At 45.5% G+C, this 144,179-nt stretch overlaps 1 protein-coding gene across 1 annotated transcript; it reads left to right on the plus strand.

Annotated features, from left to right (window-relative positions):
* Positions 1-3,057: 3,057 nt before the first annotated feature.
* On the plus strand, positions 3,058-70,316 carry LARP1B (La ribonucleoprotein 1B). The gene is made up of 11 exons (XM_073572073.1): positions 3,058-3,582; positions 9,716-9,768; positions 9,961-10,020; positions 10,196-10,337; positions 19,447-19,532; positions 51,759-51,865; positions 63,974-64,116; positions 65,328-65,472; positions 68,771-68,880; positions 69,124-69,251; positions 69,450-70,316. The coding sequence occupies exons 1-11, from the start codon at positions 3,318-3,320 to the stop codon at positions 69,504-69,506; spliced, it is 1,296 nt and encodes a 431-aa protein (XP_073428174.1). The 5' UTR covers positions 3,058-3,317; the 3' UTR covers positions 69,507-70,316.
* Positions 70,317-144,179: the final 73,863 nt, after the last annotated feature.

Genomic DNA, 144,179 nt, shown 5'->3' on the forward strand with positions numbered 1-144,179 from the left:
GTATATAGTCTACACATGATGATTTAATTGTTGAACAGAGAGTGGATAGAAGCTGTTCATATGGCGGTTGGTGCTGCATTTGGGGACTCTGAAGCGACGTCCTGAAGGGAGTAGTTGGAATGAGGAGTGTCCCGGGTGAGAGGGATCGGATGAAATTTTCAATGCGTGGGATCGAATACTCTTATCATAAAGATCCTGGATTTTAGGCAGGGGGGAACCTATAATTCTTTCTGCTGTTCTGAAAGTCCTTTGTAAGCGGAGTTTGTCATGCGCAGTGGCTCCCCCATACCAGACTATCAGAGAAAACGACAGCAACCTTTTGGTGTTTCCAGTATTTTTCTTGCAAAATCACTTAATTTTGCATTTTTTTTACCTGCAAGACCGTGCAGCTGATTGTTATGGGTTCATGGTGTTTCATGTAAGACAGCCATTTACCTGCAAGATAAAGATTGTTCAGGGGAATGGTGGAAAGTTGTCTTAGGTCTCATTCACACATCCATGTTTCACAAACGTGTGCTATCCATGTTTTTCATGGTTCCAACACCTACACACTACAATCTATGGTGCTGTTCAAATGTCTGCTTTTCATATACCGCGTTTCTGTGCAAATCTCAGGGACATGTCTGGTTTTCTCTGGTATCATGGATGACCAGGGCCAATACAAGTCTATATGTCCATGAAAAACATGACCAGCACACAGATGTCATCTGTGTGTGATCTGTGTGCTGTCCGTATTTAAAGGGGTTGCTCCAGCCTATGTGACTGCAGACTTGTGGCTCCTCACTGTGGGAATTCTCTGATGCCGGGAGCGGGGGCGCATGACCGCAAGTATGATATTTGCATACATACGGTCACACGCCGACTAGAGGTGCACAACCTCGCTCAATGCAAGTGTACAGAGTAAGGACAGACAGTCGTAATGTGGCTGGAAGGCCGGTTTCACATTTGCGCTTTATAGCGCAGCGACGGCCTGCGCACGGCCGCCGCTAAGCCCCGCCCCCTGCCGGCTCCCTGCCCGCCCCTTCCGGTCATCGCCGCCTACTAGCGCACATGGGCGCTTGCGATCTGCGCACCCTATCTTTAGCATAGGGTGCGCAGATCGTGCGCTGGCCGTGCGCTAGCAGGATTTTGCCGTGCGCTGAGCACTTTTGAAGGTGCGCCGTGCGCGCCGAAATGCAACATGCTGCGTTCGGCGCACACGGGCGCACCTTCAAAAGTGCGCAGCGCACAGCAAAATCCTGCTAGCGCACAGCCAGCGCACGATCTGCACACCCTATGCTAAAGATAGGGTGCGCAGATCGCAAGCGCCCATGTGCGCTAGTAGGCGGCGATGACCGGATGGGGCGGACAGGGAGCCGGCAGGGGGCGGGGCTTAGCGGCGGCCATGCGCAGGCCGTCGCAACGCTATAAAGCGCAAATGTGAAACCGGCCGAAGTTTGCAAATCACATACTCGCAGTTACATGATCACCCGCTCTCGGCGTTTCATGCCCTGTGAGGATTCCCAAGTTTGTAGTCACATAGAATGACAGCGGACTTGTACCCCAAGGCCTGACAACCCCTTTAACATTGCAAAGGATAGGAGAAGCTTTGTAGTTTATTTATCCATGATGAAAAACACTAATAAACTGATGGTAAAAACAGACACAAGGATCATACACCGATGACATGATACAGTTTATTCATGTTCGTGTGTAATGTGTGAATGAGGCTTTATTCTCACAGGCAGGAACACAATGAAAAGGAACTCCTGTAACTACGGGTATATCGGACCTAAGGGTTCATACTCTCTTGTGAGAAAGAGAAACTCGGACGAGTCTCTGCCGCCGACACTCAGATCGGAGCGCTCAGCTGCATAGAAATACATGCAGCTAAACTCTCCCATCCGAGTGCCTGCGGCAGTGTCGGGTATTGACGTGCGAGACTCGTCCGAGTCTCTCGCATGTGAGTATGAGCCCAAACTCTGATGACACTGCCAGAAATCAGTGATGGCACTCGGTCTATTTCCTCTTACGTCAATAACACTGATGTTTGAATGAGGCGATAGAATGAATCCTACCGGAATGTCTGCATGACCCCAGAGACTATGGCCGGCAGTGTGCTTCGCGGCTACGATTACACAGCAAATTGGGTTGACTAAAATCATGGCGTACAATGAAAAAAAGACGACACATTTTCTTTTTGACTCGCTCTTGTCTATTTTACAGTTGAAATTTAGTTGTAAAAAAAAAACCACCCGATTGGCAGCTCACATTGTGATCTAGGCTGGGAAAGTCACATATCTGATGAGCCCTACAATAAAAAGACAACTAAGCAGGTTTTAGGTGAATGTCGCTTCGTGGCTGTTTTATGTCACGGGATCATTAGATGAGATGGTGAAACACTACACTATATTGGACGTTATGCCACAAAAGTTGCCATATCAGGCCACGTTCACACGGTCAGTTTTTAGTCAGTATTTTACATCAGTATTTGAATGAGAATAACACGATTTTTATTTTTTTAAATTATTTTTAACATTATATCTTTTTACTACTGATGCTGCATAGGCGGCCTAAGTAGTAAAAAGCTGCTCACGCTTGGCAAACACTATGTTCGACGAGTGTGACCAACCTGTCAATCAGTTCTCCAAGCGATGCTACAGATCGCTTGGAAACCGCTAGCATTCTGAAAGCTAATTACGCTTGCAAATCGCTAGTTTTTCCGTGGGAAATAGGCGGGAATTAAAATGCGGTTTTCTCGCCTATTTCCCGCGAAATGGAATTACGGAACTCCCGCGGAAATTTCCGCGGCAATTCTGCAACGTGTGCACATAGCCTTACTGAGTACAACGCATCTAACCAATAAACGCACCGTCTACACATGATCAAAGCCGTTTTGCACTTTGACCCCATTATGCTCGGTCATGGCTCCCACAGGTCACCGTTGTGGTGAGGCTGACACAGCACCGAATGCACACACCACTGACAGCTGAGCGCTGACATACAGGGCTCACTGCGCAGGCGCACTTAGTGATGCCCTGCGCGTGCCGTGACACCTGAGCTTATTTAGACGCCCGGGTGGTCGGTTTGCGCGTGCACACGAGTTCTGCTTTCTGCTGGAGATAGCGGGTTGCTGGTGCTTGGGGAGGCTGTGTGCACGGTGTAGGGGGGCTGCAGCTTTCCTGTGTACGGTCCTGTCAGCTGTGCCCTGCCGGTGCTGGGACAGCGCAGAAACTCCTCTGACCTGTGCTCTCTGTCCCTGGCGCCTCCACCCCTCATCTCTGCTTGTGTCTAGCACAGGCAGTGCTGTAGCCTAGTATCCACCCCATACCCTGAGGATGGCATCCCAAGAGTCCTGCTGTGCCCACCATGAGGATGGAGCCTGTGGCTGCCCACACCCTGTATCACCAGCCTTGACACCACTGGAGCAGGGCTATAACAGGCGTGCCCTCCAGAAATCCTCCCCGCAGCCCCCTGGGCATCACAGAAGGGGCCAGACCAAGCCCAGCCAGCCCCCGGTGCCCAGCACAAACCCCTGGACCAAGAAAGCAAACCCTGCCTCTGCGAACAGCGCCCTTGTGTTCGGTGGGCACGATCAGGCGGGTAAGACGTGTTTGTAAATAGCGATAAATCTGGCAGAACATAACCCCCCCAATGTAGGTCTGAATTATCAGACTATGATAAAATGTGTTCAAAACTCCTAAGTATTCATTGGTCAAAACAGTCAATCATTTATGATCAAAATCTCCTGTTTTGGGCAACATTCACCTGCTGTATGGGGGCAGTAGTAACACTATCTGGTACATAGAGCTAGGCCTATACTGGGCGGTGGTGGAGCCTTATGGTATAGATGGCAGCGCTCACACAATGGCGACAGACCGGGATCAGGACTTTATGATCTGTAACCTGACGGACCATAACTGTCCGTTTCGTACACCCTGACACCTAGTATGGGCCGCTCCCTTTTCTTGCTGCGACTTGACTGCACGAGTGTCACTCACTTTAGTCTCGGTGTTGCTGAAGTAATTGAGGGAACGATTGGTTACTGGGATGAGGCTGTCAGGCCTGAAAGAAGATCGGTTACCGGAGAAGTCAGTGTTTGGCTTTTATTCTAGCTGCAACCCAGCGTATATAGTGTTTATTTTTTTTCCCTTTAAGGCTATGTTCACATGTTTTTTTCCCACAGGCAAAACCTGCTCTCGGCTGTAAAGGAGCGGCTTACAAAAAGCCGTTTTTGCTATTGCGTTTTTGTTGTCTCTTGTGCGTGTTAATAAAGGTTAGTGGCCCCAAAAAAGCCTGATTTAGAGTGAGTGCACACAATGCGGAATCATCTGCGGATTTTTCCGGTCAGATTTGCAGGTAAAGTGACCTGCAGTTTTCCTCTGCAGTTTAACACCTGGACAATGGAACAAACTGCTGCGGAATCCACAGAAAGAATTGACATGCTGTGGATTTAAAACCGCAGCAAATCTGCGGGGAAAAATCTGCAGCATCTGCACTGTGGTTTTAAATCCCATTGATTTGCATTGTACTGTACAATGCCTGCAGATCCACAGGACCTAATCCGCTGCGGATCAGAAACAGAATCCGCAACGTGTGCACATACCCTTAAATTCTTTTGTTTTTGCACCAAAAACCGGTACTTGCATGTTTTTGCACTTACCCATTGTTTCCTATGGTTGAAGGGGGGGGAAAAAACCCTGCAAATACGCTCAAAGGGGTGACATGGCAGCAGTTTCCCAAATCAGTCAGGAACATAAAACCAACGTGTGCGCTTGCGACTTCTGAAAATTCATATACTTTGCTGGTACTGTAAAAACGCAGATTAAAATTTGCATAAAAAGCATTGTGTGAACATGGTCTTAATGGGATATGAGTGAATATGATCGGACCCCTGTTTATTCAGCAAGCTATAGCACTTGCCAAATAAGCTACAGCAGGAACCTGGATACAAGGAGCGTGCCGGCTGATCACATATTCAGCGCCGCAGCTGCATGTGTCGCGGCTGTGTCACACCACATGCATGGAGATGCCAGCACTAAGGCTCTCCATGCATGTGGTGTGACACAGCCGCTACACATGCAGCTGCGGCGCTGAATATGTGATCAGCCGGCGCGCTCCTTGTATCCAGGTTCCTGCTGTAGCTTATTCGGTAAGTGCTATAGCTTACGGAGTAAGCAGGGACATGATCATATTCGCTCATCTCTTGTCTTAATCTGCCATACAGTTCCAGATCCTTTTTATTTAGCTCATACACGTTAGTACGATCTCCTATTTCTACATGTGATTCAACGTTACTTGTCTTGCCATGCTCCCTGCAGGGCCTGTAAAGGATCCCTCCCAAGGTTTTATAAGCTGTATAATTGTGTATTGAATCGAGTGAGTGCAATAATGTGCTCTCTGATCGCCGTCCTCCCGTGTTCAGTGCTGCTCAATTTCTCATCAGACCCTTGTGGCTTCTATTCTGGCTCGCTGGATCACACTGAAGTCACAATGTTAAGACTCGCTCACACAGTCAATTTTTCTCATACATGAAAGAAAAGCGCTGAGTTTCATCAGTGATTTTCAGTGTTTGCTAGGAGTTGTGTGTGTGTGTGTGTGTGTGTTTTCCACCTTCTTGTAACAGGCCAGTGAATGTATTTTGTTATATTTTATTTACTTATTTTTTAATTAAATACTTGCATTCTAGATAATCCTACACTCTGATTACAATCACACTTATGCACAATTTTCTGCAGGAAATCGGGCTTGTGAATGTTCTCGTTCACTATTAGGCTATGTACCCATGTTTGCAGAAAATTCCTGACTGAAAACTGGACTTCTTCCCAGAAAACGAGCGTTTTTTCTGCATGTTTTCCGTGTGTTTTTAGGTGTTTCTTTTTTTTTTTTTTTTTTTTTTTTTTTTTTTTTCCGGAGCGTCCCCAGTCTCATAGAAAATGGTTAGAAATGTGGATTTTTCCGTGAAATTAATGAGCATGCTGTGTTTTTACCGCAATGCGGTTTTCGTGTAAAAAAAAAAAAAAAAAAAAAACGCATCAATAGGCACAAAGTGCAGAATTCATTAAAATCAATGGGATGCTTCTTTTAAGCATTTTTGCCAGTAAAAACGCTTAAAGAACGTGAAAAAAAACGCTTACGTGGGCACACAGCTTTATAGGTACAAGTGCTATCTGTGAAAGTCACCAACACTCTTGTACAAAAAAAAGTGTGCCTTGGGCCACGTTCACACTATCAATATTTGGTTAGTATTTGTAAGCCAAAACCAAGAGTCGAACAATCAGAGGAAAAGTATATAGTAGAAACGTGTCACCACTTCTGTATTCTTCACCCGCTCCTGACTTTTGGCCTGAAAATACTGATGTAAAATAATGTAAGGCTACGTTTACATTCATGTGTGCAACTTTTCTGACACTGTAAAATTGACTTACGATTTGTACGTAAACCCCAGTGTGATCTGATGTGACCTAGAAGATGGAACCTGGGGAAGACTGCAATCAGTAAGTATATTAACAGACCTACCCAAGTGTAGCTAGCAAATTATTGGTAGTTCAACTGAAATTTGAAGATCAAAACTAAATTGATGTGCTCAACTAACTTATTTTGCCACAGCAGTAATATTTTTTTTCCCCTCCTCTGCAGTAATGTGCCTACAAAGTTGCTTGTTTTGTGGAACATAACCGAGTTATTCTACCATCAGGAGGCTCGTACACAGCCTGTGCGCAACCTAAAACTTATCAGTATGGAGTGAGGACGCTTGGCCATGGCAGATTATGGAGAATTCAGACCACTGTGGTGACATCAGTGTGGTCAATATGCCTCTGCAGTGACCAGTAACTGACAGAAGAGATCTGCAACATATTGGTGTGCTGTGCATTTATACCAAGTCCTACTTGGCTACAATGTGTGTTTTCCCACAATGTGGCAATACTAGTTTAGGTCTCATTCACATGCCTGTGTTTAAACCCGTACTTCATCAATGTTGTGCATCAGTGTGTCTGCTTTTACCCTCAGTGTATTTCACGGATGGGTAATGAAATGGCTAACCAAGCTTCTTCTGTACTTGCAGTGTTAAACATGGACGGGACATGGATGGCAAACTGATGCCATGCATGTGCTAGGTGTTTTTCACAGACTTGTAATTGCCCTTTTCATCCGTGCTGCCGGGAAAAAATGGACAGGTCTCTGTGTGGTTTGCATGTATAGGCAGTCTGTTAAAAACTGTCACAGCACCATGGATTATAATAGATGTGTGTTGTGTCCATGGGGTCTTGGGTGTGTGGCTAGGGTTATATGTGTCATGTGTCTCCTGATGGTGGAGATTAGAGCCTATTGAGTGAACTTTGAAAGTGAGTTATTCATATTTTTCATGTGGTAAGAGTAACTTTGTAATGTTATAATGCCAGTAAAATGTCAGAGCTTATGTAATGACTGTGAAAGACAGGCTTCGTCCAGTGTTCCGATTATACTTACTGTAGTTGTCGGTGAGTCACACACTGTCCATTTCTAATGCCATGTTGCTGTACTGTTATTATAAAGTACAGCATGTTGGCTCAGTGGTTAGCACTGTTACTTTGAATCAGCGGGGTTTCTGGGTTCAAATCTGACAAGAGACCAACATCTGCCATGAAATTGTTCTTCACACGTTTGTGTGGGTTTCGTTCAGGCAGTCCAAAGACATACTGATAAAGAAATTAGATACTGAGCCCTAATGGGGAGTGATGTCTGTAAAGCGCTCTGGAATTAATGGCACATTAACCCCTTAATGTCCATTGGCGGACACAGTCCGTCATGGCTGGGTGTAAATTCCCGCACTGTGATGGGCTGTATTCGTCATGCATTTAAACTACCACTGCGTGTAAACGCGCAGTGGTAGTTCAGTCACTGACAGATGAGAGGAACTGGAAGATGTGCAGGGACCCATGCCGTTGGTCCCTGCACCCAGAACGCTGTGATAAGTCAGTCTGGCTGACCAATCACAGCATGACCATGCAGGAGATGCTGAAATATCAGCACCTCTTGCCCAGTCAGTGCAGGAGCTCAGCGCTGCCAGTGGCTGAGCTTCTGCACCAACAGCCAGGAGCAGCGTCCGTGCCGCCCCTGGCTATTAACCCCCTAATTGCGATTGCAGTGTTCTGGAGGGAGGCAGAGGGACGGGAGCTCCCTCTGCCTTCAGATTGGTGTCATTGTGGGGCCTGATCATTGCCATGATGACCCAGGGTTGCCATGCTACGGAAAGCATCTGAGACCATGCTCAGCGCATGGTGTCAGAAGCTTTTTAATATAGGTATAATGCACTGCAATGCTGGAGCATTGCAATGTATTATACATGCAATCAAAGTAAAAAAAAAAAAGTGAGTCCCATAAAGGGAGTAGGTAAAAAAAAACCTTTTTTGAAAAAAAAAAAAAAATGTAAAAACTGTTCAAAAATAGTAATAAAAAAATCTACTAATGCATGTTTTTTATGTAAAAAAATTAAATAAAGTACACAAGTTTGGTATCGCCGTATCCATAAAAATCTGGTCTATAAAATTGTCACTAGTTAACCCCTTAAGTGAAAGACGTAAACAAAAAAGTAGCAAATTGTGGTTTATCGTACCGATTGAAAAAAGTGGAATAAAAAGCAATCAAGAAGACTGTAAATAAAAATAGTATGACTGAAAACGCCATCTTGTCCTGCAAAAAACAAGCCACCATACAGCTCCATCAGCGGACAAATAGTTATCGCTCTCAGAATAAAGCAATGCTAAGAGAATTATTTTTTTCTTTAAAAGTTTTTTTTATTGTGTAAGAATGCCAAAACATAAGCTATAAATTGGGTATTGCTGTAATCGTAGTGACTCAAAGAATAAAGCTGCCTTACCAATTTTACCACACGTGGAACGGAGGAAAAAATCCTGAATTGCTGTTTTGTCCATTCTTCCTCCACAAAAATCGGAATAAAAAATGATCAAAAAATGTCATGTGATTTACCCCCACATATGCAAGACAAATTGCACAACTTTTGGGGTTCAATTTTTCCTGTTACCCTTGGGAAAATAAAAAATTGGAGACACAAAGATCATCTTTGTGGAAAAAATGTTTTTTTTTTTTTTTTTTTGTTTTTTTCTTTTATGTCTCTACATTAACTTCTGTGAAGCACTCGGGGGTTCAAAGTGCTCACCACACAACTAAATTAGCTCCTTGGGGGGGGTCTAGTTTCCAAAATGGGGTCACTTGTGGGGGGTTTCCACAGTTCCACAGTTTAGGCACATCAGGGGCTTTCCAAAGGCAACATGGCATCCGCTCTCGATTCCATCCAATTTTACGTTCAAAACCTCAAATGGTGCGCCTTCCGAGCCCTATCATGCACTTTTTGCCAAATGTACAATTTTGGCCAAACAAGAAATTGTGAAGAAATTTTACTACTATCATAAAGTAAAATATGTCACAAAACCATCTCAATCAGTGGGATACGTTGAAGCGTTCCAGAGTTATAACCTAAAGTGACAGTGGTCAGATTTCAAAATTAATGCCTGGTCTTTAATCTACAAAGTGGCTCGGTCCTTAAGGGGTTAATGTAAATGTGTACACTTTACCATGGTGAGTGATAAAGCATATATAAACTTTGCATAAAGCTATAGACAGAACATAAATCATATTTGTATTTAATAGTGGTGCTTGATCCAGGTCAACGATTTTTGTATGGTGGATATATACACCGTAAGTGGTTTTTTTTTTTTTTTTTACTTGTTTTCAGGTTTGCAGTGTTCATCAAGACTTGTCCAGGCTGGAACATCTGCTTCTCAGAAGGTAACTTTTTAAAAAAAAAAAAATTTGTATTAGTTGAAAAAAAAAAATGTTGAATACAATGATAACATGCATGGACTTTAAAAATGTTGAGGAATGAACCGTTCTAAAAAAATATATATTTATATTTCTTTTGCCACTTTTTCTTAAAATCATCAGTATGTATGTAACTTTTCTTGTTTTTCCTTCATGAAGGCTAGTGATTTAAGTGATCTTGCAAACTGGCCAACTCTAAGTGAGACTGCCAGTCCTGTGGTAAGTGAATTATGAGGCTTTTTTTAAGTTTTCTAACAGCTTTGATATGCTTTTGGAGACTGGGGTGCACAAAGACCACTGTAAGCAAACTCCTTTAAAAGAATTTTGCTTTGAAGACCATTATGTTCCTGACCAGACTTGTCTTTGCTTTTACTAATTAAATTTTATGTTTTAGTGGCAACACTTCTCCTTCAACCCACAAAACGTATCGCCTAATCAGGCAAAAGGTAATCACATAGAGGGGACTGATGGCGATGAAAGCAAAGAGAACTATGAGTTGGACGTTCAGTCTCCTTCTCCTGTAACAAAGAAAAAAGGTATTCAGCAGAATTCAAATATATTCTCAATTATTTTACCCCCTTTAAGTATAATTTATGGAATTCTTGGTAGGATTAAAGGGAGCTTGTCACTAGATTTTTACTATGAGTTAAGGCAAGTACCTGTAATCCTTTGTATACAGCATTCTAATATGCCATATGTATGCCTGCAAGACAAGATCAAGACCTTTCATCATACTCCCTAAGGGGAGGTCCAGTCATTGGGCATTGCTGGTCTTGATCTGGCTCCTCTCCCTCTTTTTGTCATAGCCATCATCCTGCACTGCTTCGTGTGGATGACTCGTCCTATGTCGTCCACAGTGTCCAGCATAGTGTTCCTGTGCAGGCGTATGCTCTACCCTTGACACAGCAGAGAGTAAAAGTACTGCAGTGCGCATGCACAGGAAAAGGGCAAGAGCGCTTAAACATGCGCACTTCACTACTTTTCTTTGCCCTTAACATGGCAGAGAGTAGTACGCCTGCAGAGGAACACAATGCTGGACACTGTGGACTGTCGCTCCGGCCTCCCCCCTCCTATGGCTGCTACTGTTTTCCCTGGGATACTGGACCTCTCCTCTATTCCTGCGCCTCTGGGTAAAGCAAAGCTGCTTAAGCCGGAGGGCTCCCTGACCACCCTCCTCTCACTATGCTCCAGCATGTGGAGACCGGAAGTGAAGTCGGTCGCAGGTAAGTCAACGTTATTTCCGTTGTGTTCTACAGTGGAAAGCACCATTGAATTTTAGCTCGCATCTTCTGGAAATGGAGTGAAACTAAGGAGCTCCTGCAGGGGTTGGATCATCCAGTAGGATGCTGCACTGGAGTACCGTCACCTAGATAAAAGAAGCCCATAGTGAAGACTCCACAAGATGGGACCTTTCTATGATGGAGGGTAGTCATCCCTCCTGCTCTGCTTCTGCAGAACCCACTTCTAGCCCAAGCTCAATAAGAATGATAGTATGATAAAAAGGCAATAAATGAGTGCCATGTGCTTTTTTGTGAGATATTTACCGCTTTGGGACTTATCATGTCCCCATAGATCTTAGCCACTTGCATATGTGCACTGCTGTGTGAGAATTTTTTCATTTAATGGCTGTGATATGTTACTAACACTGCTGGGGGGGCGGGGCCTGGTGTTGCCTGGGAAACGGTCTAGCGCCGGCCGCTCCGACGTGAGATCAGCTTACTGCCTTTTCCCCTTCAGTGTTCTGGCTGTTGCCCCAGTGACGAATCGGTGCTCACCGCCCCCTGGGTGATGTCAGAACACTCTGCAGCAGCCTTTAACAAGTGCTCCCATTTGCCAGCAGTGCACATGTGATACAGGCTCTCTGATTGGCTGGTATCCATCACATGACCGTTTCTGGCCAGATATTTAACCCCTTCACGACCTATGACGCCACATAGGCGTCATGAAAACTGGTACCAATCTGACCAGTGACTCCTATGTGGCGTCATGACTTTAAAGCCCCCCTACAGGTCGGGTGACCTAGGTCACTGAAAGGTCACCCGACCTGCAGATACAGGGGGCTTTGTACTTCACCACGGGGGGGCGTTGTTTCGCCCCCACGTGGCTACAATCGCTCTGATGGGCTGTGAAAAGTGAAACAGCCAATCAGAGCGATAGTAATATTTCATCAATGAAAATTGATGAAATATTACAATCCAGCCATGTCCGACGCTGCTGTAGCATCGGACATGGCTGGTGACAACGATCCACCCCCCCACCACTGACAGCGGCGATGTGCTGCCGCTGTCATCTGCCCCCCCCCCCCCCCCCCCCGCCTTGCCGCCGCTCCCCCCGTCTTCCGATCACCCCCCCGGCACTCACCAAGTGACACTGTGGCTCCCGGTGTCCCGCGGTCCCGGACCATGGGCACCACCATATTGGAAAATGGCGGGTGTAATGTATAATAATTAGATCTGTCTCTTTAAGCAAGCCAGACTTATGGGACTTGGAGGGTGGAGACAAGAGGGATGAGAAGGGAAGTTTCAGTTTCACTTCTGGGAGCATGGGAATGCAACTGTTATGCTGTGTGCTGGAGGACGAAGAATAAAACATATCTAAAGTTTAATACCTTGAATTCTTCATAACGTGTGGATATTACAACTGGCGACGAGGATGGGATATAATCACCTACTGCTGTGAGTACGGACTCTATTTTACCGCTTCACACGCCAGCACCACTGAGAGACTATCATGGCTGACTACTTGCACACATTCCCACAGTTTGATATGACTGTCATTAATCTCTCCCATAACTGGAGAAAATGGCTAAACAGATTTGAGAATTTCCTAGAAGCCATGGACATAAAGGAGGAAAAAAGAAAAAGAGCTTTGCTCCTGCATTGTGCAGGCACAGGAGTCTGACATATACAGTACATTACCTGCAGCAGAAACGGACACATACAGCAACTGCACTAAAGCTCTCACTGGCTACTTCAACCCCAAACAGAACATCAGATATGAAAGATATAAATTCAGGATTGCCAAGCAGCTTCCAGAAGAGTCCATAGACACTTATGTCACATGGCTGAAAGAGTTAGCACATGGATGTGCCTTTACAGATGTAGATGATGAAATCCTAACTCAAATAATTGTCACCTGCTCGTCTAATAACCTAAGGCGTAAGGCTCTGCAGCAGGATATCTCTCTACATGATTTGCTCAAAATGGCCCGTGCTATAGAAATAGCAGATCATCAGGCTACCGTAATGGAGAATGGGGATAAATTACATGTGCATAATCTCAAACAGAAAAATTTACCAGACAAACAAGCCCAGAAACAGAAGAAATGTTATAGATGTGGACAGGATTTCCCTCACACCCAGAACAAATGTCCAGCTATGGGACAAACCTGTAGTAAATGTGGAAAAGGGAATCATTTTGCAGCTGTTTGCAAATCAGCGCACTACAAGCCTCCGCTGCCTATGACAAAATCTGCAGATGTAAAAGTGATAAATCAGGACACAGAAGAAATGTCTGCGACTGAGAACTATGTGTTCACTACCTCTGTCACTGGTTCAGTACAGTCTCCCTGTTACACTCTCAATCTGCAACACTGACATTACCTTTACAATAGATACAGGAGCTTCAGTGGATATCATAGATGGCACTACATATGAACAATTGAAAACAAGGCCAGTCTTACAACAAGTGCAGACTAAAATCTTTCCTTATGGATCTAAAACACCTCTAGCTATAATGGGACAATTTGATGCTGAAATTAGATATAAAGAAAACAGGCAGAAAACCACTTTCCACACATTACAAGGATCGGGAGGCTGTTTTCTCAGCTATCACACTGCCTTGGAGCTAGGGCTCATCCAGATTATTCATACCATAACTGACCCTGCGGATATGGATGTACAAACTATGGTGAACAGCTTTCCCTCCCTATTTAGTGGTTTGGGAAAACTAAAGGACTCTCAAGTACACCTTCATGTGGATGACAATGTTCGTCCAGTAGCCCAGCCTCACAGGCGTATTCCATTTCACCTGAGACAGAAGGTAGAAAAGGAACTCCAATTGCTCATGGATGAGGACGTTATTGAAACTGTTACTGGTCCCACTCCGTGGGTCTCTCCACTTGTGGTAGTTCCAAAACCAAAGACTCCTGATCAAGTGAGACTGTGTGTTGACATGCGCCTGCCCAACACCGCTATCCAGAGGGAAAGACATATCTCACCTACGATTGATGACATTATTCATTTATTAAATGGAGCCACCGTCTTTTCAAAACGTGACCTTAATAAGGGATATCATCAATTAGAACTGAGTCCAGAGTCCCGATATTTGACCACATTTTCCACCCATGTGGGCCTCAGAAGATACAAAAGATTGACTTTTGGAGTCTGCTCAGCAGCAGAAATTTTTCAGGATGCAATAAGGAGTGTCATTCAACACATCCCAAATGCCTTTAATTACAGTGATGACATATTGGTTTTTGGTAAAACTCAAGCTGAGCATAATCGTGCTCTATATGCTATCTTCGAATGCCTGCTTTCTGCTGGACTCACTTTAAACAAAGAGAAGTGCGAGCTTGACAAGGGTTCATTAGAATTCTATGGTCACATCTTCTCGGCAAAAGGAGTACAACCAGACCCCAAGAAAGTGGAAGCTATCAGAACAGCCTCAATTCCACAGGATGCCAGTGAAGTGCGTTCTTTCCTTGGAATGGCAAGTTACTGTGCTAGATATATTCCGAATTTTTCAACAATCAGCAATCCACTACGGGAACTTACAAAACAAAGTTGTATTTTTCAATGGTCTCAAGGCTGTCAGGCCTCTTTTGAAACAATTAAAAATGAACTCTGCTCGACAACCACTATGGCTTATTTTGATCCAGCTCTTCGAACTGAACTGATTGTGGACGCCAGTCCCGTGGGACTGGGTGCTATTCTAGCACAGTACAAGGATAACAATCAAAATCCTCACATCATTTCTTATGCAAGTAAGAGCTTAACAAACACTGAAAGAAAATATTCTCAACCTGAAAAAGAAAGCTTGGCAGTTGTCTGGGGATTGTGAACACTTTCACTTATTTCTCTATGGAGCTCCCTTCACCATTGTCACAGATCATCAAGCACTTCTTACAATTTTTGGAAATCCCAGAGCTAAAATGCCTGCACGAATTGAACGATGGGGCCTACGTCTACAGGACTACAACTATAAAATTGTTCACAAACCTGGAAAATACAGCAATCCGGCTGATTATCTTTCAAGACATCCTACTAATGATATACCTGTGCATTCCTCCATTGAAGAATACCTACGTTTTGTTACAGATCATGCCGTGCCAAAAGCACTTTCTCTTGATCAATTTATAAATGAAACAACAAAAGACAAGACACTGTGCCCTAATACAAATCATCCAAAATCGAAGGTGGCATGAAATTCAAAAAGAAAAATTTCCTGATTCTGAGATCGATCTGAAAGAGTTAAAACTATTCTCAAACGTACGTGAGGAATTCAGTCACTGAAGAACACCTCATTCTTCGAGGTACCAAACTAGTTGTACCTAAGACTTTGTGTAACTTAGTCATACAGATAGCACATGAAGGTCATTTAGGAATTGTTGGCACAAAGAAGTTACTCAGAGAAAAAGTGTGGTTCCCAAATATGGATCACTTGGTGGAAGAAAAGATTAGACGCTGTTCTACTTGTCAAGTAATCACTCCATCATCAAACTTAGAGCCATTACAAATGTCTCCGTTACCCACTGCTGTCTGGGAGGAAGTGGCAGTCGATATATATGGACCATTGCCAAATGGCCAATACATTCTCGTAACAATTGATGAATATTCTCGATACCCTGTCATTTCATTTATCTCTTCAACATCTGCTAATAATGTCATACCAGAGCTGGACGACATTTTCTCGGCATATGGTATTCCAAGAGTGGTCAAAACAGACAATGGACATGTGTTTACACAATTTTCTGAATACTTGGGATTCAATCACAGGAAAATCACACCTTGCTGGCCGCAAGCCAATGGAATTGTGGAACGTTTTATGCGCACTCTGGGGAAACGTATCAAGGCAGCGAGTCTGGAGCACATCCCACTGAAACAGTCATTATACAAATTCATGCGTAATTACCGCAATACGCCACACTCCACTACTAATGCTGCTACAGCTCATTTAATGTTCAGCAGAACCCTGCGTATACGTCTCCCTGATGTGACCAGCCATCCCCGACCGAGTGACTCCTCAGTGGGATCCACAGATTTCTCCAACAAACAAGCCATGAAACGTTATGCAGACAGAAGGCGAAGGACAGTCAAGTGCCATCGAAAGAGGGAATGTCGTGGTGGTACGTCAAAGACCAACCAACAAGACCTCACCTGTATATGGTCCTGCAAAATATTATGTTACCAAAAGGAAAGGCAGCATGATCACAGCTGAACGAGATGGACACTCCATAACGCGAAATTCTTCATATTTTAAAGTCATACCGCAGAATGATGACAATGAACTCTCTTTGGAAGATTTGGTATCCGATGGTGGAGAGGACCAACAAGAGGTAGCTGGTCCATCAACAATGAACCCTTTCAATGAGCCCAGACGTTATCCTACACGAGAGAGAAGAGCTCCATCGAGGCTTATTGAAGTGTAACTACAGTTTTGTTTTGTTTTATTTGTTTCTCTGGTTTTAGAATTGAACAAATAAGACAAAACGGACATATGATTTCTTTGGACGTTTTCATGTTGCATTTATCAGTAATATAGATTATTTATAAAAAAAAAAAAAGGATGATGTAATGTATAATAATTAGATCTGTCTCTTTAAGCAAGCCAGACTTATGGGACTTGGAGGGTGGAGACAAGAGGCATGAGAAGGGAAGTTTCAGTTTCACTTCTGGGAGCATGGGAATGCAACTGTTATGCTGTGTGCTGGAGGACGAAGAATAAAACATATCTAAAGTTTAATACCTTGAATTCTTCATAACGTGTGGATATTACAACGGGCGCATGTGCTGTGCGCCCGCCGGCTGCAATTTCCTTTCATTCATTTTGATCACTGTGATAAACTCAGTGATCAAAATAGAATGAAAAGTAAATACACCCCCCGTTTATCACCCCCATAGGCAGGAACATCTAATAAAATAAAGAAATTATTTTTCCATTAGGGTTGGAAAGAGGGTTAGGGGTGGAATTAGGGTTAGGCTTGTGGTTAGGGGTGTGTTGGGGCTAGGGTTGAAGTTAGAATTGAGGGGTTTCCACTGTTTAGGCACATCAGCGGGTCTCCAAACGCAACATGGTGCAACCATTGATTCCAGCCAATTTTGCTTTCAAAAAGTCAAACTGTGCTCCCTCCCTTCCAAGCCCCAACGTGTGCCCAAACAGTGGTTTACCCCAACATATGGAGTATCGGCGTACTCAGAAAAAATTGCACAGCAACTTTGGGGGGTCTAACTTCTACTGTTACCCTTGGGAAAATAAATTGGGGGCTAAAAAATTTTTGTTGAGAATTTTTTTTCACGTCTGTTATAAACTTCTGTGAAGCACTTGGGTGTTTGAAGTGCTCACCAGGCATCTAGAGAAGTTCCTTGGGGGGGTCTAGTTTCCAAAATGGGGTCACTTGTGGGGGGGTTTCTATTTAGGCACATCAGGGGCTCTGCAAACGTAACAACGACCGCAGACCATTCCATCAAAGTCTGCATTTCAAAACGCCACTACTTCCATTCCGAGCCCTTACGTGTGCCCAAACAATGGTTTCCCCCCATATGGAAACCATTGTTTGGGCACACTGTACTCAGTACCCAGTGTACTCAGGACAAACTGGACAACAACTTTTGGGGTCCAATTTATCCTGGTACCCTTGTGGGGAAAAAAAAATTGCTGGCTAAAAATCTTTCAAAAAGTCAAATGGCACTCGTTCCCTTCTGAGCCCTGCCGTGTGCCGAAACAGTGGTTTATGACCACATATGAGGTATCAGTGTACTCAGAAGAAATTGCCCAACAAATTTTAGAATCCATTTTATCCTGTTGCCCATGTGAAAATGAAAAAATTGATGCTAAAAGAAAATTTTTGTTGGAAAAATTAATGTCCATTTTTTTTTCCACGTTGCTTTAGTTCCTGTGAATCACCTGAAGGGTTAATAACCTTCTTGAATGTAGTTTTGAGTAGCTTGAGGGGTGCAGTTTTTAGAATGGTGTCACTTTTGGGTATTTTCTGCCATATAAAGTGTGTGTGTGTGTGTGTGTGTGTGTGTGTGTGTGTGTGTGTGTGTCTTAGCTGAAGAGCCCGGGCATAGTAACTAACTGTGGTTAGTTATAACAAATTATAATTATCCTCCATCCCATAGTCCCGTGCCCATATACCCATCATACACATAAATGCCCTAAGCAGCTTCCGGTTGTAACAACTTCCATCCAGTTGTAACCGGTGACGTCACCGCACACCTCTTTCCATGTTAACCCTCAACACACCACTCCTCCTCAACACACACTCCTCTCACCTTTCACCATCTCCACTCACGTCCACTCACTTTCACTCCACATACGACCCTTTCTCTCACTCCGTCTCTCATACTCACGCAGTCATCGCCGCTGATCCACGATCACCGACATCTTCTGCCGGCGCCATCCTGGATCCAGACGTCCTCCACGCCGGCGACATGTTCTTGCAGCGACGCCATTTTGGATCGGCGAAATCCCACGATACTCAAGATGGCGTCGCCGCAAGAACATGTCGCCAGCGAGGACGACGTCGGGATCTAAAATGGCGTCGGCGAAAACTCGCGAGATTTCGCCGACGCCATTTTGGATCCCGATGTCGTCCACGCCGGCGACATGTTCTTCCGGCGACGCCATCTTGAGTATCGCGGGATTTCACGATACTCAAGATGGCGTCGCCGCAAGAACATGTCGCCGGCGTGGACGTCTGGATCCAGGATGGCGCCGGCGGAAGATGTCGGGGATCGTGGAGCATCGGCGATGACGGCGTGAGTATGAGATGGAGTGAAAGAAGGGGTCGTATGTGGAGTGAAAGAGTGAGTGGAGATGGTGAAAGGTGAGAGGAGTGTGTGTGTGTTGAGGGTTAACATGGCAAGAGGTGTGATGCTATCGCATCCTCCCGATGCGATAGCATCGGGCCATAATCTAGTCATACATATCCACGGACCCATAGTCCCGTGCCCATATACCCGTCATGCATGTCCTCCATCAGTCCAGTGCCCATATACTCATCACACATCCTCCATCCCATAGTCAACCATTATGACATGAGTGGCGAGGCTTGCAACCTATGATGAATCGGCATCGCCATGGCAACCATTATGACATCATAATGAGTGGCGGGGCTTGCAACCTATGATGAATCAGCGTCGCCATGGCAACCATTATTACATCATAATGAAGGGCGGGGCTTGATGCACACACTTTCCCCATTATGTAGATAGGGGCAAAATTGTTTGGTGAATTGCAACGCGTGGGGTTAAAATTTCGCCTCACAACATAGCCTATGACGCTCTCGGGGTCCAGACGTGTGACTGTACCAAATTTTGTGTCTGTAGCTGCTATGGTGTAGTTGCCAATCTTGGTCACACTCACACACTCTTAGATAGATAAATATATATAATCTCTCCCTGTTATGTGTTTAATTCCTAAGGCTTGTCTAAAAGTTTGCCAGCATTAAAATCTGAGCCATGGATTGAGGTGAAGAGAAGACCAGGAATGTCTCCAGTAAAACCAAAGGTATGCTGCAAAGCAAATCATGTTTGGGTGACATTATCATTGGAATAACACCTGGAAATGCATATAGTGTGCACTAAATATATTAAAACTAAATGCATGGAACCAGTGAACTCTGAATGCCATCTAGAGGAATTTACTCTCTCCATTACTCAATTGGCTGATCTGTTCTTGTGCACATGTTCCATATTGGTAAAGTACAATCCAGTAAAAGCTCACGGTAAGGCTAGTTTCACACTAGTGTTCGGCAGAGCTGTGGAGGGCTGCGTAGTTCCTCCGTTAAGCCCCGCCTACTGCCGCACCTCTTCCTTCAGCTTCACCTACGTCGGCATGCATCCTGCGTGTACCTTACCTTTAACATTGGGTATGCAGGCCATGCCGAATGTATGCATTTTGATGCGGTGCCGAACTGCGCCAAACGCAACATGTTGCGGTCGGCGCAGCGGTAAAACGACGCATCCGCATACGATCGCATGGCCTGCGTACCCAATGTTAAATATGGGGTACACGGGACTCATGCCGATGGAGGAGGAGGTCCGCCACTGGGCGGGGCTTAACAGAGGAACTACCCAGCTCTGCCGAATGCTAGTGTGAAACTACCCTAAATTTTTTTTTAACCTGTTTAATGAGGGATTGCAACCTCTAAATCTGAGTTTCCTTGGTTAATGGAATAGGCTGAAATTTAGGTTGTCAAAGCAAACTTGCCTATTTGCAGATTCCTAAAATGACCTTGTATAATAAATACTAAGGCTTGAGTTTATTAATGGTTCATTTAAGGATAGAATGTAGCTGTACGCTTGTCATTCTTGAATCACAATTTGTACAGTGATAACCCATCATACAGCTATGTCATCAATATCTGATTCTTGGAGTGCTGTGTAACACCCTCGCTAATCAGCTGTTACCAGCCCCAGCAGTGGCCATAGGTAAGGGTATGTGCACACTTTGCGGTTTCTGCTGCGTTTCCGCAGCGATTTTGGCTCTGCAGAAACGCAGCAGATTCTGCTGCGTTGTACAGTACCTTTATTTCCTATGGAAATTTAAAAAAGCTGTGCACATGCTGCGTTTTTTCCCGCGGTTTTCAAAATGCAGCATGTCAATTGTTTGGTGCAGAAACGCTGCAGTTTTACACCTCATCCATTATGAGGTGTAAAACTGCAGGACAAAGTCCTGCGGATTTACCTGTGGTTTTCTCTACAAAATCTGCAGAGACAAAAAACTATGTGTGCACATACCCTAAACCATCGACATAGCCGTTGGTGTGGCTCCATAAACTTTAGTGACTGCTTCCAGGAACTGCACATTGTCTCAGATAAAATACTTTAATTGTGCCTGCATACTTTTTACACTAGCATCACTTTTCTTAACCCCTTAACCGCTAACACTCCTTTTTAACGGCAGCAGTTAAAGGTACGTATTCCTCAGCCCTGCTTTAATAGTTCTGAGAAATAAAAGTATAGCGCCCCACAGCGTCAGGGAAATCTCAGGTCTCAGATCCCGGAGAACCCGATTCGGGTTGGTTATACTGTCCCCAGTCTTGTGATCGCCATTTTTCATGGAATAGCGGCTACCACAAAAAATCCAATTTCCAGGTCACCACCTGACAGCACATTGGAGGATGTCCTTCTCATCTGTAGTGGGACAGGAAACCACGAGAGTTTAAAAGGATCCTCCCCTTCCCATCCCTCAGTGTGTTTCCTGTCCCACTGCGGATGGGAACGACGAGAGAGGATCCGGGCCGTTCCATGCAGATGGTCAGGATCGGGGGGGGCTCAGCCTCACCCTTCCTACCTGATAAGATCTGCGGCTGAAACCCGATGTAGGGTCCCTCAGCTTCTCCGGTGTAGCGCTGCTCCCGGACGCGGGGTCGCTTCCCCCTGACGGGGGCTCTCGACCCTGGACGCCACCACCGCAGACCGCCACTGGGGTTCCAGGGCCCGCAAGCAGTCCATCTACAGCAGACTACCGCCGGGTGACTCCGTTGTGTCCGGAGGGCGGGAGCGTGCTGTAGCAGGCGCGCGTCAGCCTCCTGCCCCACCGGAGGACAGGCCAGAGGCCGGGGGCGCGTCACTTCCGGTGCACGCGTCACTGCCGACCAGACGCAGTACTTCCGGCCACGCCGCTGTCGGGACACCTCAGGCAGTGACCGCCCGGTACTGAGCACACCGCGGCGGCATCGTCTCATCAGGAGAAGGGCAGGCGTCCGGAGATTGGAGCGGCAGCGACAATAGAGGCGGTATGCAGCTCTGCTCCACAGGGCAGGTGGCAGGGGGAGCCTGTCACCACTCACATGTATGTGTCTCCTCAGCAGTAAGCGACTTCCATCACCATCAGCATGGAGGACCAGGCAAAGACGGAAGCAGGAGCAGAGTGCCAGGGTCACGTGAGTAAACTCTGAAGAGGTCACTGGAGGGCCCCGTAAGAATAAACCCCATAGAACCCGTATTTTCCTCTTCGCCACGACAGCACCCACTGAGAGAGGGGACAGGAAACCTACAGAGATAAATGGGGCGGTCCCCCTCGCTCCCTCAGTTTGGTTTCCTGTTCCTGGAAAGGAACCTGCAGAAGAGGATACCTGGTCTGGTAGCTGCCTGCGTGCAGAATATGAGCAGCAGGGGCCCCAGGACTGGAGGCAGCGTCGGGCGGAGAGGTGTATTTTCCCCCCCCCCCCGAGCTGGTAATGCAGGTGAGGCCGGAGGTGAGTGGTGCCAAGGCTCACTGGGGAGGACATGGCTATACCCCCCCCCCCCCCCCCTGAGGAGGGCGTATTACAAATACCAATGGGATACCGGGGTTGATGGCTGCGCCCCCCCCCGAAGAAGCAGAAGAGCTCGAGCGTTTGTGCTGGGCAGCGCTACCGGGGGTCATACCTGCGGCAGGGGTTAATGGAGAAGGTCCCCGTGTGTTGGTGGCGGGGTGCAGATACGCGGTGGGCACCGCCAGACGGCCGCCGCATCAGTACTCCGCTGTGAGCGAGCGTTCCCCAGGTGAGGCAACCCGGAAGTGGTAAGAGGACTTCCGGGGTCAGGACAGGAGGCAGAGATCGCGGGAGAACGCCCGCGCATGCGCAGAAGCAAAAAAAAAAAAAAATGGTGGACGAAAAAAAAAAAGAGGAGCAGCTATAGCAGAGGCTATAAAAAGAAGCCACAGACACAGCGCTAGTGCGCAGTCATGTCATCCATAGATGACCCAGCTTCGCTCCCGTTAGGTCAGCCAGTGGAATCCCCGCATGGCAGTAGACAAAGCAGTGCTACAAGGAGAAGAAGTGGCAGTTCCAGGAAGGAACCTAGTGGACCTTCCAGGCAAGATGAGCCCTTGGAGAAAAAGCGTAAAGAAAAGAAGTCGTCCCATGCCTCGCCTCAGCCGGGGTCGCGGACCTTGCAGCCGGTAGTTTGCTGACGAAACTCACGGGTGAGTGTTTTTTGGTCAGAATAAATAATTGATGGCCTTCTTTTTCTGGTCCATACCCCCTTTAGGCCAAAAGGACGGAGAAGGCGAAAAATAGTGTGCCTTATGTTCTCAGCCCCTCCCAGATGGCCACCCTAAGAGATTATGCCAATCGTGTACTGAGGAGGCCTTACAGGAGGAATCCTCACGAAAGGAGGATATCCGGGCGATGATTAGAGAGGAGCTACGGGCCTTAGGCGGTTCCAGTAGTTTGGGGGGTCACTCCTCCGTGAGAGAGATATATTCGTCAAGAGGAGGAGCCTCGCCGGCGTCAAAATCGCCGTCAGAAACCGGGGAACTAGATTCCGATAGATCCCAGGAATACCCTTCCTCAGAGGACGAGGACCAAACGTGTTTCCCCACACAGTGTCAGTAATTTAGTGAAATCTGTCCGAAATACCATGGGGTTACCAGAGAGTAAGGACCCCAAGACTCCACAAGACATAATGTTTGCAGGCATTTCCCGTAGAAAAGTCCGGGCATTCCCAGTTGTCCCAGCTGTAAAAGAGCTAGTTAAAAGGGAGTGGGAAAAACAAGGTCAGAGAACCTTCCTCCCATTAACGTCAAAACGTAAGTACCCATTTGACGATGAGGAATTAACAGCCTGGTCGAGAGCCCCCAAGGTGGATGCGGCAGTGGCCTCTACCTCTCGTAGATCCTCCCTGCCGGTAGAGGGTTCAGGAACTTTGGCTGACTCTTTGGATCGTAAAACCGATACATTCCTTAAACGATCTTGGGAAGCATGTACGGCAGCTTTTAAGCCCGCAATAGCAGCCACGTGCACGGCAAGGTCAATGTTGGTGTGGCTGAATGACCTAGAGGACAATATTAAGAATGGAGTAGCTAGGAATAGACTCCTTTCCTCTATGCCCCTCATTAAGGGAGCAGCGGCCTTCCTCTCCGACTCCTCCGCGGACTCTCTCCGGTTGTCGGCTAGAGCAGTAGGGCTAACCAATGCAGGCCGGCGGGCCTTATGGTTGAAAGGGTGGAAAGGAGACACGCAAACAAAAACTAGACTGTGTGCTATACACTGCCAGGGTAAGTACCTGTTTGGCACGGAACTGGATGAGATCTTAACAAAAGCGGGGGAGAGAAAGAGGTTTTCCTAACCCGTATGTTCCGTTTAACAGGAGGGCCTACAGGAAGCTGCCGTTTGGCAAAAAGAAGGACTTTAGACCCCAGGACCGCTGGGGAAATAAGGACCCCAAACAAAGGGGCAACCTATTCAGGAAACGTCCCTTCAGGGGAGACAGGTCCCGATAAAACCACTACACCGGTAGGTGGCAGACTATTAAAATTCAGCCACCAATGGGAGAAGGTGACATCAAACCCATGGGCCATGAATATTGTGTCATCAGGCCTAAAATTAGAATTTGTTCGGTATCCACCGAACTCCTTCCTATTGACTTCCATGAAGTCCCAGACACAGCAGGAAGCACTGGAGATAGAGATTGCAGTACTGCTAACTAAACAGGTCCTGGTAGAGGTCCCAGGGGACGAAATGGGAATGGGCTTTTATTCTCTATTTTTAGTCCCAAAACCAGATGGCTGTTATAGGACTATAATAAACTTAAAGAAGCTTAATACCTTCTTGAAGCTGAGGCCGTTTAAAATGGAGTCGATTAAGTCTGCAATAAAACTTTTGTTCCCCAGGTGTTATATGGCAGTCTTGGACCTAAAGGACGCCTATTACCATCTCCCCATATATCGAGGGCACCAGAGGTTCCTGCGGGTAGCAGTCTGGTTCAAAGGTCGGATTCAGCATTTCCAGTTTAGGGCAATGCCATTCGGGCTATCCATGGCTCCTCGGGTATTTGCCAAATTGATGCTGGAAGTGATGTCGTATGTAAGGCTGAATGACACCCTAGTTGTCCCTTACTTAGATGACCTACTCATAGTGGGAAATTCTGTTTCACAGTGCGAAGCGAGAATAGCTAAGATTCTCATCCCTACAAACACTAGGCTGGCTAATTAACTGGGAGAAGTCCAGACTAGAACCAGTAACCTGTCAGAGGTTTCTAGGCCTGCAAGTTGACTCTGTAACTGAGGAGTGCTTTCTGCCAAACGCCAAAGCGATGGCCATAATTGATAAGATACAGAATACTACAGGAAGACCCGTAATATCATTGAGACAGGGTATGTCCTTGCTGGGGTCCCTGATATCGTGCATTCCAGCGGTGCAATGGGCTCAGTTCCACTCCAGAGAACTACAGTGGGCTATTCTGCAGGAAACAGACTGCAGGGGCGGTTGGAAGGGAAGATGTCCCTATCGCCCGAGGTGGTTAAAATCCCTAAAATGGTGGTTAAATCCTTCCAATTTATCGAAGGGAGTGCAATGGTGGGTGACTCCCTCCAAAATACTCACTACGGATGCCAGCCCCTTAGGTTGGGGGGCCCACCTAGAGGAGCACATGGTACAAGGCTGGTGGCGTAATGATGAAATAGAAACCTCCTCTAATGTAAAGGAGCTAACAGATTTTCTATGCGATATCTCATTTTCTTCCGCAGTTAAGGGGCACCCACGTGGGAATCCAAACAGACAATACCACCGCAGTGGCCTATATAAACCGGCAAGGAGGCACGCGGTCAGGACCATTGATGTCTATCGCGGGAAAGATCCTAGAAATAGCCAAGGTACATCTTCTCTCCTTGTCAGCGCTCCACATAAGAGGAGTAGACAACTCCCGAGCAGACTATCTCAGTCGCCAGACCCTATATCAGGGCAAGTGGGTCCTCAGCAGGCACGTCTTCGAAATGATAGCGTCAGAATGGGGCAGACCGGAGATAGACCTATTCGCGACCAGAGCCAACAGGCGCGTAAGAAGGTTTGCTTCACTCTTCAGGTCAGACAACCCAGACATTCTAGATGCCCTCCAAGCACCCTGGACATTCCAGCTAGCCTATGCCTTCCCTCCAATGGTTCTACTACCAACAGTAGTCAGGAAGATAAGACAGGAGAGGGCGAGGGTCATCTTGATAGCCCCGTTTTGGCCAAAAAGACCGTGGTTTTCATGGCTGAGAGCCATGTCACTAACCGACCCATGGATCCTGCCGCTGCACCAGAATCTTCTCTCGCAGGGACCCTGCTACCATCCACAGGCCAAAGCCCTGCACCTAGCGGCCTGGAATTTGAAAGGGAGCTACTGAGGCAGAAGGGTTTCTCAAAGAACCTAATCAATACCCTGCTACAAAGTAGGAAGGAGTCCACAACAAAAATATATGCTAAGGTGTGAAAGAAGTTCCTGGCCTTTCACCCAGCAAAACTAGCCGGTGAAGTACCCATTACGGCCATTCTAGAATTTCTACAAAGAGGCTGAGAATTGAGGCTCTCAGTAAGCACTCTAAAGGTCCACGTATCAGCCCTAGGAGCCCTATTTAACTATAACGTGGCAACAAATAGATGGGTGACCCGTTTTATCTCAGCTTGTCAATGGTCAGAACTGGTGCATATGCCTCAGCTACCAGCATGGAACCTTACTCTAGTTTTGGATGCTTTCACTCAGGCACCATTTGAGCCCATAAGCTCAGCATCAGTAAAGTGCCTCTCATTGAAAACTGCTATGCTAGTAGCCTTAGTATCGGCTAGGAGAGTGAGTGATCTTCACGCTCTATCAGTAGACCCTCCGTTCCTGTCAATAACACGAGACAGTCTGATTTTAAAGACAGACCCGGCCTACCTTCCCAAACGGGCAACTAAATTTCATAGATCTCAGGAGATATGCCTACCTTCCTTCTATGAGAACCCGTCAACACAGGACGAGGTGAAATATCACACTTTAGATGTGAAAAGAGCTGTGCTAGCCTACCTAGATAGGACCAGTCCCTGGAGGCAGAGTAGGTCTCTTTTTGTCTCCTTCCAGGGCAACAGGAAGGGGTCTGCAGTTACAACGGGCATGATATCCAGGTGGATTAGAGATGCGATCACAATGGCATATTTGGCAAAAGAAGAAGACCCTCCACTGGGGATTAAGGCGCACTCTACTAGAGCCATATCATCCTCCTGGGCCGAGAGGGCGAACGTCCCAATTGAACAAATATGTAAGGCTGCAACCTGGTCTTCTCCGTCTACCTTTTATAGTCACTATAGACTAGATTTGTCCTCTACCGAGGATCTAACTTTTGGTAGATCTGTCCTTAACACGGTGTGCCCTCCCAAGTGATTATCTCTGGAAATCTCTCAGTGGGTGCTGTCGTGGCGAAGAGGAAAAACCGGATTACTTACCGGTAATACTCTTTTTGTAGAGTCCACGACAGCACCCGCTCACTTCCCTCCCGTAAAGATTTTTTCACACATGGGTCTCCTTGGTGGTGGAGATTATGATTTAAGTTAGATATGTGATTAAACTTAGTAAGCTTAAAACTACATAGGGGTAAAATAGATGAATCGCCCAAACAATTTGACTTAAACATGTATGGCGGTTCCTCCGTTGTTCTCGGTAACACAAACTGAGGGAGCGAGGGGGACCGCCCCATTTATCTCTCTGTAGGTTTCCTGTTCCGGGGGCGGATCCCCTTTCTCAGTGGGTGCTGTCGTGGACTCTACAAAAGAGTATTACCGGTAAGTAATCCGGTTTTTATATGTTCTAGGGGGGAACCTCTACCTCTGAGAAAAAGGAGCCTAAACGGAAGGATAAGAAGTGTCCGGTCTGCTCTAAAAAGCTAAAGGACACGTGGCAGAAGACCCTTTGTGATGCATGTACAAAGCGTATAATGGGGGAAGAGCAGGCTACGTTTATGTCTAATATGAGAGCAATAATTAGGGATGAAGTGCAGGCCTCGATATCCGGCCTAGCCACCTCCCAGGCCCCGCAGGTGAACCCCCAGCCATCCAGGAAAAGACAGAGGGAGTCTGATGCGTCATCGGAAGGCATTCTGTCCGACTCTGACGCAGAGGAAGAGGAGACTAGAAAACACCCAGAAAGGGGGAGAAAATACTTGTTTTCGTCTGGGAATACGGACGAACTATTGGGAGCGGTGCGGCAGACTATGCAGATTGAGGAACCCCCTCCTTCCCTCTCAATACAGGACGAAATGTTTGGGGGATTACGCTCCCAGACTTCGATGGTCTTCCCAGTAAACACCCACATACAGGCAATGATACTGGAGGAGTGGGAGGAGGCAGAGAAGAGATTAACTATTCCCAGGGACATTAGGTCGCATCTACCATTCGACCCTGAGGAGGTTAAAGTCTGGGAAGAGATCCCTAAAGTTGATATTCCAGTAGCTAAAGTATCAAAGAAAACGGCAATTCCGTTTGAGGATTCCTCAAGCTTAAAGGAACCCCTAGATCGGAAGGCAGACGGGCTCTTAAAAAGGGCCTGGGAAAGCTCTGCAACGGTCATAAAGACAAATATAGCCGCGACATCGGTAGCACGCTCCATGCATCTGTGGATAGATGACCTAGAGGAGCATCTGTCAGACAGAACCCCGAGGGAAACAATCCTAAAATCACTCCCCTTGCTTAAGTTGGCTACGGGATTCTTGGCCGACGCCTCAGCAGAATCAGTTAGGTTCTCGGCCAGAAGCCAGTCCCTGTCCAACACAGCCAGAAGAGCTATCTGGTTGAAGAATTGGACAGGCGACATGCAGTCAAAAAATAAACTCTGCTCAATTCCTTTCTCGGGGGGGGGGGGGAACAGGGTCTTCGGGCCCGTGCTCGACGACATTTTAGAGAAGGCGTCGGATGGAAAAAAAGGGCTTCCCTGAGGAGAAACGTAAAAGATACCAGCCCTTTCGTAGGCCCCGTTACAACCAGAGAGCGGACTACGGGGAAAGGTAAAACGGGTAGATGGAGCTACCCCAAAGGAGGCGAGGGTAGAAATAGGAATAGAGAACATCTTTTCCGGCCCAGGGTCCAGCTCACGGAGGAAATGACGCCACCAGAGTAGGGGGGCGATTACTCAAGTTCCCGGGAGAGTGGCAAAAGGTCACCTCCAGCCCCTGGGTATTACAAGCCATCTCAAAGGGGTACAAAATAGAATTCAGCTCCCTACCCCCGAACAGGTTTCTGGTGACCAGTTCACGCCTCAGTGCAGCTTCCCCAATGTGGTTGGACATCCAAGATCTCCTAGACATGGAAGCAATTACTCCGGTCCCTGCCCAGGAGGAAGGCAGAGGACACTACTCGAGTCTCTTTGCAATAAAAAAAACCCTCTGGGGAAACCCGAACAATAATAAACCTAAAACCTCTGAACAAATGGGTGTCTTACAGGCGCTTCAAAATGGAATCGATAAGATCCACGATTCCTCTTCTGGTAAGGGATGTGGTAATATGCACTTTGGATCTAAAAAACGCATATTATCATGTCCCTATCCACCCGGATCACCAGAGATACCTCAGGTTTGCGGTCGAAAAAGATGGCACAATATACCACTATCAGTTTCGTTGCCTGCCCTTCGGCCTAGCATCGGCCCCGAGGGTCTTTACAAAAGTAATAATAGAGGTGGTGGCCTACCTAAGGGCCCGAAATATCACGGTGGTCCCATACTTAGACGACTTCCTATTTATAGCCGATTCAGCAGCCCAGCTCAGGATCGACTGTCAATCCTCAATCTCCACGCTGCAGAGTTTAGGATGGATAATAAATTGGGCAAAATCAGATCTCATACCCAAACCCAGAGTAAAATTCCTGGGGGTCATGTTAGACTCAGAAAAAAGGATGTCGTATCTACCAGCCGAGAAACAGACTTCAATGCCGAAGAAAATTCGTCAGTTCTCGAGAAATCAGGTATCGGTCAGAGATGCAATGAGGATCCTGGGGCTGATGACTTCTTGCATTTCCTGTGTCAGATGGAGTCAGTTCCACTCCTGCAACCTCCAACACGCAATTCTAACTTCCTGGGACAGAAGGCAGACTTCTCTGGACAGCAAGATACGGTTAACCCTCCGAGCCAGAGGATCACTTCTATGGTGGACCATTCCGAGAAACCTAAAAAGGGTGTCTCATGGGTTCAGTCCCCGGAGGTTGTAGTGACGACGGACGCAAGTCTATTTGGCTGGGGCGGACACGTCGCAGGAAAGTATTACCAGGGGCAATGGAGTCCAGAGGACAGCAGAAGATCCTCCAACGTCAGAGAACTACATGCGGTCTGGAAGGTGCTGCTCGTCGCCAGGCCCCACGTGAGCAACACGTCAAAGTCCTGTCAGACAACACCACAACAGTAGCCTTTCTCCGCCATCAAGGCGGACCAAGACATCCCACACTTCAGGCCTTAGCAGATCAGATTTTCAGATGAGCAGAGAGGGAAGTCCTCTCAATCTCGGCCGTACATCTGGAGGGCTCTCGGAACCAGATCGCAGACTTCCTCAGCAGGAGAAGGGTAAAGGCAACGGACTGGGAGCTCAACGACGATGTGTTCAGCAGCCTGTGCGATCGTTGGGGACAACCAGCGGTAGACCTGTTCGCGGACAAAGAGAACGCAAAGCTCACGACCTTCTACTCCCTGAACCCCCTGGGAAATCCGGCAGGAATAGATGCCCTATCAGTCTTGGAGCAGGGGTCTGTTGTATGCCTTCCCGCCCCTAGCCCTCATTCCACGGGTCCTCAGAAAAATCTGCGAGGACAGAGCCAGCGTTATATTGATAGTTCCTACTGGCCAAGAAGAAGCTGGTTTCCCCTACTCAGGAAGCTAGTGGGCGAGGAACCCTTTTTTCTACCAAGAAGGAAAGACCTCCTCCATCAGGGTCTGGTTCTGCATCAAAAACCGGAAGCTTTCCAGTTGTCAGCCTGGATCCTGAGCGGCAGGTCCTAAGGGCAAGAGGTCTATCGGACGAAGTCATTTCTACTCTACAAGCAAGTAGAAAACCCGTGACCGCGGCAATATATAATAAAATCTGGAAAAAAATTCTGCAGCTTTTGTGGGGAGGAGACAGTCGGAACTGACCAGCCTGACATCCCGAAAATACTCTACTTCTTACAGGAAGGGTTCAGGAAAGGCCTTAGACCCAGTACTCTGAGAGTACAAATATCAGCTTTGAGTGTAGTCTATGACACAGCCCTATCATCACACCCATGGGTAGCCCAGTTCTCGAGAGCGGTGCAAAGGCTTAAACCCCTAATTAGGAACAGCATACCATCTTGGGACCTTAACCTAGTCCTCAATACGCTTTGCAAACGGCCATATCAGATAGGGACAGAGATAAATATTCGTAATCTCTCTTAAAACAGCCTTCTTAGTGGCAGTCACCTCAGCCAAGAGGTTAGAACTGCAGGCCTTATCAACCCAGGATCCCTACTTACAGGTGTTCAGTGACCGGTTAGTGTTAAGACACGACCCGGCCTTCCTACCCAAAGTCGTCTCAAACGCCAACATGAATCAGGAAGTAGTACTTCCTTTTTTTCCAGTCTCCCAAAAATAGCAGGGAAAAAAGCTACCATAGCTTGGACGTAAAGGAAACTGTGCTCAGGTACCTGGATGCAACCAGACCCTGGAGACAGGATAGTAATCTTTTTGTCCAGTTTAGAGGTCCTAATAAAGGAAAAAAGCATCAAAATCGACAATAGCAAGGTGGATTAGGTCCACTATTAGCATAGCCTACAAATCACAGGGTCAAAGTCCCCCGGGGAACCTTAGAGCCCACTCAACCAGGGCCATGGCCGCTTCATGGGCAGAAAGGGGGGGCGCCTCGGCGGAGCAGATTTGCAGGGCTTAGTCTAGTCTTAGTACTTTCTCCAAACACTATAAACTAGACACAGCATCCACACAGCTGGCATTTGGGAGAAAGGTACTCCATGCAGTAGTCCCGCCCTAGGACCAATATTCTTTGGTACTACTCCAATGTGCTGTCAGGTGGTGACCTGGAAAACGGTAATTAGACCTACCGGTAACTGTGTTTCCAGGAATCCATCCTGACAGCACTGTTAGATCCCTCCCGATAATACTTTTCATACAACTGTGATGTAACATGTGTATGGAGAATGTTGGTTTAAATAAAATCTGTTTGCATCCATCCAGAGGTGTTACTTTGTGAAATCACTGAGGGATGGGAAGGGGAAGATCCTTTTAAACTCTCGTGGTTTCCTGTCCCACTACGGATGAAAAGGACGTCCTCCAATGTGCTGTCAGGATGGATTCCTGGAAACACAATTACCGGTAGGTCTAATTACCGTTTTCCCATTCATTTCTCTCTCCTCTATGATCTAAAATGCCCCTGCCCCCCCCCAGCTGTTACCTGGCAACAATAGATTTTTCCTATTGGTTTATTTTGATCACAGTGACAGACCCTATCGCAGTGATCAAAATAAAAAAATGGTAAATTAGACCCCCCCCCCTTTGTCACCCTCTTGGCTAGGTAAGAGTAATAAAATAAAAAAAATTTCATTCTTTGCAGTTAGGGTTGGGGTAAAAATTGATGGGTTTCCACTGCTTGGGTACATCAGGGGGTCTCCAAAAGTGACATGGCGCTCGCCATTGATTCCAGACAACTTTGTGTTCAAAAAGTCAATCTGTGCTACCTCCCTTCTGAGCCCTGCCATGCACCCAAACAGTGGCTTTCCTCCACAAACGGGGCATCTGCATACTCTGTAGAAATTGCACAAAAAATTGTGGTCCATTTTCTCCCATTACCCTGTGAAAGTAAAGTTTGGGTCAAAAGAAAATGTTAATTTTTTTTTTTCCCTTTAAACATTGCTTTAGTTCTCATGAACCTGAAGGGTTAATGTTCTGCCTTCATACACATTGACACGGTGTGCAATCTAGCATACAGCATAAACCACATTCTATCTTCCAAAATAAGTAGACTGTTTTCTGTAGTCTAACTTGTTTGTTGAAGAGTATAGAACATGCAGTAAAACTATAAAGAATACAAACTATATGGGTAAGTATTGGGCAGATGATCACACAGCTAACACAATTACCGGAAGTATTCAGTGTGGTGCAAATTTTACATAGAAACACACAGGTGTCTAATTACATCTACTGAGCACTGACTGCTATACAGCTAATATTTCTGTACAACACTTCATTGCAAGAAAAGATGTTACTCTTACCAGATATGCTTTACCCAGATAGCAACTCTAGTAGGGAGTTACAGGAGGACAGATAAACGTGTCCTTATGAAATACACAGAACAAAATGGCATCTTCATTCCAGAATACATTGCTTCAATCCCATAGTGCAACACTTCTGTTAAAGACACAGGCTGTAAATGCTATTTAAGACACATCTATAAATTCAGCCACCACTAGATGGTGCAAACTAAACCAGCACATAATGCAAACATATTCACCCTATTCAGAGGGCAGAACAGTTAATAAACTTCTTGAATGTGGTTTTGAGCTCCTTGAGGGATTCAGTTTTTACAATGGTGTCACTTTTGGATATTTTCTGTCATATTGACCCCCTGAAACTTGCTTCAAATATGAGGTGGTCCCAAAAAAAAAAAAAAAATTGTTTGAAAAATGAGATCACTGCTCAACTTTTAACCCTTCTAACTTCCTAACAAAAAATAATGGTTTCCAAAATTGTGCTGATGTAATGTTTCCATTTGGAAAATGTTGTTTCTCCTTCACCTCATTGGGGAACACAGGACCATGCGTGTATGTGGCTGCCACTAGGAGGCTGACATTAAGTGAATACAAAGTTGGCTCCTCTGGATTATACACCTACCACTGGCTCCAGCCCGAACCAGTTCATGATTGGTGTCCGTAGGAGGCACAGGGGTCTTGTCTTCAGACCATGATTTTTTTTTTTTTCATTTTTATTTAATTTTTTTTATGCCTTTTTTTACTTTTTACTATTTTCTACAAGGAATATAGGGGCAACAGATTCTTTCAAGGGACCGATCTCAAAAACCAACAGGTGAGAACGTGGAGTGTCACCACCACGTACCCCCTCCTGTACCGTGCAAGCCAGGCCTGAGCTCTTTTTAGGTGCGACTGTTCCCTTCAGGGTGCCAATCACCCCACACCAGCAACAGACGGGAACATGTCTCCATGTACGCCCTTCTGTAGCCAGGCTACAGCCAGACAGAAGCCCTGATCCCATCCTAGGGGAGATAACCCCTGGAATGTACAGAGGCACCGTTCGTGTCCGTGCAGCCCCCACTGCATCACCACTGATTGAACTGCGGTGATGGAAGGATGCGGATGGTCCCTCTCCACCTCCCTGATAAAGGGATGGTGGATTGGGCGTCCCTACACTGTCCATACCACAGCTGTGACCTGGAGTGGTAGCTCTGTTTTTTTTTTTTTTTCCCACCATCAGCGGCGCTTCTACTCCGGAGGTGAGTATCTGGGTCCGGGGGAGGCTCCTGCAGCGTGTTAGTGGCTTTCCCGGCCGGCACCGGCAATTTAGTCCCCGGCTTCGGCCTGTGCTAGGCTGCAAACCTGTAGCTCCGCCCACAAGTGAGCGTCTCTCCGGTGGCCCTACTCACATGCTTGGCGCTTCTCGCTCATTGTGAGGTTACCTTCTCTATCTCGGCAACCATCTTTAGTGAGGAAGGAGAGGCCAGATGATGGCACAACACTATGCAAGGCAACCTGTCTGGCACCCGATTTCTGACTGCAAGCCTACCATAATCCAGCGGTTCCCTGACATAAGGCTGTGACCCAGGAGTACCGCCCACAGGGCCTTGGGTAAGTGCTGTACTGCCATATACCCACTGGCTCTTTTTTTGGCAGAGCTGGGCTGCCATACACATAGTGCAGTTGTCCTGCAGAGCTGCACTGTCTTACAGGTGCTGTTATACCACTAGTCTTTCCTGCAGTATATATTTGGACATTAGCCATTTCTGTCCCATATTGGGCAAGAGTACAGCATGTCTTTTCCTAAAACATCCAAGAGGGCTAACACAGTGGTCTTCCCCTCATGTACCACCTGTCAGGTTTGATTGCTGCGTGGACCGAATACTCCACTTTGTGAAGCCTGCAACCCCGAACACGCTCAAGAACCCTCTGCCACGACCAATCCCAGTGTACCTATTCTCCATCATTGGGCTTTGTCACTCACAGTCCATGGCTTCTTTAGCCAAAGCAATCGAGTCCCTTCAGGATTCCTCCAGGGGTAGTGGCATCAGTCTGCCTGTCTTACAGGGTTCCCCTACATCGGAGACACAGGCATCTAGAAAACTGACATAACACATCTCTTGGGCCTTCTAGCGCCTCAGCATCCGTGAGCTCCGTTTCTAGCTCCCCCCTCGCCAGAGGTTGGTCGCGAACAGAATTCGTAGTACGTGTCTGACTGGCCCCTTGAGCTGGACTCGCCGGGTTCTCAGGTGATGATGGATAGTCTCATAGAGACCGTCAACCAGACTCTAAAGGTTAATGAGGAATCTGCCTCTACCCTGGATCAAACAGTGTCCTTCAATCATCCCAAGTTCCAGGACACAGAGGTGGCATAGGTCAGAAGCCCCTTTTGGCAAGATACCCTTTCCCATCTGATTTGCGTAAGCATTGGGCAAAATCCCCTCTAGTGGGTCCACCCATATCTCTTTGCCTCCAAAACCCTCCTATCCTTGCCAGATGGATCCTCCATTAAAGATCCCATGGACCGCCTGATACAGTCTTGCCCATTCGGTCTTTAAGGCTTCAGGCTTGACACTCTCCCTCCTTTGCCGCAACATGGGTAGCTAAAGCCATGGTAGCCTGGGCAGATTCTCTGATTAGGGCCATACAGAGTAGTGATCTTCCCCCAGAGGCAGCAGAGCTGGCCAATCAGCTAACAGCGCTGCGCTTGCGGTATCAGATGGGTGCTGTGGCTCAGGGAATGGTGAGCAGACTCTGCATCCAAGAAGTCCCTAACTGCTCTGCCTTACCAGAGTGGCTGCTTGTTCAGAGAGGCTGGACCAGCTTTTCTCTTACACCACAGGTGAGAAGAGTAAGTTCCTCCCCCCAGCAGAAAGGCAACCTTTTTGCCACCAGCTGCAGACACGTTTCCGGTCCTTTTGCAGCAATCCTGTTTGGTCCTCAGGCCTCATGCAAAACCAACCAGTCATGGAGAAGCTGTGCCAAGCAATCCAGATCTAAGGGATTCAGGTCCCAGAGTTTATTGACCAAATGACGCATGGTCTGGTCGACACAGCTTTGCCATGTCTGGCTCTCTCATTCACAATGAATGGATCAGGGACCTGCTGTCCTCCAGATACAAAATAGAATTTGCTTCTCCCCCCCCCCCCCCCCCCCACGGTTCTTTCCCCAATCGTCCTCCCAAAGCTGAGGTGCAGGCTCGGTCCTTTTACCAAAACATCGAGTCACTCCGCCAAGGTGGCATTTGTCATGATCCAGGCTGGATCTGACAGTTTAAATGCACAAAGTAAACTTTTTTTTTTCCTTTGGCTGTGTGCCAAGGTGTGGCTTTGCCCCTGGTGGCCATTGGGGTCATTGCACTGTGGTGATTTCAGTTCTGGTTTCCCCCCGGTGGCCATTAGGGTCATTGCACTTTGGTTACCTTAGTTTGTGCACGTAATTATTAAACAGGTGTGATTGCTCTATAAAAGTGTCAGGTGTGGTAATCACTGTTGGTGATGGGTCTTCAGTTACAAGCAAGCCTGGGTGAAGGAGAGTCCTGGGCAGCCCAGTCAGTCCTGGAGTAGCAGCTATGGTGTCTGCAAGGAGGGCTGGCATAGCGTGGTGGAGTTGCAGCTCTGGTGTCTGCAAGGAGGGCTGGCGTTGCTTGGTGGAGTGGCAGCTATGGTGTAGAGCTGCACTCAGGATGCTGGACTCGGTTGTGGAAAGCTGAACTCAAGGATGCTGGACTTTTTGGCAGAAAAGCTGGACTCCTTTTCTGGACGGTTTGCTCCAAGGTTGCACTATAGTGCAGGATCCGGTTGGAGGAAAAGATGCATGCAGGTGGTGGGCTCTGTTGCTGGAAGTGTAAGCAACTGAGCAAAGCTAAGTCGTGTTTCCCCTGTATTATCTTTTCCTTATGTGTCTTTTAGTGTAGTGGTGGGATTAGTTTCCGTACCGACCATTTCCCTAGTGAGTGTTTAGGTCAGGGCGAGTCAGGGTTTTTAGGTTCCTGATCATCACCCGGTGCGGAACCGGCCTAGGGAACTTTAGGAGTGTAGAGACACTGACTCGGGTGAGTGCAGGAGGTCTCCACGTCCCCGTTCCCTATCGCAGGGCCACCATTGTTGTTGCTACCCATGTTTTCCCTTATTGTTTAAATTTGCCTTACTGGAGGCGGGGTTTCCAGATTTTCGTGTATTACCTAAATTCGCCTGTCGGAGGTGGCGTATCCAGCTGCGCGTTTTATTATTTAAATTCGCCCCACTGGTGGTGGTGTATCCAGGGTCACGCATGTCATCTAAATCCACCCTGCTGGAGGCGCTGTGTCCAGCCACGCATGACCGTGACAGCAGTATTACTCCGGTTCCAGAAAACGAGAGATTCAAGGGGGTTCCGAAGAAGGATGGAACAGTGAGGCCCATCCTGGACCTAAAGCTCCTGAACAAATATGTCGAGGTCTGCCACTTCAGGATGGAGTCCCTTCGTTCCATCATCTCTTCGATGGAGAAGGGGAGTTCTTAGCTTCCATCAATATCCGGGATGCTTACCTTCATATCCCGATATTTATTTATGAATTGTTTTTTTTTTTTTTTTCCCCCTCACCAGAGGTTCCAGTGCTTTGCTGTCCGCGAGGAACCTTTCCAGTTCACAGCTTGCCCTTCGGCCTTGCCTCACCCCCAGGATGTTCACAAAGGGCATGGCAGCCGTCTTGTCCATTCTGCACCCTTGGGGCCTGGTCGTTTTGCCGTAACTAGACTACCTCCTGATCAAGGGGCTGTCCTTCCAGGCCTGCGCGGAGTGCGTCCACATTACGTTGGATACATTTTCTCGCCTGGGCTGGCTAATAAACTTGAACAAGTCTTCCCCATCCCAGCTCAGCAAATTTTCCTTCTTGGGGATGACCCTGAACAACTCCTGAGGGTTGGTGATTCTCCCCCCGAAACAAGATCTTGGCCCTTCAACAGGGAGCACAAGCACTTTGTCGCCCGTCTCCTCATTCCATCTGTTTTGGCATGGGGATCTTTGAAAAAATGGTGGCAGCAATGAAAGCTGTAACCTTTGCCCAGCTACACCTCCATTCTCTACAGTATGCGCTATTGGAAGCCTAGGACGGAGCCCTTTCTCCCTTGACCGACCATGCCATGTTTGTCCCCACGGTTCAAGCAAGTGCTCAGGTGGATGTTACAGTTTTCCCTCCTTCAGGGGAAATATTTTCTCTGTCCACTGACTGGTGGTCACTACTAACACCAGCTGCTTTGACTGGGGAGCTGTCTTCTGTCACCACACTGCTCAGGAGCATTGGTCACCTCAGAAATCATGCCTCCCTGCAGTGGTTCCATCATCTCCTGGTGGGTTACCCCATCCGAATTCAATTCAATCGGACTTTGCCACGGCCATGGCTTATATCAATCAGCTGTTCACATCCCAGGTGTGGAGAACTGGGCTGCAGACTCCCACAGCCATAAAGGTCTTGGGAGAGTGGTCTCTCCATACGAAGTTCTTCCAGCAGATCTGCCATTGCTGGGGGACCCCTGACGTGGATCTGATGGTTTCATGGTTAATTGCCAAGGTGCCAGTGTCTGTAGCTCTGTCCCAGGATCCAGAAGCCATTGGGGTGGACGCACTGGTTCTTCCGTGGAGTCAGTCTTGTCTTCCGTATGTGTTTCGTTGCCGTTGCTTCCGAGGGTCATCATGAAGCTGAAAACAGAAGGGGTCTCAGTGATCCTGTCTCTCTGGACTGGCCATGCCGGGCGTGGTATGTAGTCAGTGCAACTTGTCGCTGACGTCCCGTGGCGACTACCTGATAGACCAGACTTGCTCTCCCAGGGCCCGATTTGCCACCAGAAGTTGGGGACGCTGTGTTTAACAGCTTGACCATTGAATTCTGGGTCGGAACCCAAGCTGGTTTCACCCTAGCTGGTTTCTCCCAAGAAGTGATTACCACAATGATTAATGCTCGGAAGCCTGTATCTGTACACGTCTATCACCGCACCTGGAAAGCCTTTTCTCTTTCCCCCATGACGACACCACGGAGAGAGAGAGGGATCTGCCCTCAGGGACAGGAAACCTACAGATGAAAAAGGCGGTACCTCTCTCCCACATCAGTTGGTTTCCTGTCCCTGACGGGGAACCTACAGCACGTACCTGACAGTCGACGTGGGATGCCGGGGAACCGAGCCAGTCCGGTGAAAGGCAGTGGGGCTCCCTGCCTCGGCTGGGTTGAGGCCTCGCGTAGGCTCCCCCCTGTAGCACCACCACCGAGGTCGGCGGGCCTTGAGGGTGAGTGGGGGAGAGGCAGCGAAGATCTGTGTACGAAGCCTGCTGATCCCAGAAGAAAAAAAAAGGAAAGGGGGTTGCGGTCTCCTTGATAAGAGTGACGGCGGTCACTCAAGGGGAGCCCCCCTGCCAAGCGCCTGACCCTGAGCGGCCTGCGGAGGATGGCGGCGGCCACCGGGACCACAAAAGGTACAGGGGTCGGGGCAGGCCGGAGGGGGTGGCGGCGGCCACCGGGAGCCACAAGGTACAAGGCCACAGGGCTTGCAGCGATGGGGGTGGCGGCGGCCACCGGGAGCCGCAAGGTACATGGCCGCAGGGTGCAGCGGCGGTCACCACGGGCAGCTGCATGCCGGTACCAGAGACGCGCGCAGCAGCTTGTCTAATGAGCCGCAATGCACTGCTGGGAGATCCCGCAGTGCGCATGCGCGGGCGTCGCTTCTGGCGAGGGCTTGGACAGCGGGGAGGAGGTGCCAAATTTAAAAAAATATATTATATTATATTATATAATATATATTAAAGCCCCACTAAAAGAAGAGGCAGTCACTATGAGTGGAAAGCCTCAAAGAGACGCGGCAGCAATCCCCGAAGCAAGGGCGGCAGCCACGAGAACAACGCCAGTGCGACTCCTCGCAGCAGTGGTCATACAGGATCGCGGCGCAGCCAAAGCTCCACCATGGCGGCACAGCCAGAAATGGATTCAGCGGTGGAAATAATCCCTGTGCCCGAGACGGTACCCCTCGTTTCACAAGGGGGTGAGTGATCTCCGTGAATGCCACTTGCTAATGTGCGATTATTAATTTTTTCTTCTCAGGGGCGCAAATGCACAACAAAATCCAAGCACATGGTATGTGCTATATGCACGGAGGAGCTGCCCCCTACATGGCAGAAAAAGCTCTGCGCAGCATGCATAGAGCAGACTATACAGGAGGAATCTCCGAGGTTTGCTTCAGACCTCAAAACATTGATAAGGACCCAGGTAGAGGACGCCCTGAAGGGCGTTAGAACCTCTAAGAAAAAAACGTAGATCCAGGCATAGATCTCCAGAGTCCAGTGTTAGTGAATCCGGGAGTGAATCATCTAACTCGACTTACTCATCATCCTCCCAGTCTTCATCATCATCCTCAGAAGGGGGACGCAGCTGCTTCCCTATTGAGGAGATGGACGCACTGGTAAAAGCCGTAAGAACAACTATGGGGCTGGTAGATGAACGCCCTAAAAAAAGGCGGAAGAGTTAATGTTCAGTGGACTGGAACAAAAAAAGAGTTCCCGGTGAATGAAAAAATCCACTCTAATCAAACGAGAATGGGGAAAAAAACAGACAAAGCCCTCCTAACACCCAAGAGGAAATATCCTTTTGATGATCCGGCCTGCTCCCTATGGAGTAAAGCACCTAAACTGGATGTGGCGGTTGCAAAGGCTTCTAGAAAATTTGCACTGCCTTTTTGAAGATATTGGTACCCTGAAGGACCCAATGGATAGAAAGGCAGAAAACTTTCTAAAAAAACGCTTGGGAAGCTGCAGGAGGGGGACTAAAGCCAGCCATAGCAGCCACATGCACTGCACGGGCCTTAATGGTTTGGTTAGACCACCTAGATTCCCAAATAAAAGAAAGTCCCAAGGGAAAAAATACAAAGGTCAGTTTCCGTAATGAAGGGAGCAGCAGCTTTTCTGGCAGATGCGTCAGTAGACTCTACTAGGTTGGCGGCCAGAGCAGCCTCCTTCTCAAATGCCGCAAGACGCGCCTTATGGCTAAAATGCTGGCCGGGGGATCTGCAGACTAAAACCAAATTGTGTGCAATCCCATGTGAGGGAGAGTTCTTATTTGGCCCAACGTTAGATGACATCTTGGAAAAGGCGGGGGACAAGAAAAAATCCATTCCCGGTTTCCCTAATCAGGCATACAAACGGCCTTTTCGGAACAGGAGATTTATGCGGCGAAGACCCCCAAAAGGGAACAGAGAAGATTGGGAAGATAAAAGGAATAAGAACAAAGGCTTTATGTTCAACAAGCCCTCCGATAACAAAGCCACAATGAAGGTGCTCCCCGGGTCGGGGGAAGATTGTCCTACTTCTTCCAGGCCTGGGGAAAAAATATCCGTGAGCACGTGGAAGAGGGAGTTACCAATGAGACAAGTAACTAACATAGAACAGGAGAAATTAAATTTTTCTTCTTGCAAACACATTTTCTGCAGCACTTGGAGCTCTGCTGTATTGTAACAATATTACAGCCCTGCCTGCCTGTGAGATAGGAGCTGAAGCTGAGAGAAACCTGCAGATGTGTCAGTTCTAACCACACACAGCTCTGCAGTGAGATCAGGAGAGAGGCCATCACACATCAGGATTCTGAACATAATAAAAGGACTGAGACTAAAATTCAATACCCTCCCCAACCATTTCTTCGTGATAACACCTCAAAGGACATCACACGAGCAGCTGGCTCTGCAACAAGAGGTCGCGAACCTAAGGGAAAAGTGGGTGCTACAAGATGTCCCCTACCAGGACAGGGGCAAAGGCTTCTATTCCCCTCTTTCTCTGCAGAAAGCCAGACGGAACATACAGGGCCATAATAAATTTAAAGAGACTGAACAAGTTCCTGGAAATTCAGCGTTTCAAGATGGAAACAATAAGATCTTGTGTAAAATTGCTTCCCCCATCATGCTTCATGGCTGTATTAGACGTGAGACGCATACTACCATGTACCTATTCACAGGGACCACAGGAAATACCTCAGGGTGGCGGTGACAATCCAGGGGGAGATAAAACATCAGTTCAGAGCTCTCCCCTTCGGGCTAGCTATTGCCCCAAGAGTATTTACCAAGATAATGTCGGAAGTGATGGCCCACGTAAGAGAGCGAAACGTCCTGATAGTCCCATACCTGGACGATCTCTTGGTGATAGGCATCACCTTTCACCACTGCAAACAGCTGGACATGGTCATGGGATCTCTAGTGAATCTAGGATGGATGCTAAATTTGCCCAAATCCAGACTCGTACCAAGTCAGGTGCAGGAATACTTGGGAATAATACTGGACTCAACCGAACAAAAATGTTATCTTCCACAGGCAAAGATTCAAAAGATGACACAGATGGTGTCACAAGTGATAGCTTCCCCAGTAACTACCCTGAGAAAGGCGATGTCTCTATTGTGGTCAATGACAGCCTGCATCCCAGCTGTACAGTGGGCACAAAGCCACACGCGAGTCTTACAGTGGGAAATATTAGATGCAGATGTTTCCCTACACGGGAATTTAGACAGGCGGTTAAACATCTCACCAAACACAATACACTCCTTGGCGTGGTGGACAGATCCAGCCAATCTAACCAAGGGGGTCCCTTGGGCGTTACCAACGGCAAAAATCTTAACCACAGATGCAAGCCCCTGGGGGTGGGGTGCACATCTAGACAGCCAGGTAGCGCAAGGGCCCTGGGCTCAAAAGAGTCAGTTTCCTCAAACATGAAGGAGCTGCTAGCAGTGAAACTAGCTCTCGTTCATTTTCTAGACTCACTTCGCTCCCAACACACAAGGGTCTTCTCAGACAACCGTGTAGTGGTAGCATATCTAAACCACCAGGGGGGCACCAGGTCTCGAGCACTGATGGAAGTAACAAGGTCCATCTTTCACCTAGCGGAACACAATTTGGAATCCCTGACAGCCCTCCACATAAAAGGGTCAGAAAACCGAACAGCAGACTTCTTGAGCAGAACACGCCTAAAGCAGGGGGAGTGGGAACTAAGCCAGTCAGTCTTCAACCAGATTGTGAACCTCTGGGGCCGACCAGAGAGACTTATTTGCAAACAGTCAGAACCGGAAACTGGAAGCCTTCTGCTTAATAGATCCCCGGGGTGGCACAGTAGCTCTAGATGCCTTCACGATTCCCTGGGATTATCATCTGGCTTACGCTTTTCCTACAATATATCTCATCCCATTAGTACTGAGGAAAATACGGGGGGACAAAGCGATGGTGGTAGTAGTAATAGCACCCTTCTGGCCCCGGAGAATATGGTTCCCCTGGCTGAGGAGAATGTCAGTAACAGACCCCTGGGTTCTGCCAGAATCTCCAGACCTGCTATCCCAGGGACCAGTGTATCACCCACACATAAAAAACCTATACATGACAGCTTGGCTTTTGAGAGGGAACTCCTAAGCAATAGGGGCTTCTCGTCAAACTTGGTAACCACGTTACTGCAAAGTAGAAAACCAGTAACCACTAGGGCATATGGGAAAGTATGGAAAAAATTCATATATCAGATTCTGACCCAACGGGGGAGATCCCAATAGGGAAAATTCTGGAATTCCTACAGAAGGGGTTGGAAAAAGGATTAGCTACAAGCACCTTGAAAGTACAAGGTGGGTTAGGAGGTTGATGAGGGCCGCAAGTAGATCTAGGCCGATCCCCCTACGTACCCCCCCCCCCCTTGGGATCTAAACTTAGTATTGAACGCACTTACCAGATCTCCCTTCGAACCCCTGGCAGAGGCTCCCTTAAAAATATTATCCCTTAAGACCTGCCTCCTTGTAGCCTTAACTTCCGCCCGCCGCATTAGTGATATACAAGCTTTATCTGCCTACTCGCCCTTCACGCAGGTGCTGGATGATAGGGTAGTTCTTAGAACCGACCCTGCATATCTCCCCAAGGTATCCACAGTTTCATAGGACCCAGGAAATCTCCCTACCCTCCTTCTGTCCCAATCCCAAAAGCAAAATAGAGGAGATATGGCACACTTTAGACGTAAAAAGATGCCTGGTCCAGTATTTAACAACCACAAGGGAGCTTAGGAAGGATAGGGCTCTGTTTGTCTGTTTTCAGGGTCCTCGAAAGGGTCAAAAAGCATCAAAGGCCACACTGGCGAGATGGATAAGAGAGGCCATCACCGTATCCTACTCCTCCTGTGGGGCGGCCATCCCGGAGGACGAAAGGGCCCATTCAACCAGGGCACTGGCATCATCTTGGGCGGAGAAAGCCGGCGCCTCAATATTACAGATATGTAGAGCTGCCACTTGGTCTTCCCCCTCTACATTTTTCAAACATTACCGTCTAGACTTCACCTCTTCAGATCTCACCTTTGGGAAAAGGGTTCTGGAAGCGGTGGTCCCTCCCTAGATGTACAATCTTTGTAATTCTCTCCGTGGTGCCGTCATGGGGGAAAGAGAAAATCGTAGTTACTTACCGATAAGTGTATTTCTCTGATCCCATGACTGCACCCGTACATCCCCCTCCCTTTCACGCACACAGGTGTGCACATAAGAGTGAGTTAGTTAGCTTTAGTACTTAGCCACATGGTGCCTCTATTAAGCTTAAGTTGAGTAATTTGATTTTGGATTTTTTATAACCATTTGAGTTGCAGCTGAAAGTTCTGTGTAATGCTCTGTAAACCAACTGATGTGGGAGAGAGGTACCGCCTTTTTCATCTGTAGGTTTCCTGTCCCTGAGGGCGGATCCCTCTCTCCGTGGTGCCGTCATGGGATCAGAGAAATACAGTTATCGGTAAGTAACTACGATTTTCCTGTCTCCCATGACTGCACACATGAGAGGGGGGATCTGCCCAGTCAGGACAGGAACCCTACTGAAGATAAAAGGGCGGTACCTCTCCCTCGCTTCAGTTTGGTTTCCTGTCCTGACAGGGACCCGTGTACTGAAGACGTACCTGCCCCTCTCTCGTGCCGGCGTGGAAGAACAGGCAGGGTCCTGGGCGCCGTGCGTCGGGGGATGGAAGGGCCGTCCACGGGTCCCCCGGGGGCTCAGCGTCCGAGCAGGCGCAGGAGCAGCACGGCCTGGGGTCCTGGGGCTCTGCCGTGGCTGCCGCGCCGCCCTCTCCCCCTCTGACGCATCCAGGAGCGGCCACTTCCGGGTCGCGCTCCCCTGACGTCACACGCAGGGCACGCTGGGAGGGGGCGTGCCTGCGTGACGTCGGGAGGCGGCGCCGGCGATCCAAGATGGCGGCGCCCATAGCAAATAACGCCAGCCGGCGATAGGTGATCCCGGCGGCATGGCGGGGGGGGGGGGGGGAGGAGGGTCTGTGAGTTAACCGGAGGAGGCGGAGAGTGCAGTGGATCCCCCTTACAAAAGGGGGATGACCACAGAAGACGCACTCATGACCAAGGCTTCATGATGGAAGTGGGGCAAGACGAGCAGCGTCAGCAGCAGCGACAGCAGCGTCAGCAGCAAGACCTCTCGCCAGATGCCAGGCCGAGCCGCCAACATGCCAGGAGCAGTTGCTCGAGTGGTGGGAGCGGCAGTCATAAACGCAATCGGCATGACTCTGAGACGTCCACGAGAAACGTCATGAGTGCATCTGAGGAGCCTCCGAGATCGGTACCCCTGATTGACAGCGGTCGTGAGTGATCTACGTGAATGTCACCCTTATGGTAACTGGGTTCCATTTTCTCTGATCACTAGGGGTCGAGGAAGGCCAGCAGCAAAACCAAAAATAGAGAATGCGTGCCCTATGTAAACACCCGCTGGCAGATCAGTGGCAGAAAGACCTCTGCGCTGACTGTATAAATAAAACTATACAGGAAGAGACCCCTGATTTGGTGACTAGCCTTATACAGTTAATTCAACAGGAGGTGAAAGGCTCCTTAAAGGCAGCCCTTAAAAAGAAAGATAAAAGAAATCGTAGAAGAAGCTCCGATTCAGAGGCCTCGCCAAGGCAGAAGGGGTGGGATAGATCCTTGTCCCCCTCCACCTCCTCTTCCTCTACTCAGTCCTCAGAATCCTCCTCGGACAGCGATATAGGCGGCCGTCCATGTTTCTCAACAGAGGATGTGGAAAAACTGGTCAGAGCGATTAGGGCTACAATGGGCCTTAAAGAGGAAAAAGCTCCCACATCATTAGAGGATGTAATGTTTGGAGGACTGGAGGAAAAACGAAAACGTACCTTCCCTGTAAATGATAAAATAAAAGCACTAATTGACAGGGAATGGAAAAAAACGGAGCGGTCAGGGGGCTTACCTTCGGCATCAAAGAGAGGAGGTACCCTTTTGAGCAGAAGGATTCAGAAGCCTGGGAAAAAGTCCCAAAAATTGATGGGGCTGTAACCAGATCCTCAAAGTATCCCTACCATTAGAGGACTCTGGCGTGTTGAAAGACTCGCTTGATAAAAAAGCACATCTGGGAAGCTTCAGCAGGTGGATTGAAACCAGCGATAGCTGGTACCTGTTCCGCTCGTGCCCTCATGGTCTGGCTGCAGCAAATAGAGGACCAGATCAAGGATAGAGTTCCTAGGGATGAAATTCTGGCTAATTTGACACTGGTGCATGGAGCAGCGGCTTTCCTAGCAGATTCCTCTGCAGACTCCGCAAGATTGACAGCTAGGGCAGCAAGCCTGTCAAATGCGGCAAGACGAGCCCTGTGGCTTAAAGGTTGTCCCGGAGATTTACCATCTAAGCATAGGTTATGTTCCATTCCATGCTATGGCCAATTCCTCTTCGGGAAAAAACTAGAAGAGATCTTGGAACATGCGGGGGATAGGAAGAAAAGCTTTCCTCGATTTCCGGGAGAACCTAAAAAGCAGCCTTTTCGGAGGAGATTTAACAGGGGTCGTCCTCTGGGAGATAGAAAAAGCTGGGACTTTAAAGAAAGCAGAGGATCGGGCTATATGTTTAAAGGGCCCTCCACTTCTGCCAAAAAATCTCCCCAATGACATTGGGCCGGAGGTAGGGGGAAGGCTTTCTCTCTTCCTTTCCGCCTGGGCAAATATCTCCCCCAGTACATGGGTCCTAAATATAATCAAGGACGGCTTAAAAATAAAATTCATCCGTCCGCCCAGGCATACCTTCATAATGACACCCAGAAGGAAATCCCAAGAGCAACAGCTGGCCCTGGAGATGGAAGTCTTGGGACTAGTGAAAAAACAAGTCCTACAGGAAGTCCCAGTGCAAGAAGGAAGGGGGTTCTACTCCCCCCTCTTCTTAATGCAAAAACCAGACTGCTCTTGGAGAACCATTGTCAACCTGAGGAGCCTCAATCAGTGGGTAGACAATTGCTCCTTCAAAATGGAGTCAATCAACACTGCCACAAAGATCCTGTTCCAGCATTGCCTCATGGCAGTGATAGACTTAAAAGATGCCTACTATCACATCCCAATTCATCGGGAGTATCGAAAATATTTGAGTAGCGCTCTGTCCAGGGGCAGGTGAAACACTACCAGTATGCAGCCCTTCCATTTGGCCTGTCTACAGCCCCCAGAGTGTTCACCAAAGTGATGGCCGAAGTAATGTCTTTTCTGCGTTCCAGGGACATAGTGATCGTCCCATACCTAGACGACTTTCTGGTAATAGGGAGGTCGGAGTCCCACTGCACACATCAAGTGAAGGAAGTGATAGCAATTCTAGTAGGACTAGGATGGATAGTAAACATCCCCAAGTCAAGGATAACCCCAGTAAAAGAGCAATCCTTCCTAGGGTTGATATTGGACTCCGAGCAACAATGCTGCCTCCTACCAGAGAGCAAAGTGACCAAGATAAGAGGCGTAGCTCGCACAGCAATACGAAGGCCAAATATGACACTGAGGAACGCAATGTCCCTTTTAGGCTCGTTGACATCATGCATACCCGCAGTAGCATGGGCGCAGTACCACTTAAGGCAACTACAGTGGGAAGTTCTGTCAGCACAAACAATTAAAAGGGCATTTAGAAGGCAATCTATGTCTCTCAGTGGCTGTAAGATTCCCTGCGCTGGTGGACTGTAGAAAACAATCTAACAGCCGGTGTCCCATGGCAAAAACCAGTCGGACATCATTACAACAGACGCGAGTGCCACAGGATGGGGAGCACACCTGAGATCCCACTCAATACAGGGGACCTGGTCCTCGCTAGAAAGGGATCACGGTTCAAATGTAAAATCTATGGGCAGTGGAAAAAGCCGTGAAACATTTCCTTCCCTTACTTCGGGGCCGCCACACCCGGGTCATGACGGACAATGAAGCAGTAGTAGCCTACATCAATCACCAGGGGGGAACGAGATCTCGGGGCCTCATGCAAATATCAGATCTACTCTTCCAGCTAGCAGAACATCTGTTATCCATCACAGCACTGCACATAAAGGGGGCAGAAAATATACAGGCAGACTTCCTGAGTCGCAGGCACCTAAGACAAGGGGAATGGTCCCTAAACCCCCAAGTCTTCCAACAAATAGTTCAGGCCTGGGGCAAACCAGAAATAGACCTGTTCGCTACTGCACACAACCAAAAAGTCAGGAAGTTCTGCTCACTAAACCCAAGGGAAAACCCCTTCGCAGTAGATGCCCTACAAATACCCTGGAAGTTCATCCTGGCCTATGCATTTCCCCCGATAACAATGATCCCAGTAGTGGTCAGGAAAATCAGGGAGGATCGAGCGAGAATAATCCTTATAGCTCTGTTTTGGCCGAGAAGGCCTTGGTTCTCCCTTCTGAGGCTTATGTCAGTGACAGATCCATGGATACTACCGGAGATGCCAGACCTGCTCTCCCAGGGACCAGTGGTCCACTCTCAGGTGAAGGGCTTCCATCTAGCAGCCTGGAATTTGAGAGGGCGCTACTGAGTCGCCAGGGATTCTCACCAGGGTTAGTCTCCACCCTGTTGAAAAGTAGGAAACCTATAACATCCCAAATCTACAGTAGAACGTGGAAAAAGTTCCTAGACTTCCTGGGGGAACCCTTGGGGGATGTAGCACCAGTGGGACCTATCCTAGAGTTCGTACAGTCGGGGCTACAACTGGGGTTAGCCACTAACACACTCAAAGTTCAAGTCTCAGCTTTGGGGGCCCTATATAACTGCAACTTGGCAGCCAATAGGTGGGTGTCCCGATTCATAAAGTCCTGTGGCAGGTCAAGGCCGGTCATTATCCAAAAGATACCACCCTGGGACCTCAACCTAGTCTTAGAGGCCTTAACCAAAGACCCCTTTGAACCACTACTAGAACTGTCACCAAAGCTACTTACACTTAAAACTGTCTTACTGGTAGCCTTAACATCAGCCCAAAGAGTCAGCGACCTTCAAGCTCTGTCTATATGTCCTCCATATACACAGATCTTGGAGGACCGAGTGGTTCTAAGACCAGACCCGGCCTATCTCCCCAAGGTAGTCCAAAAGTTTCATAGGACTCGGGAGATCTCCTTGCCATCTTTCTGTAACAATCCTAGAAACCCTGGGGAGCAAAAGTTCCATACATTAGATGTAAGTGGTTAAAACTAAAAGAGCGCAATAGGGTCTTACCCAAGTAAAATGGATATAAATCAAGCTATTATACTCACCAATAACAGGAGAGTTTCAGGCACAAAGGAATAGAGGTCAAGCTGCTGCACATCCAAATGGCCACTCAGTGACCATAAATCATCAGATTTACACAGAAAGAATTTTTGGATTTAAACGTGTGCTGCTAGACAAACGACTCCTTGCAGATTTTATACTTATATACTTTTAATTCCCAATGCGTTTAGAAGTTAACACTTCTTCCTCAGGGGATGATATGTACCTATCATCCCCTGAGGAAGAAGTGTTAACTTCGAAACGCATTGGGAATTAAAAGTATATAAGTATACAATCTGCAAGGAGTCGTTTGTCTAGCAGCACACGTTTAAATCCAAAAATTCTTTCTGTGTAAATCTGATGATTTATGGTCACTGAGTGGCCATTTGGATGTGCAGCAGCTTGACCTCTATTCCTTTGTGCCTGAAACTCTCCTGTTATTGGTGAGTATAATAGCTTGATTTATATCCCTTTTACTTGGGTAAGACCCTATTGTGCTCTTTTAGTTTTAACCACTTACATCTAATGTATGGAACTTTTGCTCCCCAGGGTTTCTAGGATTGTTACAGAAAGATGGCAAGGAGATCTCCCGAGTCCTATGAAACTTTTGGACTACCTTGGGGAGATAGGCCGGGTCTGGTCTTAGAACCACTCGGTCCTCCATCTCCCCAAGGTAGTCCAAAAGTTTCATAGGACTCGGGAGATCTCCTTGCCATCTTTCTGTAACAATCCTAGAAACCCTGGGGAGCAAAAGTTCCATACATTAGATGTAAGTGGTTAAAACTAAAAGAGCGCAATAGGGTCTTACCCAAGTAAAATGGATATAAATCAAGCTATTATACTCACCAATAACAGGAGAGTTTCAGGCACAAAGGAATAGAGGTCAAGCTGCTGCACATCCAAATGGCCACTCAGTGACCATAAATCATCAGATTTACACAGAAAGAATTTTTGGATTTAAACGTGTGCTGCTAGACAAACGACTCCTTGCAGATTGTATACTTATATACTTTTAATTCCCAATGCGTTTAGAAGTTAACACTTCTTCCTCAGGGGATGATATGTACCTATCATCCCCTGAGGAAGAAGTGTTAACTTCGAAACGCGTTGGGAATTAAAAGTATATAAGTATACAATCTGCAAGGAGTCGTTTGTCTAGCAGCGCACGTTTAAATCCAAAAATTCTTTGTGTAAATCTATACATTAGATGTAAGAAGAGCCATATTACAATATGTCAGTAACTAGTCAGTGGAGGAAAGATCAGTCCCTTTTTGTAGCCTTTCAGGGTAGTAGAAAAGGGCACGGGGTAGCTAAGATTACCATTGCCAGAGGCCATTATGTTATCCTACTCCGCAAGTGGCGCTCCGGTTCCAGAAGGCATCAAAACTCACTCCACCAGAGCCGTGGCTACCTCCTGGGCAGAGAAGGCTGAGGTATCAATTGAACAAATTTATAAAGCCGCTACTTGGTCCTCGCCTTCTGCCTTTTTTTAAGCACTACTGACTTGATCTGTCTTCCTCTACTGACCTAACCTTTGGTAGAAGGGTGCTGCAAGCGGTGGTCCCTCCCTAAGGTGTCTTATTCTACAAAAGTCTCTCATGTGTGCCGTCATGGGAGACGGGAAAACACCAGGGTTACTTACCGGTAGCCGGTTTTTCCGGAGCCCATGACGGCACCTGTATATCCCCCCCCCCCCCCCCTTTTCACTCCTTTGGTGTGCACTATAGTTTGGGTGTTTTTTTTAGTTAGATATAATGTGGTGATAGTTTTACCATGTGTACTAACCCGGGGGGCCTCTCATGCTCTGTAAACCAACTGAAGTGAGGGAGAGGTACCGCCCTTTTATCTTCAGTAGGGTTCCTGTCCTGACTGGGCGGATCCCCTGGCATTGGAAAAAAGACTGCCCAGGGAAGGGTAAGTAGGATGTTTTTTTTTTTTTTTCTCATGGTGGCCATGCCTACCAGGATGGTGAGGAGGGGGCCGTGCCTACCAGGCTTACACTCGAGTAAATAAGTTATCCCAGTTTTTTGTGGTAAAATTGGATGCCTTGGCTTATATTCGAGTCTGCTGATACTAGAGTATTTACAATACTTTTATGTCTTCACCACCTCTACTTTGACAACTCTGGCTTTACAGGGGTCACAGGAATGTGGAGGTAAATGGATGGAAAGATTCTGAATTGCTCAGCCACATCAAAAGTTCACCAAGGATTTGGTTTGAACAGTGATTTTGGTGACACTCAAGATAGGCAAATTACATGACCGACCCTTTTTTTTTTTTCTTTTTTTTTTTTTTTTTTTTTTTTTTTTTTTTTTTTCTTTTATTGTAGACTCCAAGAAAATGGACGAACCGTTACAGTTCAAATCCACCTCTTGAATCTCATGTTGGTCGGGTAATGGATTCTAGGGAACACATACAAACAACCTCATCTCTCAGGTAAATTGTGACTTGACTCGTGCATTTTAGGCTGGTTTCACACTTGCGTTTTTTTTGCACTGTTTTTTAGCGCAAAAACGCATGCGTTTTTTTCCCCCTATCTCTTACAAGGGTGCGCATACACATGTGTTTGTACGCGTTTGTATGCGCATGCATTTTTTTGTAGTGTGTGCTCGGGCGCACAAAATGCATCCTGTTGCATTTTTTGTGCGTCCGACTTGCCCCCAAAAAACGCATGCAATGTGTTTTTTTTTTTTTTTTTTTTTTTTTTTTTTTTACAGCAAAACACCCATTAGTCTATGGGTGCGCATTGTAATGCGCAAAACGCATGCGTTTTAAAAAAACGCACCAAAACCCACACAAACGCATGATGCATTTTTTCATGCGTTTGTGTGCGCAAAAAACGCACCACAAAATAATGCAAGTGTGAAAGTAGCCTTATATGTATTTTTCTTTAGTATTTTAGATTTTTCAACAGAATGTCAATTTGAAATGGTCATACTTAGAGCCACCTTTTCAGAACATTTAGTCAGGTGGTAGCCACTGCTGGAGAAATATAGTTCCATGGTGTCCATTCAGATGAATTGGCTATTCTTGTAATACGTGGATCTCTCATTGTACTTGAGTGGCTCTGTCCTGAGCAAGACTATGCCCATCCATCATGTCTGTTTACGCTTATGTGACATACAGAAAAAGCCATTCAAAAATGTGTACATTGGTAAACTCCCATTTTATCAATTTGTCTGACAAGTTTTGTCATGGGACACTTTTGATTTCTACATTGATATGGGGATTAATTTCCAGCAAAACATCAGCGTGACCCACATCACATTCGAAGTCACTTTTAGGGGTCCATATGATAGAAAATACCCAAAAGTGACACCATTCTAAAAACTGCACCACTCAAGGTGCTCAAAACCACATTCAAGAAGTTTATTAACCCTTCAGGTGCTTCACAGGAATTTTTTGAATGTTTAAAAGAAAATGAACACTTACCTTTCACAAAAAAATTACTTCAGGTCCAATTTTTATTTTACTAAGGGTAACAGAAGAAATTGGACCACAAAGGTTATTGTGCAATTTGTCCTGAGTACGCCGATACCTGTTGTGGGGGGGGGGTACCATTGTTTCGGCGCATGGCAGAGCTCGGAAGGGAAGGAGTGCCGTTTGACTTCTTCAATGCAAAATTGGCTGGAATTGAGATCAGACGCCATGTCCCTGATGTGCCTCAACAGTGGAAACCCCCCAATTCTAACTCCAACCCTAACCTTAATCTCAACCCTAGCCCTAATGGTAAAATTGAAATATTTTTATTTTACTATGTTCTGCTAACTAAGGTGGTGATTAATGGAGGGTTTGATTTACTCTTTATATTGGGTTTTTATGTTTGGCAGTTGTCACATGCTAAAAGATGCTTTTTATTGTTAAAAATAGTCTTTGCATCACCACATTTTGAGAGCTAAAAAGCGGTTTTATTCTTTGGGTCAGAACGATTTATATAAATTTTTTTTATGTTTTGGCGCTTTTATACAATAAAAACCATTTTATTTAAAATACTGTATATACTCTAGTATAATTCGAGATTTTCAGCCCATTTTGTAAGACTGAAAGTGCCCCTCTTGGCTTAAACTCGAGTCATATACGCCAGGGGGTTGGCAGGGGGAGCGGAGGTGTCAGATCATACTTACCCCCTCCTGACATGTCTCTGCTGCCCCTCTGCTTTTCCCATGGTCTCCAGCGCCTGTGTTCAGTGGTCACATGGTAACACTAAAGTCATTAATAGGCACATATTCATGACTTTAATGAGCAGTACCACGTGACCGCTGAAGGAAGGGAGACTGTGGGAGAAGCAGGGGCTGCAGAGACCACGCCAGGAGGGGTAAGTATATGTGATATTCACCTGTCCCCGTTTCACCACTGCGCGCCGATCTGTCCTCTGTCTGTGGTGTTCAAGTCAGAGGGCACGATGACTTAGTCAGTGCGGTAGAATGAGGACAGGTGAATGTATTAGTTGCCGGGGCCCTGAGCCAGCAGGTGACACCAGCACCTGTCCCCCATAGCACGCCGGTGTCCCCGCCTGCTCAGGACACTGGCATCTGGCCCCCAGCGATGAAAGTTGTGTTTTTTTTTGTTTTTTTTTTTTTTTTTTATTCGCAGCAGCATCGTATGGGGCATATTTTATGGAGCAGCATATGGGGCCATAACCCCTATGGGGCCTGTTATTCTATGGAGCAGCCTATGGGGCCGCCTGTTATTCTATGGAGCAGCCTATGGGGCCGCCTGTTATTCTATGGAGCAGCCTATGGGGCCGCCTGTTATTCTATGGAGCAGCCTATGGGGCCGCCTGTTATTCTATGGAGCAGCCTATGGGGCCGCCTGTTATTCTATGGAGCAGCCTATGGGGCCGCCTGTTATTCTATGGAGCAGCCTATGGGGCCGCCTGTTATTCTATGGAGCAGCCTATGGGGCCGCCTGTTATTCTATGGAGCAGCCTATGGGGCCGCCTGTTATTCTATGGAGCAGCCTATGGGGCCGCCTGTTATTCTATGGAGCAGCCTATGGGGCCGCCTGTTATTCTATGGAGCAGCCTATGGGGCCGCCTGTTATTCTATGGAGCAGCCTATGGGGCCGCCTGTTATTCTATGGAGCAGCCTATGGGGCCGCCTGTTATTCTATGGAGCAGCCTATGGGGCCGCCTGTTATTCTATGGAGCAGCCTATGGGGCCGCCTGTTATTCTATGGAGCCGCCTGTTGTTCTATGGAGCAGCCTATGGGGCCGCCTGTTGTTCTATGGAGCAGCCTATGGGGCCGCCTGTTGTTCTATGGAGCAGCCTATGGGGCCGCCTGTTGTTCTATGGAGCAGCCTATGGGGCCGCCTGTTATTCTATGGAGCAGCCTATGGGGCCGCCTGTTATTCTATGGAGCAGCCTATGGGGCCGCCTGTTATTCTATGGAGCCGCCTATGGGGCCGCCTGTTATTCTATGGAGCCGCCTGTTGTTCTATGGAGCAGCCTATGGGGCCGCCTGTTGTTCTATGGAGCAGCCTATGGGGCCGCCTGTTATTCTATGGGGCCGCCTGTTCTATGGGGCCGCCTGTTCTATGGGGCCGCCTGTTCTATGGGGCCGCCTGTTCTATGGGGCCGCCTGTTCTATGGGGCCGCCTGTTCTATGGGGCCGCCTGTTCTATGGGGCCGCCTGTTCTATGGGGCCGCCTGTTCTATGGGGCCGCCTGTTCTATGGGGCCGCCTGTTCTATGGGGCCGCCTGTTCTATGGGGCCGCCTGTTCTATGGGGCCGCCTGTTCTATGGGGCCGCCTGTTCACCTTTGTGCAACATTATATGGAGCGTATTTTGTATGGAGCATTATATTATATGGGGCTCCTGATTCAATATGGCATTTCAAAAACATTTAACCTTCTGATGTCTCAATTAATTTTATTTTTATTGGTATCATTTTTTTTTTTTTTTTTTTGAAATTTACCAGTAGCTGCTGCATTTTCCAGCCAAGGCTTATACTCAAGTCAATAAGTTTTTCACTTTTTTGTGGCAAAATTAGGGTGGTCGGCTTATACTCGAGTATATACGGTAATTATATTTGCAACGCTTTATTCTGTGAACTATAACTTTTTTTTTTTTTCTGAGGACGCTGTATGGCGGCTTGTTTTTTGTGGGACAAGATGACATTTTCAGTGGTACCATGTTTATTTATATCCGTCTTTTTGATCGGCATGATAAATCCATTGGTTTTTTTTTTTGGCTTTGTTACAGACACGGCGATACTAAATGTGTACTTTGTATTTTTTATTAACAGAAAACAAATTTATTAGGGAATATTTTTTTATTTAGGAATTTAAAAAAAAATATATAGACACTTTTTTGTTTTCTCACTTTATTACTTTGTCCCAGTTTGGGACATCACTGTATAGAGTCAGATCGTTCATCTGACACTTTGCAGTGCACTGTGTCAGATCAGCAATCTGAGAGGCACTGCCAGGAGGCTTTCTCAGCGCCTGCACTCAGCAGGCACTTAGAAAGCCACCTCCCTTCAGGACCCCGAAGGCCCACGCAGCCAGATTGGATCTGGGGACCTGCAGGATGGAGGCCCTCAGAACAACGTGAGCACATGACGTTCTGAGGGCCTGCGTGATTCTTCCCTATGCCCCCAGTACACTGCGATCATGTTTGATCGCAGTATGCCAGGGGTTAATATGCTGGGGGGCGGTACGTGACCACTCCTGGCACACAGTACCGGGTGTCAGCTGTGATAATCAACTGACACCCGGCCGTGATCAGCTGCGCTCCCCCCGTGAGCGCAGCTGATCGCTATGATGTACTATCCCGTCCATGGGCATACGGGCCCAGGACACCTGGAGGGGATAAAATGTCAGGGGTTAATACATCAGAACAGTTTTGAGTATTTGAGAAGGGTTTGGAGAGTTGCTGTTCCTAAAAGTGTCAACACATCCAAACTTACACTGAGTTTTTGTAAAAGAAACTGCCAAATCCTCCTCTTAATCTCAAAACTAAGTTTGAGGTTTTTTTAAGGATTTTTCAGTTTATCATGAAGCATATTTATAGATTGCTACATGAACTAGAACCATTGTCTGTACATGAATGCAGTGCCAGAGCAACTGTGATTTACAGGAATAAATCTCCAAGCTGAATACAGTGATCAATTTCAGTTTCGGGTCAGCTCAATCTACAGTGATTTGCATAAAGTATTCTCCCACCTCCTTTGGCTTTTTACCTGTTTTGTTACAATACAATCTGTTTAAATAAATATTTCTGTAATTCAGTTTGTGTGATGCATTAGCACTAAATAGTCTAAGTTGGTGGAGTCAAGTGAAAAAAAATGTAGGCATACATTTATGGGATCAAATGGCTAAAATTGGGCATATGCTATGAAGCCCCTAAGATTTTCTGGTGCAAGCAATTGTCTTCATAAGTCACATGCTTATTGAAAGGAAATCCACCTGTGTATAATGTGAGTGTCACAAGGTCTGTTGGTATATAAACTAGGGATGGGCGAATCTACTCGTTACTCTGCGAGTAGTAGGGGACTCGCAGGAGTCGGTACTCTGCAAGTTTCCAAGCGATTACTCGCATAGTAACGAGTCCAATGCAAATCAATGGCAATCCTAGTTTTTTCAGAGTTTAAGGCTAAGTGTACACGTACCGGAACTCTTGCGGAAATTACCGCGAGAATTCCGGAATTCCATTCCGCGGGAAAGTCGCATTATAAAATACCCGCAATTTTCCCGCGGAAAAACTAGCGTTTTGCAAGCGTAATTAGCTTGCAAAGTGCTAGCGTTTTCCAAGCGATCTGTAGCATCGCTTGGAGAACTGATTGACAGGTTGGTCACACTCGTCAAACAGTGTTTGACAAGTGTGACCAACTTTTTACTACTGAGGCTGCCTATGCAGCATCAGTAGTTAAAGATAAAATGTAAAAAAAAATAAAAAATGGTGGACGCTATCGCGGGCATTTTCGCAAAGGACTACTGGGAACGGATGCGTGGAGAGGCGGGAAGGCTGCGTGGGACGTCGGAGGGTGAGAATAACAATATTTTTTATTTTTAAATTCTATTTTTTACAGGGATATGGTACCCAAAGCCCGGAGGACAGTCTCCTCCTCTCCTCCGGACCGTGGGTACCATCCGCAATTGTTCTGCTTACTTTCCGCATGGTGTGCACAGCCACATGCGGGAAGTAAGCGGAACAATGCATTCCTAAAGAGTAAAAAAAAAATGGCAGCACAGGAATCGCTGCAATACTCGCATCCCAAATTCATGAACATTGGACTCGCTAGACTTGCAACGAATAGCGAGTTTCCGAGTCGGACTCGTTAGAGTCTAGCGATTCCGAGTATTTCAGGATTCGCCCATCCCTAATATAAACACTATTTCTGAAAGGCCACAAAGGCTGCAACACCATTAACAAAGAGGTACCATTAACAAAGAGGTACCACTAACCAAACACAATGAAGATCAGGAACACCTCCAAACAAGTCAGGATTGGGTTATTTTTTATTTTTTTTTAAAAAAAAAGATTCCAATATCTGATCCTCCAGAGGACAATCAAGTCCATTATCCAATGGAAAGAACATACTACAACAAACCTGCCAAGAGAAGACTGCCCACCAAAACTCTCAGCCTGGATAAGGAGGGCAATAATCAGAGGCAGCACAGAGACCAAAGGTAACCATGAAGGCGCTGCAGAGTTCCCTAGCAGGCTGGAGTATCTGTCCATATGCCCACAAGAAGCCGTACTCTCTATAGAGGTAGCCTTTATGGAAGAATGGGCAGAAAAACCTTTACACACAAACTGTAAGGCTCATTTTTATTTTGCCAAAAGAAGTGTAGTAGACTCCCTAAATCTATGGAGGAAGGTGTAGTTGTCAGACAAGACCAAAATTGAACTTTCCAGGATGTCCCTCCTGACTGTACTATCAGGTTGTCATCCTTCATATCTGAGAGGGACAGGAACACACAAGAGGTTAAAAGGTCCCTACCTCCACCAACCACCTGTTTTTCCTGTCCTGATATCTGACCGATATACAAGAGGATCCTTTTTACCTTTCCTGTGGATTAGGAGTTCTTGATTCCAGGCCCAGGAGGATTAGGGTTCCTTGTAGGTCATCCCTGGGTTGAGCGATTCATCAAAGCCACAAGTATGGTAGGGTGAGGCCCAATGTTAAAACTTCCATCCTGATACGGAATTTAAATGGTCTTAATGAACCATTAGAGAATTCAGGCCTACAATTTCTCTCCTTTAAAAACTGCCTTAATGGTCACCATAACTACATCAAGATGGATTGAGGAAATAGTCATTATCCATCAAAGATCCATACCTAAGAATCCTAGATGACTGCATAATCTTGAGGCTAAATCCAGCCTTCCTACCAAAAGTGGTAACAACCTTCCACATGAGCCAAGAATCTTGGCCCCCTTCTGCCAAAACCTATAAAAAAAAAAAAATGGTAAATAGATTGCATTTCATTCTTTAGATATCAGAAGGATGGTCCTCCAATCCTGGAAACCACTAAGGACTGGCAAATAGATCCCAGTCTTATCTTACAATTTGCTGAGAAAGAGATGTCAAAAGCAACATTGGCAGGATGGGTTAGGTGAGTGATCAGCCTAACCGATTCAGCAGAAGGAAGATCTCAGGACAGCATCAGTCCATTGTGCTAGAACAGTAGTCACATCGTGGGCAGATTGACCAGGGACCTCGGTGGGCCAAATCTGCAGAGCTGCAACGTGAACAAATCTTAACCTTTTGTAGACATTATAAACTGGACGTCTTCAGAAGGCCATCTTTTGGCCTGATAAAAAGGGTCCTCCAAACAGTAGTCGCACCCTGAATGTATCCTCTGGTATTCTCCTGATGGTGTTGTCATATAAAGTAGGCTTTAGTCCTACCGGTAATCTGTTTTCCAGGAGTCCATCACTGCACCCATTACATTTCATCCCTTTAAAATTCCTATCTATGTGAAGGTAACTTTTGTAGAAGGAAACTGAATAAAATGGTTGCATCCATCCTGGTGTGGTACTTGGAAAATCATTATAAAAGAAAAAAGGAATGGGCCACACAGGGGATCACCTGAGGCAGGATTTCAGCATTGAAAAGTTAACAATCTTTGTTGAGACACTTAAGACAAGTACATAAATAGTTAAAATCATTAAATGACATCTTACAAATGTAATCGATGTTACAACCTTGCACATTTTGTACACATGGCTATCTCATGCTTCACTCCAACTTAAGGTACTGTCACACTTAGCGACGTACCAGCGATCCCAACCAGCGATATGATGCGGTCAGGATTGCTGGTGCATCGCTAAGTGGTCGCTAGTGAGCTGCCACACAGGCAGATCTCACCAGCGACATCACTGGGGTCGGGGGTCACTACTTTCCTGATGTCCTCCTGCCCGGCTCCACTCTCGTCTCTCCACAGGAAGCTGACGACGAGAAACAGTCCAGGACGTTCTCGCGCGATCAGCGATAACCAGCGGGGGAGCCGGTCGTAGGTAAGTATCAGACACAGCGATATCGCTAGCAATATCGCTATAACGTCACAAGTTATAGCGATATTGCTAGCAATATCGCTTAGTGTGACAGTACCTTTACAGATGGTCACTTGGCTCAGACTTCTTAGGGACATGTGCTGTACCTTCTATAGACGGCTATTGTAACATTTACCATTGAATCTTACAGGCCTAAAGAAATAGGGTATTGAAAAGGCAGATACATTTTTGGTGGGTTTACAGGTGGAATCTTGCCTTGCCCTATATATGTAACTCCTATGGATAATTTAGTGATATGCTGCAATATGTTTTGAGTAATTTATTTTTTCAATTGCTTATTCCTGTAGGCCCACTAAGGGTGGATATAGTGTGGCATACAGGGGCAATTGGACTTATGTTTCTGTGATTCTATATAGGGACTCTATATCCAAGCACTTTAGTGTGTAAATATGTGGTGCCCCTGAGGGTTCAGTTGCCAGAGAGGTACTGCACCTCCTCCTGAGGTGTGGTATGCCACCTTCCAGGTAAGGTAAGTTGGAGGCTCCTAACCACACTCCAACACTCGCATCCCACACAACACAGTAGTTCAGCAAAGCCACATTGCGGCTCCCTGCTTGGAGTGTAGCAGAGCACCTTTGGTGGTTCCCTGCTTGGAACACGAGACGTGCTGGGAGGCGGGTGGAGTTAGAATACATAAAAGAGCGGGAAGGTTTAGAATGTCAGTCAGTCAGTGAGGAGAGAAGATCCCCGGGAGAGGGATGGAGGAAGGAGGTGCTGCAGCAGCAGATCTCAGTGACCTGGGTCTGCTGGCACGGGAAAGGAAAGGAGAAAGACATTGAACAGAAATTTGATCTTCCATAAGAAGGAAAGAAGAGTATGTAACGTAGGAGTAAAAGGGAATAGAGGACGTGGGTTAGAGGAAGAACCCTGCCTAGAAGTTCTAAGCGCAAGGCTAGGGCCCGGTCCCCGAGGTTGTATGGACACTAATGGTTCTGCAGCAGACACCGGTGGAGTAGTGGGCTGTAAATGCACTACTCCCATCTAAGACTTCGGGGCACAACAGCAACTTGGATAGTGAGCCGGGACTTGGGAGAAAGGAGTCCCCGAAGCAGGCTACAGCTGTCTGCCGTACAAGTAGAGTTCTTGGGAACATCTGTCAGGAGGAACTCCCGTGTAACTCAGTACTAGGAGTACTTCATTCAAAGACGCTATAGAGGAGATGTTCAGGAAGGGAGCATCCTATCTTGCCTGGAGGTTGACTGGGTCCCTGACCTGGAGGACACAGCACGGAGGCAGGCACCTGTGTGTACTACAGACTGTGAGTAAAGCTTTGGAACTACAAGCCCTGGTGTCCTCCATTCATTCCTGCGCCAACACACCGGGTACCGCTACATCTGAGTACCAGCTTCTGCACTGCCTGTGTCTCTCATCTACCCCTACATCTACACTGCCCTGGGACTACAGCTCCACCTGTGGGGAGCTTCACCATCTTGGCTGCAACACTCAATCAGTCCCAGAGGATCTGCATGCAGCGTCGGCTTAACACCTCACTTGCCGAACACCACAGGTGGCGTCACGAACTACTCATTCGATCCATCACATTCCACCATTGCAATTCCCCTTTTTCTTGGGCGCCCAGAGCCACGGACCGGGTCACTGCTGCTGTGACACATCCCACTGATACTGGCCCAGTACAGAGTACCCCACAGCCCTGGGAGGGCGACCCAACTACCTCAAGGACTGGGTAATTCTTATGGGAGCAATTTATTTTGGTCACATGGCCTATAAGTCCTGTCCTTATATGTATGTATGGAATGCTTTATATGTCTTTTGCAATATTTAATCTTAGAGGTATTTTTCACAGCCTTTATATGTGTACAAAATGTGCAAGGTTGTAACATCGATTACATTTGTAAGATGTCCTGATTATGGTATGCTATTTATATGGTAATAGGTCTTTCCCTTTAGGTCAGAAACACTTTTGGTGTTATAGCTGTGAGATTTTGGTTCTTTTGTGAACCTAATGACTTTTTGTATGTCACATGTGTGACGGTTTTTAATGGTTTTAAATGTTTATGTACTTGTCTTAAGTGTCTCAATAAAGATTGTTAACTTTTCAATGCTGAAATCCTGCCTCAGGTGATCCCGTGTGACCCATTCCTTTTTTCTTTCTTTATAGTGCTACATAATTAGTTTGGGTCGGGTTTAGATCCCTATTTGCCAGTGGTTCCCCCGTGTTTTTTTTTTTTTTTTTTTTGTACTTGGAAAATCACTGGTGGTGAAGGGAGGTGCATTTTAACCTCTTGTATGTTCCTGTCCCTATCAAGGATATGAAGGACTACCTCCTGATTGTCCTGTTATGATGGACTTCTGGAAAACCTATTACTGGTATGACTTAACTGTATCTGGGGGATACACAGTTTTCAACCTGGACGGTGCCACGAGGTAACCATCCCACCTGAAAACCACTGGTGAATGAGCTGCTGGGAATGCAGTGTCAGTGACCGGGGTGACATCGAATTTACCTTTCGGGTTTTTTTTGTTTTTTTGTTTTTTTTGTTTTTTTTAATTTAACGGCTCTACGCTATAAACTTCTGTGAAGCCCTTGGGGATAAAAAGTGCTCACCACACATGTAGAGAAGTTCCTTGGGGGTGTCAAATGGTGTCTCTTGGGGGGGGGGGGGGGGGGTTTCCACTGTTTAGACTAATCAGGGGCTCTGCAAACTTGACATGGTGTCTGATCTTAATTCCAGCCAATTTTGCTTTGGAAAAGTAAAACGGAGCTCCTTTCTTTCTGAGCTCTTCCATGCACCCAAAGGGTGGATTACCCCACATATGGGGGTATTGGTATAATTAGGACAAATTGCACAACAATTTTTGGGGTCCAATTTCTCCTGTTGCCCTTGGTAAAATAAAAAAAAATCTGAAGTAAATTTTTTGTGGGAAAAAAAGTTAAATGTTTAATGTTTTTAAACATTCCAAATTCCTGTGAAGCACCTGAAAGGTTAATAAACTTCTTGAATGTGGTTTTGAGCACCTTGAGGAGTGCAGTTTTTAGAATGGTGTCACTTTTGGGTGTTGTAAAAATGAGATCACTGGTCAATGTTTAACCCTTATAACTTCCAAACAAAAAAAATTTTGGTTCCAAAATTGTGCTGACGTAAACATGTGGGAAATGTTACTTGAGTATTTTGTGACATATCTCTGTGACTTAAGGGCATGAAAATTCTAAGTTGGAAAGTTGCAAAATTTGTGCCAAATTTCCATTTTTTTTTTTTTCACAAACACAAGTCCTATCAAAGAAATTTTACCACTAGCATGAAGTACGATGTCACGAGAAAACAATGTCAGAATCACTGGGATCCATGGAATCGTTTCAGAGTTATTACCTCATAAAGGGACAGTGGTCAGAATTGTAAAATATTGGCCTGGTCATTAACATGCAAACCACCCTTGGGGGTAAAGGGGTTAAATGAACATTATGTTGCACATTGGGGCAGTGGCTGACAATGCTCCACTACACTGCCCCTGCATTGGCACTGAAGTGTTCAACTGTATTCACATCTGAAAGACAGACCTGTTTTACAATAATTTGCTGTAAAACAGATGTTCAAGGTGCAAATCCTGTCCAAATCCTCTACTGATGGGGCTTATTTACAAGGCTCACAGAAAGGGCCCTGACCTTGGCTACATTTGTGAGGAGAGAAAGTTTTGTTTTAACGTGGCAGTTATTGCTCTTATTTCATTCCTGCTGCTTCCTTGAGTATTTTAAAGTGTGTGTGTGTGTATAGTATAATAAGTGTATATGTATGGATATGTGTATATTATAATTTTTAAATCTGCCATAGTTTGAGATGTGGGCAATTTTTAGTAAATGTTAGTGTGACATTGCTCACGGGGTAATAATGCAGAGCAGCCTAAGACATGACCCCCTTGTCAATAGAAAAACATATGGCCACCTTCCTTAAATCGGTGGAGATGAACAAAAACTGGATTCTTTTGAGCTGGTGAGACTTAATCTTTAAGATGTCAAGTTCTATACTGGGTTGAGGATTTACCAGTGTCTAATTCCTTTCTGGCAGTTCCAACGCGTCCCCCTCAGATGCGACAGTGCCTGTAAGCACATCTCATGCTCTACCCAAGAACCACCACCCTTCTCATGAACTCTTAAAGTATGGGTTTAATCAGCAAGTATATTGCAAGTATCGGCAGAGATGCCTGAATGGTGAGCACTGACTAGTCTTTGGCTAAATAAGTGACTAACTGAGCTCTACTCTCTGATATTCATCCAGTACATTGCTTTGTCCATTTTCTCTTCTGTGAGACATGTATTTTGGTAAGCAAATTTTACTAATGAATGTAAATTGTCATGCTAAGCACATGTTCGTTATGATATAAGTTGTGTATTCTTTTTAGAGGAGTCATCGGGACTATTCGGCTTCTCTTCCGTTTCGCTCCGCTCTGTTCTGTTGATGGGGTGTAACTGTTGATGTTATGTTGACTGACAGCAGGCAGTCCATGAACAGGACGCTGGCAGTCACTCTCACTCTACAAAGCAGCCCAGAAGAGTAAGTGCAGCGGCAAGAGAGGTGCATGACCACTCTGAGCCAGTGACTGACAGAATAGACAGGTAGTTGTTGAACACCTATCGGTTCCTGGCCCCTTGAGAGACAAAATAAAATTATCCTGGATAATGCCCTTTAAATATTTTACCTTTAATCCTGAACAGATATATTCCATTACAAGCCATCTTCCAATTTTACATAAGGCTCTGCTCACACAAATTAAAGCCTTCTGTATCTGTTGGAGAATATTCCTAATAGCTCAAATGTGAGGTCTCTGTATTGCACGTTGTTTCTCTTCCCACCGCCTATTGCTTAACGTATTGAAAAGTGCAGTGTTTTACTACACAGAATGGCTAAGGACATATCAGGTCAATAATTGGCAGATGTTCTTGCAGAGTGATTTATTTCCCTAATGCAGAAGCCACATTCTTACAATAATCACTATTCCTTACTGCAACTTTATAAGTTCAGCATTTTGTCACCCTCTAGTGGACAATAGAAGGCATATGCTCTGCCTGCATGGTCTAATGCTGTATGCTCTGCACTGATTTATTGGTTTACATAAAACACTGTGCCATTAGCCTTTATCAGCTCTACACAAATTGGGAATAGTGAGGTCTTCTTATGGAAACTGTGCTACACACATAAAACATTATTGCTCAGATAAAATATACAAACCAATATACGTCAATATTGTGCATCTCCAAGGAGAAATCTAGCAAAACCTTCAGTGTGGAAAATGTTTTTTGCCCAGTCTTTGGGTATGTATGCTACAAATAAGCCTTATTTGTTGAAGACAAATTTATGCATCGCATTCCAAATAGTCATGTCCTTAACCAGGTCTAAAAGCTTATCTGCCTTTGCTTTTCAGAAAGAGCTAGATTGGGAATTGGCCAATCCTCGGAGATGAACACGCTATTCCACTTCTGGTGTTTGTTTCTCCGAGAGAACTTCAACAAAAAAATGTATGAGGAATTTAGACTTTTTGCTGTGGAAGAAGCCAGAGAGAACTACAGGTAGGCAGAACAAACAATTACCTGTAACAGGACCACCACTTTAAAATGTGTGGTTTTTTTTTTTTTTTTTTTTCTTGCGGTACTTCCATAAGGAAGACCTTATACCAAAAGTTTATGTACTAGGATGTCGCTGCAACCGTAACACCCAATGTGTTGTGTACATTTGATATTCATTTCATAACTTACAAACCCTAAAGCCCTAATATGGCCACAGAACAGCCTTTGTTGTGAAATGTATCTGTGACTATAGAAGTCCTGCATGGATGAACTGCTAGCTTTAATCTGAGAAAAGCAAAACACAAAACAAATATCCTGGAATAAAAAAGTAAAAAAATATATTGCAAAAATTGCATGAAGGTAGTAATAATAGTAATAATAAGGGTATTTAGTTAACATAATTTTGATCAAAATAATGTAGAAGCCATCCCGCCACGTCACGGCAACCCTTGTGGGACAGTCCTAACTCTTGTATTTAAAACCTTTCCACTTGTCAAGTGACGTAAATGTGAACAAGGACAGAGGGACTGAACCACCAGTAATAGTATAGGCCAGACAGGATGGATTTTCCAACTCAGAAACAGGGCGGTCACACCCTTATATGCACAGAATGCACAATGAAACAATTGAGAAACTGGGTCTGAGCAGAAAAAGTAAATTAATGTGCATGCAAAATGTAATTGCATATGAACACATGACCTTTACACAGAGAAAAGCAAAACACAAAACAAATATCCTGGAATAAAAAAGTAAAAAAATATATTGCAAAAATTGCATGAAGGTAGTAATAGTAATAATAAGGGTATTTAGTTAACATAATGTGTTTAGTTAAGGTCATGTGTTCATATGCAATTACATTTTGCATGCACATTAATTTACTTTTTCTGCTCAGACCCAGTTTCTCAATTGTTTCATTGTGCATTCTGTGCATATAAGGGTGTGACTGCCCTGTTTCTGAGTTGGAAAATCCATCTTGTCTGGCATATACTATTACTGGTGGTTCAGTCCCTCTGTCCTTGTTCACATTTACGTCACTTGACAAGTGGAAAGGTTTTAAATACAAGAGTTAGGACTGTCCCACAAGGGTTGCCGTGACGTGGCGGGATGGCTTCTACATTATTTTGATCAAAATGATGTTAACTAAATACCCTTATTATTACTATTATTACCACCTTCATGCAATTTTTGCAATATATTTTTTTTACTTTTTTATTCCAGGATATTTGTTTTGTGTTTTGCTTTTAGCTTTAATCTGGTGGCTGGCAAAGATTGAAGGTGGTGACTAATTTTTGTAAAACTAATTAGACTGAGAGTGGAATAAACGCTCAACTACCAGATCCACACAGCCTGTGTTCCCTGCTGATCTTGCCTCCTCACTTGACCGCTGCAGGTAGTCGGTGACCACTTTCAGCTGCGTCCTTGACGTTCCATCTGGTGTCTTCTGACTTGGACAGCACTCGGGGCTATAGCTGATGGTGGCCACTGGCTTCAGATGTCAGTGTGTGAAAGAGCACTGGCGGTTTCTGTACAGAGCTTTCCATGGCATCAGGATAGATATAGATAATATACATAAATATTTTTAGTATAAAGATTAATCAACGACTCTTCTAATAGTCGGTGTGCAGAACAAATTGCAGATATCAGTAAACTATATTAGTGTATTCATTAAAATTGATGGTTTTCATCACTCTTTGCCCCTTTTCTAGGGACTGGAAATTCAGTAGTTCTCATTTACTTAGATTTGGGAGAAATTTGCTTTGTGACCTGAGTGGCTTGACTGTCTTCCATCTGGTGTTCCAAGTCTCACCCCTCTGGTCTTGCCCCTCAATATTGTCCCTTTCATCTACCAGACTCCCCTCAGACTTTCTCTTTTCACCACCTGTAATATGTGACTGCAGCTCTCGACACTGGGAAGGTATTACTCTCCCCAGCATGCTGGTGTTGCCCTGAGAGCTGCGTTATGTAATCACCTGACTGCAGCATTGGGAAGTCGCGCACCATGTATGGGGTCAGGGACTGCAGCAGTGATTTGGGGATGCATGTTGAAACCTTGACTACTGGGGCTGGGAATTCCTGCAGTGAGGGCGGAGGGGGATAGATCCAAAACAGGAGTTTCTGCTGGCTGATAAGACCAGTCTACAAACAGCTGAAAAATATACACTCAACAGAAAACTTCACATGAACACTAAAGATGCAGGCAAGCTACTTTAGGTATTCACAAGTAATATTTTTTTTTTTTTTTTTTTAATTCACTGGGCAATCCCCTTAAATCCCCTGCCCCATTAATTTCACTGTCAAATTAAATTGTATTTGGTTTTGCAAACCACATTTTAATAAACCTGGAATTCCTGAATTTCCCTACAACAGCATTCTGCCTGTTCATGCCACAAACTGAGCTGTGACCCAACACTTTTTTTCATTCCTTTCAAGGTTATTGGGTAAATTAAATGGGTAATGTTTCTTTTTAGGAGACTTCTTTAAGCCTTGCAATGCTCCTCTGGGAAATATGCAAATTGTCTCTTCAGAGAAGAGGGCTACAACTCTCTAGCACCACCTGTTCGAAGTATCAATCCTAAAAGTCGATATCGATCCTCCAACGAGCCTTGTGACGTGGGATAAGTCAAACTATAATGTCAATTTGCAGACACTGTTGCTGGCTACTGCCCCTAGTTGGTGTAAAGTGAGGTCTGTTTTGGCTGGTTGAGAGGCATCTGACGGGAATCCAAGGGGAAACGTTTCTCTTTGCAGAGAGTGACATGTCAAGGTGGGGAGACTTTTAAGCCTTGCTTGTTGAAGGGTCCATATTGACTTGTAGGAATGCTACTTCCATTTAGGTGGCAGAACAGTACTAATTCTCTTCTCTGAAGAGAATTTGCATATGGATAAATAAAGGAACACCATAATTCTCCAATTTTTTTTTTTTTTTTTTTTTTTTTTTTTTTTTTTTTAAGGCATATAAATGTGCTTACCTTAGATGTACAAAAGTTTGCGTGCTATGCATTCACTTCAGCAGATAGTTTAATACATGCACCTAGTTTCCACTTGTGTGAAGACATGGTGCCAACATGAAACCTGGGACCCTCCTGCAGTGCAGTTAGAGGGGGCAGGCAACACTACAGCCACGTCTTACTGGTTCTTGGGTTCCATCTACCAATTTGTGTACAGATATGACTGCCATGATTGATAATTTCTAATTGCCCTGGTGACTTTGAACCTTAAAGGGCTAGCATTTACCCCGGAACATCTGTGATGATGGATTGTTGAGCCCGTAATGCAAATATCCTAATTCTTCTGCATACAGGTACGGTCTGCAATGCCTGTTCCGGTTTTATAGCTACGGATTGGAAACGAAATTCAGACCAGATATATTCAAAGATTTTGAAGAGGAGACTCTGAAAGACTATGAAACGGGTAATCTAAAATTTTATGTTCGATCTACTATGGGTATGACATGTCGTCTTATTATGAACAAATCATATGTTTAAATGTGTTAAAATCCAAACTTGATATATTCAGAAAATCTAAAATGATGAATCATATTCTGGATTAATGGCCCATTGCTAAAGCATACATTTTTTTTTTTTTTTTAATTCTGAAAGGCTTGTCATTCATGTCCTGCATTAGTAACTCATTCTTGTCTGTCATTTTAATCAGGTCATCTGTATGGGTTAGAGAAATTTTGGGCTTTCCTCAAATATGCTCAAGTTGAGAATCTGTCAGTGAACCCAACGTTACAGAACCATTTGAGCAAGTTCAAGAGACTGGAAGACTTCAGAATTGATGTTAGTGACTGAAAAGCTTCTTATTGTGGGTGTAGCCATCAGATGTTCAGCTCATAGACTTGATGATTAACCTAAAAATATGTTGTCTCTGGAATTGATGATTACTGCTGCTCAGACAACTGTTGTGTTTCAGATCTATATGAACATGTTTATCATGAATCTGCTTATGCTTTCATTTGATTCTTCTATGTCTTACAGCCACCAATCGCTGGCAAATCTGGACCACGCAGGCGTCCATCAAATTCTGGACATTAAGAGACCAGCTATCGCAGACCACGTTTAGGGTCTTCAAGAACAGGTGCTGTCACAAAGCACTCGGCTGCCATGAATTCTCAGGGTCCTCATGATTACCACCGCAAACCAAATGTCTAACAGCTGGGGCGAGATTGTCAATGAAGAAAATGAATCTAGAAAAACAAACTTTGCACATTGATAAAAAAAAAAATCCAGGAATATTTTAGCTAGAGGCACTCCAGACTTGTGGAATCATGATTGGGGCGAACAATGACATTTTAAGTGTGGTGCGGTTTGTTTGCAGGCTGTTTTATACATGAGAAGGCACAATGGTTTCTGTGACTTGCGTTCTTCGTGCACACGCAAGTCACAGGATGCCTTCTGTTTCTAACAAGTGCTTAGGAAACTTTTAAAGAAGCCATACTAGTGCTGTCCTCACCATTTGGAGATATCCATACTGTAGTCACGTTCTGTACAGAAATTTTATGCATTATGACCTCATTACATTTAGAAATCCAGGTGCTATGTTATAGGAACAAAATGCTGTATAAACTATAGTTCTATAGAATAAATGACTATGGCTATTCATTGGGGAGATGATGCACTTTTCAGCATAGTTTAATGTACAGCAAGTTGTGTTCACATGAGTGCCAATAATGACAATAGTGGACCATGACAATGTTTTCTAAGTGAATTATTTAATATGTAGTATATTAATATTTTCAGTAATAAAAAAATGGTCTAATTCTAGGGCTTTATATATGCAGACTGCACATGTGGTTCTTGACTGATATTCATTTGCTTTTTTTTAATAAATATGTTCTGATTTTACAGCTTTTTTTCTTTTTTTTTATATAATACCAACATCCTGTCAATGTGTTTTGTTTTTTTTTTGTGTTTTTTTTTTTTTATTGGTTTACTCATTTATCAAGACTTTATTTTTTTTTTTTTAATTGGTTAGGATGAACAGAGCTCCAACTTCCCTTGTTTTTATGGTTTCATTGGCTTACTCCTTTTTCTACAAGGGGAACTTGATGTAAGTTGGTTATACAGTACACCCAATAATATCTTTTGCAGTAAACTAAGCTCCAGCTAGAGGTTTAAGTGTCATTTTTCAGTTTTGTCAATGTCTGCAATATGAAGCTGTGACGTAGAAAAAAAGTCTCAAAGCTTCAACTGTTACAAATATGTAATGAATTCTCAGACTATTGAGTCTACTGATTACTTGTGGTCATAGGTAGACCTTTTGAAAGCTGTAGGATATAGCAGACCTCAAGTATCTGAGCAAAGCCAACTGTTTATTTCACATTCTTCCTGGAGCTTTTACGGATGCATTTTATCTGTCTTAAATGAACAAATGCAGAAATACAAAGTATTTCTTCACATTTTATACTCCTGCTTTATCTTCCATATGATAAGGAAATGCATTTCTGTGCTTTAACTGTATTTGTAGAAAAGACTAAAGCATAGAGGTGTTTGGGTTGCTATTAAATGTTTAGAAACATGGTATTTTTATATATACTTTTATGCAACTGGTTTGTGTGTATTTAAAAAAACCAATCTGGAGCACTGTGGTCCTACAACTTGCAGTTATGGTATTAAATGTCTGAAGACTGACTCATACCCTTTTATTTATAGCAGCTAGCACAGGACTAAAATGACAAAACATGATGTAGTGCTGACTTCCCCATTTAAATTTTTTTTGCACTTTCAGTATTTTTTACTTGGCATGTGGATAAAAGTGGCCTAACATCTGCTTCCGAACCATGAATAGTGTTTAATATGAATTCCCTTTTGCTGGTCACGGTGTTTTGTACTCAATAGAAAATTACAAAGTGTATTGTACAACACTTTAACCCCTTCACCCCCAAGGGTGGTTTGCACGTTCATGACCGGGCCAATTTTTACAATTCTGACCACTGTACCTTTGAGGTCATAACTCTGGAACGCTTCCATGGATCCCGGTGATTCTGACATTGTTTTCTCGTGACATATTGTACTTCATGTTAGTGGTAAAATTTCATTCAAATAACTTGTGTTTATTTGTGAAAAAAAAATGGAAATTTGGCAAAAATTTTGAAAATTTTGCAATTTTCCAACTTTGAATTTTTATGCCCTTAAATCAGAGATACGGCACACAAAAAACTTGATAACTACCATTTCCCACATGTTTACTTTACATCAGCACAATTTTGGAACCAAAATTTTTTTTGTTAGGAAGTTATAAGGGTTAAAAGTTGACCAGCGATTTCTCATTTTTACAACACCATTTTATTTTTAGGACCACATCACATTTGAAGCCACTTTGAGGGGTCTATATGATAGAAAATACCCAAAAGTGACACCATTCTAAAAACTGCACCCCTTAAGGTGCTCAAAACCACATTCAAGAAGTTTAGTAACCCTTTAGGTGCGTCACAGGAATTTTTTTGAATATTTAAAAAAAAATGAACATCTAACTTTTTTTCACAAAAAAATACTTCAGGTTCAATTTTTTTTATTTTACCAAGGGTAACAGGAGAAATTGGACTGCAAAAGTTATTGTGCAATTTGTCTTGAGTACGCTGATACCTGATTTGTGGGGGGGAACGACTGTTTCGGCGCATGGCAGAGCTCAGAATGGAAGGAGCGCCGTTTGACTTTTTCAATGCAAAATTGGCTGGAATTCAGATCGGATGCCATGTCACGTTTGGAGAGTCTCTGATGTACCTAAACAGTGGAAACCCCCTACAAGTGACCCCATTTTGGAAACTAGACCCCCCAAGGAACTTATCTAGATATGTGGTGAGAACTTTGAACCCACAAGGGCTTTACAGAAGCTTATAACGTACAGCGGTACAATTAAAACAAAGGGAATTAGACCTACCGGTAATTCTGTTTCCTGTAGTCCCTCACGACAGCACCATGGAGGACGTCCTTCCTTGCCCTATAGTGGGACAGGATCAGAGAGAGGTTAAAAGGCCCCTCCCACCTCCACCCTCCAGTGTTTTTTCGAAGTACCACCGAGGATGGATGGAAATGGTCTAAACACGCCCTTACAAACGCGTCTGTAAGACCCTTTAGCGGCTCCATCCCCATCTCGAACCACGATGACCTGATGGATGAACAATCTGCCGATCGATTCCATGCAAGCCTAAAGACAAACATAAGGGAGGTAACTAAGGGTGCTGTCCTGAGGGACTACAGGAAACAGAATTACTGGTAGGTCTAATTCCCTTTTTCCCTTACGTCCCTCCGGACAGCACCATGGAGAATACCAAAGCAAAGGTCTCAGGGTGGGTACAGAAGCCCCCAGATCAAAGTTCTAGGTAAGAACCAGGCTAGATCTAGACATTATAAGATGAGAAGAAATATAGATATTGAAAGGGATCTACAAAGGTAATCACCGCAGTGAGTGTCTGATATATGTCTATAATGGCCAATTTCAGTATGAATGTGGCAAACAAGATTTGCAGTGGAACAACCTGTTGCACCCCAATACCACTAATGAACCGCAGTGAATTACAGTTATTGTGATAGATACTTATGAACACCGCAGTCACAGAAATAGGATTAAAACCTTATTGCCCAGCAAAAGGTATGGTGATAACCACAGCCATAATACAAAGAGGACTGTACAGACCGTTAATTCGCTGTATGTGCTTATAACACAGGATAGTTCCTTCGTCGGTCCTCCTGGGCTCGGCTTAAATCTTGGCTAGAGACCACCTTACCATACTACAAGGAAACCTGCAGGCCAGAGACCCTGCTCCGCTGGCAGATCAGAGCAATAACAGTACATGGAAAATAGCGGAGTATTGAGACGTATGTACCCTACTCATCCAGGAGGTCCTGTGTATTCTGAATCCTTTACATGTCTAAACCTCAAGAAAGGGTTGGCTATTATTTAAGACTAAGGAAATACTCCATCTGGCAGGTAACTACTCCTGCCACTACCAACATTGGCTTTTCATTAGAAGCATTGAAAGGGAAATGTCGATCCTCACGCCTGTTTTACTGATGTTAGACACGGGAGTCTGGACTTTGGAACTGAGGAGAGTAAGTGTGTGCTTCTATATAAGTCATTAGCCCAGACACTGTAAATGTGTCAACTTATTCATATGTTATATCCTAAAAGGCAATCTTCTTAGAGATATTTATACCCCTGACTGCTATGGTGCGAGGAACCACACTCTTTAACTAGAGGGAAGTAGGTTTCCTCCCATCGCAGAGGGGATTGACTACTGCGAGGCAGATGGGCTATGGGTTCTCGACTGCAAGAGTCATGGATACCGCTTCTTTACCTTAGGAGCCCTGACTCCCGTAAGAGCAGCGAGTATGGGATCCTCTGCCACCTGACGCAGGGCTGCTGAACCGCCACCAGGTACAAAAAGTAGTGATGCCACCCCTGGTAAACATAATACAACTGATTTATAGGACAAGAATCTGCCTAACGGGTCTCTATCAAGGAAACCAGTCCGACTGCTCTATGTGGAGTCGGGAAGAATTGTTTCCTCCCACCTTATGGGATTTTCAGCACCCAGACTATGTCCACTTAAAGGATGAACCCCAAAGATGTATGTCTCCCTTTAAAAGTTAACTATGAGAGGGACCTGCCTTTAGCCGTCAAGACAGTAACTCACTTTAGAGTTCTGTTCCAAATAGAAGAAATGCTAAGTTACTAGGCCAATTCAAGCATAACTGTTCGTCTGGCTAAGTCCAGTTGCCAAGAATGAAGCAACAGAAACTGGGTCTAGGCCTGAAACACAAAGACCAGAGTTGGGGCCTGAGACAAAATGTGAAGTGGTAGGCCAACCATACAAGGTGTGGCCCACAACAATGCCCAAGTCAGAAGGTCTAAGCCAGAGGCCCAAAGCCACAGCACCCGAGGTATTATGAAGCACAGAGGTATTAGGACCCATAAATGACCCCCTGAGGCGCAGGGGTACCAAAGCCTTATGACGCCATATGATGTACAGAAGCCTTATGCTGTACAGAAGCGCCATGACGCAATATGATGTGCCAAGACACTATGGGGCGCTATGAAGCAATATGATGCATAGAGTCACTATGAAGGCTTATGATGCAATATGATGCACCAAGGGACTATGAAGCTATATGATGCAGTATGACGCACAGACACTATAGAGCTCTATGTTGCAGCACAAAGGCACTATGAAGCCACATAGTGGAATACGCTGCACAGAGGTCCCATGATGCCGCATGGTGAACAAAGGCACTATGCAGCCCCCTGATGCAGTCTGATGCACAAGGGAACTATGAAGCCACATGATGTACAAAGGCACTATGAAGCCATATGATGACGTATGATGTATCAAAGTACTATGACGCCATATGATGCACAGAGGTACTATGAAGCACAATGATGCAACCTGAAGCACAATGATGCCACGTGAAGCGCAATGATGCAATATGAAGCGCAATGATGCAATATGAGGCACACTGGTGCAATATGAAGCACAATGATGCAATATGATGCAATATGAAGCACAATGATACAATATGATGCACAGTGATGCAATATGATGCACAGTGATGCAATATGAAGCACAGTGTGCAATATGAAGCACAATGATGCCATATGAAGCACCATGATGCAATATGAAGCACAATGATGCGATATGATGCAATATGAAGCATAATGATGCAATATGAAGCACAATGATGCAATATGAAGCACAATGATGCGATATGATGCAATATGAAGCATAATGATGCAATATGAAGCACAATGATGCAATATGAGGCACAATGATGCACAGAGGCCGTATGATGCACAGCGGCAGTATGGCGCACGGCGGCAACATATCGTGCACGGCAGCAGTATATCGTGCACAGCGGCCATGTATCGTGCGCAGCGGCCGTGTATCGTGCGCAGCGGCCATATGTCGTGCACAGCGGCCATATATCATGCACAGCGATACGATGTTCAGCGGCGATACGATGCACAAAGACAAAACGATGCCCCTATGATGTAATATGATGCACAGATTACGGCCCTGCTTGAAGGTGCCAAACAAGAGGCCAGGTCCCCAGCTACCTCCAAGAGAGCAATCAGAGATCCGGATAAACCTTCGCTCTGAATAGTATATCTCAATTGTCAGACCAGCTCCACCTGAAGGAGCTAATTAATGAGACTCAGGTGGAGAGCAGACTCCCTGGAGACCCTGTGTTGCATTCCACCATGTGTCCAGCCATAAGGCTCTGTGCAGACCTGGTCTGCAACTAACTGAGGTCCCATTATGAGATGTAGCTTGGACAAATGGCCTTACTATAGCCTAGAGGTCCAAGGCCTAGCTGCTTATATGTGGAGCATATCTCAGCACATGAGGCTCTAGGCCCAGCTTTGGCACCAAGGCATGAGGCTAGTATTAACCCAGAGGCCAGGCCCTGAACACAACATTCCAGCATGCACTCACCTGTGCTGGCTCCACACCTGCTAGAAAGACGGGGAGCTGGTAACGCCGAGAGCCTACCATGGAGGGAAGTGGCGTTCGGTCAGGAATGTTGTATTACTGCCAGTGATTTCCTTTCCTGTGCCCCACGAGATCCAAGAAACTAGGCTGTTGCCTGTCTCGTTCTGCACTTCCGCGTTCTGCTGTGGAACGCACGCCGACCTTATGCTGACGTTGCCGGAGGCGCGGCGGCCTTCTCCACCGCATGTTTTCCGGAATTAGCCATGTTTTGCCGGCCGGCGTCCGAGCCGAGAGCCTCCCACCGGGAGGAGCGGCTCAACCCAGGAGCACGTCCGCTCGACTGGTCTCTGGGGCAGAGGGACTCCCCACCGGGGAGTGTCGGCCCTGGGCCCCTTAACAGGGGGAAGGATTGGACGCGCCGCACGATCCCCCTGAGCCCATCATGCAGGCTGGCTGAGGAACTTCTCCAAGAGGTGTCAGCCACGGTCCACTTGACAGCGGGGAAGAGAGGGCTGAGACCCCCAATCCCGTCTGGTACAACGAATGACGGCTGAGGAACCTCTCCCAGAGAGGAATCAGCCACAGACCACCTGCCAGGGGAATGGAAAGCAATAAATGTCCACAGGCTATCTTCGCTCTAAGAGCAACCTCTCATACAACTGTCCCCTGCCGGGACAGGAAAAACACTGGAGGGTGGAGGTAGGAGGGGCCTTTTAACCTCTCTCTGATCCTGTCCCACTATAGGGCAAGGAAGGACGTCCTCCATGGTGCTGTCCGGAGGGACGTAAGGGAAATCATATTTTTTCCACAAAAATGATCTTTTCACCCCAATTTTTATTTTCCCAAGGGTAACAGGACCCTAAAAGTTATTGTGCAATTTGTCCTGAGTATGCTGATACCCCACATGTGGGGGTAAACCACTATTTGGGCGCATGGCAGAGCTTGGAAGGGAAGCAGCGCCATTTGACGTTTTTGGCTGGAATTGAGATCGGACATCATGTCGCGATTGGAAAACCCCTGATGTACCAAAACAGTGGAAACCCCCCACAATTGACACCTTTTTAGAAACTAGACCCCCTAAGGAACTTATCTAGATGTGTGGTGAGAACTTTGAACCCCCAAGGGCTTCACAGAAGTTTATAACATAAAGCCGTACAATTAAAAAATCATATTTTTTCCACAAAAATGATCTTTTCACCCTCAATTCTTATTTTTCCAAGGGTAACAGCACCCTAAAAGTTATTGTGCAATTTGTCCTGAGTACGCTGATACCCCACATGTGGGGGTAAACCACTATTTGGGCGCATGGCAGAGCTCGGAAGGGAAGCAGCGCCATTTGACGTTTTTGGCTGGAATTGAGATCGGACACCATGTCGAGATTGGAAAACCACTGATGTACCTAAACAGTGGAAACCCCCCACAAATGACACCATTTTGGAAACTAGACCCCCCAAGGAACTTATCTAGATGTGTGGTGAGCACTTTGAACCCCTCAGTGCTTCACAGAAGTTTATAATGCCCGGGCATGAAAATAAAAAAATCGTATTTTTTCCACAAACATGATCAATTAGTCCCCAATTTTTTTATTTTCCCAAGGGTAACAGGAGAAATTGAACCCCAAAAGTTGTCCAATTTGTCCTGAGTACGCTGACACCCCATATGTGGGAGAAAACTACTGTATGGACACACGTCAGGGCTCGGAAGGGAAGTAGTGATGTTTTGGAATGCAGACTTTGATGGAATGGTCTGCGGGTGTCATGTTGCCTTTGGAGAGCCCCTAATGTACCTAAACAGTGGAAACACCCACAAATGACCCCATTTTGGAAACGAGAACCCCTAAGGAACTTATCTAGATGTGTGGTGAGCACTTTGAACCCCCAAGGGCTTCACAGAAGTTTATAATGCCCGGGCATGAAAATAAAAAAATCGTATTTTTTCCACAAACATGATCAATTAGTCCCCAATTTTTTCATTTTCCCAAGGGTAACAGGAGAAATTGGACCGCAAAAGTTGTTGTCCAATTTGTCCTGAGTACGCTGACACCCCATATGTGGGAGAAAACTACTGTATGGACACACGTCGGGGCTCGGAAGGGAAGCAGTGCCATTTTGGAATGCAGACTTTGATGGAATGGTCTGCGGGTGTCATGTGCGTTTGTAGAGCCCCTGATGTACCTAAACTATTGAAACTCCCAACAGGTGACCCCATTTTGGACACTAGACCCCCCCACGGAACTTATCTAGATGTGTGGTGAGCACTTTGAACCCCCAAGTGCTTCACAGAAGTTTATAACGCTCGGACGTGAAAATAAAAAAATCATTTTTTTCCACAAAAATGATAATTTTGCCCCCAATTTTTTATTTTCCTAAGGGTAACAGGAGAAATTGGACCCCAAAAATTGTTTTGCAATTTGTCCTGAGTAGGCTGATACCCTACATGTGGGGGTAAAACACTGTTTGGGCGCATGGCAGAGCTTGGAAGGGAAGGAGCACCATATGACTTTTTCAACTCAGAATTGGCTGGAATTGAGATCAGACACAATGTTGCATTTGGAGAGCCCCTGATGTGCCCAAACAGTGGAAACCCCCAATTCTAACTCCAACCCGAACCCCAACACACCCCTAACCCTAATCTCAGCCCTAACCCAAGCCCTAACCCTAGCCCTAGCCCTAACCCTAACCCTAACCCTAGCCCTAACCCTAGCCCTAATGGAAAAATCGAAATAAATACATTTTTTTAATTTTATTATTTTTCCCTAACTAAGGGGGTGATAACGGGGGGTTTGATTTACTATTTATGGCGGTTTTTATTTTTGGCAGCTGTCGCACGCTAAAAGACGCTTTTTATTGTAAAAATAGTTTTTGCATCACCACATATTGAGAGCTATAATTTTTCCGTATTTTGACCCACCGAGTCATGTGAGGTCTTATTTTTTGCGGGACGAGTTGACGTTTTTATTGGTACCATTTTCGGGCACGTGACGTTTTTGATCGCTTTTTATTCCGATTTTTGGGACGCAGAATGAACAAAAACCAGCGTTTCATGAATTTCTTTTGGGGGAGTGCGTTTACACCGTTCCGCGTGCGGTAAAATTGATAAAGCGGTTTTATTCTTCGGGTCAGTACGGTTACAGCGATACCTCATTTAGGTCATTTTTTTATGTTTTGTCGGTTTTATGCAATGAAAACTATTTTATATAAAAAATAATTATTTTTGCATCGCTTTATTCTGCGAGCTATAACTTTTTTATTTTTTTGCTGATGATGCTGTGTGGCAGCTCGTTTTTTGCGGGACAAGATGACGTTTTCAGCGGTACCATGGATATTTATATGCGTCTTTTTGATCGCGCGTTATTGCACTTTTTGTTTGGCGGTATGATAATAAATCATTATTTTTTGCTTCGTTTTTTATTTTTATTTTTTAAGGGGTTCGCTAAAGGGGTTAACTAATGGGACAGTTTTATAGGGCGGGTCGTTACGGACGCGGCGATACCTAATATGTGTACTTTTATTGTTTTGGTTTTTTTTATTTTCAAAAAATGAATTTATTGGGGAATATTTTTTTTTTTTGTTACTAATTTATTTGGCGATTTTTTTTAAAATTATTTTTACACTTTTCTTTAATTTTTTTTTTTACTTTATTACATAGTCCCAGGTGGGACATCACTGTCCTGTGACAGATCGCTGATCTGTCACATCACAGATCACTGTGACAGATCAGCAATCTGTCACAGGCAGTGCACAAGGCTTCCTCATGCCTGCGCTTTGCAGGCACTGAGGAAGCCAGCTTCCTCCAGGCCCCTGAAGGCCCCTGTCGCCATCTTGGATCCGGGGGCCTGGAGGAAAGGAGTCCCCCGCAGCAGCGCTGCACATTGCGCTGCCGTGGGGGGCTCAGGGAAGCACGGAGGGAGCCCCCTCCCTGCCGATGCTTCCCTTTAACTCCCGGTACAACGCGATCATGTTTGATCGCGGTGTGCAAGGGGTTAACGTGTCGGGGGCGGTCCGTGACTGCCCCTGACACATAGTGCTGGGTGTCAGCTGTGATAATCAGCTGACACTCCGCCGCGATCAGCGGCGCTCACCACGTGGGCGCCGCTGATCGCGCTAGACGTACTATCCCGTCCATGGGCATAGGGTCCCGGGTCCCATGGACGGGATAGTACGTCTGATGTCAGGAAGGGGTTAAAGAGGTTTTTCACAACTTTTAGGCTAAGTGCTCATGTTGCAGAAATGCTGCAGAAATGTCCGCAGCAGTTCCGCAACTCCCTGCCGCGGGTAAAACGCATGTGGAATTCACAAGCGGTTTGCAAGCGTTTTAGCTTTCAGAATGCTTGCGCTTTCCAAGCGATTTGAAGAATCGCTTGGAAAGGTGATTGACCACCTTTTTACTATTGATGCTGCCTATGCGGCATCAATAGTAGAAGATTGTAAAAAAAAAAATATGGTTATTCTCACCTTCCGACTGCCCCGATCTCCTCAGCGAGGCTCCCAGTACATTCCGTTCCCAGGGATGCTTTGCGCGAAAGACTTTTGATATCACGCTCGTTAGACCGTGACGTCATCTCAGGTGATTGGTGCAATGCATTCCTGGGACCGGAAGATGCCGGCAGCATGACTGAGAGGTGGGAAGGACTCCGGGGGCCATTAGAAGGTGAGTATATCACTATTTTCCCATCTCCCATGACAGCACACATGAGAGAGGGGATCTGCCCAGTCAAAACAGGAACCCTACTGAAGATAAAAGGGTGGTACCTCTACCTTGCTTCAGTTGGGTTTCCTGTCCTGACAGGGACCCGTGTGCTGAAGACGGCGTGTCAAGATGTCTGTACCTGCCCACCCCTGTGCCAGCGTGGAAGATCACTCAGAGCCTGTGTGCTGGGCATCCGCGGGTGGAAGTGCCGTCCGCGGGTCTCCGCGTCTGAGCAGCACGGTCAGGGGTCCAGGGGCTCTTCTGTGCCTGCCGCGCCACCCTCCTCCCTCTGCCTGCATCCAGGTCATCCAGGAGGGGTGGCCGCTTCCGGGTCGCACCCCCTCTGATGTCACGCGCAAGGCATGCTGGGAATGGGTGTGCCCGCGTGACGTCGGGGGCGGTGCCAGATCCAAGATGGCGGCGCCTATGAATAAAAGGCTGGCAAAAAATCCCAGTGGGGGGGTGGGGTAGGGGCTGTCAATGGGAACTGGAGGAGCCGGAGAGTGCAATGCTCCCTCTTAAAGAGGAATGATTAGAGAAGATGCACTCATGCCCAAAACTTCACAATGGAAGTGCAGCAGCAGTGACAGCAGCAGAAGCTCTCGCCAGATGCCTTGCCAAGCTGCCAGCATACCAGAAGTATCCGCTCGATTGCTGGGAGCGGTAGTCGTACACACGACTGGCATGACTGCGACGTCCAGAAAAAACGTCATGAGTGCATCTGATGAGCTTCTGAGATCGGTACCCTTGATTAACAGCGGTGATGAGTGATCTATGTGAATGTCACCCTTATGGTAACGAGGTTCCATTTTTTCTGTTTGATCACTAGGGGTTGAGGAAGTCTAGCGGCAAAACAAAGAATAGAGAATGCGCCCTATGCAAAACCCGCTGGCAGTCCAGTGGCAGAAAGACCTCTGTGCTGACTGTATAAACAAAACCATACGAGATGAGACCCCTGATTTTGTGACTAGCATAAGGGCTATAATACAAGTGGTGAAAAGCTCCCTTAAAGCAGCCCTCAAAAAGACAGATAAAAGAAGCTGCGAAAGGGATTCTGATAGAGGCCTTGCTAGTGCAGGAAGGTCGGGAAAAATCCCTGTCCCCCTCCACCTCCTCTTCCTCTACGAGGTCCTCAGAATCATCCTCGGACAGCGATATAGGGGGCCGTCCATGTTTCCCAACAGAGGACGTAGATAAGCTGGTCAAAGCTGTCAGGTCCACAATGGACCGGAGGAAAAGACGCCTAAGTCATTGGAGGATAATACATTTTATTTCTATAGCGCCAACATATTCTGCAGCACTATACATTTAAGATGGGACTTGTACAGACAGACATTGCAGCATAACAATAATCACATAGATCATAACAGATACCAAGAGGAATGAGAGCCCTGCTCGTAAGCTTACAGTCTATGAGGGAAGGAAAAAAAAAATAGACACGAAAGGTGGGTGGTAACAATTGCCCTGATTGTTTGGACCAGCCATAATGTTAAGTGTGTAACAGTACAGATACAGAGGGCTAATAGATGCATAAAGCATGTGGGAACATGATACAGGGAACTTGGTTGTGGTAAAACTTTTGACTGTGCCACACAAGGATAGTTAGGTTAATGTGTTGAGACGGTAGGCCAGTCTGAATAAATGCGTTTTCAGGGCACGCTTAAAATTGTAGGGATTGGAGACTACTCGTATTGACCTGGGAAGTTGGGAAGGAGGATGTTATGTTTGGAGGGCTGGAGGAAAAGAAAAAACGCACCTTCCCTGTAAATAAGATAAGGACCTTAATTGACAGGGAATGGAAAAAAAACGAAGACATCAGGGGCCTTACCTTCTACATCAAAAAGGAGGTACCCATTCGAACAAAGACTCAGAAACCTGGGAAAAAATCCAAAAAATTGGTGGTGCTGTAGCTAAATCCTCAAAAAAGGTATCCCTACCATTAGAGGACTCTGGCGTGCTGAAAGACCCGCTTGATAAAAAGCAGATAGTTTCCTGAAACATATCTGGGAAGCATCAGCAGGTGGATTAAAACCGGCAACAGCTGGTACTTGTACCGCCCGTGCCCTCATGGTCTGGCTACAACAAATAGAGGACCAGATCAGAGATAAAGCTCCTAGGGACGAAATACTGTCTAATCTGACAATGTTACATGGAGCAGCAGCTTTGCTAGCAGATGCCTCGGCAGATTCTGCGAGACTAACAGCTAGAGCGACGATCTTGTCAAATACGGCAAGATGAACCCTGTGGCTTAAAGGGTGTCCGGGGGATTTTCCATAGAAACATAGACTGTGTTCCATTCCATGTGACGGCCAATTCTTCTTCGGGAAAAAACTAGAGGAAATTTTCGAGCATGCGGGAGATGGGAAGAAAAGCTTTCCCCGATTACCTGGAGAACCCAAAAAGCAGCCCTTTCAGAGGAGAAGATTTAACAGGGGTCGTCCCCCCCAGGAGATAGGAAAAATTGGGACTTTAAACATATAGCCCGATCCTCTCTTTTCTTTAAAGGGCCCTCTACGTCCTCCAAAAAATCTCCCCAATAACATCAGGTCGGGGGAAGGCTATCTCTCTTCCTATCTGCCCCAGTACATGGGTCCTATGCATAATCAAGGACTGTTTAAAAATAAAATTCACCCGGCCGCCCAGGCAAACCTTTATAATAACACCCCAAAGGAAAGCCCAAGAGCAACAACTGGCCCTGGAGACAAAAGTCTTGGGACTAGTGCAAAAACAAATCCTACAGGAAGTCCCAGTTCAAGAAGGAAGGGGGTTTTACTCCCCCCTCTTTTTAACACAAAAACCAGACCGCTCTTGGAGGACCATAGTCAATCTGAGGAGCCTCAATCAGTGGGTAGACAATTGCTCCTTCAAAATGGAGTCAATCAATACGTCCACAAAAGTCCTGTTCCAGCGCTGCCTCATGGCAGTGATAGACTTAAAAGATGCCTACTATCATATCCCAATCCATCGGGAGTATCAAAAGTACTTGAGGGTAGCGCTCTGTCCAAGGTCAGGTCAAACACTACCAATACGCAGCCCTTCCGTTTGGCCTGTCTAGAACGCCCAGAGTTTTCAACAAAGTGATGGCTGAAGTAATGTAATTTCCTGGGACATGGTGATCGTCCCATAACTGGACAACTTCCTTGTGGTAGGGAGGTCGGAGACCCATTGCACACACCAAGTGGAAAAAAAAACCCTGTTTAGGAGAGAAGAACAGACGAATCGCAGCGCCCTAAGTGCGTAAACACAATATTGTAGTCTTTAAAGGGTGCACAATTTTATGCACTCACCTGATAGGCTAATATGGTTTTAATTTGTGTATCCTCAAAGATCCTTCCTTCTGGGATACTTTGCAATTGACAGGGCTTGCAGCTTGCCTCAGGTGGATCCAAGTGAAAGAGCCAGAATCAGGCTCACACAGGATGAGTAAATCAAGAAAGGCACATCCAGCCCATGAATGACAGCGCTTCCCAGGATTTACATCCAAAGATGACATTTCATATTTTTTATTTTATAGGTTAAAAAAGAGGCGATACAACGCGTTTTGGATACAGTGTAAATCCTTCATCAGGTATCATAAAAACACAGTACAAATTTGAAATATCTTTGGATGTGAATCCTGGGAAGCGTTGCCATTCATGGGCTGGATGTGCCTTTCTTGATTTACACACCAAGTGAAGGAAATGATATCAACTTTAATAGGCTTAGGATGGATAGTAAACATCCCCAAGTCAAGATTAACACCAGTAAAAGTGCAATCCTTCCTAGGGTTAATACTGGACTCAGAGCGACAGCGCTGCCTCCTTACCAGAGAACAAAGTGACCAAGATAAGGGGCCTAGCTTACACAGCAATGCAAAGGCTGGCTATGACACTGAGGAACGCAATGTCCCCTTTAGGCTCGCTGACATCATGCATACCCGTGGTAGCATGGGCACAGTACCACTTAAGACCACTGCAGTGGGAAGTTCTGTCAGCACAGAAACAATTGAAAGGGCGTTTAGAGGGCAAACTATGTATCTCCATGGCTGTAAGAGATTCCCTACTCTGGAGGACTGTAGAAGAGCATCTAACAGCCGGTGTCCCATGGCAGAAACCAGTCGAGGACATCATTACAACCGACGCGAGTGCCACAGGGTGGGGAGCACACCTGAGATCCCACTCAATACAGGGATCCTGGTCCTCGCTAGAAAAGGATCACGGTTCAAATGTAAAAGAACTATGGGCAGTAGAGAAAGCTGTAAACATTTTCTCCCCTTGCTTCGGGGCTGCCACACTCGAGTCATGACGAACAATTGTGCATTGGTAGCTTACATCAACCACCGGGGGGAATGAGATCTCTGGGCCTCATGGAAATATCAAATCTACTTTTCCAGTTAGCAGAACAACATCTGTTATCCATCACGGCACTGTATATAAGGGATGTCGAAAATACACAAGCAGACTTCCTGAGTCGCAGACACCTAAGACAGGAGGAATGGTCCCTAAACCCCCAAGTTTTCCAACAAATAGTTCAAGCTTGGGGCAAACTGGAAATAGACCTGTTTGCCACCTCACACAACAGGAGGGTCAGGAAGTTCTGCTCACTAAATCCAAAAGAATACCCCTTTGCAGTAGATGCCCTACAAATACCCTGGAAGTTCTCCCTGGCCTACGCGTTCCCCCGATAACAATGATCCCGATAGTAGTCCGGAAAATCAGGGAGGATCGAGCGAGAATAATTCTTATAGCTCCGTTTTGGCCAAGGAGGCCTTGGTTCTCCCTTTTGAGACTCGTGTCAGTGACAGATCCGTGGATCTTACCGGAGGTTCCAGACCTGCCTTCCCAGGGACCAGTGGTCCACTCTCAGGTGAAGGGCTTCCATCTGGCAGCCTGGAATTTGAGAGGGCGCTTCTGAGTCGCCAGGGATTCTCACCAGGGTTAGTCTCCACCCTGTTGAAAAGTAGGAAACCTATAACATCCCAAATCTACGGTAGAATGTGGAAAAAGTTCCTAGACTTCGTGGGGAAACCTTTTTAGGGGATGTGGCTCCAGTGGGACCTATCCTAGAATTCCTACAGTCGGGGCTGCAACTCACGTTAGCCACTAACACCCTCAAAGTCCAAGTCTCATCTCGGGGGGCCCTATATAACTGCAACCTAGCATCCCATAGGTGGCTGTCCCGGTTCATAAAGTCCTGTAGTAGGTCGAGGCCGGTCATTATCCCAAAGATACCACCCTGGGATCTGAATCTAGTTTTGGAGGTTTTAACCAAAGATCCCTTTGATCCATTACAAGAGCTGTCACCAAAACTACTCACACTTAAAACTATTACTGGTAGCCTTAACATCGGCCCGTAGAGTGAGCGACCTGCAAGCTCTGTCTATATGCTCTCCATAGACGCAGGTTTTGGATGACCAAGTGGTTCTACGACCAGACCCGGCCTACCTCCACAAGGTGGTCTTCAAGTTTCATAGGACTCAGGAGATCTCCTTGCCATCATTTTGTAATAATCCTAGAAACCCTGGGGAGCAAAAGTTCCATACATTGGATGTAAGGAGGGCCATATTACAATATATGTCAGTGACTAGTCAGTGGAGGAAAGATCAGTCCCTGTTTGTAGCCTTGCTACGGGGTAGCTAAGAATACCATTGCCAGATGGATCAGGGAGGCCATTATGTTATCCTACTCTGCAAGTGGTGCTCCGGTTCCAGAAGGCATCAAGGCTCACTCCACAAGAGCCATAGCTACCTCCTGGGCAGAGAAGACTGAGGTATCGATTGAGCAGATTTGTAAAGCCGCTACTTGGTCCTCACCTTCAACCTTTTTTAAGCACTACTGTACTGACCTAACCTTTGGTAGAAGGGTGCTACAAGCGGTGGTCCCTCCCCTTCCTAAGGTGTCTCATTCTACAAAAGTCTCTCGTGTGCCGTCATGGGAGACGGGAAAACACCAAGGTTACTTACCGGTAGCCGGTTTTTCCGGAGCCCGTGACGGCACCTGTATATTCCCCCCCCTTATCACTCTTTTGGTGTGCACTATAGTTTGGGTGATTTTTTAGTTAAATATAATGTGGTGATAGTTTTACCATGTGTACTAACCCGGGGGGCCTCTCATGCTCTGTAAACCAACTGAAGCGAGGGAGAGGTACCGCCCTTTTATGTTCAGTAGGGTTCCTGTCCTGACCGGGCGGATCCCCTCTCTCGTGTGCTGTCAAGGGCTCCAGAAAAACCGGCTACCAGTAAGTAACCTTGGTGTTTTTATTTTTCTATTTTTTACAGGTTATGGTACCCAGGGCATGGAGGAGTGTCTCCTCTCCTCCAGACCCTGGGTACCATCCGCACATGAAGCGCTCACTTTACGCATGGTGGGCATAGCCACATGCTTAAAGTGAGCTTTTCAATGCAATCCTATGGCGGCGGAATCGCCGCAATTCTGCAGAAATAAGGCTGTGTGCCCACGTTGCGTTTTCTATGCGTTTCTGCCGCAGCGGAAATGCTTAAACACTATTAAAACGCACCCCCATTGAATCCTATGGGATTCTGCAGTTGCTGTGCCCATGCTGCGGATATTACCGCTGTGAAATTGCATAGCTGTAAAATCCGCAGCATGTTCATTTTTTCTGCGGAATCGCGGCATTCCGCCGCTATAGGATTGCATTGAAACGCTCACTTTATGCATAGTAGGCATAGCCACATGCATAAAGTGAGTGCTTCATGTGTGGATGGTACCCAGGGTCTGGAGGAGAGGAGACTCTCCTCCATGCCCTGGGTACCATATTCCTGTAAAAAAAATAGAATTAAAACAAAAAATAGTGATATACTTACCTTCTGATAGCCCCAGGAATCCTTCCGCCACGCTGCCAGCATCTTCCGGTCCCAGGGATGCATTGCGCGAATCACCTGAGATGACGTAGCGGTCACGTGACCGTGACGTCACAAAGGTCCTTTGCGCAAAGCATCCCTGGGAACGGAACGTATCGGGAGCGCCGCTGAGGAGATCGGGGGGCCGTCGGAAGGTGAGAATAAGTTTTTTTAAAAATTTTTTTACATTCTATCTTTTACTATTGATGCCGCATAGGCAGTATCAATAGTAAAAAGGTGGTCACATTTGTCAAGCACTAGGCTTGACAAGTGTGACCGACCTGTCAATCACCTTCCCAAGCGATGCTTCAGATCGCCTAGAAAGTGCAAGAATTCTGAAAGCTAAAAACGCTTGCAAAACTCTTGTTTTGCGGGAAACCGCATGTGAATTTTGCAGCATTTCTGCAACATGGGCACTTGGCCTAATGAACATGCTGCGGATTTTACCGCTATGCGATTCCGCAGCGGTAAAATCCACAGCATGGGCACAGCAACTGCGGAATCCAATAGGATTGCATGGGATGCGTTTTTTAAGCGTTTCCGCTGCGGAAAACGGCAAAAACACTTAAACGCAACGTGGGCACACAGCCTTACATTGATGGCTGATCCTTGGAATAAGTAACCAATGTCTGATCGGATGGGGACACAAACAGACAAACAAACACACACACACACACCTGATCAGCTGTTATCCATGGCAGTAGCCGGAAGTACTTGTTGAGCTGGCCATCTACTTGTAGTGACTGGGTCTTGTTACTGCACATGTGCCTCCTATTGATTTGTATAAGAGGTGGATTTTCAGTACCCTGCCACTACATGTAGACTGCCAGCTCCACTAGTGAGTACTTCCTGCTGGCAACCGCCTCCCTCGATTAAGAGCTGATCGGTGGAAGTTCCGGACTACGGCCGATCAGACATTGATATTGATGACCTATCCTAAGGAATTGGCCATTAATGTAAAAGTAGTGGACAACCTCTTTAAAAACTTTGTCTACAGTGTAATATGTTGCAGGTCAATGGTCCAAGCTGTTTGAGAAATTTGGTGCAGTTTTAGGCTTTCCAGTCCAAGGCCAAGTGCCCACAATCCGAAAGTAGCAATATTTTTGACGCAGAGCATGGTTGCTGCGTCCAAAGCACTGCCTACTATTGAACACAGGTGAATCCGCATGCGCTCACTGAACCATGTGGATTTACCACATCCAATACATTCTTTTGGTGAAATTTTGGAGACTAGTGTTTCTGCAAGAGAAATTGACATGCTAAAGTCTGTAAGGATGTGCCACATGTCTGTCTCCGGGTGTCTGTAGACATGGGATTTCTTGAAATACCATCCACCACTATTCCACAGCTGGTTGCTGTGGTTTTGAGGATGCATAAGTACACAGCGTGAAACCCACAGCAACTCCAGATCATGGGCATATACTTTTGGACATATATGATATATAACATGACAAACAGAAATTTGCACAAAAATTGTGGTGTCTCATCTTAAGAGTTCCTCTTTTAAAGCACTGAGGCAGCTTAGAATGTGCTGGATGGCATTTAGTGTTTTAACGTTTTTGTTTTTTTTGCTACAAGAAACTACTCTGTTGCAGATTTTCTGTGCAAATGCAAATTTTCCCCATTTACTGTAAAATGCCTGTATATGGTGTTTTAACAGCCTTTACATTTTGTAGGAATGTAACATATTGAATGATTTAAAGTTTGTGGCAATCACATGTGCATTTTTAGCCTTCACTAATAGCATGCAAACTTGACCTATGACTTTGCTTTAACAATGCACTCGGACCAAATGATCTGTAAGGCTTCATTGAAATGTGTTGTGTTTGGGAGATTTTTTTTTTTAATGACTTGGGTCAGCACTAGTGTTGAGCATTCCAATAACGCAAATATCGGGTATCGGCCGATGTTCGCTGTATCGGAATTCCGATACTGAGTTCCGATACTTTTAGCATATCGAATACCGGAATCGGAAGTTCCCATAATGCTATGAGCCAGTTTGATTTGATTCAGCCAATGACAATCCTCAGAAGTGTGGGCACATCCTGTTAGGCATGTAGGCATGTTAACTAATGGCATGGCTGTGATTGGCTGCTGAAATGAAGTCATGATGCACTATTAAAACCGCCGCCATTTCGGGTTCACTCTGCTGTGAATTCAGTTAGGGACAGGCTGCTGTTCAAGACTCTGAGGGACAGTTAGACATAGCGATTGTCAAGATCATATTGTGCTTTACCCAGGCTACATAATCAACCACTGTAGCTTTTTTTGCCTTGCAGCAGTGTTCACAGCTGTCTGCAAGGTCTGTGTGAGTGCAGCTCACGCTGTGTAGTGTGTCCTGCAGCCACGTCTGGTTGTAGGCCGCTCAGCGTGCGTCACTGCCTCACACATATTTTTCTTTTATTGCTGCTGATTTTTCATTCTCCTATTAGTGTGCATCCATCCGTATCGATATACGTTGGTTGCAAACACTATAGGAGTAGACAGCGGAGCCTTTATGCAGCCTTTCAGTGCTAGTGCCCAGTTATCTGCACTGTTCACGGCTGTCTGAGAGGTCTCTGTGTGTGAGTGCAGCTCATGGTGTAGTGTGTCCTGCAGCTACGTCTGGTTGTAGGCCGCTCAGCGTGCATCACTGCCTCATACATATTTTTCTTTAATTGCAGCTCATTTTTCATTCTCCTATTAGTGTGCATCCATCCGTATCCATCTGCATTGGTTGGTTGCAAACACTATATATGCGTAGATAGAGGAGCCTTTTTTCTAGCTTGTGCCCTTCAGCCAGATTAGTATTACCCTATTTTTTGGAGCCTCATCTTTTGCATTGTAGGTTACCTTCCTGCATTGTAATAGCTCCAAAAAGTTTGTGATACTATTGCTTTCAAATCTTTGATCACATCCTTTTTGTTTTTTTTAAAAAAACAAAACAAAATAAAGTTCACCAAACACTCCACATAACAGTTGTGTAGGCCACATTAGCTCATATTAAAGTGTAGTCCACACACTTTATAAAATTAGTGTTTCTTATACCTGTTAGCAGCTGTTCAGGAATAAACACACTAAGCCCCCCTCCTTAGGCAGAAAAGTACAATCTTTCTCAGTCTACCAAGATGAAGAAGGCAGGGAGTAAGGCACCTGGTCGTGGGCGTGGAGTTTCAGCAGGTTGAGGACGTGGGGATTTAGCAGGGAGAGGACATGGGGATTCTGTGCCTGCTGCGGGCACCAGTGAGTCAGCATCCCCCAGTTTTACCAGGCAACAGTCCTTCATGTGCAGTTTTGTAGGACCTCGCCGTACCCTACTTCTGCTGGAAGAACAAATTGAAGCCGTTGTCGGATGGGTGGCAGCTAACGCATCGACTTCAATGACTTCCACGTCCTCTCAGGACCAGAGCAGTGAAGACCAACCATCTGTCTCTTCACCACCTGCCAAATTGCCCAGGCAGTCAGAGAGCCCTGTACAGGAGCCATCACAGTCTCTACTTCTGTTCTCTGAATCTGTTGGCTTGGAAAGAGGGGGCCAGCCAAGCAGCATTCAAGAATGTGAAGAAGAGGGAGTATGCAGTGATACGCAACTGCTTTGTCCCTCTGAATCTGAAGAGGCGGGTGGGCCAGTGCCTATCGTCAGCACATCTCAGTACGCATCAGATGATGACGAGACTCAGGTGCCACTTTCTGGTGTGTACGGTGCTGGCGAGACTACCCAGGAGAAGCAGGTGTTTGAAGAGGGGAGTGTAGATGATGAGGTCCTTGACCCATCATGGCGTGAGGAACAGGAAGGTGGTGGGAGCAGCTCTGAGGAAGAGATTCCCCGAACGGCCAAAACAGGAGGGAGAGGGAGGGGGCAGACTTGGTTGCCTATAGCCTCCACTTCGGCACCCGTTAGGAGCATTCCTTTTACAAAAGCCAAAACGGGCGTTCCCAAGACTTGCAGTGCGTGGTCCTTTTTTGACACAGTTGCAGATGACATTTGCTTTGTCAAATGCAAGCTGTGTCATCAAAAAGTCAAAAGAGGGAAAAGTGTCAGCAACCTCAATACCACAAATATGTGGAAACATGTGCGGACCCAGCACATGGTGGAGTTACAAAGACACACTGAAGACGTAGGCCAACCTATAGCACCACCTACCACCTCTTCAGCTCGTGTTGTAGCATCTTCCTCCAGCTCACACACAGCTGGTTCGGCTTCCTCACAGGATCGCCATGGAGGAACCTCTGGCACTGTTGTCCAGAGACCCTGTGACATTCCACCCACAGCACCACGTTCCCGTTCATCCTCACACTCCCAGGCCACTCTACAGCCATTGGTAGCCCAGGCATGGGAGAAAAGGTGGCCATACTCAGCAAACCATCCCCGAGCACAGGCCCTGAATGCTGGCATTGCCAAATTACTGGCCCTTGAAATGCTCTCATTCAGGCTGGTGGAAACTGACACCTTCCGGAACTTCATGGCATTGTCAGTCCCACAATACACCATGCCCAGCCGCTTTTATTTCAGCCGGCAAGCCGTCCCTGCCCTGCAAAAGCATGTGGAGGCAAAAATTAAACATGCGCTACTAAACGCCGTCAGTAGCAAGGTCCACCTGACCACCGATGCGTGGACCAGTACCCATGGACAGGGACGATACCTTTCCCTCACTGCCCATTGGGTCAATGTTGTGGAGCCGGGTACAGATCTGGAGAGTGGCGCTGTACGTGTTCTGCCAACTCCAAGGATTGCAGGAATCCAGTCTGTACACATAGACTCCTCCTCATAATCCAGTTACTCAGAATCAGTGCTGCAGGAGCCTGTTACGACCGATATGAGCACAGCCGTGGCCAAATGTCAACAGGAGGTACTGAAATTAATTTCTTTGGGGAATCGAAGCCACAAAGCGCAGGAGCTCTGGAATGCCATCAAGCAGGAGAACGACGTGTGGTTTGTGCCAGCGAATCTCCAGCCAGGCTTGGTAGTGTGTGACAATGGCCGAAATCTGGTGGCAACTCTGGGCCTAGGCAACCTAACTCACATCCCATGTCTGGCACATGTGCTCAACTTGGTCGTGCAGAGTTTTCTGAGGGACTATCCGGATCTTGATGCACTGCTGCACAAGGTCCGCATAGAGTGCGCTTACTTGCGGCATTCCAGCAAGGCAAGATCGCGCATTGCAGCTCTGCAGCGCCGATAACGCCTTCTGGAACATCGCACCATATGTGACCTACCCACCAGGTGGAATTCAGCGTTACATATGTTGGAGCGGTTGTGTGAGCAGCAGGCAGCAGTAATGGAGTACCAGCTGCATCAGGCGCAAACAAGTCGCACTGCGCGCCGGTCACACTTCAGCACCACTGAGTGGGCCTCTATGAAGGACATCTGCCTCGTTTTGCGTACCTTCGATGATTCCACGCGGATGGCGAGTGCAGATGATGCACTAGTCAGCATGACTGTCCCCCTTATCTGCCTGCATCAAAAAACACTGCAAGCACTAAGGGAGGAGTTTTTGGAAGAGGTGGAGGATGAGGAGTCACAAATGCCATCTGCTTCTGGACAGTCTGCGCTAAGTGGTTCCTCACAAAGGCCTAGGCAGGGGACACTTTGTGAGGAGGATGAGGAGGAGTCAATGGCGGAGGAAGACATCTCTCCAGAGGAGGGAGTTACACAATGCTCTAGTCAGTATGTACAGCGAGGGCGGGGTGATGCAGAGCAGGCAGAAATGACGCCTCAAGCAGGGGATAGCGTTTCTTGGGCAGTTGGGAGTCTGCAGCACATGGTTGATTTCATGCTGCAGTGCCTGAGAAACGACTGCCGCATCGCCCACATTCTCAACATGGCTGATTATTGGGTGTACACCCTCCTAGATCCTCGCTACCGGGACAACTTACAAAGCTTCATAACACCGTTGAACCGGGAGCGTAAAATGCGGGAGTACCAAGACACACTGGTGCAGTCCATCATGTTCTCCATTCCACCCGAGAGCAGTGCTGCTAGTGCTTTACAAAGCAGCTCTGTGCGTCGAGGCAGTGGAAGAAGCTCTGCACAAAGAGGGAGCAGAGGCAGTGCCTCAGCACAAGGCAAGACCACTATGGCCCAAATGTGGCAAAGTTTTGTGTGCCCGCCACAAATGTCTACACCATCACAGACGGCTCCAGCCTGCAGGAGGCAACGTTTCCGTCAGATGGTGACAGACTACATGTCTTGCCCTGTCAGTGTACTCCCAGACGGGTCTTCCCCCTTCAAGTTTTGGGTCTCTAAGCTGGATACCTGGCCAGAGCTTAGCCAGTATGCATTGGCGGTGCTGGCTTGCCCTGCTGCCAGTGTATTATCGGAACGCGTCTTTAGTGCCGCAGGTGGTGTACTAACAGACCGTCGCACGCGACTATCCTCCGATAACGTTTACCGGTTTACTTTTCTGAAAATGAACAAGGCCTGGATCTCGCCAGAATTTGCCATAAATAAATAATTGGTTGGCAACAGTATCCAGGTCTCCTGTTGTGTTCATGTTTCTACCACCTGAACTGTAATCCCTGGGCTTCAACACCGCCAGTTGTTGCTCAGAAGTGCCGTCTGCACAGAGAAAAACACTAGCTCCTATGTTAGTGGGGTTCAGTAACGCCAGCTGCTCCCCTGCTGTCACACTTCTACTGATTTCAAATTTGCTCCAATTAGGCATCTGGCTCCACTCTCTCTAGTATTTCCCCTAGCCTCCAACCCCGCCAGTTGCTGCTCAGAAGTGGCGTCTGCACAATCAACACTTGTTCCTGTGTTACTGGGGTTCAGTAATGTCAACTGATCCCCTGATGTGTGTCCGGCAATGTCTCCTGCTCTGTCCACATTCCCTTCGGGCAGAGACTACACTTTTTATCCCCACCCGTGTGGTAGCTATCACAGAATTGATTATCTATTGACACAAACAACTAATCTCCCATTAGTTAAAAATGCGACTATAGACATTATCTCTCTCTCGGTCCATGCTCCTATTTTTCTCGACATAGGCATAGTAACCCTTCCGCGGCCAGCCAAGTCATGGTCACTTAACGAGACATTATTAGATTCTGATTCCCACATTACGAAACTGACTGGCACTCTTGAATTCTTTTTCCAGACAAACTTACACTCTGGCCCGCCCCTACCTGTGGTGTGGGAATCACATAAAGCGGTAATGAGGGGAGAATTTATAGCTTTGAGTTCCCATCTCAAAAAAGAAAGAACAAAACAGGTTGTGTCTATTTTGCACCAAATTAATTCCTTGGAAAGATTGCACAAGAGATCTCAAGTAAATAAGATACAAACTGAACTGTCAGACCTAAGGAATTCCCTAAAAAATCTTCTAAATATTCAATCGGCCAAAACCTATATGAGAAGTAAACAGAGGTTCTATCTCCACGGCAATAAAAGTAGTAAGCTTATGTCTTCACTGCTTAGGCCTCTTTCACACTTCAGTTTTTTACAATCAGTCACAATCCGCCAGGTTTTGAAAAAAACGGATCCGCAATTTTCTTTTGAGGATCCGTTTTTTTCCCCATTGACTTCCATTATTGTCGGATTGTGACGGATTGCCGTCTGTTGCATCCGTTTTTTTTGCGGATCCGCCAAAAGTTGCTGTCCGTCACCATCCTCAAAGATTTCAAAACGGAGCTTGCAACGTTTTTTTATCTGGCGGATGCTCCAGACACTGTTTTAACCCGAAATTCTTTCCGGGTGCCGGACAAAAAAAATTCTCTCTCTCTCTCTCTCTCTGCGATTCCTTTCAAATTTTTCATTTGTCGGATCCGTCAAAAAAACGGACGGGTGGCATCCGTTGTCATCAGTACTACAACGGATCCGCCATCCGTCCTTTTGGCGGATTATGACTGATGCAAAAAACTGAAGTGTGAAAGAGGCCTTAAAAAGCAGCAGGACAAGACGTTCATTAGACAACTCAAAGCTCTGGACGGTTCTTCAATTTTCGAGACCGCAGACATTGCCGAGGAGTTCAGATCCTTTTATAACAGTTTATACAATTTAAGCATACCAGATAGCATGCAAGACCCAATAACAGCTATAGAAAAAATCAAAGAGTTCCTGATTCCATTAAATCTCCCTAAAATAACCCCGGAAGGCCAATCTTTACTAACTGCTCCGGTTACCCCTAAAGAAATTTTAGACACCCTCTCCACCATTCCAAATGGAAGGCCCCAGGCCCAGATGGTCTCCCCATTATATACTATAAAAAGTTCATAAAATCATTCTTACCCCATCTGGTGACCTTGTTCAATTCCTATTTGGAGGGCCAGCTTCCCCCTAAGCAATCCCTGGAGGCATACATTACGGTTCTCCCGAAGGAGGGTAAGGATCCCAACTTGTGCACCAGCTACAGACCAATTTCATTGCTTAATGCTGACATCAAAATATGGGCTAAAATTCTAGCGGGCAGAGTAAGCAACTTTTTACCCAAATTAATTCATGTGGATCAAGCGGGATTTGTGAGGGGTAGGGAAGGGAAAGATCACTCCACTAGGGCCATACAGTCTATAATGTTTGCCAAGACCCGGCAGGTCCCCTTAGTACTCCTGTCAACGGATGCCGAAAAGGCTTTTGACAGAGTGTGCTGGAGATTTATGGAACAGGTATTGATTAAATTTGGCTTCCCTCCTCAATATATAACAGCAGTTCTCTCTCTCTACTCTCAACCGACGGCCAAGGTCAGGATCAATGGCACCCTGTCAAACAGTTTTGAGATTCACAACGGGACTAGGCAGGGATGCCCTCTGTCTCCATCCTTGTTCATTTTAGTTATAGAAACTTTGATACAAAGCATCAGACAAGAACAACGCATAGAAGGGTTGTCGGTGGGTCCGGGGACACTCAAAACGCTAGCTTTCGCAGACGATCGGCTTTTTCTCATATCCAACCCGTCTCAAGCATTTCCGACCATCCTCCAAATTTTTCAACAGTTTGGCTTCCTTTCCAATTTTAAAATTAATTTAACCAAATCCGAAGCGTTAAATATTACTCTCCCTCATTCTCAACTCTCCACTATCCGTATACAGACTCCCTTCTCTTGGGCCAATAGCTCTATTAAATATTTAGGAATATTCATAACTAGAGACCCCACTAACTTATTTCAAAGTAATTTCATTCCCTTAATTAAAAAAGTTACAAACCTGATGCATAAATATAACCTACCCACTTTATCCTGGATGGGTCGCATCAATGTGTTTAAGGCGTATATCATGCCTATCATATTGTATGCCATGAATATGGTTCCGATTCAGATACCCCTGACCTTTTTCGGGTCGCTAAAGTCATTAATAGGAAAATTTATCTGGAAATCTAAACCGGCTAGGTTGCCTTATAGGCTTCTTACTTATCCAGTCTCCTCTGGTGGATTGGGAGTCCCAGACCCCTTTTCATATTATAAAGCAATCCATCTTAGCAGATGGTTAAAGGTGGTGTCTTGCGCTGAAGGGGGGGAGGGAACTTGTGTTGACCTGGCTCCATTGGGCCCGAGGGGTTTGCCTTATCTCTGGACTAAAGCTAAACCACCGGTCGCTTTTAGGCTAGACGAGATAACTTCTACTACATTACGTATCAAAAGATTGATGTTGGGAGAACTACCGGAGGACACTTTTCCCTCGACGTTAACGCCGATTGGCTCAATACCCTATCTAATAGATCTTGATTTTCAAGATCCATACAATCTATGGTCTACCCTCCCTAGAGAAACACTAAATAGCTTTTATGGTAATAAAATATTACAGAGAGGAGCTTGGCCACCAAGCGCAACGATTCAACCAACTAATTTGCTCCAGAGCCAGCACATTCGACGTACGTTTCTACAGTTTGGGAAGAAATTCCCGACCAAATCCAATTGGTCCTGGCTAGATATTATGGTCAAACTTCCGCCTCCACGGCTAAAATTTTTATCTCGTATTTACTCACACCTTATTTCTCCGAAAGCACATTTTAAACCCTCATTTATTTACTCTTGGGAAATGGAACTCAACACTACATTCACAGAGAAACAAATATCTAGAATGCTATCTGGTGTACGGGGATTCTCTAGGTGTGTACTTTTGCAGGAAAATTCTTATAAAATATTGACCAGGTGGCATTGGACTCCCGCGAAGCTCTTTCAGAGGGGTCTTGCTGATAACGATGCTTGTTGGAGATGCCTCAACTCTGGAGGACATCATACGCATATATTCTGGGATTGTCCCAAACTGAGACATTTTTGGGATGGTGTTGAGCTAGTTCTCAAAAAACTACAACTATTAAAGACTAATCTCAAGGCTACGGAAGTTCTTCTTTCATACCCGTCAAAAGATTTCTTACCAAAAAAGCATGGTCTACTACCACTGATGCTAAGTGCTGCAAAACAGCTGATAGCTGTACACTGGAAAAATGTTGCCCCCCCCCACTTTGGAGGAGTGGCACGTTAAGATAAATCAGGTTTCTCGTCTGGAGGAGCTGTCTAGCTGGGAGATCTTTAACCATAAATCTTATGTGTCGACCTGGGCCCCGTGGACTAGATATCTAGAGGATAATCCTCTCGGTGAGAAATCTAATATCACGTAAAGTCTTACTTGACCTGATGACCTTTATGCTGGGGTAGCAGATCCCACGGTTGCTTACAGAACAGTCCACCTACTCTATATTTTTTTTTTTTTTTTAAATACACACATCAAATGTGTATTTGTATGTGTAGCCGACGGCTACTTTTTGTTGTTGTGGATATAGTTCATTATTATGTATCCCGCTTTACCCTTCTCTTCCTTCTTTTTTATTTTTGTTTCCCACCCACATTTCCCTCCCCTTTTTTCTTCCCTTCCACCGTGGACCGACTTCTAAGCAATACTTCGCTAACTGTACTTGTAAAATGGTGTTGTGTCTTATGGTGTGGTTTAAATTTGAAAATAAAGAATTTAAAGAAAAAACACTAACACAGATAGAAAGATAGACTGAGCAAATAATGGGGCCCAAGCTAACTAGGTAGGACAGGATAGAAAAAGCTGCTGTCTGCAATCCGCCAAAAACCCTATCAAAACAAGAGCCAACAGACTGACAGGGAAAAAGGCCCTGAAGACGCTAGGCTTCAAAAAAGACTACGTCAGCACTCAGGTATTTTCTGAAGACAGAGCAAAAAGACACAAAGGAATTCAGCTCACCCCAGCAGGGAATGGCAGAATCCAGAAAAGCAAGGCAAAATAAAACCAAAACACAAATGCAAAAGGCAAAGCAGAAAACTTAGATTTAGAGGAGCAGGAATCAGACTGGTCTCCTAGAATCCCTCAGAGAAATCACCAGCGAGGCAGAAGGGCGTTGGCTGCCTTATATCCAGTCAGCAATTCCCGTCACCCAGTCATCCTCTACCAGCTCAGGTGTTTGGTAATCAGCCTCACTACCTTCCTTCACCAGAAGAGGGAGTTCATCAGACCTCAATGGTGAAGGGGAAAATGAACTCCTAACACCTCAGCCTGCTCCATGATTGATCCTGGGCTTCAACACAGCCAGTTGTTGCTCGGAAGTGCCATCCACACAGACAAAAACACTAGCTCCTGTGTCAGTGGGGTTCAGTAACGCCAGCTGCTCCCCTGCTGTGTGGACGGCAAAGTCTCCTGCTGCCTACACATTCAAACTACATCCAATTTTCTACTTGCTCCAAGTAGGCCTCAGCCTGCTCCATGATTGATCCTGGGCTTCAACATAGCCAGTTGTTGCTCGGAAGTGCCGTCCGCACAGAGAAAAACACTAGCTCCTGTGTCAGTGGGGTTCAGTAACGTCAGCTGCTCCCCTGCTGTGTGGACGGCAAAGTCTCCTGCTGCCTACACATTCAAACTACATCCAATTTTCTACTTGCTCCAAGTAGGCCTCAGCCTGCTGCATGATTGATCCTGGGCTTCAACACAGCCAGTTGTTGCTCGGAAGTGCCGTCCGCGCAGAGAAAAACACTAGCTCCTGTGTCAGTGGGGTTCAGTAACACCAGCTGCTCCCCTGCTGTGTGGACGACAAAGTCTCCTGCTGCCTACACATTCAAACTACAGCCGATTTTCTACTTGCTCCAAGTAGGCCTCAGCCTGCTCTATGATTGATCCTGGGCTTTAACACAGCCAGTTGTTGCTTGGAAGTGCCGTCCGCACAGAGAGAAACACTAGCTCCTGTGTCAGTGGGGTTCAGTAACGCCAGCTGCTCCCCTGCTGTGTGGACGGCAAAGTCTCCTGCTGCCTACACATTCACACTACTACTGATTTTTAACCGTGCTCCACTTAGGCCTCTGGCTCCACTGTGTCTAGTATTTCCCCTGGCCTCCAACCCCACCAGATGCTGCTCAGAAGTGGCGTCTGCACAATCCACACTTGTTCCTTTGTTACTGGGGCTCAGTCACGTCAGTTGATCCCCTGATGTGTGTCCGGCAAAGTCTCCTGCTCTGTCCACATTCCCACTAATAATAGTGGAAATGTGGACAGAGCAGGAGACATTGCCGGACACACATCAGGGGATTAACTGACGTGACTGAGCCCCAGTAATATAGGAACAAGTGTAGATTGTGCAGACGCCACTTTTGAGCAGTAACTGGCGGGGTTGTAGGCCAGGGGAAATACTAGAGACAGTGGAGCCAGAGGCCTAAGTGGAGCCCAGTTACAATCAGTAGTAGTGTACAACCGATATAAAACTTGCTTCAATAAGGCTTCAGCCTGCTCCATGATTGATCCTGGGCTTCAACACAGCCAGTTGTCGCTCGGAAGTGCCGTCTGCACAGAGAAAAACACATGCTCCAGTGTTAGTGGGGTTCAGTAATGCCTGCTGCTCCCCTGCTGTGTGGACGGCAATATCTCCTGCTCCCTCCAAAATCACACATCTTGTTTCCAACCTGCTCCAAGTAGGTCTCAGCTTGCTCCATGATTGATCCTGGGCTTCAACACAGCCAGTTGTCCCTCGGAAGTGCCGTCTGCACAAAGAAAAAAACATGCTCCAGTGTTAGTGGGGTTCTGTAATGCCTGCTGCTTCCCTTGCTGTGTGGACGGCAATATCTCCTGCTCCCTCCGAAATCACACTACATCTTATTTTCAAATTGCTCCAAGTAGGCCTCAGCCTGCTCCATGATTGATCATGGGCTTCAGCACAGCCAGTTGTCGCTTGGAAGTGCCGTCTGCACAGAGAAAAACACATGCTCCAGTGTTAGTGGGGTTTAGTAATGCCTGCTGCTCCCCTGCTGTGTGTCCGGCAATGTCTACTGCTGCCTCCACATTCACACTACTACTGATTTCAAACTTGCTCCAATTAGGCCTCTGGCTCCACTCTGTCTCTAGTATTTCCCCTGGCCTCCAACCCTGCCAGTTGCTGCTCAGAAGTGGCATCTGCACAATCCACACTTGTTCCTGTGTTACTGGGGCTCAGTCACGTCAGTTGATCCCCTGATGTGTGTCCGGCAATGTCTCCTGCTCTGTCCACATTCCCACTAATAATAGTGGAAATGTGGATAGAGCAGGAGACATTGCCGTACACACATCAGGGGATTAACTGACGTGACTGAGCCCCAGTAATACAGGAACAAGTGTAGATTGTGCAGACGCCACTTTTGAGCAGCAACTGGCGGAGTTGGAGACCAGGGGAAATACTAGAGACAGAGTGGAGCCAGAGGCCTTGTTGGAGCAAGTTTAAAATCAGTAGTAGTCTACCACAGATATTAAACTTTATGAAATTAGGCCTCAGCCTGCTCCATGATTGACCCTGGGCTCCAACATCGCCAGTTGCTGCTCAGAAGTGTCTTTGGCACGGGTACTCCCTCCTGCCCAGCCTGGTCTATGGTGCCTGCAGTTTAGGTGCTTCCTATGTGGGCTGCGGGTTCTGGTAATAAAGGCTGGTTCCGTAGTGCCAATAGGACAAGCGCCCCCTGTAGGACTGTGGGTTTCGGTAACTGCGGCCGACTCGCGGCCTTGCAACTTTGTTTTTCATGGGTAGCTTCTGCTACCCCTCCGGGTTCCAGCACCGTCAGCTGGTTCTCGGCAGTGCCTTTGGCTGAGGTGCCTCCTTCTCGGTATCCGAGTTCCAGCAACGTCTGCTGGTCCTTGGTAGTGCTTTGTAGCACAGGTACCTCCTGCTTAGTAACCGTGTTGCAGCACCGTCAGCTGGTCTACGGTTGTGCCATTGGCTCTTGTTCCTTCTGCTGCCCCTCCGGGTTCCAGCACCATCAGCTGGTCCTCGCTAGTTCCATTTGCTCTTGCAGCTTCTGCTACCCATCCGGGTTCCAGTACCGTCAGCTGTTCTCGGCAGTTCCTCAGCCTTCTTGTACATTCTGCTACTTTTCAAAGTTCATGCTTGTGGAAATGGTTTTTGGTTCTCACTCTGGATCTCCCTGATGACGACCCTGAAGACGACGACCCTGAAGACGACGACCCTGAAGACGACGACCCTGAAGACCACACCGAAGAAGACCAAAAAGATGACCCTGAAGAAGATGACCAAGAGGAAGAACATGAAAGAACATGAAGACAACCACCAAGATACAGAACAACAAGAGAAAGACGACCAAGAAGCAGAAGAACAAAAAGCAGAAGAACCAAAAGCAGAAGTACATTAAGCATAAGCCTAAAAATCAGAGCAAAAGATATTATCTAAATTATAAGCAGAAGAAGACTAAGCAGTGTATGGGGGTGAGTCCGTTCCTCCTCGTGGTGCCCCTGGAAAATGCCTGCTGCTGCAGGCCAAATTGAACGCGGACAAATCTTGTTGTAAATCTTTTGTGACAGGCAGAACAGAAGGTGTAATCTTCAAACTTGTATAGATAACAACTACAGGAATGCCTGTCACAAATAAGAATATGGTGAAGAAGATGAAGAAGTAGAATATGAAGAAGAATAATAGTTGAATAAGAAGAATATGAATAAAGTCTAAAAAAAAGAATAGGAAGAAGGTAAAGAAGAAGAAGATGAATAAGGTGAAGAAGAAGAAGTTGCTGAAAAAGATGCTGCTGCTGAGGATCATGAAGGAGAAAGTGTGGGAGAAGTCAAAAAGAAGGTGAAGAGCATGGAAGTTGTGAAACATACATATCTGACAAAATATAAAAAAGGTTAACATAGTCAATATCTTTGTAACTCCGAACGTCTTTAAAACATTTTTTTTATTCCCGCTATTCCATTAGATTGGGCTAAACCTCTATGCCTTTAATGTCTCCTCCACCTCCCCCAATACATTCTACATTATTCTTAGTTGTTTTTCTTCATGTAGAATTAACCTACAAGGAAATAAAGGGTTTTTTTTTAAATTCCGATATTTCTGTCCCATTGACTTGAATGGGACTTCCGGGATCAGAATCAGCGATACCCGATACTTTTTGGGTATCGGTCCGATCCAATCCGATCCGATATTTCTCAATATCGGGTGGTATCGCTCAACACTAGTCAGCACACATCCTTATTTTAACCAGGTCTAATATAATCTGTATAATAATTCTTGCATTCAATCACCTGGCCCAGATGAAGTAGTCAGTTGAAAACCCATTCTAGATTGATTCTTTAATCTGTTCTAAAAAGGCTGAGCCTTCAGGAGTCCATTTGTATTCATGCTACAAACTCTCTGCTCACCTACTTGATTGAAAAGGTTGCTTCACTTTCTTGCAAGGCTGTGGAGTTGGTATAAAATGGACAGACTCCTAAAATACATTGGGTACCTTTAGCACAATACATGATGGGCTGTAAATGTTTTTCATAATTTGGGAAAGTTATGAAATGTCCTATAAATGTCTGTTCTGTTCCTGATGTAAGGATCTGGGCTTTGAGTTGAGATGAATCTGTGCTGCACTTTAGGTACATGCTCAGTAGTGACCAGGGCTGCTTTCCTTCCCTACTATAGAAACTACATCCTCAGTAACAGCCATAGTTTTCATAGCATTACAGTATGACAAGTCCTGCCTTCTAACAGCATTTTCAGAGTTTAATAAATGTTCATAACACCCATCTGCTGCGGAAACAAAGTTCAGAACTTCAGATACGTCTTTACTGTCAGTTTACAGTGCAGGGGGTGGGCAGGAGATGAAACAATACTGGTGAAGCACAGGCATACTGAACCACCCTTTTGTCACTGTGTTGACTTTAGATTGGGTGTAGTTTATCCAGTGATGGATCCACCTGGGTGACTGGTAAACAGACACTGAAAATTATCTGTCACAATATTTAAAGGGATCCTGTTGGGTCATCTTTGCCTACCCTACAAACGCACATCCTAAAAGGGCAGCACAAGCCCTACTTCAGGATACTAATTTTTATTTATGTACGTTAACCCATTGTGTTGCTGTAAGCTCCTGAAACTGCCACACGCTGGCAAGTAAAGCCTATATTAATACCAAATGCATATTCACCCCTCTGCACCAGTGTCACTGACTGTGTGCAGTCAGTGCCATATTACTTACTCAAGGATCGCATCGTAAGCCTCAGACTGGCTGATGGCGCTCCTAAGCTTATTGTAACAACATGTATTCCTTTGTAGCTGACATGCTCAGGTCAGGAGAACAGACAGCCAGTTTGAGGATTGTGATGTGATCCTTGGGCATACTACAAGTTAACTGGATCACTGACACCAGCAGTGAGATGGGTGGGATTATAGGCGAGGAAAGGGTGAATATTTGGTATTAATATATGCTTGACTTGCCAGAGCATGACGATACATTTTTAGGGGTTTACAGCAACTCAATGGGGCAATATACATGAGGTAAACGCTACATATCCTGAAAGAGCTGCTCAAGCCCTATTTCAGGATGCAATTAATAGGTCATTTTTGCCTATCTTGCCAGATTCCCTTAAATGTGACACGATTTTGTGCACAGTAAAGTTAGACGCATCTTTTGATTTTCATACAAATTTCCACAAAACACGAGTCTGGTGTTTACAACACGAACAGTTATCAAAGTGCTGCTAATCTGCCAACTCTGGACTTCTTCAATCCACTTATGATCCAAAGCAGAATCTCATCAGTCCCTCTACCAGTCTTATTTACAAACTTGGAATTATGATGTGCTGTAGCTATACTGTTGCTGTGGCCTCAATGGTCACATGCTGTACAACCCAAGTGTGTATGTATCCACACTTAAATTTGTGTACATGTAAACTAATGCTCTGACTCACTAAGGGTGGTATTTTGTAAGCCAGTCTTAATGTCATGCATCTTATTCCTGCACATCCCTAATTAAGAGACATGTACCACTTAATGAAATCTGTGCATGATATCAGTGGCATGCACCTCACCAGAAAACTTACTCCATTCCTCCAGAGCCAGTGTGTGTGTGTGTGTGCGTGCATATATATATATATATATATATATATTTGCAAGTGCAACATGCCTCATCCTAGCTCGAATCTACCCTCTTCAGCAGAGCTATACAAAAGTGGTATGAGAATGACAAAAGTTGTTTGTGTCAGTTCATGTAAAGATCATGTCTACAACTGTGAATATTTTGGTTTCTTTTTTTTTTTTTTAATTGTGAAGCAAACAAATGGGACAAAATAACTGAAATCTTCAGTGTGCATAACCATCCATCACCCCCAAAAGTCTGTACTTTGTAGAGGTTCCTTTTGCGGCAATTAAAGCTGCAAGTCTCTTTGGATAAATCTCTATGATCTTTCTACATCTTGCCACTTAGATGTTTGCTCATTCCTCAAGGCAAACCTGTTCCAGCTCCATCAATTTAGATGGTTTCCACTGTTGAACAGCAAACTTCAAGTCTGACCACTAATTCTCAAATGGATTAAGGTCTTACCTTTGAGTAGGCCACGCCAAAACATTTACACATTTCCCCTTAAATCAATCGAGTGTAGCGTTAGCAGTATGCTTTGGGTCATTGTCTTTTTGGAAGCTGAACCTCTATCCCAGTCTCAAATCATTGATGGACTGAAACATGTTTTGCTCAAGAATTTTACTGTATTTCACACTATCATTCTTCCCCTCGACTTGGACAATTTTTGGTCGGTCTCATGACGGCACCACAAGAGAGGGGATCTGCCCTTCAAGGACAGGAAACCTACAGACATAAAAGGACTGCACCTCTTTCCCGCATCAGTTGGTTTCCTGTCATTGACTGGTGAACCTCTTCAGACATACCTGTGAAAAAGACAGAAGTCATCCCAGGCCCGGCCAGTCGGCTCAGGCAGCGGGGAGCCGCTGCCTCATCCGGTCCGGGCTCCCTGGAAGCGCCACAGTCTGTCCAGTGCGACTGCACATTAGTGAGCGATAACAGGGAAGCGGTGTCCAGTTAGGATTGCAGATTGGTCGTGGTCCGGTGCACAAGTGCAGGTTAGTATTGCCTGGGGCTGTCAGCGGTGTGTGGGCTTCCGGGGCTGCGGATCTGGCACATGGCTTATGTACCTCCAGCGACAGGGCGGACCTGGGTGGCAGCGGGATCTGTCTTCAGCCCCAAGGGAGGATTCTTCGGCTGAGATTTCCGCACATTCCAGTACCATTCAGTTACTCTTCACTGGTAAGTGATCTTCGTGAAAGTTCTCTCGGTGATGTAGTCTTCCCCTTATCTCTCCTAATTTTCTGCTAAAGGAAGAAGGGTACGGCTAAAGCCAGGCATAAAGAGTGTGCAATTTGCAGGGCCGTACTACCAGATTCCTATGGGAAGAAACCGTGCCACCCATGTATTCAAAAGACTGTAGCGGATGAAACACCAGACTTCGCTTCTTGCCTGAGGGAAATTGTTAGGGCAGAGGTTAGGGAATTGGTGAGATCCCTTTCCCAGGAAAATGCCCGTAAAGCGAAAATAAGGAAGCCTAGATCCTCGGTGCTGGACAGTGATAGTGACTTGGGTGAGATTGTCTCGGCTTCATGTGCTTCGACTTAATCCTCTTCGGCTGCCCAATCAAGCCTTTCCTGCTTCCCTGTTGACCAGGTGAATAAGCTAGTAAAAGCGGTTAATAATGCCTTTGAGATTGTTGAGCCCAGGCCAGAGAAATCCATGCAGGATGTAATGTTTGGAGATGTGGATCAAAGAACACGCAGGTCCTTTCCGTTAAATGATAAGATCTGCTCTCTTATTCTGCGGGAATGGAAAAAATTATAGAAGAAAGGCTCCTTACCTCCGGCCTTCAAGAGAAGGTATCCATTCGAGTCAAGGAGTCTGCCTTGTCCTCGTGGGATAAAGCTCCAAAGCTGGATGCAGCGGTTGCCAAGGCATCTAAAAAATCCTTGCCACCCTTTGAGGACATGGGAAATCTGAAGAACCCACTAGATAAGAAAGCAGATACCTTTCTTAGGCTATGTGCACATGCTGCGGATTGGTCTGCGGATTTTGCAAAATACGCAGGTCAAAAGACCTGCGGATTAACCTCCGGTTTAGCCCTGCGGTTTCACACCTCTACAATGGAGCACAAACACTTGACATGCTGCGGATTTGAACCCGCGTGGAAAAATCCACAGCATGTGCACAGCGTTTTTGTTTTTCATAGATTATAATGGTACAGTACAACGCAGCAGAAACTGCTGCGGATCCGCAGCGTGTGCACATACCCTAAAAGGTGCCTGGGAAATGTTGGCAGGGTCCCTTAGGTCAGCGGTGGTAGCCACCAGTACAACCAGGTCCTTAATGGTCTGGCTGGACCAGTTAGAGTCACAATTAAAGGACAAGGCATCCAGAGAAAACATCTTGACTACGCTTCCCATGATGCAGGGAGCTGCAGTCTTTCTAAAAGCATAATTCCCCCCCAAAAATCATTAACCCTTTTCTGACATCAGACGTACTATCCAGTCCACGGTACTCGGGCCCGTATGACTGGGGACGGGATAGTATGTCGGCGCGATCAGCGTCGCCCCTGGGGGGAAGTGCCGCTGATCGTGGCCGGGTGTCAGCTGATTATCACAGCTGACACCCGGCACTATGTGTCAGGGATGGTCACGGACCGATCCCAGCACACTAACCCCTGGCACACTGCGGTCAAAAATGATCGCAGTGTACCATGGGATTAGGGAAGCATCGGGCAGGGAGGGGGCTCCCTGTGTGCTTCTCTGAGACCCCTGGAGCAACGCAATGTGCTACGCTGCCCCAAGAGTCTCCTTTCCTGCAGGCCCCCGTATCCAAGATGGCCACGGGGGCCTGCAGGGAGGCATCTTTCTCAGTGCCTGCTGAGAGCAGGCGCTGAGAAAGCCTGCAGCAGCGCCTGTCAGATCGCTGATCTGACACAGCGTTGTGCAAAATGTCAGATCAGCGATCTGACACTAGACAGTGATGTCCCCCCGGGACAATAAAATGAAGAAAAAAAAAAGGGTAAAAATAATTGATAAAAAATCCCTAAATAAATAGAAAAAAAATCCCTAATAAATTCATTTTTTGGAAATAAAAATAAAAACAATAAAAGTACACATATTTAGTATCGCCACGTTAGTAACGACCCGCCCTATAAAACTGTCCCACTAGTTAACCCCTTAAAAAAATAAAAATAAAAAACAAAGCAAAAAACAATGCTTTATCATACCGCCGAACAAAAAGTGCAATAACACGTGATCAAAAAGACGTATATAAATAAACATGATACCGCTGAAAACGTAATCTTGTCCCGCAAAAAATGAGCCACCATACAGCGTCATCAGTGAAAAAAATTTAAAACGTTATAGCTCGCAGAATAAAGCGCTGTAAAAATAATTTTTTATATAATATTGTTTTCATTGCATAAAAGCGCCAAAACATAAAGACATAAACGAGGCATCGCTGTAATCGTACTGACCCAAAGAAGTAAACCTATTTATCAATTTTACCACACACGGAACGGTGTAAACGCACCCCCAAAAAGAAATTCACGAAATGCTGGTTTTTTGTTCATTCTGCGTCCCAAAAATCGCAATAAAAAGCGATCAAAAAATGTCATGTGCCCGAAAATGGTACCAATAAAAACGACAACTTGTCCCACAAAAAATAAGACCTCACATAGCTCTGTGGGCCAAAATATGGAAAAATTATAGCTCTCAAAATGTGGTGATGCAAAAACTATTTTTTACAATAAAAAGCGTCTTTTAGCGTATGACAGCTGCCAAATATAAAAACCCGCTAAAAATAGTAAATCAAACCCCCCTTTATCACCCCCTTAGTTAGGGAAAAATAATTAAAAAAAAAATGGATTTATTTCCATTTTCCCATTTAGGGATAGGGTCAGGGTTAGGGGTGTTTTGGGGTTAGGGTTGGAGTTAGAATTGGGGGGTTTCCACTGTTTAGGCACATCAGGGGCTCTCCAAATGCAACATGGCGTCTGATCTCAATTTCAGCCAATTCTGCAGTGAAAAAGTCAATTGGTGCTCCTTCCCTTCCAAGCTCTGCCATGCGCCCAAACAGTGGTTTACCCCCACATATGGGGTATCAGCCTACTTAGGACAATTTGCACAACAACTTTTGGGTTCCAACTTCTCCTGTTACCCTTGGGAAAATAAAACATTGGGGGCAAAAATATTTTTGTGGAAAAATTTTTATTTTTTTATTTTTATGGCTCTACGTTATAAACTTCTCTTAAGCACTTGGGGGTTCAAAGTGCTCACCACATATCTAGATAAGTTCCTTGGGGGGGTCTAGTTTCCAAAATGGGGTCACTTGTTGAGGGTTTCCACAGTTTAAGCGCATCAGAGGCTCACCAAAGGCAACATGACACCCGCAGACCATTCCATCAAAGTCTTCATTCCAAAACGTCACTACTTCCCTTCTGAGCCCCGACGTGTGCCCATACAGTAGTTTTCTCCCACATATGGGATATCAGCGAACTCAGGACAAATTGGACAACAACTTTTGGGGTCCAATTTCTCCTGTTACCCTTGGGAAAATAAAAAATTGGGGACTAAAAGATCATGTTTGTGGAAAAAATGATTTTTTATTTTCACGCACGGGCGTTATAAACTTATGTGAAGCCCTTGGGGGTTCAAAGTGCTCACCACACATCTAGATACATTCCTTGGGGGGTCTAGTTTCCAAAATGGTATAATCTGTGGGGGGTTTCCACTGTTTAGGCACATCAGGAGCATTCCAAATGCGACATGGCGTCCGATCTCCATTCCAACCAAAAAAGCCAAATGGCACTGCTTCCCTTTCGAGCACTGTCATGAGCCCAAATATTCATTTACCCCCACATATGGGGTATCAGCGTACTCAGGACAAATTGCACAATAACTTTTGGGGTCCTGTTACCCTTGGGAAAATAAATTGGTGGTGAAAAGATAATTTTTGTGGAAAAAAATGATTTTTTAATTGTATGGCTGTACCTTATAAACTTCTGTGAAGCCCTTGGGGGGGTTCAAAGTTCTCACCCCATATCTCGATAAGTTTCTTGGGGGGTATAGTTTCCAAAATGGGGTCACTTGTGGGGGGTTTCCACTGTTTAGGTACATCAGGGGCTCTCCAAACGTGATATGGTGTCCCATCTCAATTCCAGCCAATTTTGCGTTGAAAAAGTCAAACGGCGCTCCTTCATTTCTGAGCTTTGCCATGTGCCGAAACAGTGGTTCCCCCCCACATATCAAGTTTCAGCATTCTCAGGACAAATTGCACAATAACTTTTGCAGTCCAATTTCTCCTGTTACCCTTGGAAAATAAAAAAAAATGGACCTGAAGTAATTTTTTTGTGAAAAAAAGTTAAATGTCCATTTTTTTAAAACATTCCAGAAATTCCTGTGAAGCACCTGAAGGGTTAATAAACTTCTTGAATGTGGTTTTGAGCACCTTGAGTGGTGCAGTTTTTAGAATGGTGTCACTTTTGGGTATTTTCTATCATAAGTGACTTCAAATGTGATGTGGTCCCTAAAAAAAACAGGTTTGTAAAAGTGAGAAATCGCTGGTCAACTTTTAACCCTTATAACTTCCTAAAAAAAACAAAATTTTGGTTCCAAAATTGTGCTGATGTAAAGTAAACATGTGGGAAATGTTACTTATTAAGCTTTTTGTGTGCCATATCTCTGTGATTTAAGGGCATAAAAATTCAAAGTTGGAAAATTGCGCAATTTTCAACATTTTTGCCAAATTTCTGTTTTTTTCACAAATAAACGCAAGTTATATGAATGAAATTTTACAGCTAACATGAAGCACAATATGTCACAAGAAAACAATGCCAGAATCACCGGGATCCATGGAAGCGTTCCAGAGTTATTACCTCCTAAAGGGACAGTGGTCAGAATTGTAAAAACCACCCTTGGGGGTAAAGGGGTGACACCATTTTGGAAACTAGACTCCCCAAGGAACTTATCTAGATATGATAAATTGATATTATTGATTTATTAATACATACAGCAAAATAACACAAAATACCACTAAAAACAAGGAATTTTATTAAAATAATTAAAAATCACAATATAAAAAGAAACTAGATCATAAAATTAATACTGTATGCGGGGGGCAGGGTATGTCAGGCCAATTGGTGCAATGACATAAAAATAATAAAGAAAAAAGTGAAAAAATAAAAATTGAATATATATAATATAATATTTTCTATTAGTGACTGGCTATATAAAAAATAAATGTATAAATATAAATCCCAGATGAAAAATAATGATATAATAATTCATGCAATATAAATTCAATTAAATAAAGTGCCATATAAAGGTATTCCAAGATAATAAATTTGAACAACAATAAAAAATAGGGGTACTAATACACAAAATGTCAACAGTGTGCATCCAAAGTAGATGAAATTCATTATAAAGTGCAAAGTGCTCAAATCATTAGAACTTCATGATTCAAATATAAAGGTACAAGGTGAAGAAACGGACAAAACAAATAAATATATAAATACCCGAATACCAGCCACAAATATCAACCAGTGTGATGCACCACTGCTCCCGCACACACCACTCCAACGCGCGTTTCGCTGCCTTTCTGTCTGACGCATCGGCAGACTCAGGTTAGCCGCGAGAGCTGCTGCTCTTTCTAATGCAGACCGAAGGGCATTATGGCTAAAATGTTGGCCGGGAGACATCCAGACCAGGTCGACGCTTTGTGCCATCCCTTGTGAAGGGGAATACTTTTTCGGACCAGTATTGGATGAACTCCTGGAAAAGGCTGGGGACAATAAAAAGTTTCCTAACTTGTCGGTCCCATCCTATGGAAGTTCCTTCAATAGTAGAAGATTCAGCCATAGAAAATCCTCCATTGATAGGAGCAGATGGGACGACAGGAAAGGAAAAGGTAGCGGGTACATGGTTTGCTCCTTCTGAGATAACAGGAAACCTCCCCAATGAATGCCGGCCCAGGTAGGTGGATGGCTGTCTGCCCTCTACCTGGTCTGGTCAAGAATATCAAATAGCAGATGGATCCATATTCTGATCAGATCAGGACTAAGGTTGGAGTTCCATTCAATACCACAGGACAAATTTATGATAACTCACACTCGTTCCTCAGATGCGCAACAGCAGGCCCTGGAGTCAGAAGTCCTGGAGCTATGGCATAAGGCAGTTTTGGTGGAGGTTCCCGTGTCAGAAAGAAGTAGGGGATTTTACTCCCCCCTCTTTTTGATTAAGAAATCGGATGGTTCCTTTTGGACCATGATTAATCTAAAAGGTCTGAACAAGTTCCTGATAGTGCGTCCCTTTAACTGGCTTAGTGATCGGACCCAAAGGGTGGTCGTAAACGGCTGCATATCCAGTTGGCAGAATGTCACAAGTGGGGTACCACAAGGCTCTGTCCTGGGCCCTGTGTTGTTCAACATCTTTATCAATGATTTAGATGAAGGAAATGAGGGTAAACTGATTACATTTGCTGATGACACAAAGCTAGGAGGGATAGCTAATACTAGAGAAGAGAGAGAGAGGATTCAAAAAGATATAAATAAACTGGAGCATTGGGCAGCAACTAACAGAATGGTTTTTAACAGGGAAAAATGTAAAGTACTACATCTGGGCAATAAAAATGAAAAAAGCATATACAGAATGGGAGGAATAGGGCTAAGCAACAGCACATGTGAAAAAAACTTAGGTATACTAATAGATCACAGACTGAACATGAGCCAACAGTGTGATGGAGCAGCAAAAAAAGGCAAATACAATTCTAGGATGTAATAATAGAAGCATACAGTCTAGATCACGTGAAGTCATTATTGCTCTCTACTTCTCTTTGGTCAGATCTCATCTGGAATACTGTATCCAGTTTTGGGCACCACATTTTAAAAAACACATCAACAAACTGGAGCAAGTTCAGAGAAGAGCGACCAGAATGGTGACTGGTCTGCAAACCATGTCCTATGAGGAACTTTTGCAGGATTTGGTAATGTTTAGCTTGCAAAAGGGAAGATTGAGTGGAGACTTAATAGCTGTCTACAAATATCTCAAGGGCTGTCACATTGTAGAAGGATCATCTTTATTCTCATTTGCACAAGGAAAGACTAGAAGCAATGGGATGAAACTGAATGGGAGGAGACACAGATTAAATATTAGAAAAAATTTATTGACAGTGTAATCAATGAGTGGAACAGGCTGTCACAAGAGGTGGTGAGTTCTACTTCAATAGAAGTCTTCAAACAGAGGCTGGACAGACCTCTGTCTGGGACGATTTAGTGAATCCTGCTTTAAGCAGTGGGTTCAACCAGATGGCCCAGGAGGTCTCTTCCAACTCTACCATTCTATGATTCTATGATCTCCATGAACAGGATGTCGTGCTGGTCCCCTATTTAGATGACTTTTTAATAGTAGGCAGTTCGGTCCTGCACTGCACTACTCAGTTAAAAGGTGTAATGTCCACGCTAGAAGGGTTGGAGTGGCTTTTGAATATCAAAAAGTCACGTTTGCAACCCCTGAAGGTGCAGGAATTCCTGGGTCTTGTGCTGGATTCCGAGATTCAGGAATGTCGGCTACCAGTGCCCAAATTAGAAGGTATTCGGCATCAAGTTTTGAAGGCAGTAGACAATCCATCTATGTCCCTTAGGAGAGCGATGTCTCTTTTAGGGTCGCTCACTTACTGTATTCCTGTAACCCGGCTGTCCAGTGGGCCCAATTCCATACTAGGGCCTTACAGTGGGAAGTATTGCATAACGACCGCCGGCTTAGAGGGCGCCTAGAAGGAAAGTGTCATGATCCAGTGTTGGATCTGGCAGTATTAAAAGCACAAAGTGAACTTTTTTTACTTTGGTTAAGTTCAAAGGTGTTTTGACTGTCCCAGGTGGTGGTGAGTGGTATCGCACCTTAGCTTTAGTTTTAGGTTAATGTGCACTTAATTATAATTCAGGTGTTGGACTCTATAAATGGGTCTCAGGGTGTTCACTCACTGCTGGTGATATTCATTGATTTCTTTCTGAGTTGTTGGAGAGCCTGGTGGAAGGATGGAGCTGGATAGGAGTCCTGCGCAGTCAGCCAGAGGGAACGAGTGCCAGCTAATGGTGTCTGCAGGAAGGACTGGCATGGCCTGGTGGAGTCGCAGTTTATGGTGTCGGCGGGAAGTGTGGGCATGGCTTAGAGGAGTGGCGACTTGGAAGAGAGTTGCACTCAGCATGTTCGACTTGGTTGCTGAGAACTGGACTCGAGCATGCTTGGATTCTTGGCAGAGGCTGGACTCATCTTGGGACTCTGTGTACTGGACTGCTGCAAGTGGTGATGGACTCTGCTCCCAGGCTGCACTATGGTGATGGATCCAGTTATGTGATGGATCAGGGTGGAGGAGAAGATGCACACAGGTGGTGGGCTCTGTTGCTAGGAGCGCACGCAACAGAGCAAAGCTAAGTGGTGTTCCCCCTGTATTGTCTCTTTCCTCATGTGTGTTATTAGTGCAGTGGTGGGATTAGTTTCCGCACCGACCTATTCCCTAGTGAGGGTTTAGGGTCAGGGCGAGCTGGGGCATTGAGGTACGTGTGCGGCGCCCGGTGCGAAACCGGCATAGGGAACGTTAGGAGTGCAGGGACACTGGCTCAGGGGAGCTCAGGAGGTCTCCAATTCCCTTTTCCCTATTGCAGGGCCCACCATTGTTAAAGTTTCCCAGGTTCCCCCCTTATTATTTAAATTTGCCCCACTGGAGGCGGTGTATCCAGGGTCACGTGTGTTATGGGTTCGCCTTGCGACATCATCTGCGACCAGACACACGTGACCATGACATTATCACCAGCCCTACTTTTTTTTTCTGGTGAGCTTCGGCCATGTGGAGACCTGTGGTAATTGCTGCCGGGCCTCACTGAGGAGAGTGGGGAGCGGCATGGTGTGTTTAAGCCGCTGCAGCAGCAGTTATCAGGGTCTGGGGCCTCTGCTCAGATAACCAGAGAAACAAAAATGGCGGCTGCGGTCTGGCAAAAGCCCCTAGAGTCGCTGCTGGGGAGCGGGACTTGCTCATGCACGGGGAGATACCCAGGCAGGTGGGAGGAATGGTGCCCCACGGAGCTGCCTGGTATTCCCCGAGGTGAAGGGGTACATCCCTGTGGTGAGCAGACTAGGTGTATAGTCGCTGCTGGGGAGCGGGACTTGCTCTTACAGGGGACGCACCCAGGCAGGTGGGAGGAATGGTGCCCCACAGAGCTGCCTGGTATTCCCCGAGGTGAAGGGGTACGTCCCTGTAGTGAGCAGATTGGTGAATAGTCCGCGGGGCTCATGCCAAATCTTCGATGCCGCCCCTCCTGGTCGTGTGGAGGCGACCAGCGAGTATATATATATTTTCCTCCATATTCCTGCGGCTATGGTACTAAAACCTCCTAGAGTCGCTGCTGGGGAGCAGGACGGGTTCATGCAGGCGGGCGCACCCAGGCAGGTGGGAGGAATGGTGCCCCACGGAGCTGCCTGGTATTCCCCGAGGTGAAGGGGTACGCCCCTGTGGTGAGCTGACTGGTGTGATAGTCCGCGGGGTTTTACGCCGAATCTTCATACCATCGAAGAAGCCGCCCTCCTGGTCGTGTGGAGGCGACCAGCGAGAGTATATTTCCTCCATTTCCCGGTCCCCTTCTCCTCCTGGTGTGTGCAGCAGGTGTGCTGCGGGGGAGTAGGGACAAATCTCTACCCTCGCCATTAACCAACCCTAGGAGGCGCAGCCCTCATGGTGAAAGGGTTGGAGGGTGGTGTCCCTTGGTGAATAGTGGGGGTGTGTGTGTGGTGACACAGGGGGACGCCTCTGTTGTCAAGTCCAGAGTGAGTTCACCAAGTTATGACAAATGTATGTGTGAAAATAAACGTTCAGGTCCGGACCTGTGTGTGAACGAGCGTGTATATGTGCCACCAAAAATCATCTTGTGGAAATGTGTTGTGGAGTCTGATCAGCTCTTAGCATACATACACATACATAATCTCGTTCCCAAGGTCGGTGCTGTGGAGATGAGTGGTGCCTCCAAAATGAACATGTATTGCCAATACCAGCGGTGTTTGTCATGAACCTGAAGTGTCAGGTAATGGTGGGGTGAACTCAGGATCTGGGCGTCCCCGCTGTAGGTGTTTCCCTAATGAGGGGTGGTCTTGAGGGTCCAGAGGCCCCTCATTAAGGAGGGGGTACTGTCATGATCCAGTGTTGGATCTGGCAGTATTAAAAGCACAAAGTGAACTTTTTTTACTTTGGTTAAGTTCAAAGGTGTTTTGACTGTCCCCGGTGGTGAGTGGTATCGCACCTTAGCTTTAGTTTTAGGTTAATGTGCACTTAATTATAATTCAGGTGTTGGACTCTATAAATGGGTCTCAGGGTGTTCACTCACTGCTGGTGATATTCATTGATTTCTTTCTGAGTTGTTGGAGAGCCTGGTGGAAGGATGGAGCTGGATAGGAGTCCTGCGCAGTCAGCCAGAGGGAACGAGTGCCAGCTAATGGTGTCTGCAGGAAGGGCTGGCATGGCCTGGTGGAGTCGCAGTTTATGGTGTCGGCGGGAAGTGCGGGCATGGCTTAGAGGAGTGGCGACTTGGAAGAGAGTTGCACTCAGCATGTTCGACTTGGTTGCTGAGAACTGGACTCGAGCATGCTTGGATTCTTGGCAGAGACTGGACTCATCTTGGGACTCTGTGTACTGGACTGCTGCAAGTGGTGATGGACTCTGCTCCCAGGCTGCACTATGGTGATGGATCCAGTTATGTGATGGATCAGGGTGGAGGAGAAGATGCACACAGGTGGTGGGCTCTGTTGCTAGGAGCGCACGCAACAGAGCAAAGCTAAGTGATGTTCCCCCTGTATTGTCTCTTTCCTCATGTGTGTTATTAGTGCAGTGGTGGGATTAGTTTCCGCACCGACCTATTCCCTAGTGAGGGTTTAGGGTCAGGGCGAGCTAGGGCATTGAAGTACGTGTGCGGCGCCCGGTGCGAAACCGGCATAGGGAACGTTAGGAGTGCAGGGACACTGGCTCAGGGGAGCTCAGGAGGTCTCCAATTCCCTTTTCCCTATTGCAGGGCCCACCATTGTTAAAGTTTCCCAGGTTCCCCCCTTATTATTTAAATTCGCCGTACTGGAGGCGGTGTTTCCAGATATATGTATGCATGGCGTGTAATACCTAAATCCGCCAGGTGGAGGCGGCGTATCCACCTGCACGCTTTGTTATTTAAATTCGCCCCACTGGAGGCGGTGTATCCAGGGTCACGTGTGTTATGGGTTCGCCTTGCGACATCATCTGTGACCAGACACACGTGACCATGACAGAAAGATAGCTCTGTCCCCCTCTATGATACAGACCCTTCTTTAGTGGTTATATTTATCAAAGTTGACCAGGGGGACTCCCTGGGTAAACCATATTTCCCGGGTTATCACTACAGATGCCAGCCCCACAGATTGGGGGGCTCATTTGGGGGAGGTGATAATCCAAGGGAGGTGGACAAGGTGTGAGAGTGGTGGTTCATCTAACCTGAAAAAGTTGTTGGCAGTGGAGCTGGCAATAAGACAGCTCCTTATGTCCCTACAGGGTCAACGTGTCAGAATACTTTCCGACAATCGGGTAACGGTGGCCTAAATCAACCACCAGCGGGGACCCATTCCAGGTCTCTGATGGAAGTGGCGGATTGCATATCTCAGATAGCCGAAGCGTATCTGCTGTCGTTAACCTCCCTGAACATAAGAGGAAAGAAAACATCAAGGCAGACTTCCTAAGCTGCAACCAACTCAGGCAGGGAGAATGGGTATTAAACCGAACTGTCTTCATTCATCCAGATTGTGAATATCTGGGGATGTTCAGACAAAGACCTCTTTGCCACCAGGGAAAACAGGAAGGTGCAGCTCTCTAAACCCCAGAGAAGGTCCAAAAGCGGTAGATGCTCTGTTAATTCCATGGGACTTCAGGCTGGCATATCCCTTTCTGCTAACAGCCCTAATTCCGTTGGTGTTGAGGAAGATCCAGGAGGACAGGGCGCATGTTATCTTAATCGCCCCCTTTTGGCCCAAGAGGCCATGGTTTTCCTGGCTGAGGAGGATGTCCATCACTAACCCTTGGGTTCTTCCGGAACTCGCAGATCTCCTCTCCCGAGGACGAACCTTCCATCCACGAGTGTCCAGTTTACATCTGACGGCATGGAATTTGAGAGGGCGCTATTGAAAGGGAAAGGGTTTTCTCACAATCTAGTAACCACTTTACTTCAGAGTAGGAAAGTATCCACAACAAGGATATATGCCAGTACCTGGAATAAGTTTCGATCAGCCTCAGGTGCGAAGATTGGGGGAAAGGTTCAGATTGGCCAAGTTCTGGAATTCCTACAAAAGGGCCTAGAGATAGGACTATCTACCAACACCCTCCCTCAAAGTCCAGGTATCAGCTCTGGGGACCCTATACAATTATGATCTAGCGGGCAATTATTGGGTAGCTAGGTTTATTAGAACATCGGCTAGGTCTAGGCCCATCCTTAAAGAGATTATAATGCCTTGGGATCTAAACCTAGTTCTTACAGCATTGACAGTCTCCCTTTGAGCCCATGGATTCAGCCCCAATAAAAATTATTTCCCTTAAGACTGCCCTTCTCATTGCATTAACATCGGCCCGTAGGGTTAGTGACATTCAGGCTCTGTCCAGACTTCCACCATATACCCAGTTTCAGGAGGATAGTCATTTTGAAGCTGGATCCCTCTTACCTATCAAAAGTAGCCTCTAAATTTCACAGACTGCAGGAAATAGTTCTTCCTTCCTTCTGTGCCAACCCTGGGAATCAGAAGGAAGAGAGGCTCCATTCACTAGATCTCAGGAGATGCCTACATAGATAAATTTCAGTAACTGACCCTTGGAAAATGCATAATTCTCTATTTGTGTCCTTTCAGGGGGCTAGAAAGGGGCGTAAGGTTTCAAAAAGCACTTTATCTAGATGGATGAGGGAAGCAATTTATTTGGCCTATACAGCAAGAGGTAAGGCAGTTCCAGAGGGTCTGAAGACTTGCTTCAAATGAACCGTGACGACTTCCTGGACAGAGAGATTGGAGGTGTCGATTGAGCAGAAATGTAGGACAGCACATGGACTTCTCCCTCTATGTTTTGAAAGCATTATAGTCTTGATATGGGTGCCTCCTCTGATCTCACATTTGGGAGAAGGGTGCTTCAGGCTGTGGTCCCTCCCTAATTTTCTTACCTCTCTATTTCTATCGTGGTGCTGTCATGGGAGACCGAATAAATGCTTTGTTACTTACCGGTAGTGGTGTTTTTCAGAGCCCATGACAGCACCCTTATATTCCCTCCCTTTATGTGTGGGTAGGCACTTCTTTTACTTTGGCATAGTCACATGTGAAAAGTTAATTTGTGTACAGAATAATGTATATAATGCTACTAACCTTGGAGGTTCTCTCATGCTCTGTAGTCCAACTGATGCGGGGAGAGGTGCCGCCTTTTTACAGTTGTGGCCAACTTTTTTTTCTTTGAAATTCCACACAAGACATCTGTACATCGTGTTGTGAGTTAGTACGCCAGATAATCACCAAAATCGTCTAAGTATCTGGCGTACCAGCAAATTTTGTCACAGAAAGGGTTAAATGACGAATGACTATAAGTCTCTTCCCACCATGACATATATAAATTTGCCAAAGATGGTGAAAAAGATGATCCCATAGGGCAACCACACACCTGTATATAAAACTGCTTATTAAAACTAAAAAAATTATGTTTAAGCAGAAAGTCTGCAACCTGTAGAATATACTCAGTGTGGGAAGCCTCAAAATCCCCATATTGTTCCAAATGGAAATTGAGAGCTCTGATAGCTAAATTGTGGGGGATATGAGAATATAGGGCTTCAACATCACAGGTAACCCAAATTGAATCTTTGGACCAAGACATATTTGACTGTTCTTGTAATAAGTGTTTCGTGTCTTTGATATAACCCACTGTTCTCTTAACAAATGGCTGCAAAATCTTATCCAGCCAGGCAGATAGTCTCTCTGTGTAAGATCCTATGCCAGCCACAATAGGACGAAAGGCAGGAGGAAATACCTCTTTATGCACCTTAGGTAGACCATGAAAAATAGCACACACAGGGTTTTCAGACACAAGATAATCAATCATTTTTCTGTCAAAAATGCCCAAAGCTTCCCCTTCACCTAATAAACATCTTAATTTCCTATTAATTTCTGATGTAGGATCAGCGTCCAATTTTCTGTAAGTATTACAATCTGATAACATACTCTGAATTTCTCTCTCATATAAGGTATTATCCAAGATATAATAACCTTCTCAAAGAATGAATAAACCAAAAGAGTCCAGAGGAAGAGACTCAAATAAATGTATTTACTTATACAAAAAAGATGAACAGAACAAATAGACACAATAAAATACCATAAATATGATCACATGGAGATAGATGCATGATAGACATTAGCCACAATAAAAGAGTAATCATATGAACATAATAATAATACTCATAAAGTGCATAGTGTAAACAGGCTGAAAAAACAGCCAATCATAAAGTGCATCAAAAATATAATCATAGATACCCGTGATAAGTGGCTCAGTGCGTCTCAGGCTCCCTCCAACATACGTTTCGCCTACCGTGGCTTTCTCAAGGAGTGAAGTGCAAGTGAAAAGGGAAATATTTATATGTGACCCCATCCAATGGAAACATTGGTTCCTAAGTATTTAGTAATAAATAAAATAAAATACAAATAATAACAAACAAGCCCCAAAAATATTGTCGTGATATCCTAATTAGACATACGTGTGCATAAGTAATAAATTAAAAAAATAGTGGCAAAATTATCATGATGAAGTTATGTGTATTCCAGACTGAACTGCTCGCAGCTACTACCCACATAGAAACAGGAAGCACGTGGAGGAAAAAATAAACAAAAGAGAATGCCACTGTGTCTTTAATAAGAATCATATGCGTTCCAGCCTGGAGCGCACGCCGTCGCCGCCATCATAGAAACCGGAAGCAGGGGAGAGGCATATAGCATAAGATACAAGCTACCGCCGATGCCTCCGAAACCGGAAATGACACGGCCGAGGGCGGGCGCTTCACAGTGACGGAAACGTCATTCAATTCTCCTCCCCTGCAGCAACATATAACGTGTCACTACTATGCGCTTACTAATGGGAAGCAAACAGAGCATCACAATGAGAACACTCTGATGACGTAACCAAAATGGACATTACAAACAATATGTAAAACACATTAGCAGAGTCTCCTCCCATAAAGAAACAAATACATCCTCATAAGAGCGTCAAGCAATAGAACAACAGAGTAATACAATTATGGGATAATCGCAAACAACAAAATCAGGACAAAATACAATGTGTATGAGTAAAAAACATATAAAATCAATTATCAATCTTACTAACACTTAGATATAAAACGAGCTAATATATGCATATTGCACTATATCGAAGCAAATAAAAAACATATCCATAAATATCCATATGTGAATTTCACAGATAAAAAAGAGGCAGTGTATGCTATATCAAAAAAACAGCTAAATATACACATACATATAATACATGTGCCAATAAAGTAAAATAAGTGCAGTGAAACACACGTGCGATCGAGTGCAAGTGAAAAAAAAATATATATATAGATAAATTACTATAACAATAAATAAAAAAATATGAAAATACTAATTTTTATTAATATATTCAATATTATATAAGGTGCTATGAAATATGGAAATATAATGGATAAAGATGTTTCCAAGGCCAGGACCCAAGCTAAAAACAAAAGAAAAGAAAAGAGATAAATTTAATTAATAAAAATTATCTTCACAACTGATTTGACACCATTGGTGGATAGAGTGCAATACTGGGGGAGATACATAGATGATATTTTATGTATTTGGCAGGGTTCCTTGGATGAGTTACATACCTTCATGAATCATCTGAACAAAAATGATTTGAATTTGCAAGTAACATATAAAGCAGGAAGATCTAACATTGAATTTTTGGACATTATTTTCCAAGTTGATGATGCTGGTTTTGTCTACTCTGATGTTTTCCAAAAGCCTACCTCGACAAATAGTCTTTTACATTTTACTTCATCACATCAACAGAGTCTCATACGCGGTGTAGAAAGCGGATATCCAACTAAATGTATCAAAAAAGGATATTGGCGTGCAAAGAAAACAGAACGTCTTGAGACACTCCACAAATGAGGAATTAAGAAGCAACCTTCAGATAGGGTACGCTATATCCAAACTTTTAATTGCAAATGGCGTGAGATTAGTAATATCTTGACAAAGCATTGGCAAGTTTTGCTATTGGATCCGATTCTTACACAATATCTACCGCCCAGGCCATCCATTACATATAGGAGATCTAGGAATTTTCGTGATACCCTTGTACATAGTCACTATAAGAAAAAGGAAGTTAATGTTTTTGGATCACGAGGCCCTCAATGGGGCTGTCGTCCATGTGGATCCTGTGTAGCATGTCTCAATATTGAAAGGTGTGCTGATTTCTCCAATTCTGATGATAATAGGATATTTAAGATATTGCATCATATCACTTGCACTACTACTGCAGTGATCTATTGTGCTAGTTGTCCCTGCAATCTGAAATATGTGGGTTTAACATCTAGAGAACTTAGACGTAGAGTGAGAGAGCATGTTCTAAATATTAGAGCAGCTCAAAATGTTTCTGATGTGGATTCTTTAAAAACACTTCCCAGGCACTTTAAACTTTTTCACCAATGTATCGAATCATTATTGAAAGTTAGAGGAATTGATCATGTTATGTTGAGTGCTAGGGGGGGGTGACATTAAGATGTGTCTCGCACAAATAGAATCCAAATGCATTTTCAGATTGGATACCGTTGCGCCCAAGGGTCTTAACGAGCAGTTGTCTTTTAATGCATTTTTATTAATTAAATTTTTCTCTTTTCTTTTCTTTTGTTTTTAGCTTGAGTCCTGGCCTTGGAAGCATCTTTATCCATTATATTTCCATATTTCATAGCACCTTATATAAAATTGAATTTATTAATAAAAATTAGTATTTTCATTTTTTTTATTTATTGTTATAGTAAAATATATATATATATATATATATATATATATATTTTTTTTTCACTTGCACTCGATCGCACGTGTGTTTCACTGCACTTATTTTACTTTATTGGCACATGTATTATATATATGTGTATATTTAGCTGTTTTTTTGATATAGCATACACTGCCTCTTTTTTATCTGTGAAATTCACATATGGATATTTATGGATATGTTTTTTATTTGCTTCGATATAGTGCAATATGCATATATTAGCTCATTTTATATCTAAGTGTTAGAAAGATTGATAATTGATTTTATGTATTTTACTGATACACATTGTATTTTGTCCTGATTTTGTTGTTTGCGATTATCCCATAATTGTATTACTCTGTTGTTCTATTGCTTGACGCTCTTATGAGGATGTATTTGTTTCTTTATGGGAGGAGACTCTGCTAATGTGTTTTACATATTGTTTGTAATGTCCATTTTGGTTACATCATCAGAGTGTTCTCATTGTGATGCTCTGTTTGCTTCCCATTAGTAAGCGCATAGTAGTGACACGTTATATGTTGCTGCAGGGGAGGAGAATTGAATGATGTTTCCATCACTGTGAAGCGCCCGCCCTCGGCCGCGTCATTTCCGGTTTCGGAGGCATCGGCGGTAGCTTGTATCTTATGCTATATGCCTCTCCCCTGCTTCCGGTTTCTATGATGGTGGTGACGGCGTGCGCTCCAGGCTGGATCGCATATGATTCTTATTAAAGACACAGTGGCATTCTCTTTTGTTTATTTTTTCCTCCACGTGCTTCCGGTTTCTATGTGGGTAGTAGCTGCGAGCGGTTCAGTCTGGAATACACATAACTTCATCATGATAATTTTGCCACTATTTTTTTAATTTATTACTTATGCACACGTAATTAGGATATCACGACAATATTTTTGGGACTTGTTTGTTATTATTTGTATTTTATTTTATTTATTACTAAATACTTAGGAACCAATGTTTCCATTGGATGGGGTCACATATAAATATTTCCCTTTTCACTTGCACTTCACTCCTTGAGAAAGCCACGGTAGGCGAAACGTATGTTGGAGGGAGCCTGAGACGCACTGAGCCACTTATCACGGGTATCTATGATTATATTTTTGATGCACTTTATGATTGGCTGTTTTTTCAGCCTGTTTACACTATGCACTTTATGAGTATTATTATTATGTTCATATGATTACTCTTTTATTGTGGCTAATGTCTATCATGCATCTATTTCCATTTGATCATATTTATGGTATTTTATTGTGTCTATTTGTTCTGTTCATCTTTTTTGTATAAGTAAATACATTTATTTGAGTCTCTTCCTCTGGACTCTTTTGGTTTATTCATTCTTTGAGAAGGTTATTATATCTTGGATAATACCTTATATGAGAGAGAAATTCAGAGTATGTTATCAGATTGTAATACAGAAAATTGGACACTGATCCTACATCAGAAATTAATAGGAAATTAAGATGTATATTAGGTGAAGGGGAAGCTTTGGGCATTTTTGACAGAAAAATGATTGATTATCTTGTGTCTGAAAACCCTGTGTGTGCTATTTTTCATGGTCTACCTAAGGTGCATAAAGAGGTAATTCCTCCTGCCTTTCGTCCTATTGTGGCTGGCAAAGGATCTTACACAGAGAGACTATCTGCCTGGCTGGATAAGATTTTGCAGCCATTTGTTAAGAGAACAGTGGGTTATATCAAAGACACGAAACACTTATTACAAGAACAGTCAAATATGTCTTGGTCCAAAGATTCGATTTGGGTTACCTGTGATGTTGAAGCCCTATATTCTCATATCCCCCACAATTTAGCTACCAGAGCTCTCAATTTCCATTTGGAACAATATGGGGATTTTGAGGCTTCCCACACTGAGTATATTCTACAGGTTGCAGACTTTCTGCTTAAACATAATTTTTTTGTTTTAATACGCAGTTTTATATTCAGGTGTGTGGTTTCCCTATGGGATCATCTTTTTCACCATCTTTGGCAAATTTATATATGTCATGGTGGGAAGAGACTTATAGTCATTCGTCATTTAACCCTTTCTGTGACAAAATTTGCTGGTACGCCAGATACTTAGACGATTTGGTGATTATCTGGCGTACTAACTCACAACACGATGTACAGATGTCTTGTGTGTATTTTCAAAGATATCTGAATGATAACCCCCTAAATTTGAAGTTCAAGGTGGATATTCATAAAAATTCTGCTCCCTTTTTGGATGTTTTTCTACATGGAGATAAGACAGGTTTGATCACCACTGCTTTATATAGAAAATCTACAAGCGGTAATTCTACATTACATGCTACTAGTTCACACACGGCTAATACCATCCGTAATTTACCTATTGGAGAATTTGTGAGGGCACGTAGATTGTGTTCGACTGAAATATCCTTTCATTCAGAATGTGGAGTTATATTTGATAGATTGAAACAAAGAGGGTACTCTAATAAATCTCTTAAGAGGGCTTTATTTAGTTATTGCTACTAAAAAATCAAGATCAGATTTGTTGAGGGATAATGAACCAGGATTAGATGATAAAAATCAGCTTACATTTTCTACCCCATATTGTCTGGATTTTATTAACATGAAAAAGGCTTTTCTTAAATATATACCTATGTTGGAGCAGGATCCATTTCTGAAGGAAATTCTGTCAAATGGTGTGAACGTTGTAGCAAGAAAATCCACAAATTTGGGCAATTTGCTAATCACTAAGTTTGTATATCACCCCTAGAAACAGTAATATGTGGCTCAGCACAGTGGGTTCATTTAGGTATGGTACCTCCAGATGTAATCTGTGCAGATATATGGCTAATTGTAAAGAGTTTTCGGATAATAATGGTAAAATTTATAAGAAAAAAACATTTATAAACTATTCAACAACTTATGTAGTGTATTTAGCTAGCTGTGAAGCATGCAGCAAATATTATGTTGGTTGTACATCACATAAGTTAAAGAAACGATTAGCTGAACATATTTCTGCTTCTGCCCCTGTGGAGACTACTGATCGCTATAGCAATAAAAGACCTAGCTCTGGTTTATCAAAACACTTCTCAGAAGTGCATGGAGGTGATCTATGTACGTTGTCCGTGAGGGGCATAGAGAGAATTAACAGAGCGGAGCGAGGTGGTGATTGGTTTGCTGCACTATTATCAGCTGAGGCTAAATGGATCCTGCTTCTTGATGCTCGTGCACCGAAAGGTTTAAATTATAGATCAGATTTGCAATATATAATGTAATATGAGTTTTATTTTTTGCAATACTCATCTATTTATGTCTATTGTGATTTATGGTTTATTGCTGTTTTTGCATGTATTCATTTATGTCTGCATACATATATTTCTTATTTATATGTTAGCTTTGTTTAGCAGCATTAATTGCTTAGGTCTGAATAAGGTGGAGCTAATTAATTACCTGAAACTGGGTGTTCACTCTGCAGTCTCCTCATGTATTCATTTATTTAAGCTTCCTAGTTTTGAAAAGATATACCTATGACTAAGGGCATATAATATCTGTCTGAAACGCATAAGGTAGCCTTGCATGTCATGGTGGCTTATTAATATGATTTTAAAACCTTCCTAATAAATGTGAGTTTTATCTTTTTTCACTAATTTTGGTGCTGGAGACCCCCTCCTTTTTTTCCTGTGGATTTGAAAAGTGACTGTCACCTTTGTGAATTGTGCCAAGCAATATTCCTAACATTTCACATAGTCACGTGGCCTAGTAGAGGGTGGTTTTTAGCTACATTTTTCTTTAGCAAACATGGATACCTACATACACAGTATAGGATTGTAGGGGCTACATTTCAAAAAGCTCACTTCTGGCCTTTAAGCTGATTGGTAAAAATGGCAATTACTTACGAATTTGTTGTTGCTCCTCACGTGGCCGTTGGGCATAGTCTGGGAATATGTGCACACAGATGCGCCTCCATGCCGCCTCTTTGCGGCCCCGGTCAGAATAATGGGCATCCCATTGGTCCCAAAGTTCGGGCCTTTCCTGAACCGACACAATTAGGAGCTCAACATTAATGTGGCTAGACATGATGCTGCAGGACTCCGTGGAGGCGTACTTCCTGGATGTCTGGAGCGCTTTTTGAGCTAATTTACATGTCTAAGCTTCCTGATGATGGATTGGCACATTTCCTGTCACCAGGAGAAGTCTTGTGTATTTCTCGCCAGTCACACGTGTGGTCCTTGTGTAATGCGTATTTTTTGGGCACCCATAGACTTGCATTGGCGTACTACGGTCGTAGTACACTGACAATCGCAGCATGCTGTGATTGGCACGGACCGTATAAAATAAGCGACAAATATACGGCTGATGGGAGCTACCCCATAGAGAATCATTGGTCCGTGTGCAATGCATTTTTTAACGCCTCTCACTCGTCCATATTCCTCTATAGTGTGACGCCGGCCTATCTCCGAACTAATCTGATATCTTCCAACACGTTACCTCCAGTCCTCTAAAGACCTCCTTCTTTCCTACACACTTATATGCTCTTCATCCAATCGCCTCCAAGACATCTTCTGAGTATCCCCCATTCCCTGGAATTTTTAATTTTTTTTTTTTACAGATGACTCGTCCATAGAATGGGTTGTGTTTCCTCCCGCTGCTAATCTATCTACGCCTCATATTGCCGTTCCATGTGTGATTCTACCATTACTCCTCAACAATATGCTCACTCTCTTGGGGTCCTATTTGACTCCGATCTTTCCTTAAAGGCCCCGTTACACACTACGATGTCCCAGCGATCCCACCAACGATCCGACATGGATGGGATCGCTGGGACATAGACAGACTCACCAGTGCTCAGGACCAGCGAGCATGCTGGTATCTAGGGTAAACAGCGGGTATCCAAGAGCCGCGCGGCTCTTAGTTACCCGTTGTTTACGTTGGATGCCAGCGGGCAGCGTCGCTGATCGTTGGTCTCCCGCTGCCACACGCGATGCGTGCTGGCCAGCGGGAGACCGACGATCAAAAAATGGCCCAGGACGATCCTGCACGATCAGCGATACCCGGCGCTGGAGAGATCGCTAATGCGTCACAATATCAGCGATCTCGCTAGCGATCTCGCTGTGTGTGACGGGGCCCTAACTCCCCACATCCAATCACTCGCTCATGTCAACTACACCTCTGAAAGCATCTCTAGAATTCAACCTTTTCTTATCTTTGACTTTTATTCATTCTTGTCTTGACTATTGCAGCTCTCTACTAATCTGTCTTCCTCTTACTAAACTCTCTCCACTCCAATCCGTCCTAAATGCAACAGCCAGGATCATATTCCTTTCCAACTGCTACAATGACACCTCTACCCTGGTTGCCTGTCTGCTACAGAGTTTAACCCCTTAACGATTAGATGTATTTTTGTTTTTGCATCTTCGTTTTTCGCTCTCCTTCTTCCCAGAGCCATATTGTTTTTATTTTTTTGTCAAAATGGCCATGTAAGGGCTTGTCTTTTGCGGGATGAGTTGTACTTTTGACCGACACCATTGGTTTTAAAATATCGTGTACTAGAAAACGGGAAAAAAATTCCAAGTGCAATCCCACAGTTGTTTTGTTTTTTACCATGTTCACTAAATGCTAAAACTGACCTGTCATTATGATTCTCCAGGTCATTACGCGTTCGTAGACACTAAACATGTCAAGGTTCTTTTTTATTTAAGTGGTGAAAAAAAATGTAATTAAAAAAAAAAATTGCGCCATTTTTCAATACCCATAGCGTCTCCATTTTTCATGATCTGGGACTAGGTGAGTGCTTATTTTTTGTGTGCCGAGCTGATGTTTTTAATGATACCATTTTGGTGCAGATATGATCTTTTGATCGCCCATTATTGCATTTTAGTGCAATGTTGCGGAGACCAAAATACGGAAGTCTGGTGTTTTGACTTTTTTTCTTGTTACACCTTTTAGCGATAGGGTTAATTCTTTTTCTATGTTGATAGATCGTGCGATTGCAAATATGTGTATTTTTTTGTTTGTTTATTTTATTTTGAATGGGGTGAAAGGAGGGTGATTTGAACTTTTATATTTTAGAATATTTTTAAAAACTTTTTTTTACTTTTTGCATTATTCAATAGTCTCCATGGGAAACTAGAAACTGCAGTACTTTGCTCTGCTCTGCTACACACAAGCGATGATCAAATTGCCTGTGTGTAGCAGAAATACTGACTTTCTATGAGCACTGACCATAGCATCGGGGGAGTCCGACAGCAGCATACTATTACGCCCGATGCTGGAAAGGGGCTAATATAAACCCACAAAGCGTGCCATGGTTCAGCACTAAATTAGCTAATGTGCTCGGATAAGGTGTTATCTGCGCATGCTCATGTGCTAACCGAGTGACCTCGGCATGCTCAAATAATATGTTTGAGTCGCAACGGCTGCATGTTTTGCAGCTGTTCAACAGCTGCAACACATGCAGGGATTGCCTAACAGCCGCGAGACATGCAGCCACTGGGACTCGAACATATTATTTGAGCACGTCGAGGTCACTCGGTTAGCACATGAGCATGCTCAGATAATACCTTATCCGAACCAGTTCGCTCATCACTATTCAGCACCATTCTACATCCCAGTCTACCACCTTATCAGTGTCCTCCATTCTGCTAATGACCTAACACTAAAGGGGGCTTTACACATAGCGATATCGCTGCTGCGTCACTGATTTTGTGATGCAGCAGCGATACCGCTAGCGATATCGCTACATGTGACACTCACCTCCGACCGCCCCCCCCCCCGCTGGTTATCGGTGATCGAGCGAGATCGGCCTGGTCCATTTCTCGTTGTCGGCTTCCTGCTGGCGCCGACGAGCGAGCCATGGACGCAGGCGGAAGTCGTCACCCTCGCTGCGTGTGACGGTAAGTATCGACCGCCGACGGCTGCTGCATCGCTGTGAGATCTGCCTGTTTGGCAGCTCACTAGCGACCATTTAGTGATGCACCAGCTTTCCTGACCGATTCATATTGTGGTCGGGATCGCTGGTGCATCGCTAAATGTAACGGGGCCTTAACATCCTCAATAATCAAAACCTATCACTCGCATCTCCAAGTCTTCTCCCATGCTGTGCCAATTCTTTGGATTGTACCACCTAGGAAAATTTGATTAATTCCCAATACTCACAGTTTTAAGTGTGGCGTAAAAATGCATTTCTTTAGACTGGCCACTGCCTCACCTCACCTCACTTATTCAAGTACCCCCATACAAAGTTTTCTTCAAAATCAGGACCTTAGTAGCATTTGTCCTCACATCCTCCATGCACTTAATTAACCCTCTGTGGCTATACTGTACAGATACTGTCTGGTGATTGGTTCATGCAGCATTTTGTGAATACCTTATTTCGGTGATGGTGAATCTTTTAGAGACTGAGTGACCAAACTGCAACCAAAACACACTTATTTATTGCACGACACTTTAACCTGAATAATGAAGTTTTATTTAGGGAAAAGCCGGATTACTTACCGGTAATGCTCTTTTAGTGAGTCCACGACAGCACCCTCTGGAGAGAGGGATCCGCCCCATAGGAACAGGAAACCTACAGAAAATAAAAAGGGCGGTCCGCCTCTCCTCAGTTGGATTTCAGAGAACCAGGAGGACCTCCAAGTATTAGGCAAAATACTATAAAATGTTTAAACTTATTTACTCTGTATTTAGGAAAAAGTACTCTATTAGTACGTGCTATATTAATTTCAGGGAGGGAAGTGAGTGGGTGCTGTCGTGACGGACTCACTGAAAGAGGATTACCGGTAAGTAGAGTTGCGCAAAACGGGTCGGTCAAATTCAAAAGTCGGCGACTTTCGCTGAAGTCGGGTTTCATGAAACGAAACCCGACCATAGCGTGAGGTCGGCCACGAGGTCGGCGATCAGAGTGCCAAAGTCGCGTTTCAAATGATGCTTCCAGCGCCCATTTTCAGCCAATGATGGAGGACGCACACTGTGGGCAACGCGATGACATAGGCATCGGTCACCTTCATCTTTGAGAAGGGCATGCAAGTGATTGGCTGGCTTTGTGTGGCGTCACAGGGGCTATAAAAGGGCATGCACGCCGACCGCCATCTTACTTCTGCAGATCTTAGCATTAGGGAGAGGTTGAAGCTGCGGATTCTGAATAAGGGAGAGCGTTAGGCAGGGAAGAAGAACAAAAAACTGCTTCTGCTGTTAGCGATTTCCACTGTACAACACAACAGTTTGTGTGCAGTGACACAGTTTGTGTGGAGGCTATATTTTTGTGCATCAGTTCTGTTGGTTATTAGGCTGCCTTATAAGGCTCCCTGATAGCTGCATTGCTGTTTGCACACTGCTGTGCAAACTGCTTTTTTAAAAGCAAAAATACTTTTCTTCCTCTTTTCTGCACAGTTACCAAGCGTTCATTTTTCCACCCTTTTGTTTGCAGCAGTCCTGCTTATTAGGCTGCCTGCGTCCCTACTTGGACTGAGAGCATCATTGTCAGCCTCTTACAGTCTCTAGTGAGATCCAAATTCTCACCAATACTATATACACCCTCCACTTTGTCATACACCATCCAATTTCAGCCTGTTACATTGAGGTGTAATCGCTACTGGCCGTGAGATACTAATTCAGCGTCCTCAAATCTCTAGTGAGATTCAAATTCTCACCAATACTATATACACCCTCCGCCTTGTCATACACCATCCAATTTCAGCCTGTTACATTGAGGTGTAATCTCTACTGGCCCTGAGATACTAGTTCAGCGTCCTCAAATCTCTAGTGCGATTCAAATTCTCACCAATACTATATACACCCTCCACCTTGTCATACACCATCCAATTTCAGCCTGTTACATTGAGGTGTAATCTCTACTGGGCCTGAGGCAATAGTTCAGCGCCCTCAAATCTATAGTGAGATTCAAATTCTCACCAATACTATATACACCATCCAATTTCAGCCTGTTACATTGAGGTGTAATCTCTACTGGCCCTGAGATACTAGTTCAGCGTCCTCAAATCTCTAGTGAGATTCAAATTCTCACCAATACTATATACACCCTCCACCTTGTCATACACCATCCAATTTCAGCCTGTTACATTGAGGTGTAATCGCTACTGGCCCTGAGATACTAATTCAGCGTCCTCAAATCTCTAGTGAGATTCAAATTCTCACCAATACTATATACACCCTCCACCTTGTCATACACCATCCAATTTCAGCCTGTTACATTGAGGTGTAATCTCTACTGGCCCTGAGATACTAGTTCAGCGTCCTCAAATCTCTAGTGAGAGTCAAATTCTCACCAATGCTATATACACCCTCCACCTTGTCATACACCATCCAATTTCAGCCTGTTACATTGAGGTATAATCTCTACTGGAACTGAGATACTAGTTCAGCGTTCTCAAATCTCTAGTGAGATTCAAATTCTCACCAATACTATATACACCCTCCACCTTGTCATACACCATCCAATTTCAGCCTGTTACATTGAGGTGTAATCTCTACTGGGCCTGAGACAATAGTTCAGCGTCCTCAAATCTCTAGTGAGATTCAAATTCTCACCAATAATATATACACCCTCCACCTTGTCACACACCATCCAATTTCAGCCTGTTACATTGAGGTGTAATCTCTACTGGGTCTGAGGCAATAGTTCAGTGTCCTCAAATCTATAGTGAGATTCAAATTCTCACCAATACTATATACACCATCCAATTTCAGTCTGTTACATTGAGGTGTAATCTCTACTGGCCCTGAGATACTAGTTCAGCATCCTCAAATCTCTAGTGAGATTCAAATTCTCACCAATACTATATACACCTTCTACCTTGTTTTACAGTACCATATAGCTGGTGGTATTTTGGGTACATTTTCACAAAAATGAGGAAGAATGGTGGAAGAGGCCGTGGAAGTGGTCGGGGGTTGCCAGCTGCTCCTGATGGTGGTGGTGCATCTCTTGGTAGAGGCAAAAACACAATAGCACCTAAGGCAGGAGGTGATGAGCCTGCATCATCGTCTGGCTCCACAAGGCCTCAAAGGCTCCCTTTTCTGGGAGTAGGTAAACCGCTTTTAAAGCCGGAGCTTCAGGAACAAGTTTTGGCTTACATTGCTTACACAGCCTCCAGCTCTCTCGCCTCCTCTTCTGAAATTTCAAAAAATAAAAGCACTGAGTCGTCAGTGGAGACTCCTGGTCAGGAACAACACCTTTCCTTGTGTCCTTCACCCCTACCAAAAGTGAAGGATGCGGCAGGCCACACTGCAGATTACTCCGTGGAGCTCTTTTCACATACCATGCCTGGGTTATCAAGTCAAATCGTGAATTCCCCAGTCCAATATGAATCTGACATGGAATGCACTGATGCACAGCCACTGCTAGATTTTTCTGCTGGTACATTCACTCAGAGCACTACATTGTCCTTGCAGTGTACTGAGGCAGAATCAGACCCTGATGAAACTCAGGTGCCCCTTCCCGCATACTATACCACCTTACACGGTGACACAGAGGTAGGTGCACATGAAATTGAAGAGGAGGTGATGGATGACCCAGCTGTTGACCCAGATTGGCATCCATTGGGGGAAGAGGGTGCCGCTGCCAATAGCTCAGAAAAGGAGGAGGAGGATCCGCAGCAGGCAACAACATCGCTACAGCTGTTATCTGGCAGGACCGTAGCAGTCCAAAAACGGGTTACAAAAACCAAAAGAGTTGCAGGACAGCTTGGCCAGACGGTCACATTAGCACAGCGTGCAAGGCCTCAAAATGTCTTCCATAGTAGGAAGAGTGCAGTGTGGCACTTTTTTGAACAAAATCCTAATGATCAGGCAAAATTTATCTGTAAGAAATGCGCATAGACCTTTAGCCAAGGGAAAAATCTGAGAAATTTGAATACCAGTTGCATGCTTAGACATTTAACCACCATGCACTTGCAAGCGTGGACGGACTACCAAACCTCACGTACCACATGTGCACCTGCTCCGAATGAAGGTAGTCAGCAACGCTACATTGCTTCCCCCACTGTAAGCCCACCGGTTAGCACACCACCAGCAGCAAATGTCGAGGTGTCGTCGCAAGGGCAAAGCAGTCATGGAATCACAATGTTATTGCTACGAAAGGCTGAATCTAGGCCATCAGCAACACCACCAACACCATCACCAACCCTGTCTCAGTCCGCCATGTCCACCGCTAGTTCCACCATATGCAGGTCTCAAGTCCAGCTCACCCTACCAGAGACTATGAGTAGGACAAGAAAGTACTCATCCTCTCATCCGCGTACACTGGCTTTGAACGCCCACATTGCCAAACTAATCTCGTTAGAGATGATGCCCTACCGGTTGGTTGAAAGCAAAGCTTTCCGCGAGCTCATGGCCTACGCAGTACCACGCTATGACCTACCCAGTCGGCACTTCTTTTCGCGAAAAGCCATCCCAGCCCTCCACGTGCATGTGAAAGACCGCATTGTCCATGCACTCAAGCAATCAGTGAGTGGAAAGGTGCATCTCACAACAGATGTATGGTCCAGTAGGCATGGCCAGGGCTATTACGTGTCCATCACTGCGCCCTGGGTTAATGTGGTGGATGCAGGGGACAGCGGTGGTGGGACAGTGCTGCCTAGCCCACGGTATAGGAAACAGTTGGCTGTAGGCGTTCGACCCTCCTCCTCCAGAAGCGAAAGCTCGTCCACAGAGCGCAGTCGCACGAGCACTCCATCCGCAGCTGCCAGTGTTGCACACGAGGTGTCCCACTATCGAACAGCTAGTGGTAAGCGTCAGCAGGCTGTGTTGAAGATGATGTGTTTGGGCGACAACAGACACACCACGGAGGTACTGGCCGACTATTTGCAGCGACAAACTGAGTCATGGCTGGGCAGTCTGCATCTTGAGGCAGGTAAGGTAGCTAGTGATAAAGGCCGGAATTTTGTGGCAGCCATAGCCCTTTCAAAACTCAGACACATACCTTGCCTGGCTCACACCTTGAACCTGGTGGTGCAGTGCTTCCTCAATAATTATCCGGAGTTAACAGCCCTGCTCCATAAGGTGCGAAGACTGTGCTCTCACATCCGCCGGTCGCCCGTACACTCCAGTCGTATGCAGAAGCTGCAGCGATTGCTCCACCTTCCCAAGCACCGCCTAATTATCGACGTTGCAACAAGGTGGAACTCCACCCTGCACATGGTTCAGAGGCTGTGCGAACAGAGGCAGGCTGTAATTCATTTGTGGGAGGACATGGAGTTGTTTGGTGTGCAGTGGTCGAAGCTGAAAGACCTCTGTAAAGTCCTTCAGTGTTTTGAGGAATGCACACGGCTGGTAAGCGCAGACGACGCCATCATAAGCATGAGCATCCCACTTATGCATCTGCTCATGCAACTTTGACGCACATTAAGGAGCAGGCGTCTGCAGCCGAGAAGGAAGAGGAGGAGGGAAGTCTTGATGACAGTCAGCCATTGTCTGCTCAGGGAAGTCTCGTGGACGAGGTGGAGGAAGAAGAGGAGGAGGAGGAGGATGATGGGGATGATTATTTTGGGGAGGAGGATGCTTCTCAGGGGGCAAGAAAAAATGTTGGCGTGGCAAGGTCAGGTACAGGGTTTGTGCGTGACTGGAGGGATGTTGATTTGCCAGAAAGTGCTCCTCCACCCAGCACTCGCAGTGCATCATTGACACCTGGAACATTGGCCCACATGTCTGATTTATGCCTTGCAGATCCTAAAAAGGGATCCCCGCATTGCCAAAATGATGAACGATGACGACTACTGGTTGGCCAGCATCCTGGATCAACGCTATAAAGGTAAATTCCAAAACATCATGCCACAGGAGAACCTAGAGCAAATATTGGCTAACAAACAAGCAACTCTGGTAAACCGTTTGTTTGAGGCATTCCCAGCACACAGCGGTGGTGATGTTTCTCCCATGAGCCGTAGGGGGCAACATGGAAGAGGTGTTCGTGGTGCACACAGCTGAAGTGGCGTTGGACACAGGGGTTTCACATGACCATGTTGTGGTCTGATTTTTCAAGTACCGCTCACACGACTGGTAATACTGCATCGATTGAAAGTGACAGGAGACAGCAGTTGTCAACTATGTTAACAAATTACTTTTCCTCCCATATCGATGTTCTCCCTCACCGGTCATTCCCCTTTGAGTATTGGGCCAGTAAACTTGACACCTGGCCTGAATTGGCACAATATGCCTTACAGGAGCTCGCTTGCCCTGCTGCTAGTATGTTATCTGAAAGAGTCTTCAGTGCTGCTGGATTAATCCTGACAGAATAAAGGACCCGTCTGTCGACCCAAAATGTTGATGATCTAACCTTCATTAAAATGAACTATGCATGGGTTTCAAAGGATTTTGTCCCACCCTCCCCTGCTGACACGTAGGTTGCCAGAAAAATGGCTCGCTTTTGTCCTCCTCTTCCGCGGACTTCTCCAATTACTCCATTTGCAGCTGCTGAATGTCCAACATCAACATATGCCATTTTTTCCACCTCCCTAACTGGGCTGGCTCCCCCCACAGGGCTGGGGTCACCACCTGGCGCACGCACCCTTGCGAGTGCCGTTGCCCTGGACAGGTGGGTGGGCCCACTCTTGGGCAACGGCACTGGCACAGGGTCCCTCATAGTACAATCAAGTGTCTCTGACGGTGGGGGTGCACACCCGATGTCAAACACACCGGCGAACTATGAGGGGCCCTGTGCCAGTACCGCCGGCCATGAGTGGCCCCCCCCTGCTTGCTCAGGGCACCAGCACTTGCAATACTTACCTCTCCCTGCTCCACCACTGTGTAGTCTGGCCTGTTAAATACTTCACTGGGACTGCCAATACAAATTTGGTGAAATGATAGATGATGGTTAAGACGTAGCTATGCCCTGTCCTGCTGGGCTCTATGTTCAGATGATCAATGGCTTCCATTTGTTATGGACGTCGACTCACAATGAGATGCAGTGGTGGTTTATCATCAGCTTTCATGGTTTTCCGACTCACAGACGTGTGACATTCCTGCCCACATTTTTAAATGTGTCCTCTCATGCCAATCCAATAGAATCGCCTACGGCCTGTGGCTTGTGTCTTTTGCACTCCAAAGTTACCTGACAGACCATGATAGCAGTGAGGACAATGTATGCATCTCTCCCTGTGATCACAATTTGATGGAGATGAGTAACGGTGATGGGTTCCACGGTACTGCGATACAGCAAACCTTTCTTCACAAGAACTGTATTCGCTGTCTCCACAGACAAAGTAATTGAGGGTCAGCATCGCCTCTGAGAATTCTCCCGGGAGTTTTTCCCGTGATTAGTAATTCCAAAATTTCTGCAATCACTCGACTTTCTGTCTGTACTTGTATCCATCTCGTTTCCTCTTGCGGAGAGTCTGGACTGTCTTACTGAGACTGAAATATATATGAAGATTGAAAAATACCCCAACAGTGTATACTGGTGTACGCTTCGAATACATAACCCTTTTTCTACTTTTTAGATTCTTGTCTAATCCATACTGAGGCTGTGAGAGTCTTTGTCGGACTCCAGAAATATACACACAGATTTCTAATGTTTAAACTATGCTATATATACCTGCCATCCAGTGATACTGTACCCTTTCTCAACTTTCTACAATCACGTCGAATCCATACTGGGCCTGAGACCGTCTGAGTCTGCCTCCTGATATATAGACATAGGTTTTTAATGTGTAAACTATGCTATATATATACCTGTTATCCGGTGATACTGTACCCTTTCTCAACTTTCTACAATCTTGTCGAATCCATACTGGGCCTGAGAGTCTGCCTCCTGATTAGAGATGAGCGGTGTTCGAGTCGACCTGTCCGCCAAGTTAAAATTCCAGCTGTTTTGGGCGGTGTTCGAGCCGTTCGTCGAACTCGAACACTTTTCTTAAAATTCGGCTGTTCGAGGTTCCGTTCGAGAACGGTTCGTTCACCAAAAGCATAACTTCATAACATTGAACAAAAGCATAACATTGAAAACCATTATTGATGTGAAAACATCAATAATGGTTTTCAATGTTAATAGACTGTTTCATGGCATAGTAGCGGTGTGTGGTAGCAAGCGGTGTAGTACACCTGTCAAGGAGCTACACCGTGTGTATTTCTAATATTTTACCGCATCTTGTCCAGAAAATCCTTTAGGGCCTTGTAGCACTGTCTGCTACTCAGCAGAGGAGCCCACCAGTGAACCTAGCTATGCCGCCTGTTTATGAAAGAACCAGTTTTTGACTGCATTTAGCACAGTTAATACTTTGGGCCTAGTAACTGTGTCTGCTACTCATCAGAGGAGCCCACCCGTGAACCAAGCTGTGCCACCTGTTTATGTAAGAACCATTTTTTAACTCCATTTAGCCCAGTGAATACTTTGGGACTAGTACCGGTGTCTACTGCTCAGCAGAGGAGCCCACCTGTGAACCTGGCTATGCCACCTGTTTATGTAAGCTCTGTCTACTACTCAGCAGAGTTGCCCACCCGTGAACCAAGCTATGCCACCTGTTTATGTAAGAACTGCATGCTACTCAGCATAGGAGCCCAGCTGTTAAGCAAGCTGCAGCACCTGTGGTTTGGACACTTAATTTTTTCATTCTTTCTGGAATGCCGGTTAGGCCTAATTCCGGAATTCCGGTTGACCTGCACTTACTGGGAAATCCTCGTTCGCGAGGCAGAATTGGAATACCAGATCCCCATCACTAATGGTGTTCAGCGGGTTATCTGCACCTGTAAGCGACACACTGGTTCTTTCAGTGTAGCGCGCATGCAGCCCCGGACATGTAAGGGCATGACAGACCTGTTATTGCTCGATCTCGCGTGCCAGAGCCTCGCGCGTCCCTCTAGTAAGCTTGACGCGTACCACGGGGGCATGCCGGAGTCTCGTTCGTTAACGGAATTAAGCTGACAAATCGCTAGCACAACTTAAAACGGACATCCACCACCACCCACTGAATCGACAAAGCTTGTAATCTGTCCATCTTTTCTGTAGCTGGCATGGTTGAGGTTTCCCGGGTGGAGTCGTATTAAGTCGAAGGCTCCACTATTGGTGGTGCCCTTCGGGACATTACTTTAAGGTTCAGCTTTGCAACCATACTGCCCCCGGAAACCAAACACTTTGCCTTCAAGGACGCTGTTCGGAGATTCGTGGGAATAACGCCGCCCGATCGACAGTTGGCATAATTTATGGTGGAAACAACCCAAGGAGAACCAGCAGTCAAAAGATCCATAAAATGTAATATTTTATTGAATAATGTTTAAAAAAACATATATATATATATTATGGACATACGGTGTATTGATAAGGAGGAACAGCAAATACGGACATAAAGTGGTCATAGGACCAGCCACACTGCAAACACAGCACCAGGAAACAACAATGATGAAATAGTTACAAGATACTGATAATGAGTCAGAGACACATAGAAAAATAATGATCTTATAGCAAGGAGTGTTAAGGAAACATCACCATGTAGCAAGTGCTACTGCCCTAATATAGACTACAAAATTCCCTGATAGTTAGAAACATACATTGTAACTTAACCGATGCTCGAAGAGCATCGCAAATGAAATAGCTAATAGCTACATTCGTGTACCTGGAAACAGTGGTGGCAAAGGACTCCTTCCTCAGGGGGCGTGGAAAGAGGCGCGACCACCGAGTTTATATAGCGCACCCGCCAGAGGCCGTCTGCGCGCACGATGTGCCCGCCCTGCATCAGCCGGATCCATGCAGCGGCGTCACCGGAAACACGCGGGCCCACGTGATCCAGCGCGCCAGGCAGGGAACACAGATGACCGCACAACGGACACAGCGCATGCGCGCAGACAGCGTCGGGCCAAGGCCGCCATGTCTGAAAGGGGCAAGGGTAAGGGCAAGACAACGGTGCATCAAATTGATGAAATATACCATCTATGCACTGCATATTAATCAGTGCTTAAAGAGTGGCTCAAAACTACGGAGCCTGGCATAATATATAGAAATAAATGAATAAATTCCACATATTCATGAATAGGCCACATCCATAACATATGGTAACATGTAAATTACTATTGTCAGGATTGGAGCTAAAAGGACTCACAATTTAGACAGGATTCATTATCCCGTGCATAATATATAAATGCACTATATCCATATATAAATATAGCCATAATGAAATGGGAAATTTAAATCACATCTACTAAGAAGTAGATGTGATTTAAATTTCCCATTTCATTATGGCTATATTTATATATGGATATAGTGCATTTATATATTATGCACGGGATAATGAATCCTGTCTAAATTGTGAGTCCTTTTAGCTCCAATCCTGACAATAGTAATTTACATGTTACCATATGTTATGGATGTGGCCTATTCATGAATATGTGGAATTTATTCATTTATTTCTATATATTATGCCAGGCTCCGTAGTTTTATGCCACTCTTTAAGCACTGATTAATATGCAGTGCATAGATGGTATATTTCATCAATTGATGCACCGTTGTCTTGCCCTTACCCTTGCCCCTTTCAGACATGGCGGCCCTGGCCCGACGCTGTCTGCGCGCATGCGCTGTGTCCGTTGTGCGGTCATCTGTGTTCCCTGCCTGGCGCGCTGGATCACGTGGGCCCGCGTGTTTCCGGTGACGCCGCAGCATGGATCCGGCTGATGCAGGGCGGGCACATCGTGCGCGCAGACGGCCTCTGGCGGGCGCGCTATATAAACTCGGTGGTCGTGCCTCTTTCCACGCCCCCTGAGGAAGGAGTCCTTTGGCTCCGAAACGCGCGTCGGGGACTGGATCGACCCCACTGCCACCACTGTTTCCAGGTACACGAATGTAGCTATTAGCTATTTCATTTGCGATGCTCTTTGAGCATCGGTTAAGTTACAATGTATGTTTCTAACTATCAGGGAACTTTGTAGTCTATATTAGGGCAGTAGCACTTGCTACATGGTGATGTTTCCTTAACACTCCTTGCTATAAGATCATTATTTTTCTTTGTGTCTCTGACTTATCAGTATCTTGTAACTATTTCATCATTGTTGTTTCCTGGTGCTGTGTTTGCAGTGTGGCTGGTCCTATGACCACTTTATGTCCGTATTTGCTGTTCCTCCTTATCAATACACCGTATGTCCATAATATATACAGTATATATGTTTTTTTAAACATTATTCAATAAAATATTACATTTTATGGATCTTTTGACTGCTGGTTCTCCTTGGGTTGTATCTATCAAATGTGCAGTTTTTCCCATACTGTTCAGATTATAATGTGGCTCATGATATAAAATATATATTATTGATCATTTTTTATGGCCATTATAATCATTGATTATCTGGCCTCCACATGAATATGTCTATTACCCATTCATTCTATAATTTATGGTGGGAAGTCCGACGGTATATGATCGTCTTTGATTTCAGATTTTTATTTTTTTTTTTATTTTACATTTTTATTCCGGCCTTTCTTGACTTCATAAGGGCATGACATGCCTATATCTGTGTCTCCTCCTCCTCCTTTTACTCCTCCACCTCTTTTCTATATGTAGTTGCCCTTTTCCATATGTTGTTTTTGTATTCTGAGCATTTTGTCTGCTTTGGGACACCTTTTAAGGTGTTTTGTAATTGTTTTCTATGTGTTAGTATGTGTTTGTGTCTGCCTGCCATTGTTTTCAATGGTGTTCGACGGTGTTCGTCGAACGTTCGACGAACATTCGACGAACTTGCCTCCTGTTTGACAAACCAAAACGAACTCGAACACTAGCGTGGTGGCTCAACACTACTCCTGATATATAGACGTACATTTTTAATGTTTAAACTATGCTATATATACCTGGTATCTGGTGATACTGTACCCTTTCTGCCAGGAAGTCCTCCTCCACCCACCACTCTAAGTGTATCATTGACACCTGGAACATTGTCCCACATGTGTGATTATTTCTTGCAGATCTTCTTGTTATATTGTGGTGTGATCCATCCTGAGCGTGTGACAGTCTGTGGGTTACTCCTGCAATTTAGATGTACATTTAAAAATTACCCCAACACTAGTGTATATAGCTCTACGCTTGTGATACATTACCCATTTACTGCTTTTTATATTCTGGTCTAATCCAAACTGACCAAGTGAGAGTTATTTTCTGACTGTGGAAATAAATACTGAGATTAACAACAATGACCCCTATACTGTGTACAGCTGTACTCTTCAGATCCATTACCGTTTTATGGCTTTTTATATTGTGTTGTAATCCATACTGAGCCTGAGAACGTCTGTGTAGGCCTCCTGAAATATCTACGGAGATTTAGAATGTTTAAACTATACTATATATACCTGATATCTGATGATACTGTACACTTTTTCTACTTTTTATATTCTTGTCTAATCCATACTGAGCCTGTGAGCGTCTCTGTGTGACTGATGGAATATATAGGGAGATTGACAATTATCCTTTGACTGTATAGAGCTGTACGCTTCTGATACAGTACCATATATCTGATGTTATTTTGGGTTCATTTTCTGCAAAATTTTGAAGTTTGGTGGAAGAGGCCGCGCACGTGGGCATTGGGGGGCCAGCTGGTGCTGATGGTGGTGGTGCATCTTCTGGTAGTGGCAAAAGCACAATAGTAGCTAAGGCAGGAGGTGTTGAGCCTGCGTCATCATCTGGCTCCGGAACGCCTGGAAGGCTACCTTTTCTGGGAGTAGGTTAACCGCTTTTAAAGCCGGAGCATCAGGAACTGGTTTTGGCTTACATTGCCGAAACAGATTCCAGCAAATATGCCCTCCTCTTCTGAAGTTTCAAAAAATGCAAGCACTAAATCATCAAGTGCTGGCTCCTGGTCAGGAAGAACCCCTTTCTGTTATGAATGGGTCACCGAGGAGGAAAAAACTAAACAAGCTAAGTCACAGAAAACCAGAGAGGTTGGTAACTATGCAAATTGCAGACCCCTGATCCTAACCACACAACTAGCAGCAGTCGTGGAGCGTACCTACGATGATCCTAGACGACTCGTCACGGCCGGAGGACTAAATAAGCCTGAAGCAAGAAAAGGGGAAAACTAACTGCCCAGAGCAGACCCCAAAGGAATAGACAGCCCCCACACATGTATTGATGGTGAAACAAGATGAAAGCACAAACACAGGCAGGAAAATAGGCTGAGCAAACGATGGGGCCCAAACTAACTAGATAGGACAGGAAAGGAAAGACACTGTCTGCAATCTGCCAAAAACCCTACAAAAATAATGTCCAACACTTCTGATAGCAAAATTAACCCTGAAGTCACTAGACTTCTCCCACTATATCAGCATTCTGAAATATTCTGAGACAGAGCAAAAAGAGGCCAATCCAATAAGGGACAAAAAGCAAGTTGGCAAATACAGATAAATAAGAGTGGAAATTCAGCACAGCCCCAGCCGGGGCTGACTGACCACACAAAAAACTCTGAATAGACCAACAAAATCAAGTGTGAACATTAGTAGAAAAACTTAGCTTTAGATGACTGGAACAGAGCTGAAAACCAAGACCTGACAAGCAGAAGAAATCACCAGTGCCAGAATAGGGCGTCGTTAAATCCAGTCTGAGATTCCTGAGGTCCAATCGTCATCTTCCTTATCAGGTGGCAGATCTCTACTGATTAAATCAGCCTCACTACCTCCTGTTACCACCAGAGGGAGCCTGGAAGGAGAACTCACAACTGGTGGACCAGAGAATGAACTCACAACACCTTTCCTTGTGTCCTTCACCCCCACCAAAAGTGAATGATGCAGCAAGCCACATTTCACATTAGTCCATGTAGCTCTTTCTATCATACCATGCCTGGGTTATCAAGTCAAATTGTGAATTCCCCAGTCCAAGATGAATCTGACATGGAGTGTGGGTGGCCAGCCAGGGCAGTGGGGTTAATCGGTACCGGGATGGTGTCTCAGAGGGATGTGTCACGTTGGTGGTGATGACCCGTTCCGTGGCCCTGGGCGTCCATACAAAGGGGTGAATAATGTTTATAGGTGAATGATGCGTGACGCCACCTGTGGTTTCTGAGCAGATTGACCCACGCTGCAGTGTCGCTTCTCTAGGACAGATGGTGTGGTGCAGCTAAGAGGTAGAAGCCCTGCACAGGTAGGGCCATAGTCGCAGGGCAGATGAAAGAGTTGGTAGATGGTGTGCAGTGCAGGATGTAGCAGAGCCGTGTGCCAGGCGCAGGAGAAAGATGACAGACACAGTCGTGCAGTTCCTTTACCTGTACTTGGTAAGTGCCGTCCAGGACCCAGAGTACAGATGGAGAAGGAGTTGGTCAGCCTGGAAGCAAATTTGGAATTCTCTCTCTGCAGATAGGTAATGTGGCCTCCGTTCTAGCTCTTATCTGAGGTACTCGCAGTACTGAGTTCACTGAAGTTCCCCCTGCTGACTCTCTCTTGTAGCTTTCTCGTATGGCAGGCAGCCATAGGCTTTTCCTTCTGGCTCACACACGTCGCTGCTGGGGCCTCCGAGCCTTAGTTGGGAACAGAGCATTTACAGCTGCTACTTCCTCCGGTTTCTGCTGCAGGACCGTCAGTGTCCTTACAAACTCGGAGACCGGAGTCCGGACCATGCGCT

Source organism: Dendrobates tinctorius, unplaced genomic scaffold (genome assembly GCF_039654945.1).
Source record: "Dendrobates tinctorius isolate UK_male_01 unplaced genomic scaffold, ASM3965494v1 ptg000030l, whole genome shotgun sequence".
NCBI lineage: Eukaryota > Metazoa > Chordata > Amphibia > Anura > Dendrobatidae > Dendrobates > Dendrobates tinctorius.

What these genes read in the sequence shown, in the direction of transcription:
- LARP1B (XM_073572073.1), top strand. Translation starts at nt 3,318, where the DNA reads ATGGCATCCCAAGAGTCCTGCTGTGCCCACCATGAGGATGGAGCCTGT. An exon ending in CAAACAACCTCATCTCTCAG is followed by an intron (nt 51,866 to 63,973) that starts GTAAATTGTGAC and finishes CCTTTCTGGCAG; the next exon opens with TTCCAACGCGTCCCCCTCAG. An exon ending in TGGAAGACTTCAGAATTGAT is followed by an intron (nt 69,252 to 69,449) that starts GTTAGTGACTGA and finishes TATGTCTTACAG; the next exon opens with CCACCAATCGCTGGCAAATC.